General features: G+C 36.8%; 1 protein-coding gene and 1 pseudogene across 3 annotated transcripts; both read right to left on the bottom strand.

The window, feature by feature from the left end:
• Nucleotides 1-66978: 66978 nt before the first annotated feature.
• ICE1 (interactor of little elongation complex ELL subunit 1) lies at nt 66979-142244 on the bottom strand. 3 transcript variants are annotated; one of them, XM_072605383.1, is made up of 20 exons: nt 141849-142244; nt 129640-129698; nt 127801-127835; nt 124738-124756; nt 123261-123372; nt 120198-120274; nt 117942-117979; nt 114969-115051; nt 114583-114622; nt 114434-114493; nt 112800-112889; nt 112627-112683; nt 110486-110925; nt 103122-108074; nt 98738-98906; nt 95736-95896; nt 78771-78961; nt 77976-78082; nt 68914-69012; nt 66979-68095 (listed from the first exon to the last, which is right to left on the bottom strand). In XM_072605383.1, the coding sequence occupies exons 1-20, from the start codon at nt 141930-141932 to the stop codon at nt 67914-67916; spliced, it is 7056 nt and encodes a 2351-aa protein (XP_072461484.1). In that variant the 5' UTR covers nt 141933-142244; the 3' UTR covers nt 66979-67913. The 3 variants fall into 3 exon arrangements, 2 of the variants coding, with proteins under 2 accessions (XP_072461484.1, XP_072461483.1); XM_072605382.1 differs by lacking the exon at nt 112627-112683 and having other exon boundaries at nt 141849-142013; XR_011966255.1 differs by lacking the exons at nt 66979-68095; nt 68914-69012; nt 77976-78082; nt 78771-78961 and adding an exon at nt 97476-97625 and having other exon boundaries at nt 95767-95896; nt 141849-142015.
• LOC140501586 (RNA polymerase II subunit A C-terminal domain phosphatase SSU72 pseudogene) lies at nt 84145-84963 on the bottom strand (annotated as a pseudogene).
• Nucleotides 142245-144179: the final 1935 nt, after the last annotated feature.

Here is a 144179-nt window from a genome sequence, read left to right as displayed (position 1 = left end):
AACTAGTATAAAGTGGCAGAACAAAGGGTTTTTAACAGGAACAATGCAATCTCTACCTGTCTTAATAGAATAGGATTAGAAAAGAAACAACTAAAAAAGCAAAAATGACAGATCACAGAAAAAGCAAGTCCATTTCATAGTGCCTTACTTATTCTGTTCTCTCTGGAGAACCAGCTTGGAGGGCACAAGACAACCTGGAGTTTGATTATCACAGCTCTAAATGTTTATTGACGGACGATTGCCTGAAATAAATGAGCTTGGATGGATTCTAATCCAGGCTCTATAGCTCATTGGTCATGTGGTCTCCAGATTTCAGTTTCCTTATCTATTCCAGATCTAATTTTGCATCATATAGCTCCACAAGCCTCTGTTCCATAGACCACAAAGCCATATCTATTCTTATGTTGAGATAATCAGACCATGAACAGATTGGGTAGGAGAAGACTCCAATAGTCCAGCAATCCTCAGGAGCATAGTGTCCACCTGGTGAATATTTCAGCTCAATTATTTTATTCAACTTGAAATTCACTTGAAAATAATGTCCTCTAGATCTCCTTTCCCTGCCTTTTCTGCAGAGATGACAGACTATGAGCATGGAATGCTATAAATAATGTTAAGCTTGGCTGATGTGTTGGGTAATTTGCTGAAATGTTTTCTTTGTATTCTTTGTTATGTGAGATTACTCTTGGGGAGGAAAAAATGGGTATATTGTGCCTATGGTTATGTTTATGCTTGTGTCTATATACACATATGCATATATGTGAATAGGTACGTATACATATATACACACACAAATGACATTGTTGATTTCAAGTTAAAACATCACATCAAGAATATTCCATGATATGAAAGAGAGTCTGGCCACCAGGCTAGAAAGAAAACTCTTGCTGTTTTGTCTACCTTCTTCTAGCTTTGTTAGTGTCCATTTATAAATATATATTTGGAATCTTCCCACTTTAATAACTGAAGATATCAACAAAAATAAATTTATAAAGAATGTTCTCAAAAAATAAAACTTTTAAAAAAAGGTGCAGAAACTACCAACGATATCATGCAGAGTAAAAAGTGAATAGTATAGAAAAAAGCATTATAGTAGCCTAGGAAGGGAAGAGATTAATTTGGGCTGAAGAAGTATAGGAATACTTCATGTAAGAAGTAGGACTTGAATTAGCCCTACATGGAAGTGAACTGGAAATGAGCCATGATAAAATGGTTCTCAAAGCCTATGCCAGCCAAGAAGGTCTTAACTAAGCTAGAAAGATATGCAGGGAAAAGAGTACAAAAGTCCATAAGAGATGCAAAGTTCTATCAGTTCATAGCAAGGGGAGTAAGGCTATTCAATAATTCCACCTAATCAAATTGAAAACAATTATATATGTAATTTAAAATAATTTCCAAAACAAGGAAATCAAGTAAACAGCCAAAGTTGGAAATGAACATGACAAGAGACATTATTCTCTACTAGAAAGGAAAACCACATTTATTTAGCAGAAATCAGTATTTATTGCAAAACTAATGTAAAATGGAATTTAAAAATATGCCTTCTTAGTTGAAATTTTCAACCACTAATTATTGCAGCCAAAATTAGTAGGAGAGGATAGATAGATAGATGATAACTAGATAGATGTAGATATAAATAGAGATAGATGTCAACACCATCACAAGATTAATGTGAATTTTGTTTTCATGGAAATCATTAAACTTACCTTCCAAAATCCAAGAAATTTCAGTTATTAAATTGGAAACATTCCAAATATATATTTATAAATGGACACTCTAGCAAAGCCAGAAGAAGGTAGACAAAACAGCAGGATTTTTCTTTCTAGTCTTGTGGTCAGAGTCTCTTTCATATCATGGAATATTCTTGATGTGATGTTTTAACCTGAAATCAACAATGTCATATATGTGTGTATATATGTATACATATCTATTCACACATATACATATGTATATATAGATATAAACACATTCATATACACATACACATGCATATAAAGATAGATGGAGAGAGATAGAAAGATTCCTCTGGGATCTTCCAGGAAATACATAGGAGCTTTAGACACTAAATTAATCGATCTCAAAAAATTATTACTTGGATTTCCATTTCAGCATGTAACTCTTTAAAAGTTAAAAAAAAAAGTCATTTCCATATCTAATGGTGGTACATACTAATCATCAAATCATGGGAAGAAACAACTGGAAGAGAAATTAAAAGGTCATCTTGACAAAGACCTCTGTCTTCAAATCAATAAATTAACAAAACTTTTATCAAATATCCTCTGCCATGTGTAAAGTAATGCATTGAATAGTAGGGGATAAAGAGTTAAACTAAGACAAGACTCTATCTCTCACTTAGCTTATAGCAGAGTTGTGGAAAAACACGAACCCAAGTCTAATACTCAGTAGTATACAATAAGTATATTAAAATCAAACATAAAGTATCTTATGGGATAGGAGGGTTGGAAGGTTATTACCAAAATTGAGAAAAATGAAGAGATGACATTTGACATGGATTTTAAGGGATAATTGAAATACAATAGGTTAAATATGTGAGGGTAGACATTTCAGACATAGGTAAATATGTAAGTAAAGGTGTGGAGTCAGCATATTTCTCTCTGTTTTTACTGACACTAGTCCAACTATTTTATCATCTTTATTTTCTTCAGTGTTATTTCTACTTCACCTCAAAGCAAATTTAGGACTGTTACATGAATGGGTATTTATTAAGTACCTACAATATTCCAGCCACTGTGCCAAGTTCTTGAAAGACACAAGAGAAAAACAGAGTCTCTGCCCTCAAGAAGTTCATAATCCAATGGAGAAGACAACATGAAAGCAACTAAATATCATTAGACAGGATACGTTGGAGATAATTTCAGAGGAAAGGCACTAACGTTAAGGAGACTTAGGAAAGGTTTCTTGTAGAAGATGGGATTTTAGCTGAGATTTGAAGTAAGCCAGGGAAATTAAGAGGTAAAGGTGAAAAGAAAGAAGAACCTAGGAATTGGGGGTAGCCAATGAAAATACATGATGTGGGGGTTCAGCTAGGTGGTGTAGTGGATAGAGCACCAGTGCAGGAGTCAGGAGGACCTGAGTTCAAATCTCACCTCAGACACTTGGCACTCACTAGCTGTGTGACCTTGAGCAAGTCACTTAACCCCAACTGCCTCATCCTGGGACATCTCCAGTCGCTGGATTCACATGGCTCTGGAGGAGAAGTGAGGCTGGTGACCTGCACAGCCCTCCCTCCCTCAAAATAAAGTCAAGTGCAAATCATGTCATTATTTCTCTGATGGCATGGTCTTCTTCAGCAATGAAGGACGAACACACAATGATGCAGGAGACAGAGGTGTCTTGTGTGAAAAACTACAAGAAGACTCAAGCAACTGGCTCAAAAAGCACATGTAAGAACTGAAAAGAGCCTGGTTATAATGCACTACAATGTATGGTCCAAATGTGGTGACTCAATTGTCCTTGATAGCACAAAAGATTTATAATAAACATTTTTGTAAATTTTTTCCTCCTTTTGAATTTTTTTAACCTATTTTCCACATTTAAATGCTATTGTAATGATTTTTCTTAGTTGAGTCTTTTCCCAAGCTTTCTTTACACATTTTTTCTATCCACTACTTCTTGTTTTATTACTGTTCATAATCTTATCCATCATTCTTTGTAAGATTTTACATGAGGCTTTATTCAAAATGTGTTGCTTGTGGCTATCTTTCTCCACTTGACAAATATGAATGTTTGCTGAATTAAGATGGATGGCTGCTCTTTTGATCCCCTTATTGTGACAACCAACTTATATATCAGTTAAACTTCTATGTGATATTGTTGTAAAGTCAATATTATTTTCTGCATCCATTTCCAATTTTTTTTACCAACAATAAGTTTTTTTTTTAATAGGTCAGAATGGAGTTGTTTTTATTGCATGCCATATTTTTTTCTCATTTTTATTCTTTCTCTGTTTGTATTAACTTTTATCTTTTCCCTAACTAATTGGTGATAACTGTACACAGAGAATGAAATCAGAAATGACACACATCAATAACTATCCATTTCCTGTCTGCTAAAATGTAATGTTTTATTTTAATGTTGTTATTCTGTGCTTCTAACTCCTTTCCCAAAGAAAGTATTCATGATATATGTGTGAGGCTTCTGTCCTTGGCCTCTCTCATTATTGACTCCTAAACTATATTTTCCATCAAATTTTTCATCAATTTTGCCTACTTCTATATTTTACCCTGAAGCCACTATCAAAGTAGATATTATTAAACCTGTAGGGTCTTACTTAATTCTTCATAGAATTTTATCACCTTTTCATGTTCTGTAACATATGGCACATAAGTTGCATTATTTTCATAACAGTTCATTGTGAATACTTATGAGCACTGCAATAGGAAATGACTAAATGTTTTGGATACAGGATAAAATCAGCTCTACCAATTTCTTCATTTGCCTCAACAGGGCAAATGTAAGGGCAGATAGTGGTCTAGTACCAGAAATCAGGAAGATCTGAGTACAGATCCAGTCTCAGATACCTACTAGCAGTGTGACCCTTGGTAAGTCACTTAACCTCTCTCTGTCTGCCTCAGTTTTCCCAACTGCAAAATCATAAAAACAGTAGGACTTGTTGTGAAGATAAGATGAAATATTTGTAAAGTTAACAGCACAGTATCTGGCAATAGTAGGAGAGTAAAAAGACGTAGAGGAAGAAGATAGAGTATCTTCTGTGAGTGACAACAAGGAGGTAAAGATCATTGGTCACTAGAAGGGAGTAAGATGCCAAAAGACTGGAAAGACAAGGACCAAATTTGAATGTACTGTAATGTAAAGTCTCCTTCTCTAACCATTAATAAATGTTTGTTCCCTTCCCCCTTGTAAAAGTAGAACCTTCACTTTTGTTGCAATTCCTATCAGATCATCTCATTCATAGTGAGAATGGTGAGAGGCAGGATCATGTAGTTAATAGGGCACTCTACTTGGACTCAAGAAGACCCCGCTGAGATCCAGTCACAGGTCCCTACTAGCTATATGACCCTGAGCAAGTCATTTAACCTTTATGTTCTTCAGTTTCCTTATTTGTAAAATGAGCAGATTGAACTCAATGGCCTCTAAGGTTCCTTCTAATTCTGATTTTATGATAGCTGCATGATTCAGTTCATCCAGTATTATTCCCACCTGTTGGTTACTAAAAAAAGATTTCACATTTAGAGTACCAACAGCTAAGTTTATAACTGGTCAGATAAGTGTGTGTTTCTTAACACCCATCACTCATTTTCTTGGGCATCCTTATCTATCAAACAAGGATGTTGAACTAAATGGACTCTGAATTCTCTTCTAGCTCAAGACCTTACCATCATAGAACTTCTTACTCAGCTATAAGTCTTCGTGAGGACAGAGAATATGTCTCTTCTAAACATGTATCTTCCCTAGCACTTAGCACAGTGCTCTGCATGGGATAAGTGCTTAATAATTTTTGCTGAACTGAATTTAAGAAATAACTAATATTTCATCTTTTTCCACTTAAATTCCTGGAACTCACAAAGAAATGTAGGGTTCTTTAACGCTCTAGCTTTTAAGAGCATATTCCTTCAAATCAGCAGCATTTAACAGTCAACATACAACAATTTTTTAAGTCATCAAAGGCTGGAAGATAAGAACATCTGGTATATAAGAGCATTTTTATTTTGGCAGGAGAACATTATATAAACAAAAAAAATGCTTAAAAATACATCGTACAATGGAAACTGATCTCATCTATTCTCTAGTTTTCTTAAAAAGATAAGGGATAAACTATCAATTAAGTCTGCTAAACATGGAGACATATAAACCATAACTCTAACAATTACTTTGAGATTTGGATCTCAAATACACTCACATTCAGAACTTAGATAACCCAGGGAACATAAGAGCATATGATAGGGAAGGAGTCAGTAAGTAAAATGAATTTTCATTTCTTATATACCTGGTTTACCTATGATATGGATAATACTTTGTACCCTAATTATTCTCTAAAAATGTGATATTGATTTTTTTAAAAAATATAAGTGATGAAGATGATAATGATGATAATAGCTGAAATTTATTTAGCACTGTAAGTTTTGCAAAGCTCTTTTCATTGTCTCATGTGATTGCCACAACAACTCTGGGAAATAAGGGTTATCCTTAACCCTATTTTACAGATGAGGAAAGTGAGGCTGAGAGATGTTAAGTGACTTGTCCAGATTCACACAGCTAATAAGTGTCTGAGGATGGATTTGAACTCAGGCCTTCCATACTGTAGGTCTAGCATACTATCCACTGTGCCACTTAGCTGCTGTTCAAATATAAAATTAGCAACAATTTTTTTCATACATCTAAAATAAATTTTTTCAGACTTTTGCTTAAATTTGCCTTAATGACTTTGTATAATACAACTATGGGGAAAAAATCAAAATACCACTAATAAATACTTGAAGATTTTTAATAAACATATTAAATATAGACTAAGAAAATATTGCTAACCAAAATGTTCAGAAATGAGTTGTATTGATTAATCAAATATATCAGCTAATAGTTACCCAGTGTAACATACCAGTGATATAGATTGTCAAACAACTAGACTAATGAAGAATATAATTAATGCTAAATTACACAGGAAACAATTAAGTTTTAATTTTACTCAAACGTCAACTTAGATGAAAATTTTGCTTATGTAAATAAAACCCAACAAATTTGAAATATCAGAATCTTGGAAGAATAATCAATGTGATAGACAATAATAATAATATTAATATATGATGCTTACTAGTTCTGCTTTTCAAGGATAAGCAATTTTTTAAAGAGCATTTATTTTAAAAAATCTGGATCGTAAAATTGGATAAATTTTGACAAAATTCATATTAAGACGTAAAGATCTTATATTAAGGCTATTTCCCCAGTATTCTCAAAGTTCTTTTTAAAAGAAAATTGTTAGTTTTTGCTTTACAGGAAGTGGTGGTGGTGGAAAGTGTCAAGTTCTTACTTTGAAACAAAAAACCTAAACATTTTGATGGCAGAAATACACCTTCTTGGCTTTCAGATACTTTTGTTAGTGACAATTTTCTGTTTCATAGAAGCAAAATAGAACTTTTACTGAAAACATTATCATTTGTATTAAAATGGAAACTTAGTCATTCATGACTGATCCTCTTACAATATTGTTGTTATATTGTACATATTATATTTCATTTTGCATCAGCCCATGCAAGTCTTTCCATCCTGCTCATCATTTCTTATCCTACAATAGTATTCCATCATAATCATATACCACAACTTGTTCAGCTATTCTCCAATTGATGGGCATCCCCAGAAAAGAGGTGCTATAAATATTTTTGTACATATAGGTACTTTTCCTTTTTGTTCTTTAATCTCTTTTGGAATACAGACCTACTAGTGTATTGCTAAATCAAAGGACAGAAGCATGGTTTTATAGTCGTTTGGATATAGTTCCAAATTGTTCTACAGAATGATTGAATCAGCTTATAACTTCACCAACAAGTCATTAAAGTCTCATTTTCCCCACATTCTCTCCAACATTTTCTGTCCTATTAGCCAATCTTATCGGTATGAGGTAGTAACTCAGAACTGTTTTAATTTGCATTTTTCCATTCAATAGTTAAGTTACAGTATTTTCTCATGTGGCTATAAGTAGCTTTGATTACTTCATCTAAAAACTGATCATATTTTTTGATCATTTATAAGTTGGGGAATGGCTTTTATTTTTATAAATTTGACTCAGTTCTCTCTGTGTTTGAGAAATGAAGCTTTTATTGGAAAAACTTCAAATTTTTTCCACGGTTACTATTGTTAACTGTATTTTCCTCCATCTTATTCCCTCTCTCCACCCCCATTTATTCCATTCTCCCTTTCCTTTCACCCTGTTCCTCCTCCAAAGTACTTTGCTTCTGACTATCCCTTGCTCAATGTCTTAGTGTCTTTTCTTTAACATATTTATGAAAGAGGTGTGTTAAAATCTCCTAATATTGTATTTTTACCTTTAGTTTTTCTCTGTAACTCATTTAAGTTTTCCTTTAAGATTCCATTTGGTACATAAATATTTAGTATTGATCTTAATTCATTGTCTATTGTACCTTTTTAGCAAACTGTAGTTTCCCTAATTTTCTCTTTTAATTAAGTCTATTTTTGCTATTCCGTTTTTGATTTCATGATTTCTCCCCTGAATTTTGCTTCTTTTACTTCAACTGAAGCATTATAGATATTGTTCCATCTCTTAATTTTAACTCCATGTGAATCTTTATATGCCCGGTACCTAGAACAGTATCTAGTACATTGTAGGCATAGTAGTAACAATTTATGTGAAAAGGTGAAGAAAGTAGAAGTACAGAGATTTGTATTTCCTGCAAGTAATAGGAAAAGGAAACTTTTAAAATACAAGTAGCTTTTTGTAGGAAACAGCACCTGAACCCTGCTTTAAAGGAAGGTAGGGGTTCTAAGAGGAAGAATTTAGAAAGAATTTCATAATAGACATGGAAGATTGCCTGGCAATGGCATGGAAGTGGAGTCGGGAAAAGGAATTTCATGTAGAAGCTAGTGGGCCACCGTGATTCCTGTCTTGTCAATGCAATAGCATGAGGGCATGACACAGATCCAGGAGTCACACTGGGAAGACTGACCTTTGCTCTTGTAGAGCTGAGATACCAGACCCCAAACCCAATATGAGAGAGTTTTCTCTCTCTACCTGGGGCAATTGTCAGGAGCCATTCATCTATTTCCTAACAATTCCTATGGCAGAATTAGCATAGTTTTGTAACATTTTAGATCTACCTTATTAATCCTAAACCTAACATTGTTACAGAAGAGAGAGAGAGAGAGAGAGAGAGAGAGAGAGAGAGAGAGAGAGAGAGAGATGGGGGGAGGGAGAGGGAAGGAAGGAGAGAAAGAGAGAGAAGAGAGAGGGAGGGAGAGAGAGAGGAAGACAGAGAGGGGGAGAGAGAAAGAGAGAGAGAGAGAGAGAGAGAGAGAGAGAGAGAGAGAGAGAGAGAGAGAGAGAAAGAGAGAGACCCTACCTCTTCAGTATTCTACTTCCTCAGATTTTCTTAGAGCATTTATCTGACTCTTCTTTCCTTAGGTCTGAATGCGTATTGTATACATGCTATTTCCACCCCATTGAATGTAAGCACCTTGAAGGCAAGGTTTTTATTTTTCCTTTTCTAAGTAAAGTTCCAAGCATAGAGCCTTCTGCCAGGTAGATGCTTCATAGCTCTCTCTCTCTGTCTCTGTCTCTCTCTCTCTCTCTCTCTCTCTCTCAAATTAAATTAAAAATTAAAATCAGTGAGTGGTTTTCTCTGCATCTTTAGGCTGCTCCCAGCAGGTGGCTATAGACTAAGCTCTTTGGGGTTCCAAACAAGTGGCTTGAGCCCTCCTCATTCCCTTCAAAAGCAAAGGTATCTTTTGGCAAGACAAGGGAAAACACTAATAACAGTAATTTAAGAACACACTGTCATTTGTCACCACGTACACTAACAGTTTGAGAAACAAAGCGTCAAGGAGGCTATTTTTCTGGTAGTAGTTACAGCTCCTCCCAAAATCATTACAGCCCTGGTGATGATAGTAGCAAGCGTTCATGTATTACTTTAAAGTCTGTAAAATATTTTACATACATTATATTTTATCTTCAGAACAACTCTGGGGGGTAAGTATTATTTTTATCCCCATTTTACAGATGAAGAAACAGAGGCTGACAGAGATTAAACACTCCTGGAGTCATACAGTTAGTTAGCTCTGAGCCTGATTGAACTCAGGTTTTCCTGATGCCAAGTCCAGTGATCTATCCATTGGGTCACCTAGCTGCCTTTCTTTACCTCTGTTCATGTCTGATTCTCTCCACTCTAGAAATAGGAAGTCCTTAGTCTGCACAGTCTGTGTCTCTCTCAAGAATAAAAGGAAGGTCTCTATCACTGCCTTCCCACTGAAACTGTGGTTTTCAGGAGCAGTCTTCGTTTTTTCCACCATATCCTGGTTCCTGGACTTAACTGTATTCTTAACTGAATCGCATGTGCTGCGTTACTCAGACTGACCTACTCCTGAGCAAAGAAAACTTTAAAATTTAAAAAAAAAAAGAAACTCATTATCAACCCCACAGAACATAAAATTTATAAAGCTATGTTATCCCTAAAAACTCTGAAGTCAGGTCCCAGTGGCTTTCAGGGAGTAATTCATTAAAGCCCCACCCATTTTTTAATATAAGAAAAGTACCTTAGTGCCTGTAGAGCCACCACAAGAGCATCAATAAAGACCAACATGTAGTGCAGACCGTTAGAGGGAGCGAGGGAGGGGAAGAGATTTCTTACTGTTTTCCAGTTTTAAGAGATTTTAATCATAAACTCTAAGCTTAGATACAATCACCCAAATCCCTAAGGTCCTTTTCTTCTTTGACCTGGAATGGTTGAACTCTTCTCAAGGAACTGCTTCCCACTTGGCCAGCTGTAAAGAAAAAGCACCCCACTTTCCCCCCTCTGTTTTGTACTATAATGTAGAAAATTAGATATAAAGTTAAAGGATCTAGAGTTAAATCCTACTACTGATGCAAATTGCTTTATTTCTTTAGGTCTCAGTTTCCTTCTGCATAAGATATTAAGGATAAATTAGATAATCTTGAAATTTTATCTCTACATCCTATAGTCCTAGAGTATCAGGCAGGAAGGAGTATTTGTTGTTGTGATAAATCACAATGAGATGAGTGTAGCCATAGGAGAAATGATTGACATACCCTTTTCACAATACCCTTCGTAGTACAGCAATGGCAGTAATAATTTGATTACTGTCTAAAAGCAAGATGGCCTGAGTTAAAATCAGATGTTATTCCCATTCCATGTAGTAGGCTGTCATCAAGCAGGCTAGCCTAGCCCCAGGACTGAAATTCCAAAGCTGCTGAGGGAATTAAGTCCCCTAAGGCATACATGGCCTCTGGAAATCTGGTAGGTGTTCCAGAGAGGTCAGCAGCAGTGTGGATGGCCTAGGTAAGTGGCTCAGTGGTAGAATCTAGTTTAATTCAGTTCAAAAGGCTTTTATTAATGCCTACATCTGACTACATATCAAGCAGGGAAGAAATATAAGGACAGAAATAAAAGTCCTTGCTCTCAAAGAGCTTACTATACTCTTCTGGGTATTTAGTTTGTACACAGATAAATAAATGCAAAAATCAACAAAGTATTTTCAAGACACAGAAGACATATCAACAACTTGACTTTGGAAACTTCCTAGCATCTCCTAAAAAACCGAGCCTAATCGTTCTTAACTCTGGGTATGTTTCATTTGATCCTGTAGCTTTGTGTGTAATTCCATTAGCTATTGGTCAAAATTATCCTGGAATTTCACTATAGCACCACTTTTGGGACTTATACCTCAGGATCATGTTCCAAATGAAACCGTTTTGTAACATGGTATCCTTGAAAAGAGTCCTGAATGGGTCCCCCGGGGAGGCATCTGTACTTTGGAGACCCATGCAGTAGTGAACTTTGTGGTGGTTCACTGTTTTTCAGTCATGTCTGACTTTTCATGACCCCAGTGGGGATTTTCTTGGCAAAGATACTGGAGTGGTTTCCTATTTTCTTTTTCAGTTCATTTTACAGATGAAGAAATTGAAGCAAACAGGGCTAAGTGGTTTGTCCTAGGTCACAGCAAGTAAGTGTCTGAGGCCAGATTTGAACTCGATACAATGAGTTTTCTTGACTCCAGTCCTGCCACTCTATCTACTGTACTGCCCCCTAAAGAAGGTTTAAGAATCACAGATCTCCGCAAATACGCAGGAAGATTTTTACCTTAGTTGTTGTTTAGTCAGTTTTCAGTCATATCTGACTCTTAATGATGGTGCTAGAGTAGTTTGCCATTTCCTTCTCTATCTCATTTTGCAGATGAGAAACTGAGGCTAACAAGGGTTAAGTGACTTGCCCAGGGTAAGTGTCTGGGGCCTGATTTGAACTCAGAAAAATGAGTCTTCCTGAATCCAGGCCAGACACTCTATCCACCACACCACCTAGTAGACCTTGATGGTAAAGTACCATTGTATTAATTCGATTTCAGCCGCAAGAATTCTTATACAATCAGTTACAGCACAATAACTGTATCTTTTAAATTTTCAAGGGAATCTGAGGACACTCCTACATGCTACAGATTATTGAAGGATTCATCTCTCAAAGACATCTGCTTTCCAAAAACAACAGAAAATGGCAGCTCTCTCACTGTCCAGATGTTCTCTGAAGAGATTAATTTGTGTTTTCCAACTTGTTTTTGCACTTAGATTGTCATTTCCATTTGGCAAACATTGATTTATTTTCTGGTCCTTTAATGGGAGCTAAAATTAACATAGTTCTTTTTAGTACCAATATCTGGCATCAGGAAGAAAGCTGTTTGCCTAGTGCAAAGGCTGGTGGCTGGCGTTGCACTCAACCCCAATTAGTGCCCTTCTGCTGCTCTACTCCCTGGCTAAATGGCCTTGATTCAATGGGAGTCTGGACCCAGGGCTGAGTCTGGGAGGTTAGAACTGAGGCCAGATATGAAATGCAGAGTAATTACAGGAAGTGAGGGAAAGGCAAAAAAGAAAAACAATTCACTACATGACATTTAGGAGACTAGGAAGGCATTCTGGGGTTTGGATTTCAGTCATTACAAGTATCCATAACCCTGAAATCTCAAGGAAGGATGGTCACATCATCCTATTGGCGTGTAATGATATTTTATGCTGTATTTTTGGCTCCTTTCCCCAATAAGTACAGCAATATACTGGAATGGAAAGAGCCAGTGGTCCACCATGGTTTTCACTGGCCAGAATCAACCAGCCTCAACAACTTGCTCTCAAGTAAATAACTATTCTTTTAGACAATAGGATTGCTGAATTATGTGGATTTGGAACTAACTGAATGGCCCAATCCAAAGAATCATCATTGTCAATATCAAGTTAGAAGACTGTCTCTTTCCAATGAAGTACATCCAGAAAGCTATGCTTGACCCTGGGCTGTTTTGCATTCTTTTCAATGATTTGGAAAAAGGCATAGCTGGCGTACTTGGCAAATTTTCAGAAAATGCTAAGCTCAGAAGAATAACTAATATGTGTGGCAGAATACGAGTCCCATAAGATCTCAGCAGACTAGAGCATTGGACTGAATCTAGTGATATGGAATTTAATAGGAACTAATGTCAAGTTTACACTTGAACTTTAAAAAATCAATTTCACAGCTATAAGATAAAAGAGTATAAGACTGGACAGAACTTTACTGAAAAATACACAAATTTTAGAACACTGTAAGCTCAATGTGAGTACACAGTATGATAGGGCAACCAAGAAATCTAATGTAAACTTAGGCTGAATTAAAAGAGACATTGTGGAAAGGGGGTGAAGGAAAGGGAGAGACAGACATAGAGGAAACAAACAGAAGCAAATAAAGACAGAGATACAGAGAAGTAACATGCACTGTATTTATCCCCTGTCACACAGATAACATGTAGAATATTATGCTCAGGGTACTATATTTTAGGAAGACTGTGGTAAACCTCAGAATATCCAGAAAAGGACAGCCATAGTGGTGAGAATAAATGTAATGTCTAATACTTATATAGCTCTTTATGGTTTACAAAACACTTTATGTCCATTCTCTCATTGGATTCTCACCACAACCCTGTGAAGTAGGTAGTATTTATTATTTCCATTTCACAGATGAGGAAGCAGAGATATTAAATGACTTGCCTAGGGTCACCCAGCTTATAAGTATCTGAGCTAGTATTTGAACATAGGTCTTTTTGACTCTAATTCTAATACACTACCCTTTAGGCCATATTGCTTTCTAGAGAATGGGCCACATTAAGAATCAGTTGAAGGAAGAGGAGATATTTAGACAGGAGAAGAGGCAACTTGGAGGAAGGTGAACATGACAGCTATAATAAAGAATTTGAAATATTGTATATTTAAAAGAAATAGCAAGTTGAACTTAATAAATTTGTAGCTTCATGTGCAATCTTCATTCCAAAAATTTTTAAAAAGAGAGAAAAAAATAAAAATGATATGCTGACCAAGAAAAATAAAATAAACTATCTGCAAGGTTGTCATGTGGAAGAGAGATTGACCTTGTTCTGCTTGGCACCAGGAGGATAGAAATGGATGTCAGCATTTTGGAAATTGCAGGAGTAGACTTTATCTTGATATAAGGAAAAAACTTGTAACAATTAGAGATGTCCAAAAATGAAATGGATTGTCTCAAGTGGGACAAGGTTCCCCCTTCACTAGATATCTCTAATTGAAAGCTGTGTGAGAACTTCTTGGGGATGGTATAGAAAGACGTGTTGAGATATGAGTTGGACTCAATGATCTTTGAGGTTCTTTCTGAGATGGAGATTCAAGAATTACCCAATTATCTTTTTTATTTTTATTTTTAATTAGTTTATTTGTTTTCATTTTTCAGTGATTGTTTCCAGAAATTTTAAATTTTCTCCCTTTCCCTCTTCCCTCCCTCTCTGAGATGGCATGCAATCTTATATGGGTTCTACACATACATTCTTATTAAACACATTTTCACATTAGTCAATTACATAATTATCTTAAGCTCCCCTTTATGACTAAGTGAAAAAGCCTGAGCTATGTGATCTGGAGTTCCAAATATAGGTGAGTCTAGACCCCTTATTCATTACAAGGATGCAATTCAGCTATGAGTATATTGAGGCAGGCACAAAGCATTATGAATGAGGTCATGATAACTGTTTGTTCCAAACAGGCCACCCAGACTATCTGGTTTAATTCAAGCCCTTTTATTCTAGAAGACCTACAATCTAAAGAGAATATTGTGCAACCAGTTCCCTGAGGTAACAACATGAGGAGCATAATGTTGAAAAGTTGCGGAATTAGGTATATTAGTAACAGAGGTAACATGGAAGACTCTCTATCCCAACAGAGCCTTGATATAACTGGAACAGCTTGTCAAGACAACATGAAACATGAAACAAATGTGTACTCTCAGTATTCTCTGTGTGTGAAACTGGAGCTTAAAATACTGAGCTATCTCTCAGGTAAGATTAGAGCAATTTTGTAGATAAGTGATAAAAATCTAGCCAAGGTTTTCAGCCACTCCTGGGGCATGTTACATGAGACTCTCCTAATTTGTGGAGAGAATAGCGATGCAATGCCACGCACCTGTGGAAGGAAAAGGTGGAGTTGATGGAAGAGCACTGGAGAAGAGAGATTTTTTTTTTTTTTTGAGAAACAGTACATGTGGTTTGAGACTCTCTCCAGGATCAACTTCATACATGTGGGGAGAGGGAAAGATTTTGGAGCTACAGACACGTAAAAGAAAGCTGGCTCCTCATCATGGCTTTTATTTTCAGTTTGCTTCCCTAGCCAGAAAGGGGAACTTCCCCTTCAGTGAGATCTGGGCCAGCAGAAGAGTTCAATCATTCTGTGTACTTTTTGATGTATTCCATTCTATATAACTTACTTGTTCTCTGTTTACTATTTGTTTGGCTAGATGGGCTTACTTGGTTACTCACTATTTGTGGTGAACTTTTGTGTAACTAGTGTTTGGTGTCAAAGAATTGAGCTTGGAGTCACACACTCCCTTTAAGAGTGATCAAGTTAAATGGCTTTTTAAAACTCTATTGTACAACTAGACTCTATATTTAGGTGGTCATGGATATAATTCTAGTCTGGTGGACTACAGACTCACCTTTCAGAGATCGGAGAATAGATCATGTCTCCTCACTGCTCCTTCTCCTGTTCCCTTCAAGTCAGTAAACAAAGTGTCCCTTGGAGAGGGTTAGACAAGATTCCAGAGATTCATGCCTCTTGCATGGGTTTAGACAACCCACCTTGGGCATAGATATTTTACAAGGCCAGGTGGGCAGCACACCCCTTACGTAAATTATCCCACTTAATGATCTTCCTGTCTTCACTGTATGTCCTCTGCATTCTAGCACTCACACAGTCAGAATAACTTCCCTGATGTAGGGGAAGCTAGGTGGCAAAGTGCATAAAGCTCTGGAGTCAGAAGGACCTGAGTTTAAATCCAGCCTCAGATGCTTACTAGCTCTGTGACCCTGAGCAAGTCACTTAACTTCCAAAAAAAAAAAAGAAAAGAATAACTTTCTTGATTCACAGCTCTAATCATATGACATCTCCACAACAAACAAAAACCTTTGGTGTCTCCTAGTGTTTATATAAACTTCTGCTCCTGGCATTCAAGGTCTTCTACAATCTGTCTCCAAACTTTCTTTCCAGCCTTATTTCATGCTATTCACTTGCATACATGTATTCCACATTCTAGCAGCAATGGCTAGTCTGTCTCCTGTTCTCTTCCTTCCATCCCCTGCCTCTCTCCTGCCCATGTCATCTCCATAGGTGGAATGGGTTCCTTAACCTCTCCTTCTTGAAATATTCCCCTCTCTTCAAGGTCCAACTCAGGAGGTACCTCATCTTTGAAGCCTTCCCTCATGATCTCCCTCATAACTGAAAGTGATTTTTTCCTTTTCAAATTTGCCTGGAATTCTCCTTTGTACTTAACATACTTTTCATTATGTCATGGTTGTTTGTGTGTGTCACCCCTTCACTTAAATTCCTAGTTACTTGAGGATAGGAGCTGTGTGTTATTTTACTTTTCTAGCCCAGAATCTAGTACCTTCCACATAGTAAATAGTTCATAAATGTTAGTTCCATAAAATTTGATAAATAAATGCCAGATTGTACAAATTCATAAACATTCTATACAATTAACATAATACAATATAATTATAATTATACAATTAATGTCTATACAATTAACATTAGCTATAACCATACTTATCAGTGCTTTCTCTGTATTGTTTCCACCTCAGTTACATTTCATCCCATCTTTTGATTAAATATGAAAAATGTCCATAGAATTGGGAAAACAATGACATATTTTATGTCAATGACAATTTTATAATATTTAATATTCAAAAATTTAGAATTAAAATCAAAGGATGATAGGAATTAGAGCAAGAGGAAGTATTGGAAATCACTAATCCAATCACTTAGTTTTATAGATGAGGAAAAAGATAAGACAGAAGGAAAAGTTAAGCAACTTTTCCAAGGTCACAAAGATAGCTAGTAGTAGTTCTATTAGAGCTGGAATTTGAATCCAGGTCTTCTAACATAAAGGGAATATTTACTTATACAACCAAAGAATGTAACACATAATTCTTTCAGATAGTAAGACTGTCTTTACATCTGTGGTATTGTTTGATATATGCTGTTTAGCTGACTAAACTTTTCAAGACATGCCTGTCTTGTATCAATCAAGAGGCACCTTTAATATCGCAGGCCTTGGAGATTTTAATGCTATATATTTCCTCCCAAGGCAGTCCTCTTATACTGACTCCAACAAATGTAATAAAGGAGATAAGATCACCCAAGAAGAGAAGAGCACTTTGCCTCTTTCACCACCATAATTCACATGAGATGGCTGGTCCAATGAAGGAAGAGGAGCACATCACATGAAAACTAGAACTGAAGACTCATTTAGCAATTTGTAAAGATGGAGTATTTATCTCCATCCTACCATAATCTTAAGCATATTAAATAGCACAGACCCTTGATGTCTATTTCATATTTCAAACTTCCCCTTCATGCAGTGCTAATGACATGCTGACAGAATTTTTAACTTTTTCTGCTCCACATTTTCTACATTCCACAAGGACCATAACCTTTTAATTCAACAAACCTATATTAAATGGCTACTATATACAGTTAGGGAAAGAGACAACATCGACCCTACTTATTAGCTTTGCGATGTTGGGCAAGTTATTTAATCTCCTTCAATCTCAGTTTTCTTATCTGTAAAATGGAGAGAATAATAGCACTTCTCTTCTAGGGTTGTGAGTTTAAAATGATATAATATTTGTAAAGGTATTTTCAAACTTTGAAACACTATATAAATATTAGCTAGTAGCTATCATTATTACTATTACTTATAAAGTAATTACAATCTAATAAGGGCATACACACTGATGAAAGTTAATTTTGAAAACTATTAAAATAACAGCAAAGAACTGAAAATCTTACCTCCAATAAATATGGAGGCAAAGGTAATTTTGCAGTTATACACAGTGTGCCATATTTGTGCTCCTTGCAGAACCCTATATACAAAGTGTAAATTGGTCTCCATCCTAGACGAAAAAGTGCAGGAAGGATGCCTCTCCATATTATTGGAGAGAAAAAAGTATTCCTTGAAAAAATGGCAGAGGTGCTTCCAGAAAACAAAGAATGAAAATTATAAGAAGGAAAGGGGACTATTACTATGTGTAAGAATTTTGGAAGGCTAAAGAGTGGAAAACAAAGAAAGATGGGAAGGACCATCGAACACTTGGAGCATATTGATAACTATGTAGCACTTCCAAGGGCTATGTTGGTATAAGGGAAAGAGACTTACATTACAATTGAGCCCTAGTTTCAGATCTTACCTCATACTTTCCGAGTCATGACCATGAACAACTCATTTAATCTCTAAGAGCCTTATTTTACTTATTTATAATATGGAAGTAATAATACTTTAACTACTTACCTCTAATAGGTTGATGTGAGGAAAGTCCTTTAAAAACTACAGAAATGTGAATTCTTCATGTAGAGGAGGGAAATTGACCCTTTCAGGAGGAAAAGAATGAAGATGGGTTCATTTTCAGTGCTGTTTCACTCACACACACACACACACACACACACACACACACACTTATTTTGCATATAATTATGGGAACCCAGTATTGCTATCAGGAAGCAGATGGTCCAGTAAATTTCTAAAGAAAAAGAGAGTAGTGGTGGTTAGTAACTTCCTGCTAAAGGGAACCAATGCCACTATTTGTTAAACAAACATAATGAATAATGAGGTCTCCTGTCTACATATAACTGGACAAGACAGAAAGCCTCTGGAGACTTGTCAAACATGAAAATCACTGCCTATTCCTGGTGATTCATGTGGAAAGAAACGATAGTGACAGACAGAATCTAGGAAGCACTGCTAATGATGATGAAGATTGGGGGAGGGGAAGACAGGAAAGGGATAGGGGTCATCAAATAATTGAAAGACTTGTATGAAAGAGGAGTTATACTGACTTTGCTTGGCCTTGGGGAACAGAACTAGAAACAGTAAGGACAATGCTGGTCTCATAAGGGAAAGAGATTTACAATAAAACTGAGTCCTAGATTCAGATCTTGCCTTATACTTCTTGGGTCATCACCATGGAAAAGTCACTTAACCTCTAAGAGCTTCAATTTCCTTATTTGCAAAATGGGAATAACACATTTTAAAGAAGTCATAAAAATCACACAGAGATAGCTTTGTGCTGTTTATATGCAAAAAAATTTATAACAATTAAAGGTATCCAAAAGTGGGATAATCAATGGAGATCATCAAGCAAAGGAAGAATGGCCACATATTGGGGATGTTGTAAGAATTTCTTGCTTAGGACATGGGTTGACTAGATGGCCTCTAACATCCCTTTTGGCTCTATGTGCTTCCATGGCTTTGTAGAAAAAAAGGAACTTTAACAGATGGAGGTAATAGCACAGTTTGGGAGAAACCACATAGGTGGGATGGTCTGAGAAAAGGCAAGCAGGGAGGAGAGACTGGTGTGAAGAGAAGTCCTGATTGCCTGGAACATTGATTAAGTGCATGAAAGGGAGCAGGCACAATGACCCAAGTCTGCAAAGGTAAGATAAGGCTGCCATTCTGCTGCTGGTGCTTTTGATGAGGTTACCCTTCTTCATCTCAACCTATTTTCATAACATGTTCAGATTTGAAAGTGTACTTTCTAGGCAGTGGGGAGATGTCATTCCCTTTCCTTCTCCCATAAGCATTTTTGTACACTTCGATGAGAATTTCTAAGAGTAATAAAATGCATAGACATTACAGAAGAGCTTTAATGTATTCCTCAACCTACTTTAAAATGTATAAGTAACCACCAGGACAAATATTTATTCTTGGAAGGAGGAATGGTTTCTGAAACTACTTTGCTGCATATTGATTTTTATTATAGCTCTGAGAGTTATTCAGTTTTACTACATTTGGCTCTTTTTGATTTATTGATTTTTCAGGCAAGTTATTGATCACAAGAAAACTCAGATAAATTAAATGCTTAGAGTTTAAGTAGCTTTTAAAAAATTCAAAGGTAACAATATTTCCTTCCTTCTCTTGGAAGCAGTTGAAACGGTAGGCTTGTATGATCATGGCAGTGTGGCTCTGGAGTCATAGGAAGGACCTAGGCTCAAATTCTGATTGACATCTGTGTGACCTCTGAGGCCTCAGTTTCCTCATCTATAGAATGACCTCTAGGGTTGCTTCCTGCTCTAATTCTATAGCCTTTCTCTCTGTCTTACTAGTTACTCTTTCAAAACCTGAGAGAAATAAATTTGTCCATGGGACTTTTAGCCTTTAGATGTCATCCAGAGAGTACAGGCTGTTGTTGAATACTAATGGAGAAGAGCAAGGACCACAAATGATGTGATAAATGGACAGAGTAGGTTGTTGTCTATCAATAATAATAGTAGCAATAAAAATAATTGGTAATTTTTTGTAATCCCAGTCTTAAAGCCTATAGGTTTTGGACTCTCCTTATTGATGGAGATCAGTGCCTTACACCTTCATAGGACTGAGGCAGAATTGTTGGCAAGAGTGAGGAGCAAGGAGAGTTTTGATCCTCTTCCAACTTTTCAAATCATTACAGTCTCCTTGCTTTGGGCAATCTCTTTAAGAGTTCAGACTCTATATTGACTTCAGGTACTTCTGGTTTCCAGCTTTAAAGGAGAAGATGGAAAATGCCAACCACACTTCAGTTTTCTGAAGGAAAAGACTCTGGAAAGATGTAGGAGGAACTGTCAGACTCTATTACATCCCTATCTCCAACTTGTTATGCTAGAGACTTAGAAGAACTTCCCATTTGAGTGAGATCTAAGACTCTCTCTTAGTTGAGAGTTACTATGAGAGTTAGTTCAATCTGCTTTGTCTGGTACAGATTCTCCTATGTATTCTTTCTCCAAATCTATTTTACTGTATATTTAGATAAATATGCTGATTGCTGTGCCTGTTCATTGTGGAACTGATATTTGGATATAAAGTGTGGGATCCTCTTTTCCCTCCCCCTCAATTAACCAACAACAATCAGACTTTGACTCAAACTTGAAAATCATATCCCCTGGTCTAACAATATATAAGGGAGCAGATATATAAAATTCTAGCCAACTTCCATCTCTTTCTAAGAAGAGATGAGTGGCCAAGCTTCTGGCTCCAACCTCCTGCTTTACTTCCTGATAGGAAATAGTCTATGAATGGTGGTAGAAAAAGAAGCTAGAGATGTTTTCTCTCTCCCCTCAAGCTGGACAGGGACACCCTCCATGCTATAAATGGCGGGTAGTTCTCATTATAGTTTGAAAAGCACTTTATATACACTAACTCAGTTGATTTTCGTAACAATCTTGTGAGGTAGAGGCTATTTCATCCCTATCTTACCATTGAGGAAGATGAAAGTGAGAGAAATTAAGCAATTTCCTCAATGTCACATGGTGTAGCAAGTCTTTGAAGTGGATTTTAATCCTGTATCTTCGTCATTCCAAACTCAACTCTTTAGCCACTGTGCTTCCCATGTGATATGATGTGAAAGATTCCAGGAAGCCTCCCACCTGGTACAGTGGAGAAAGTACTACATTGAGAATCAGGGGACTTTTGTTCAAATGCCAGCTCTTTGCTTACAACCTATATGACTGGGGCTATTCATTTAACCCCTTTCAGCCTCTATTCTCTTATCTTCAAAATGAGACTAATGTACTGAAAGGTCCTTTTCAGTTCTAGACCTATGATCCAATGACAGGAATTTTTCCTCATTATTATCCCAAATTAGTAGCATTAACGATCCATTTATTTGAAGACTGCCCTTTTAAGACTCCATGAAAAATGTACACATTCCTGAGAGAAGCAATACATTAATACCTTAATAATTCCTTAATAAATTGATTCCTTAATTCTTCTGAATGAACTGATCTGAACTTAGTGTTTAGGAGATACAAGGGTTATTTCTAAAGTAGACCCTATTGTTGGATGGTGAGTCCCATCTCTGAAAAGCTGGTAGACATACATCACTACTCTGAGGTCTTGATAATTTAAATGTACAATGTACTTAAATGTAGGAGTAACTAGGGTAAGGTCTTGCCTAAAATTGGGAGGAGATACAGTAATTGTCATCCTTATAAAGGAAGAACCCCTAGATCTTAACACATTGTTTGCAAAATGAATTAGTCAGACTAGGAAGATATCCAATGATTTCCCTCTAGAAGCAGCAACTCACCTGACTTTTTCCTTACCTAGCCTCTGATAATCCCTTTTTCCAGCTTAGTCTCCTCCTCAGTTGCCTTATAGTATCTTTGGACCTCTCCACCAGTGGGACCTTGTGTCCTAGGGACCAAGGTTTCTTCATGAAGTCTCCTCCATAAAATGCATTTGCCTTTGGTGTCAGGATTGCTAGTTATGGCTTTATGATCAGAACCAAGAATAGGCCCTAAGTATTCTAGGATTCTCAGGGAAACTTCTGGAAACCAGAATTCAGGCTCCTCTTGCTCCATTCTTGAGAACACTCCAGACCTTCCCCTTCTTTCATTCACCTTAGGAAAATGGGAGAAAGAAGAGGAGAGCTGGAGAGAAGGGTGTCATCATGTGACTATAAAGATATTATTATATGTTCTACAGGGCAAAGGGGGAGAAGAAGGATAGCTGATGTTCTGGAGCAGAGGAAGCAGCAGGATAAAAGCCCCTAAAAGGAGAACCACACTGTGACGTCCCCTCCCTCTTTGCCACCTTGAGCCCTGTAACAGTCCATTAAATGCACTCTTCATTAGACCTTGTAGCCACTATCTCCAGTCTAGTTACCATTTTTCCCATTTAGCCCTGGGCTAATTACAACCCAATATAATTACACATGCCCCGTTGGGCATTTCCAACTGTAGCTGGAAAACAATATGTGCTTTTTAAGATAAAAAAAAAGTTTGCCCATTGAGATGTGTGCCGTGGAGTAGAAGAAATGGAGTGATTACTTGAAACAGAGATGGTGACATGGTGAGAGAGTCAGCAAAGGGATCCTGTAGTGTACCTCTTTGTGAATGTGTGTGTGTGAGTGTGTGTGTGTGTGTGTGTGTGAGAGAGAGAGAGAGAGAGAGAGAGCAAGGAGGATAGTTTCAAATGGGAAGAACCAAAGATCTCTATATCCCATGTAGCAGTCTAGGGCTACAGTCACACTCAAGCAATTAATCAGATAATTACTGTAATGAGAACCTGGTCTTAATCATACTGTCTATGTTCACATTAGAGCAATTAACTAGGCAGTTGTGCTATAGGAGAGTTATACACACTATTATTTAAAGGCACACAAGCCCAGAGATCACGGTTTAATAATTTTGTAGCCTACAACTATTCTTCACACCAAAATTAATGAACAGGGACATCAAGAAGAGTTATGTGATGAGCAATAAGGCACTGTATTTGAAGAAAGATGCATTAGCAAAACTAAATTTAGAACTATGAATGCCAGAGCCCTCTATGGGCCAGCTGAAAGATACCTTCATCAATCATCTGAAAGATTGCTTCACCCCTTTCCCTGTTTCCCCCCTCCAAAGTGACCTTCCATATTGGAGCACCTGCTCCCTCTGAGTCAGGTTGGTTTGGATGATGCATAGGGAAATAAGAAATATTGTATTTTCCTTTCTTAGAGGATCCTAAAGGGCCAGAGTTTTCTTCTATCCCTAGAGAGGAAATAGGCTGATGGATCACATCATTCAAATCAAGCATGCTTCTTCAGAACCCTTAGGTAATTAATCAACAAACTTGTTCTGAATCTAGACTGAATCCCTTAATCTTGATAGGCATTAATCAAAGGAGAGGTACCAGAAATGGAGAAAGGGAGTGAGTAGATAAAGGCAGAAACAGACAAGTAATTTAGTTTCCCAGCTCAGTGGTCTCCAAACGCTTTTGATCATGCACCTCTATCAGTCAAAGATTTTTGAGCACTCATCTCTTTGTTTATTTGCACATTTATAAATTATACACATATATTACCTTACTAATTGTATATATTATATAACTCATGAAAGAAATTCTAAAGAATGAGATAATATTTGACCCTGAGGTCAATAGGATGCCACTGGAGTGTATTGAGTAAAGGAGAGGTGATATGATCAGATCTGCTTGCTAAGAAAATGGTTTTGACAGCTGCATGGAGAATGGACTGAAATGGGCAGAAGTTTGTGTCAGGGTGACTAATTAAAAGTCTGTTTCTATACTTTAAGTAAGAAGTGATGAGAGCCTGAACCAGGTCTCTAGCATAAGTAGAGAGAAGAGGTAGAAATAACAAGATTTGGCAAATGGTTAGAGATGGGGAGAGTGAAGTGACAAAGATTACCCTGAAATTGTAAATCTGGGTGACTAAATGGATGGCTGTTCCCTTGATAGAAGCAGGAAAGTTTGGAAGTGAGACATGAGAAAAGTTAATGATATGAGATCAGAGATACAGACCACAATGCATCCTTGCCTATTCATCTTGTGAGATGAACTCTGTCCCACGCAAAATAGAAAAGGATGGGAGGATTTTAAACAGTGTTCTATGCCTGGCCTATAAAGCCTGCCCTTCAGAGGCTTTTATAACAACTTCTACGTGATCTGGAGAAGAGGGGAGAGTATTCTAGGTGTGGATTTTAGGGAATAAAGTTACATGTGGTTGTATTAGAAAGGTACCTCATGATTAGCTATGGCAGAAGTAGAATGTGATGGGGTTTTTTTTCTATCCTCTAATTGGTTGAGCATATATCTTCGGATCAGATCATAACTGAAATCACTGTCTTAGGGCATAATCTCCGAAAGTAGTTCATTAGGTAAATATGCTAATAGAGAGAGTCATTTACTTCCAATTGGACCCATAACTCTAGTAATATTATGGATGGTGTTATTCCGAGCTGTGTCTTACAGAGGTCATACTAGTTTAGGGCCTGAAATCTTGATGGTCAATTTCCCTAAAGTTGATTAGACCCTTCAATAACTGGTTAATGCTATACAAACTCACAGGAATTTGTTGTTGTTCAGTTGTTTCAGTCATGTCAGACTCTTTGTGATCCCATGTGGAGTATCTTTGGCAGAGATACTGAAATGATTTTCCATTTAGTGCTCCAGCTCATTTTATAGATAAAGAACTGAAGTAAACAGGGTAAAGTGACTTACCTAGAGTCACATAGTTAGTGAGTGTCTGAGATCAGATTTTTAACTCAGGAAGATGAGTCTGCCAAAGTCCAGGTACAGTACTCTATGTACTATGGTGCCCATTGTTGTATGAATCAGAATACTAAGTCTTTAGTTTACAATTGGGCATTTACTCTCTGTTCTGCTTGACTTTGAAAATGGTTGCCTTGGGGAGGAGCCAAGATGGCAGAGTAGAAAGAATCACATATGCTTAGCTCTTACCCCACAGCCCATAAAATACCTGTAAAGAAGAACTCTCAACAAATTCTGGAGCATCAGAAGCCACAGAACAGTGGAGTGGAGGAGATTTTTGTCCCAGAGAGACCTGAAAGAACAATGGGAAAGGTCTGTCGCACACCGGACCCAGAGCAGAGCCCAGCCCTGCCTTGGCCACATGGCACTGGGAGGAGCAGATCAGAGCAGGCTTCAGGGATGGAATCTCCAGCAGCAGTATAGGTCTCTCAACCCATAGGCACCAAAGGTCAGTGAGAGGGTCTTTTCGGCTGGCCGAGAGGGAAGTAGGGTGTTCCCATAATTCAGGTCTCCTCAGGAAGCAGCAGTAGAGGCAGCAGCAGATGGGGATCCCAAAGCAGGCAGTAGCCCACATCCATTGTTGAAGTTCTCCTCGTAAACCCCCTGAGGGAACTGATCCCTGTGTGGCGACCCTGCCCCCACCTGAGCCCCTGAACTTAATCTCACATTGAATAGCAGCCCCGCCTCCACCGAAAGCACTTGAGGCTTGGGAGCAGCTCATTTGAATCTCAGCCCCCAAGTGTTGGCTTGGTGGAACTGGAGGCTAGGTGGTTGTGGAAAGTAAACTCAGAAGTCAAGTAACTGGCTGGGAAAATGCCCAAAAAAAGGAAAAAAATAAGACCATAGAAGGTTACTTTCTTGGAGAACAGGTGTCTCCCCTATCCTTTCTGATGAGGAAGAACAAGGCATACTGTCAGAGGAAGTCAAGGCCCTTCCCTCCAAAAGGAACTTAAACTGGGCTCAGGCAATAGAAGACCTTAAAAAACAAGTTAGCAGCTTACTAAAAGAGAACCATAAAAATGCTGAGGAAAATAACAGCTTTAAAAAGAGGCTAACCCAATTGGAAAAAGATGTCCAAAAAGCCAACAAGAAGAAGGAGGTTTTAAAAAGCAGAATTAGCCAAATGGAGAAGATTCAAACGCTCACTGAACAAAATAATTTGTTGAAAGAGAGAATTGAGTTCAGGGAAATGAATGACTATGAATTAAACCAAGAAATTAGTAAACAAAACCAAAAATTTGAAAAAATAGAAGATAATGTGAAACAACTCATTGGAAAAACAACTGACCTGGAAAATAGATCCAGCAGAAATAATTTAAAAATTATTGGACTACCTGAAAGCCATGATCAAAAAAAGAGCCTAGACATTATCTTCCATGAAATTATCAAGGAAAGCTGCCCTGATGTTATAGAATCAGAGGGCAAAATAGATGTTGAAAGAATTCATCGATCACCTCTTGAAAGAAACCCAAACAGAGAAACTCCTAGGAATATTGTGGCCAAATTTCAGAGTTCCCAGATCAAGGAGAAAATATTGCAAGCAGCTAGAAAGGAACAATTTGAGTGCTATGGAAATGCAATCAGGATAACACAGGATCTGGTAGCTTCAATATTAAGGGATTGAAGGGCTTGGAGTGGGATATTTCAGAAGTCAAAGGAACTGGGATTGAAACCAAGAATCACCTACCCAGCAAATCTGAATATAATATTTCAAGGGAAAAAATGGTCATTCAGTGATGTAGATGACTTTCAAGATTTCATGTTGAGGAAAAGACCAGATCTATATTTAAAAATTTGACTTCCCAAGACAAGAATCAAGAGAAGCATGAAAAGGTAAACAGAAAAGAAAAATGATAAAAGACTCTCTAAAGCTGAACTGTTTACATTACTACATAGAAAGAAAATATTTTTAACTCGAATCTTTTCTCAGTATTTAGGCAGTTGGAGAGATTGTACATACACACACACACACATACACACACACAGATAGAGAGTACAGGGTGTGTTATATGAGAAGAGATGATATCCACACACACACACACAAAAATAAAATAAAATAAAAATTAAGAGGTGAAGGAGGAAAATTCCAGGAAGAGAAAGGGAGTAATGGAATGGGGCAGGCTATGACTCATAAAAGAGATAAGAAAAATCTCATTCAATGGAGGAGGTAAGGGAGAAGAGGAGAGGGGGAAAAATACAACTACTTTCCCCACGTGTGACTGAAGGAGGGGATAACATGTTCACTAAATTTGATATGAAAATTTATATCACACTACAGAAAAGTAGGAAAGGAGGCAACAAGTGGAGTGAGGGGAATGTTAGAAGGGAGGGCAAATGGGGGAAGGGAGTCACTGAAAATAAACACTTTTGAGAAGGGACAAGGTCAATTGTAGGGGGGAAAGATAAAGGGGGATAGGGTAGGTCAGAGGGCAATATAATCAGTATTACACAACATGATTATTATGGAAGTCTTTTGCAAAACAAAAAGAAGTATCACCTGACCAAAAGTTTGAATTGCTTTATCTGTAATAAACTGTGTTAAAAATAAATGATAATAAAAAAAAGAAAATGGTTGCTTTTAGCATAACATTCAGATGGCTCTCCATGTGTTAAGTTCAAACACTTTTTTTGCTTTCAAACCTTCTACAATTTGGCCTATCCAACTTTATTTTCCCCTACTCCCTAACCTACTCTCCATTCCAGTATGAATAATCTCTTTATTTCCCCATGAACATACCATATGCATTCTTATCTCTGTGCCAGGATCTGGCATAGTATTTAAAATATTCTTCTGGTATTGTTCTCGCTCATACCTTTAATTATAGCTCAAGATATATGTTGACATGTGGTTTTGATACAAGCTGAGAAGTAAAGGTGATTCTGTTAGATCAGAAGCAGCCAGGAACTGCCCCAAGACAATGTTGTCCCCAAAGGAATAATTTCATTTGGTACCTCCTATGGTAGATTTCACAATTTCTGGGGGTAGGAGGATATAAAGGAGGATGTCCTTCCAGAATAAGATGGGAACAAGTTGCAAATGTCAGGGGAGAGTACTCCTTCTGGTCATTATCTTTTGTGCTAGTATAGTTTGTAAGCTTAATGGCCCCAAATAGGTGATGGAAACCCTTTATGTGAGAGACCAGCCTTTCCTTGACCAATCCACAAGGATAAGCAACAGCTTTAAATTTAGACAATTGTGGTAATAAAACGATTCAAGGCTTAGATAATCAGACATTCACTATTAAATGAAATACTGTGATTGGACCCAAATTGAAAAGTGTAACCCAGGGGTGGGGAACCTGCAGCCTTGAGGCCACATACGGCCTTCTAGGTCTTTGGGTGCTGCCTTTTGACTGAGTCCAAGTTTTGCAGAATGAATTCTTTTATTAAGGGGATTTGTTCTGTGAAGTTTGGATTAGGACAGATGGCCACACTTGAGGACCTAGAGGACCACATGTGGCTTTCAGGCTGCAGGGTCTCTACCCTTGGTCTAACCTGTTAGACTCAGTAACCAAAAAAGTGAAGTGTTTCTGGATGCCCATCACTGCGAGTGTCTTCCCATCAAAATTGCTTTGTTACCTATTTTATGTACATGTCTTTCTCTTTCCCCTTCAACTGTCATTTCCTTGAGAGTGGGCACTGTTTTTACTTTTGTCTCTGTGTATCTAGCATCTAACACATGGCAGGCACTTAAAAATATTTTTTTTGACTGATTGTGGGATTTAGGAGAAGTATACTATTTCTGATTCTGGAACTACTGCATATAGCCATAGGCAAATTTTGTACAGAGATGTCCCCAAAACTGTATTCACATATCTTTTTGCTTATTACCTAAGCCAGTACCATATTTTTATTGGTGATAAAAAAAAATTTTCCAAATAAAGCTTTCCTTGACTAGCCCTTCCTGGAACTGGAACAGATCCTTCCCTTTCTCAATTTCTCATAGTACTTTCTTTAATTTTTCTATGTAACATAATCGTACTCGAACTTGTACTGTGGCACTTTTACTTTGCATATTTTAGCCCTATGAGACTGTAAGTTTCATGAAGCCAGAGATTGTTTTTGTCTCCAGTGCCTTGAATATCATTGTCAAGCAGAGTAGCTCGCCAGACATTGCCAGGCTGAGGTTAAATCTTCACCTCACCTAAATATTGTTCTTTATTTTTATGCCCTGATTTCATTCCTGTGGGGTAGCCTGGCTTTCCTATAGCAGAAGTAGAGTATCAAAGGTTTCAATTCCACCTCCATATCAGATTCCCCAGGAAAAAAATACTATTTCTGGCTCTGGTCTAAGAAGTCCTCTCCAAGAAGTGGGAGAGGGCAGAGAATTAAAGAGAAGTGTCCAGAGTATAAAAATGAATCTGGGATGGAATAGCAAGTCTTACTCTCCCACAGGAAAGAGAATGATGAACAATAATCAAAGAAAGATTACAGTCAGCTGAGAGGTTAGTATTCAAGCTTTTATGAGAAATTTATTACAGTGCTGCTCATTAGCTATTTTACATTTTGCCTCCCTTGAATACAACCCAATCAATGCCAAGTAGGTCAAGCAGGCACTTTTCTTTCAGGTGGGTTCTCATTCTAGGAAACTCCTTCTTGTCAAGTCTGCCAATATTACTGCCTCTGCTGCTGCTGCTGCTGCCAGTGTAGCAGCTCAAGTAACTGATACCCCAGTGCTTGGGTGCTTGGGATGAAGCAGATGCCAACTGTAGCACTATACCACGCAGAAGAAGATATGAAAAAGAAACAGCACCCCCCCTCCTCCCAGTCCACATGCTTGCCTTGAATGCCATGAACTTCTGGCTTATGGCCTGATGGGGGAAAGGGCATCCAGGACCAGCCTGCTAGAACTTAAGGGTCATCCTCATACCTTAAAGGCAAGAGGAGGAAGAAGCTGGAGGGGCAGGGATTTCCTCTTCAGTATGTCAGTAGAGTTCCAGTTCAATAGTTCAATTAAAGTGTTCAGTAAAGTTCAGTTCAAATAAAAGTGTTATCATGGTGATTGGAAGCAGCCCAAGGATCTGCATCAGCTCTGAAGTTTGGCATAGTGGGGCAGGGACCCTCCATCGCACATCTCTGAGATGTTGCTACATTTAGATAGAATGGTGATCTCATTAATATAGATACTTCCACCACCTGGGTAGAATATAATCCATCCATGCCTTCTCATCCTGTGAGATTCTTGGCTACATCCTTCCATATAGCCTTCAAGGATGATCTCCCTAATGTAGCTGAAGGCCTTCCTCTGAGTCACTTAATATTTCACTTATACTTGTGCAACACTCAGGCCATTCCTTTGCTATACATGGGTCAAGGACAATGTCTTTTATGCCACTTCTCCAAGAGTCCCAGAATTTCAGAGTCAGAAGGAGCTTCCGTGGTCGTCTTGATCTGCCCATACTCTAAAAGAGTTTTCATCAATATATGTAACAAATGCTTATCTATCTTGAAGACTTCTAAAGGAGAGGGAACCTGCCATCTCTTAAAGTGGCCTGTCCCATTGTTGGAGAGGCCTATGTGTTAGGAAGTTGTTGTTGTATTGTTGTCATCATTGGCACTGGAGTTTTTGTTGACATTTTTTCTTCTATGAAATCTAAATTGCCTCCTTACAACTTCCACTCTGTGTTCCTGGTTCTGCCCTCTGGGGCAGACAGAACAAATCTAATCCCACATGTGAGCCAAGTCTATCAGTTACTTGAACCTAGTCATCAGGTCCTTCTTTCTCCAGACAAAATAGAACTATTTCCTTCAACTGTTACTGATTTGACATGGACTCAAGGCTCTGCACTATCCTGCTTGCCCTTTTCTGAATCATATCCAATCTATCAATGATCTTCTTCAGACATAGCATCCCAAACTGAAAACAATGAAATGGTACAGAGGGAATGACATCACCTTCTTCCTGGGAGATATGCCTTTCTTAATGTAACCCAAGATCTCAGTAGCTTTTGGACAGCCATATCATACTGCTCAAATCAAACTTGTCTGACATTAAATCCCCAGATATTTCTCAAGTGTAAGTTACTACAATTAGGTGGTACAATGGATAGAGTGCTAGGCACTCTATCAGTGCAGTCAGGAAGATTCATCTTCCTGATTTCAAATCTGGTCTCAGATACTAGCTGTATCATACTAGACAAGTCGCTTAACCCTGCTTGCCTCCATTTCTCATCTGTAAAATGAACTGGTGAGGCAAATGGCAAACACTTCAGTATATTGACAAAGAAAACCCCATAAAGGGTCACAAAGAGTTGAATGACTTGAAAAATGACCAAATAAGAACAAAGTTATTGCAATAGCTTTCTCATTGCTTTCCCTGATTCAAGTCTCTCAATTCCAATTCATGTTGTCCTCAGATGCCAAAGTGTTTCTCCAGAAGTATAAATCTGACCATGTCATTACCCTACTCAATAAACTCTCCAGGATCAAATATAAACTGCCTTGTTTGGCATTTGAAGTCCTTCACAACCTATCCCTTTCCTTCTTCTCCATTCTTCTTTGCTCCCCTCCAGATGCTGTACAATTCAGTGATGTTGGCCAAGGTACTTAATGTTCCTTCAACACAGTACTCCATCTCTGGTTCCTGTGCCTTTTTGCTGTTTTCCCTCCTCAAATCTACCTTTTAATTTCCCTGGCTTCCTTTAAGACTCAGTGTAATCCCACCTTATTCCAGAAGACTTTGCCATTCACCTGAGTTGCTAGTATCTTCCCCTCTGATATTACTTCTCATTTACTCTGTATATATATATATATATATATATGGTGCCATTTCCCCTCCTTTCTTTATATCCCCAAGTACATAGCATAGTTTGTTTATCAAGTATTTAAGTATTCATCCCATTTAAGTATTTAAGTATTCATCCCATTTAGAACCATCACACATCTTTCCATTGTTTTGGGGCAATCTATAATATTTATTCTTCAGAGATCATTGCTATTCTATTATTTACAGCTATCTAGAATCACTCAGAAAAGAGCTGTATTTTTAAAAAAGAACTTTGTCAGTGGGGAACTGTTTGGGATCCTTGAAAGTGCTATATAATTTCCTCAGCCCTTTTGTTTCTCTCATATTCAAGCTCAACATGGCCTACTTTAAGTTGGGCCCTACCCAAACCTCCCACTTTTCAATCCTTTTATTTTTTTATCAGGTTTCCCCATTTCTAGACTCTCATCTCTCCAATGAAGAAGCTTCTTGTAGTCTATGAACTTGCTTTTTAAATATTTTGATAATTGTATTTTAACATGCTTTGTAATCCAATGTGCTTTACTTTACAGATTTAAAGACATTATTCCAAGAAGGTCCATCCATAGGCTTCACTAAACTGCAAAAGGGGTCCATGAAACAAACAAAAAAAAAGGTTAAGAACCTCCTAATCTCAATAGTTTAAAGATCAAAGTTACCAGCTATAAGATTTATTTACAGGGTCACAATTAATAAAATAAGATAGAAATCATTATTTACATTCTAGCTATGGGAAAAATCATTGCCAAAGTTGCCTGTTACCCTCACTCCAGTTCCTGAATTCTGAAAACACAGTTCTCCCCACCTGTTTCATTTCAGGAGAGCAGCTAACATCTTTCAAGAATTCTTCTAATAATATTTCTGCACAAGACATTAGTTTAATATTCCCCTAAAAAATAAATCTCTTCGTTCTCTTTCTCTCAATCTCTTTTTAGCCCTAATGGGTTATATCTTTGCCAGATCACTAGTCTCTCAAGATTAAGTTGCCTTTTAGAAATACAATAATATTGTTACCCCCAGGGAGCACTATTTAAGAGGCTTGACTAAGGTCAGCCTGGGATTTTTTGGTTTTGTCCTAGTCCTAGAAACTTTTCTCAGACCACACCTTCCTCCTTCCATTGGGTCATGCATGGGCCATGACATTTCCTTGGTTCATACTTCTACTCCACATCTCATTCCTGAAGCTGGAAGTCACTGCCTACTGGTAATGGGTACAAAGTTATGTAGGTCATTGATCTCTGTTATTGTGTCACTTATAGTAATTACTGAAAAATCAAAACCATAATACTCTCATTCAGCTCAGTCTCAAGGTGGGGGTGGGAAACCCTTGTACCCACAAAAAAATGGACAAACAAAAAATGGTTGAGCTTTGTGCTCAGGTTTTTGGATTTGGGTTGCTTGCTTTTTTGTTTTTTTGGGGGTTTTTTTGGTTCTTCTTCACAACCTTATGTGTTTGTGAATGAACACCTACGAGAGTCTCTCTCCCAGCACAGGGAAAAAACCAGTCATCCAATGGAAACTACAATTCCCAGAATTAACACAAGTAACCACCTGAGGGGGAAGTTGAAGTTTAAATGTCCAGTTATATCAGTATGTACATTGTGTGTTCATTTTGTGTGTATGTGTGTGCATGCACATGTGTGAGAGTGTATCCTATGGGCTTCTTGGTAGTCTGGTTAAAGCCTCTTCTAAAAATAACATTTAAATGCATAAAATAGAATATGTAAAATTGTAAAGAAAATCAATTATATTGAAATACTTATGTAAATTTTCTTCCTCCAAGTTCACAGACCCCTTGAAATGTATTTAAGGTCTCCTTAAGGGTTAATGGACCCCTGGTACGGATTCTACAGATAATCCCTTTTCCATTTAAATTTTGTTTAGGATATCCTCTACAATGGTAGAAAATACTTTGTATATGGTAGAAATAAGAATAAGGACTGGATAGGGAAATACCTCTACCGGTGTAGAACAGTACCTTATTTTCACCTTACAGTATTAGAGAATTGTTCCATGAATTGTGAAGTTAAGTAACTTCCACAGCTAATATGTGTCAGAAGTGGGACTTGAATCCAGGTGTGTTACCTCTCTATATGCTTCAAGTCCCAGCTTAAGTTCCACCTCCTGCAGGAAGCCCTTCCCAATACCCCTTAGAGTGCCATCGCTCTGTGATCATTCCAATCAACCTTGTTTATTTCTTGTTTGTATGCTGTCTTTCTCATTAGGCTGTGAGCTCCCTGGGAGCAAGAATTGCCTTTTGCCTTTTCTCATATCCCCATTGCTTAGAACGATGCCTAGCACACAGTAGGAGCTTAATAAATTCCTGTTGTCTCTCTGTGTAGCATATGCTGTACAAAGTTTGTTGAATTGATAAAGCTGAATGTTCCTGTGCTTTGAGTTAACTTTCAAAATTATGGTAAAAATAATACTTGTCTGTGCTGTGAGAATGACAGAAAGCATGTCTGAAAAGTTTTGAGCACTCCAGAGTTGTGAGTTCTTTGGCAAACATTCATCATTCTTATAAAGAAACTATATACATACTATATTTCTTATATCACCATGGCAGCCCTAAGACAGCAAGTAAGTTACAAGGACAAACTCCTTCTAAATGACTATGTCAGCTTTGTAGATGACAGCTGTAGTTATAGCTACCTCCTCTATCCCAAGAGTCAAATGAAACTAGAATGTTCCCAATGTGTTGTTCAATACCATAGTTGGCAAATTAATTACAATTATTTCAAAAGATTTTAAAAGAACAGAACTCTGTTAAAGGATCTTGATTTACAAAATATTTTACAAACTACTTTTCTCACAGTAAGTGGACTAGGAAATCTCAAATGATACCTTCAAACAGGAATAATGCTTCATATTTATGTAGACCTTTGAAGTTTTCAACACATTTTGCCTACTTCATTCCACTTGAAACCACACTGGAATTAGTGGCATTTTACAGACTTATTTTACAGAGGAAAAACCTGAGGCTGAGACAGAGTGAGACAGGATCACACAGGAAGTCAGTGTCCGAGGTGGGACTGAAATCCAGACCTTTCTGATTTCATGTCCAGTCTCATACCCACTATGTGAAGCTGCTTAGAACATTCTCTAAGGTTAAAGTAGAACCTACTAGTATTATCCATTTTACAGATGAGGAAACAAAGGCTTGGGGAGATTATGCAATTTAGAATCAGAGACTCTTCAAAGTGGAAGAGATCATAAAGATTAGGACTTGTCCGCTAATCCTCAGCTGCTACATTTTTGGTCTAGGATTTCAGCCCAGGTATCCTGAGCTCAGATTCAATGTTCTTTCCTCTACATCACTTTGCATTTTAGGGACTTGATCTACATGTTGATGTTGCTACTTTTACTAATTGTTTAATGTAGGCAGTGTATAAGTAGGCAGTGCCTTAGGTCTTCATTGCCATTCATTGATTAAGCTTTGTCCTGGCACTGACATTTTCTCCATGTATAAAATATAAGGCTGTGACAGATACTGCATATCATCTCCCTGACTCTGCACTGGTCATTCCCCCATACCTGTAATGCGCTCCTTCCTCACTACCACTTGATAGGATCTTTGGTGTCCTTGAAGCATCACATATGACAAATTCTGGTTCCATATCTGTGACTGCCTTCCATTCGTTGTTCTTATTTTGTATTTATTCCATATATGCTTATATATGTACTTCTCTCTCTCAATAAAATGTAGGCTCCTTGAGAGCAGAGACTGTTTCATTTTTATCTTTGAATCTCTAGTGCCTAGCACGGTGCCTGGCACATAGAAGGCACTTAAAATGTTTGTTGATCAATGAATTTAATGACAGTATCTAGGTATATAGCTTTTACATTAATACTCCTCATGTGAGGATTCCTCATTGCAGGCTCTCTGTTGTTTATTAAAGCATACTTATTTAGAAGGCATGATTAGATAAATTAATGATTACATAGAAATTCATGATTAGATCACCTCGGGTTTCTTCCCACTCCAAGACTCTCTTAGATGGCAGGGTCCTTGAGGACATGGACTGTCTTACACCTCTTTTTTATATTTCCCAGCACATAGCACAGTGCCTTGTACGTAGTTGGTGTTTAATAAATATTTATTGACCAACTGACTTAATTGTGCATGTTTACACACACACACACACACACACACACACACACACACACACACACACACACACATGCATATGTCCCTGAATCAGTAAAGTGAGCAAGCCCACAAAGTACCTTAATCAGCAAACTTCCTACTTGTTAAGTGAAGTGCCTTTTCTACTTACTGATGGCTCTTAGAAAGCTCAGTTTCTTTCAGGGCTAAACTGAGGTGTTACCTTTTATGGAAACTGCTTCCTAATCCTAGTTGGTGCTCTCACACACCTGAAATCACCTTGTCTTTGTCCCCAGTAGAATGAAAACTCCTTGAGGGTAGAAATTATCCCTCCTGTTGTCTTTGTCGCCCTCCCTCCTTTCTCCAAAGCCCACCCTAGCACTGTTGACTTCCATATAGTAAGTGCTTAGACAGTATTGTTGAATTAGGAGTAACTGAATCAATCCTGTGGTAGAAGGCTCCCCATCCAATAGCCGTGAATTCCAAAAAGAATCACAGTAGCTAGCTAGTGCAATATTGGACCCTATGATCTTTTGACAAATACAACAAAACTGGAAGAAGAAGAGCACAACTGGAAAAAGTAACTTGACAACATGTTAATGAGAATGAAAACAGTAACTGAAAGCAACATTTAGTGAGTTTATAAATGTTTCATCTCTTTCTGCCTTGCCATCTTATAGAATTTTAACGATTTAAAGGCAAGGAAAAAGAATAAGAAATAAAGCTCAGGTATTTGTATAAGAAACCAAAATCTTAATTTAAGATTTACCACATACATCCAACTTGATGCTAGCACATGGGATTATGAAGATAAATGCAGATTAAAAGGAAAATACATGGACAGTGTTTGGAGTTATGTTCACATTAATGTTGTTTCTACAATGCTAGCATTTCAAAGTTATACCGAAATTAAAGCTATGCATTTCACAACTGCATTATGAACCAGAAAATCGATTTCTTCACCACTGAAAAAGCAGCTAACCTAGAAAGATGCATTTTAAAATGTTCTTGATTGTTCCCAAGATGGTACCAGTAGCAGATCAAAGTCTCTTTAAAAAAAAAAAAAAAAGGTCAGTCAGGCTTTTAAAATTCCATTTTCTGCTCTGTTGCAGATTTAACAAACAGGTTTTCAATATGCAAACAAAAGATGGCCCCTGGTTATACAAATTCATAGGTGTTGTTTTAACACCTTCCTGAGACCTTAATCTACAATTTATTTTCTTCATTATAGGTGCAGCGACTGCATTGGGAATGACTTTTCATTCAAAAGAGCACATTGGATTTATTTCTCCAGCATAAGGAAAACTAGAAAATAATGTGAAAAATAGCTTATGGGATAGATACTAATCACTCTTTGGAAGTTTTTTTCTCTTCTTAGATATTGAAACAGGGTTGAATATTTAATTTACTCCCGTATTATCTCCTTTAGCACACAGCACATCTCCAGGTGACAAAGACATTACTTTCCCCATGTTGTTGGCTACTGCTACAACAGAAACCAATTCTGCTTTTGTGGAAACATTTCTTAAAAATGAGTACTGAATATTTGTGTTAGCAAGCACCATAACACATGCAGGATGGCCTGCTAGCACAAGTTCTTTGATCTGCTTTATAAAAGAAAGACAGCTTCAAAGAGCTTAGCAATCCTTTAATTAAACATATATAAGTCATTCACTATTTCAGGGAAAGGCCAACACCCTGAATGTGAAGACAAACAGAGAAACATAGAGAAATTAGCACAGAGATTCAACAGACAGGGCTCCTACTGTCTGAATAAAGTAATACAACCACCTATATACACCACTGAATTGGGAGAGCACAAACCTCTGAGTAGGCAGGGGTCTTTTAACAAACAACTACTCAGAGTCCCGTCCAGAAAATCAAAAAATCCTTCTCATAAATGAACCTCCCCAAAGCAAAATACCAACTTCCCAGTACATGTAACAAAACTCGAGTCCTGATTGACCAGTAGGTACAAAACCTACATGACTCAGCACAGCTGTGAACCATTAGGGTTCGAAGGAGAGTGAGCCTTCAGATGTTTTCAATGAGCCTGGGAAACTAAACTCCAAAAAGAAACCAACGAACATCCCACTTTACTTGCTCTTAAAATATTGCATTCAGTTTAAGCAGGACAACTTGAATGTTCTTTTCCCCTCTTGACATCTTCCTTCCCTCCCCGCCCCCACCAGTATCTTCATTTAAAAAATTAATTTATTTTCCTTTTAATATGTGGAACACAACAAATATTTCCATAACATAGTATAATAAAAAAAGATAGCTGCACATGAAACTTTAAATCTATTGTGTACAACTTTCAATTCCTTTTAATATATATAATTAAGTTACTATGTAGATTTGTTTGTTTTCCTTTTTTCTTCCCTTTCCCCTGCCCTAGAGATAACTACCATTAGACAAAATAGGTACACATATATAAAATTATTCTATAAACACTTCTATTTTTCAGCTCTTTCTCTGGATTCAGATAATATTTTTCTTCATATGTCCTTTATGTTTAATTTGTGTATTTATTAATAGTCAAAATGATTTAGTTGCTCAAAGTTGTTCTTAACATTGCTGTACTATCTACGTTGTTCTCTTGGTTCTGCCCACTTTGCTCTTTACCACTCCATGCAAGTCTGTCCATGCCTTTCTAAGAATATTGATCTCGTCATTTCTTATAGCACTGTACTGTTCCTTCACAATCATATACCACAACTTGTCCAGTCATTCTCCAGTTGATGGGCATCCCTGCAATGTGTAGTTCTTTGCCACCACAAAGAGAGCTGATATAAACTTCCCATTTACATTCAAAGTTATAATGACTATTTGTGAATTTCCCTAAATCACTTTAAATGAAGTTTTGAACAGCTTTTAATAATTGATTCACAATTATTCACAAAATGATTGATTCATGCTCAACTAACTCACAACCAATCAGATCTATTCCTTTGCCTGCAGATGGTGTGACCTATTGCTATGAGGTGAGAAGGGGACAGATAAAGCTGAGGAGTCTGTGTACAACAAGCACATCCTGAGGAATGCTTTTTGGCATGAGACTGTGGCAACTACACACTCATCCCCTAAACAAATTTCTTTTCAAGAGGATCTCTTTAGTCCCAGTGGCCATAACTAGGAATGGTGAGCGAAAGTAGTAGAAAGGCAGTCTTTATCTAAATGTAAAGAAAAAATTTATTTGTCATTAGAACTATTCAGAACTGGGATAGGCTGCCTTAAGGAGGCTTTTAAGCAAAGACTGGATGACCATTTGTCAGAGATATTATAAAAGAGATTCTTGTTTAGGTAAGGGTTGCAGTGACATAAGCTTTCTGGGAAAAAATTTAAGCATACACACTTTTGAGTTTAACAATTTATCATTAACTTTTTCTCCATGACTTTCTTAACTGTAGACAATCAACAAAATTAAATTTTAAAATATATATATAAGCCACAACCACAGTGTGAGGAATTTTTCTGATAGACTAAGTCCTTCACAGCAATGCAAGGACCTAAAAAATTCCCAATGGACTTTTGAGGCAAATTACCTTCCACATCCAGAGAAAGAATTACGGAATTGGATCACAGAATGAAGCAGACCATTTTCTTTTGTGTTATGTTTTGTTTTGTTTTGTTTTATGGTCTCTTCTAGTCATTTTAATACTTCCATTCAACATGACTATGGTGAAATTGTATTTAATAGGAATGTATGTGTAGAACCTATATAAGATTGCAAGTCATCTTGGGAAGGAAGTGGGGAGGGAGGGTGGAAAGAGGGGGAGGGAGGGGCAAAATCCAAGATATATGGAAGTGATTATAGAACACTGAAAACAAATAAAATAATTATTAATAAATAAATTATATATATGTATATATATGCCCTGATTTGTAGCATTTGCCACTTTCCATGATGTAAATAATCACTGAAAATTTAATAATTGGCTCTCACAACTAGCATTCTCCTACGTGGGTACAACGAGGAGAATAGACTCAGAGTCAGAAGGGTCCTCAGAGGCCGTCTGTTCAGTCCTTTCCTTTTACAGAGGAGGAAAACATAAAAGTCCATAGAGGTTAAGTAATTTGCCCCAGTTGGCACAAGGTGAGAGGTGAGATTTGAACTAAAGTCCTTTGACTCTAAAGCTAGGGTTCTTTCCACTAAACATAATGTGATAGCCTTCAAGGTCCCTTCCAACTCCAGGAGTCTGGAATTGTGTGATAGCTCCAAACACTAACACACGTGCCAGTAGAAATCCAGGTCTCCAACCCAACAAGACCTCAAGAGGAAAAGACATTGAACATGGAATCAGGGGACCTAGATTTGGTCCTGATTCTGTCATTTACTAATGGAGTAGGCAAGTCATTTTATGTCACAAAGCTTGAGTTTCCTCATTTGTAAAACAAAGATGATGAAATGTGACCACAACAAAAATATATATCCCATTATATATAATAATGTTACATTATCATTTATATATTTTATTGTATATTATGCTTATATACATATATATGTATTTATATGTATGTATAGATTTACATTTATGATCCCATTCAATCCTTACCACAATCCTCTAAGGTAAGTATTATTATCTGTCTTTTTTTAGGTAAAGAAACTGAGGCAGTCAGAGGTTAAGTAACATGTCAGGGTCACACAGCTAGTACATAACTGAAACACGACTTGAACTCAGGTTTTCCTGACTCCAAATCCAGAACTATCCAATGAGCTAATCCATTATCTCAAAAGGGGTTTTGAGAGGATAGCCAAAAAAGACAATATTTAGTTATCTGTAAGAATAGATACTCTGGCAAGGTTATGTTCTTTCATTTTCATCCTAAATCAGGTAGCTCACCATGATCCCTAATGAGAGGGACAAGTTGAGAGGGTGCTTACCCAGGGAAAGTGATAATGAAACCTATTTCTCAGCATCTCTCTAATTGCATTTCAAAAGCCAACACAAATACATTATGTGGTTTTAGGTTATTTTCATTTCTGTTCCTTTCCCTTACCACAGATTATGAACTTAAACATCAGGCAACATGAATGTGTCAATACACAAAAAAAAAAAATAAAAAGAGGATTGTTTAGGAAACTGTGAAACTTATTATGTACAGTATGAGTTTTTAAAGTATGCATTATATTTAACAGAGTAATAACAAGACTGAATGCTTGTCTGTGCTTCCCTCTTCTTTCCCATGTATTGTTTAATGTTTCATTAATGATCTATTCTTTATCTTCTTTTTTTTGCGACCCTATCCCTACTTACCAATTCCCTACAACTTGAAATAGAAGACCTCCTTGTAACAAATAAATATAGCAAAAAAAAATGGCCATGTCTGAATGTGATTACATCATTCTCTACCTCTAGTCTATTACATCCATGCCAAGAGGAAGGAATTATGCTTCATCATGAGTCTTCTGACATCATGACTCGTCACTGTATTGATCAGAATTTTGAAGTCTTTCAAAGTTCTTTTCCTTTGCATATTTGTTGTGTAAACTATTCTCCTGTTTCTACTCACTTCATTTTGCTTTAGTCTGCACAAGCTTTAACAGGTTTTTTTTCTGAATCTATCATATTCATTTCTTAAGCAAAATAATATTATGTTACATTCATATAACTTAGTTTGCATAGCCGCTTCCCATTTGATGGATACTTCTTTAATTTCCAGTTCTTTCCAAGAACAGAAAGAGTTCTGCTATAATTATTTTGGTGTCTATGAGTCTTTTCCCTCTCACCTCTTTCTGGTAAATGTCTGATAGATGTATCAATGGTTATATACAGTTTATCAATTTTTAAATTATAACTCCAAATTGTTTTCCATCATTGGCAGATCAATTCATAGTTCCATCAACAGTGCATTAATGCACCCATCCTCTTATAGTCCTTCCAAAATGACCATTTTTAATCTTCTTTTCATCTTTGTCAATATGCCAGGTGTCAGGTGGAATGTCGGAATTTGCATATATATTATTAGTAATAATTTTCATTTCGAGTATAAGTAGTAATTTGAAACATTTTAATATGTTTCTGGATATATTTAATTTCTTCATTTGAAATCTGCTTCTTCATAGTCTTTGACCACTTACCTATTAGAGAATGACATATATGTGTACATATGTGTGTATTCTATACAACAGATACTTTCTCACTGTGCTGGAGAAAGGTAGAATAGAGATATGAAAATATGACACATACATAGTTACAGAATGTCAGACTGTGAAGGGACCTTAGATATCATTTAGTTCAAGTCCCTGATTTTATAGATAAGGAAACTGAAGCTAAGGAAGGTGAATGTGACCTTTGACTTACTTTTATTTGGACTGAACTCCTAATAAAACATTTTTTCATTCTATGGAAATACTTCTATCCCTTGGTACCAGTGTCCTAGCACACTCCAGTTTAAGTCAACCTCCAAAGTCATGCTGAATTAGATTGTGAATCTAGTTGCATAGCTTATAAACATATCACTCATTTCTAAAAGCTTACCTAGCAAAATGAAACGCTATTACGTTGGATTAAAGGCAATCTGAAGACTTAAACTAAAGTGGGAGGAACTTCAATTAAGTTTTTTTATTTTTTTATTTTTTTTATTTTGTAATGTTTAACAATCACTGCCATACAATTGTGATTTTATCCCCCCCACCTACCCCCCACTCCTCCCCTCCCTCCCCACGACTGCATACAATTCTGTATAGATTCTACATATACTTTCCTATTGAGTATATTTTCACTATAGTCATGCTATGTAGTCAGACTAAGATAAATGAAAGAAATCGTATAACAAATCAGAACATGATACACAAACACATACACATACACAAACATGATCTGCTACAATATGTGAGTGACTTCCATATTTCTCTCTCTGAGTGTGTCAGGCATTTTGCCTTGAGATCCTCCATTGGGATTTTTTTTTTTTTTTTTTTTGGTAAGAAGTTCTTGTGTTATTACAAAAATCTAAGTCTACCAGAAAAAACTCTCACACACTGTGGTTGTTGCTGTGCATAAAGTTCTCCTGGTTCTGCTCCTTTCACTCAGCATCAGGTCATATAAGTCCTTCCAGGCCTCTCTGAAGTCTTCTTGTTCATCATTTCTTATGGCACAATAGTACTCCATTACATTCATATACCATAATTTATTCAGCCATTCCCCAATTGATGGACATCCCCTTGACTTCCAGTTTTTGGCAACTACATAGAGTGCTGCTATAAATATTTTTGTACATGTGGGACCCTTTCCCATTTTTATGATCTCTTGGGGATACAGTCCTAGTAGCAATATTGCTGGGTCAAAGGGTATGCACATTTTTGTAGCCCTTTGGGCATAGTTCCAAATTGCTCTCCAGAATGGTTGGATGCGCTCGCAGCTCCACCAACAATGAATTAGTGTTCCAACTTTCCCACATCCTCTCCAGCATTTATCATTTTCTTGTTCTGTCATGTTTGCCAATCTTATAGGTGTGATGTGGTACCTCAGAGTTGTTTTGATTTGCATCTCTCTAACCAATAGTGATTTAGAGCATTTTTTCATATGATTATAGATAGCCTTAACCTCTTCCTCTGAAAATTGCCTGTTCATATCCTTTGACCATTTATCAATTGGGGAATGACTTGTATGATTATACATTTGGATCAGTTCTCTATATATTCTAGAAATGAGGCCTTTATCCCCGAGCTTAGCTGTAAAAATTCTTTCCCAATTTACTACATCCCTCCGGATTTTGGTTGCATTGGGTTTGGTTGTGCAAAAACTTCTCAGTTTAATGTAATCAAAGTTATCCATTTTGCATTTCATAATGCATTCTATCTCTCCTTTAGTAAAGAATTCTTCCCTTCCCCATAGATCTGATAAATACATTATTCCTTGCTTCTCCAGTTTATTCATGGTATCAATCTTTATACCTAAATCATGTACCCATTTGGACTTTATTCTTGTGTACGGTGTCAGGTATGGGTCTATGCCTAATTTCCGCCACTCTGTTATCCAGTTTTCCCAGCAATTTTTGTCAAACAATGAGTTCTTATCCCAGAAGCTGGGGTCCTTGGGTTTATCAAACAGAAGGTTGCTATATTCCTTGCCTACTGCATCTTGAGTGCCAAGTCTATTCCACTTGTCTACCTCTCTGTTTCTTAGCCAATACCAAGTGGTTTTGATAATTGCTGCTTTATAGTACAGTTTGAGGTCTGGTAGCGCTAGGCCACCTTCCCAAGCATTTCTTTTCATTAGTCCCTTTGATATTCTGGACCTTTTGTTTTTCCAAATGAATTTTGATATTATTTTGTCCAGCTCTAGAAAGTAATTGTCTGATAGTTTAATTGGTATGGCTCTAAATAAGTATATTAATTTGGGTAGAATTGTCATTTTTATTATATTAGCACGGCCTATCCATGAGCAACTAATGTTTTTCCACTTACTTAAATCTGACTTTATTGTGCAAAAAGTGTCTTGTAATTGTGTTCATATAATCCCTGGGTTTGTTTTGGCAGGTAGACTCCTAAGTATTTTATACTGTCTACCCTAACTTTAAATGGGATTTCTCTTTCTATCTCTTGCTGTTGGACTTTGTTGCTAATATATAGGAATGCAGAAGATTTGTGTGGGTTTATTTTGTACCCTGCAACTTTGCCAAAGTTGTTTATTAATTCAAGTAATTTTTTACTTGAATCTCTGGGATTCTCTAGGTAAATCATCATATCATTTGCAAAGAGTGATAATTTAGTTTCTTCTTTGGCTATTTTAATTCCTTGGATATCTTTATCTTGTCTAATTGCTACAGCTAACATTTCTAGTACCATATTAAATAATAGTGGTGATAATGGACAACCTTGTTTCACCCCTGATCTTATTGGGAATGCATCTAGCTTATCCCCATTGCATATAATGCTTGCTGAAGGTTTAAGATAGATACTGCTTATTATTTTATGGAAAGTTCCCTTTATTCCTACATTCTCCAATGTTTTTAGTAGGAATGGATGTTGTATTTTGTCAAAAGCTTTTTCAGCATCTATTGAGATAATCATGTGGTTTTTGTTAGTTTTGTTGTTGATGTGATCGATAATGCTAATAGTTTTCCTAATATTGAACCAGCCCTGTAGTCCTGGTATGAATCCTACCTGATCATAATGTATTAATCTCGTGATAAGATGCTGTATTCGTTTTGCTAGAATCTTATTTAAAATTTTTGCATCTATATTCTTTAGGGAAATTGGTCTATAATTTTCTTTCTCTGTTTTGTCTCTTCCTGGTTTGGGTATCAAAACCATATTTGTATCATAGAAAGAATTTGGGAGGACTCCTTCTTCTCCAATTTTCAAGAATAGTGTATGTAGTATTGGAATTAACTGTTCTTTAAATGTTTGATAGAATTCACTTGTGAATCCATCTGGCCCTGGAGATTTTTTCCTAGTGAGTTCATTGATGGCTTGTTCAATTTCTATTTCTGAGATGGGGTTGTTTAAGTATTCAACTTCCTCTTCTGTTAATCTGGGCAATTTGTATTTTTTAAAATATTCATCCATCTCGTTTAGATTATCGAATTTGTGGGCATAAAGTTGGGCAAAGTAGTTTCTAATTATTGTTTTAATTTCCTCCTCATTGGAGGTGAGTTCACCCCTTTCATTTTTAATATTAGTAATTTGGTTTTCTTCTTTCTTTTTTTTGATCAGATTGACCAAAGGTTTATCAATTTTATTAGTTTTTTCATAAAACCAACTATTGGTTTTATTTATTAATTCAATAGTTTTCTTAATTTCAATTTTATTAATCTCTCCTTTGGTTTTCAGTATTTCTAATTTGGTATTTACTTGGGGATTTTCAATTTGTTCTTTTTCTAGCTTTTTCAACTGCAAGCCTAAGTCATTGATCTCCTCTTTCTCTATTTTATTTATGTAAGCATTCAGAGATATAAAACTTCCCCTAATAACTGCTTTTGCAGTATCCCATAAGGTTTGGTGTGTTGTCTCACTATTGTCATTCTCTCGAATGAAATTGTTGATTGTTTCTATGATTTCTTCTTTAACCCAACCCTTCTTTAGAATTAGATTATTCAGTTTCCAATTGATTTTTGGTTTCTCTTTCCATGGCTTTTTATTACATGTAATTTTTAATGCATTATGATCTGAAAAGGATGCATTGATTATCTCTACCTTTCTGCACTGGATTGTGAGATTTTTATGTCCTAGTACATGGTCAATTTTTGTAAATGTTCCATGTACCGCTGAGAAAAAAGTATATTCCTTTCTATTCCCATTTAATTTTCTCCAAAGATCTATCATATCTACCTTATCCAGAGTTTTATTTACCTCCTTAACCTCTTTCTTGTTTATTTTGAGGTTGGATTTATCGAGTTCAGAGAGGGGGAGGTTGAGGTCCCCCACTAGTATAGTTTTGCTATCAATTTCTTCCTTCAACTCCCCCAACCTCTCCTCTAAGAATCTGGATGCTATACCACTTGGAGCATACATGTTTAGTAATGATATTGCTTCATTGTCTATGGTGCCTTTTAGCAGGATATAGTTTCCATCCTTATCTCTTTTGATTAGATCTATTTCTGCTTTTGCTTTGTCTGAGATTAGGATTGCTACTCCTGCCTTTCTTACATGAGCTGAAGCACTATATATTCTGCTCCATCCTTTGACCTTTATCCTATGTGTATCCCCCCGTTTCAAATGTGTTTCTTGTGAGCAGCATATTGTTGGATTATGGCTTTTAATCCATTCTGCTATCCGTCTCCGTTTTATGGGAGAGTTCATTCCATTCACATTCACAGTTATGATTACAATCTGTGTATTTCCCTCCAACCTCTTTCCCACCATTTGTGCTTTTAACTCTCCCGTCTCCCTTCCCCTCCTCAATAGTATTCACTTTTCTCCCCCTCCTCCTGCAGCCTTCCCCTCCTTCTTTTGACCCCCCTCCCTTTTAGTCCCCTTTACTCTTATTGCTTCTTTCCTCCCTTTTAGCCACCCTCCCCTTTCTTCCCCCTTCCCCTCCTACTACCTATAGAGCTAGTTAGGCTTATCTACTTAAGATTATTGTTCCCTCCTTTGAACAAATCAGATGAGAGTACCTCTCAAACAATGCTCATCTCCCTCCCCTCCTTCCCTCTACTATAGTTTTGTACTTCTTCCTGTGATATAATTTGTTATTTTCTGCTTCCCCCTTTCCACACCTCCTATTACATTCCCTTCTCATACTTAAATCATATTTTTGACATGACATCATTTACTTTATGCCTGTTCCCTCTACATATATCCCTTTTATCATAATAGCTGCACAGTTCTCAAGATTAACAGGTATCATCTTCCTTTATAGGGAGGTAAACAGTTTGCCCTAATTGAGTAGCTAGTTTTTGTTTTTGTTTTTTCCCCTCTGTTTACCTTTTTATGATTCTCTTGAGACCTGCATTTGAAGATCAAATTGTCTATTGAGTTCTGGCGTTTTGTTCAGGAAGCTCTGGAAATCCCTTATTTCATTGAATGACTTTCTCCTTGCCTGAAATGTTATGCTGAACTTTGCTGGGTAGTTGATCCTTGGTTGAAGTCCCAACTCCTTTGCCTTACGGAATATTGGGTTCCAATTCTTTCGATCTTTTAATGTAGAAGCTGCAAGGTCCTGTGTGATCCTGACTGTGTGTCCTTGATATTTGAATTGTTTCTTTCTGGCTGCTTGTAGTATTTTCTCCTTCACTTGATAGCTCCGGAATTTGGCAACTATATTTCTTGGGGTTTTGAGTTTGGGATCCCTTTCGGGAGGGGAACGGTGGATTCTTTCGATGACTATTTTGCCCTCTGAGTCTAGTACTTCTGGACAGTTTTCCTTGATGATTTCCTGGAAGATATTGTCCAGACTCTTTTCTTCATCATGGGTTTCTGGCAGGCCAATAATTCTTAGATTTTCTCTCCTGGATCTATTTTCCAGGTCAGTTGTTTTTCCAATTAAATATTTTACATTTTCTTTTATCTTTTCATTCTTTAGATTTTGTTTGACTGATTCTTGTTGCCTCATTGAGTCATTAGTTTCTACTTGCCCAATTCTGATCTTCATCGTAGTGTTTTCTTCAGTTAGCTTTTCCATCTCCTTTTCCATCTGACCAATTTTTCCCTTTAAGGAGCTATTTTCTCCATTTAATTTTTGTACTTCTTTTTCCATTCGACCAATTTTCCCAGTTAGGTTTTGGGTTTCCTTTTCCATCTGATCAATTTTCCCAATTAGGTTTTGGGTTTCCTGTTCCATTTGATTAGCTCTTCCTTTTAGGGAATTATTCTCTCCAGTTAGTTTTTGAACTTCCTTTCCATTTCTTCAATTTTCTTTTTCAGGGTGATGTTCTCATCAGTGAATTCTTTTTTTATAGTTTTAAAATCATTGGCCAGTTTTTCTTTTATATCCTTCTTCAGACGTTCCAGGTAATCTAGTTGTGCTTGCGAGAAATTCATAGTCCCATCTGAGGTTTCAGATGGAAGTACAGTCTCAGCTCTAACCTCTTTGGTGTTTGTGTTTTGGTCCTTATCCCCATAGAAAGATTCTATGGTTTTTTCACTTTTCGTCTGCTTTTTCCGATTCATAATGTTGGCTGAGTGTTGTAGCTTTTGGTTCTTTCAGTCAGAAGGTACAGATCTTTAAGTTGAGCTGATGTGTGTCTAGGCTAAAAGCAGGCTTTTGTTTTTTGTTTCCCTGATCAACCCTGGGGTTAGCTTGTTAGGTATGTGGGAGGGGTGGTCTGTCCTCAGGATATCTCCTCAGCTGACTTGAGGCAAAGGCAAGGTCAGGGGATGGTGATCCCAGCTTCCCTATTGTCTTCCCTTTTCCCCTGGAGGGCTGGGGCACACCTAGAAGCTAATGCGTGTTCCCGCCCCTCCTGGGGCTCGTCTCCCGGCTCTGAGGCTTGCCTGGGTCTCAGTGCGAATTTTCTCTGCCCTGGGTCATCTGTCCCTCCAGCTGTCTCTTCTACCGTAGGAAGAATCCCCCTTTGCCACTTTTCCAGCCTCTGGTGTTATGAGACCACCCGCCCCCTTCTGCTGTTCCCACTGATCCAGGATTAATCTGGGGAAGAATTTTATGGTTCCCTCACGGTCATCAGGGGGGAGGAGAGAGCACTTACTGATCACTCTGCCATCCCAGTTCCTGGAAGTTCAAGTAGTGACCCACCGAAGTCCGTCTTCAGGCTGAAGATTTCAAGGGCTGCTGCGCTGATGTCTGGCACTCAGCGGCTCTCACCGGCTAGGCCTGGCTTATCTCCTGCTCCGCTGGTCTCGCCCGCCCCTCTCGGGCTCCTCTGGTCCCCTCCGCCCTGCCGCGCCGACCGACCGCGCTGCGCTGTGCGCCAGGGTCTTACCCCCGCGGAACAGATCCCTCCCGTGGACCCTCCGGTCCAGCCTGGGCTCCGAATCTGTCAAAGTCCGTCACCCACTGGATTCTACACCTCCAAAGTCTGGTCAGACTCTCCCCCCGGAGATATCCAGAGGAGTTTTTCCAGGAGCTTAGGTGAGTCGTTGCTTTCACTCCGCCATCTTGGCTCTGCCCCCAATTAAGTTTTTAAAACAGTTTTCTAACACATCTGCTTTGAGGAAATTATACAATGGTTAATTGGAAAACCATAGTGAATGGGCCTTGCCCCAGTGCAGGGAGGGAAGGGGGACTTAGACATTTATCTTGTTAGATACCTCACTCTTGGTTTTCCTGATTTTCTGTGTGCTGCTATTGCTTTAGTGGAAATCAGTACTTCCTTGCTAATTCATTGGAGTAATTCTGCTGCTGCCAAGTAAACTGAGAATCAAACCAACATAATGTCACTGAAAACAGACTTCTGTGGGTCATTGAAGTTGAAGCCAGTTTGGGTTTCCATTTCATAGTGAAGTGAGTTTTGACAATCATGGTTTTTGGAAAACCTAGAAGAAGCAATCCACATGTGGCTATGTGACCAATGATGACCAAGGAAATACTACTGCTTTTCACTGAACCACTTAACAACCAGAAAACTAACAGATTGGATAATCAGCATTTTGAATCATGTGAAAGGCAACTTTTGCTTTTGAAAGATGGTTGAAGCATCTTCCCAAGGAGTATGTGTATTGGTGGATGGAAGAGTAGGGAAACATGTGACTCCAGGATTTTAAATCTATATGTAATATCATTTATCCAATATGGTAAAGAAGGATGGAATAATGGGATAAATGAGATATCTTCAGTTTTCTAGTGAGTGTGAATAACATATACCACAAATGAAAGAACTATACAGCTTCTTAAAGTCATATAGTAAGATAAATTTAAAAAAAATTAAATTGGACTTAAATAAGAAACTTAAAAGATTCTAACCTAATGCTAATCCTTGGTGACTTATATGTCTGGATATCTCTACAAATTCTAGTTTATGCTCTTATTTTAGAAAAGAGAAATATATCTAAGAGGAAATATAGATGAAACATAATTATATCAATTTCCACCATATCAGGTGGGACAGGGACAAGAGCTCTGATTTCATTGGTATAGGGACTTCCCTAGTAAACTTCCACCAATGCAGATTTGTACTTATTTTACAATTTACAGACTTAACGTGTGCCTAGAACTCTACCAGATTAAATGACACCATGTATGTGTCAGAAACAGGACCCCCAAACCTAATGTCTCTCAGGCTTTGAGGCTAGCTTTATGTCTACTACATTATGCTGTCTCATTATGCAGGTAGTTGGTGTCAGAAGCAGTAAGGAAAAAGGGAAAGAAAAGAGAAAGGGGATCATAGAAGGGAGGGAAGATTAAGGGAGGAGGTGGTCAAAAGTAAAACTCTTTTCAGGAGGGGAAGGAAGAAGGAAGAAACAAAAGCATAAATGGGCGGTGGGTGAGAATAGGATGGAAAGAAAGGCATAGATAGTAATCATAACTGTGAATGTGAGTAGGATGAACTCTCCTATAAAATGGAGGTGGATAGCAGAATGGATTAAAAATTGTAATTCTACAATGTGGTGTTTACAAGAAACACATTTGAAACAGGGGAATACACACAGGGTGGAAAAGGTAAAAGACTGGAGTAGAAAATACTATGTTTCAACTGAAGTTAAAAAAAAAAGCAGAGGTAGCAATCCTAATCTCAGACAAAGCAAAAGCAAAAATAGATCTAATCAAAAGAGATAAGGAAGGAAACTATATCCTGCTAAAAGGCACCATAGACAATAAAGTAATATTACTAAACATATATGTACCAAGTGGTATAGCATCCAAATACTTTTTTTATTAAATTATTTTATTTGTTTTCAATGTTGTACAATCACTTCCATATATCTTAGGCTTTTTTCCCTACCTACCCCATTTTCCCCCCAACCTCCCCACTGTCTCCCTGAGAGGGTGTACAATCTTATATAGGTTCTACCCATACATTCCTATTAAAAGCATTTTTACCTTATGTTGCATAGAAGAATTAAAATGAATAGAAGAAACCATAAAACAAAATGTGATACAAAAGAAAATGGTCTGCTTCATTTTGCAATCCAATTCCATAGTTTTCTCTGAAGGTGGAAGGTGTTTTGCCATTGGAAATTTTTTAAGTCTATACATTTCAATGAAGTACTAAGTCTACCAGAAAAATTCCTCACACATTGTGGTTGTTGTTATGTACAAAGTTCTCCTGGTTCTGCTCCTTTCACTCAGCATCAGTTCATATAAGTCTTCCAAGGTCTCTCTGAAGTCTTCCTGTTCACCATTTCTCATAACACAATAGTATTTCATTACATTCATATACCATAACTTCTTCAGTCATTCCCCAACTGATGGGCATCCCTTTGATTTCCAGTTTTTGGGCACCACAAAGAGAACTGCTATAAATATTCTTGTACATGTGGAACCCTTTCCCATTTCTATGATCCCTTTGGAATACAGTCCCAGAAGCGATATAGCTGGGGCAAAGGGTATGTACATTTTTATAGTCCTTTGGGCATAGTTCCCAATTGATCTCCAGAATAGCTGGATCACCTCACCGCTCCACCAACAATGAATTAGTGTTCCAGCTCTCCCACATCCTCTCCAACATTTATCATCTTCCTGTTTTGTCATATTAACCAATCTGATAGGTATGATGTGGTACCTCAGAGTTGTTGTGATTTGCATCTCTGTAATCAATAGTGATTTAGAGCATTTTTTCATATGACTATAGATAGCTTTAATTTCTTCCTCTGAAAACTGCCTGTTTATATCCTTTGATCATTTATTAATTGGGGAATGACTTGCATTCTTGTACATTTGACTCAGTTCTCTATATATTTTAGTAAAGAGGCCTTTATCATGGACACTCGCAAAAATTCCTTCCCAGTTTTCTGCTTCCTACCTAATCTTGGTTGCATTGGGTTTGTTTGTGCAAAAACTTGTCAATTTAATGTAATCAAAATTATCCATTTTAGCACCCATATTCTTGAAGGAGAAGTTGAGAGTTATAGGAAGAAAGAGATAGCAAAACTATGCTAGTGAGGAATCTCAATCTCTCCCTCTCTGAACTTGATATATCTAACCTGAAAATAAACAAGTAAGAAGATAAGGAGGTGAATAAAATTCTGGAAAAGGTAGATATGATAGACCTCTGGAGAAAACTGAATGAGGATAAAAAGGAATATACCTTTTTCTCAGTGGTACATGGCACATACACAAATATTGACCATGTTCTAGGGCATAAAACCCTCACAATCCAGTGCAGAAAGATAGAAATAGTCAGTGCATCCTTTATATCATGATGCAATAAAAATTATATGTAATAAATGACCATGGAAAGGTAGACCAAAAATTAATTGGAAACTAAATAATCCTAAAGAATGAGTCAAACAACAAATAATAGAAACATCAATAACTTCATTCAAGAGAATGACCAATAATGAGACTACCTGCCAAAACTTATGGGATGCTGCAAAAGCAGTTATTAGGGGAAGTTTTATATTTCTGAATGCTTACATGAATAAAATAGAGAAAAAGGAGATCAATGAATTGGGCATGCAACTGAAAAAGCCAGAAAAAGAATAAATTGAAAATCCCCAATTAAATATCAAATTAGAAATACTGAAAACCAAAGAAGAGACTAATAAAATTGAAATTAAGAAAACTATTGAATTAATAAATAAAACTGGTTTTATGAAAAAAACATTAAAATTGATAAACCTTTGGTCAATTTGATTAAAAAAAAAGAAAGAAGAAAATCAAATTACCAATATCAAAAATGAAATGGGGTGTATTCACCTCCAATGGAGAGGAAATTAAAACAATAATTATAAATTATTTTGCCCAATTGTATGCTCATAAACTTGACAATCTTAGTGAAATGGATGAATGTTTACTACAATATAAATTACCGAGATTGACAGAAGAAGAATTAAAATACTTAAATAACCCCATCTCAGAAAAAGAAATAGAACAAGCCATCAATGAACTCCCTAGGAAAAAAAAACTCCAAGGCCAGATGGAATTACAAGAAAATTCTATCAAACATTTAAAGAATAGTTAATTCCAACACTATATAGACTCTTTGGGAAAATTGATGAAGAAGGAGTCCTACAAAATTATTTTTATGATACAAATATGGTGCTGATACCTAAACTGGAAAGAACCAAAACAAAGAAAGAAAATTATAGACCAATTTCCCTAATGCATAGAGATGCAAAAAATTTAAACAAGATATTAGCAAAAAGATTGCAGCAACTTATCATAAGAACAATACACTTTGATCTAGCAGCACAATTGATCATATCAACAGCAAAACTAACAGAAACCACATAGTTATCTCAATAGATGCAGAAAAGACTTTTGATAAAGTACAACACTCATCCCTATTGAAAAGACTGGAGAGCATAGAAATAGATGGAGCCTTCCTTAAAATAATAAGTAGTATCTACCTAAAATCATCATCAAGCATTACATGTAATGGTGATAAGCTAGATGCATTTCCAATAATATCGGGGGTGAAACAAGGATGTCCATTATCACCACTGTTATTTAACATGGTACTAGAAATGTTAGCTTTACCAATAAGCAAAGAAAAAGAAATAGAAGGAATTAGAATAGGCAAAGAAGAAACTAAATTATCACTCTTTGCAGATGATGTGATGATATAGAGAATCGTAAAGAATCAAGTAAAAAACTACTTGAAATAATAAACAACGTTAGGGAAATGAAATAAATTAATCTGATTTTTAAAAATCTATCTAAAAATTGACAAAAAATTTTAGAGCAATGTTCATTGCCCAATGGACAATTAGGAAAAGAATACAAATAGTCACTAATGGAAGAAACATACATTATTAATAACTACTTATAGAACTACACAAGTTACCTAACAATTAAGAAAAATGTATAATAAAACAATTCTAAAGTGTGATCTTAGACTCATCAAATTGGCAAAGATCTTAAAAGTCATAAAATTAAAATGCAACAGATCTATAGTGAAACAAACTCACTGCTGCAGTGCTGGTTGAACTCTGAACAGGTATGATCTTTTTTGGAAAGCAACCAGGCAATATACAATAAAAAGTACAAAATTGATCATACATTTTTTATCAGATAATCTCATTCTAAAGATTATATCCTAAAAATTTATTAAAAGGAAAAGGAGACATATGCGTATCAAAATAAATATTCATAGAATCTTTATTTTTAATAGCAAAAGAACAAAACTGGAAACAACCTTTATGTTCATGATTTGGGAATGGCTTGACAAATCATTGTTCAGTTGTCATTCTGTGCAGATAATTCCGATATTTACATATCTAACTCTATTCTCTTTTTCCAGTCACACATCATCAGTTGCTTATTGACCATCTCCACTTGAATTCCTTGGACATCTGCGTCTTAACTTGTCATCTTACTTCCTAAACCTTGCCCATCTTCCAAACTTATAAAGGGTAACCTTCTGGTTATCAAAGTTTCCAACTTCAGAATCACCTTAATCTCACTCCTCTACCTCACCTCCTAGATCCAATCAATTGCTAGTATTTGTTGGTTCTATTTCTGTGACATTCTTTCAACTGTTCCTTTCTTTCCACTTACACAGCAGCCATCTAGATTTGGATCTTTATCACCTTTCTGCTGGATTACTGCAATAGGCTTTTAATTGATCTATTTCTATTTGATTCCCCTCTCCAACTCATCCTCCACACAGCTACCAAAATAATTTTCCTAAAGCACAAGCACAAGTCTGAGCATGTTGTGCCCCTGCTACAGAAATTTAAGTGACTTCCTATTACCTCTTGGATAAAATATAAATTCCTCAGCTTGGCACTTACAGTCTCTTGCAATCTGGCTTCAAACTCGTTTTCTAGATTTATTTCTTTTGATCTCCCCTGTTCATTCCACATTTGAGTTAGACAGGCCACTTTGATGTTCCCTGATCTCTTCACTACATCTCTTTGTCGTTGAACAACAAATGCTTGGAATGCATTTCCTCCTCATGCCCTCCTCTTCACAGCCTTCCTTCAAGGCTCAGTTCAGGTGAGAAACCTTCTATGATTCTGTTACTCGTTAGTGCTCCCTCCATCCTCAAAGTTAATGTATATACTTATGTTTTTATGGTATTTCCTTCCATTCTAACCCACCCTTTTAAGTAAGCCCCTTGAGTGCAATGATATTTTTTTTTATCTCCACCACCTAGTATAGCATTGTGCATAGTAGGAACTTAAAAAATACTTAATGGATTTAAATGGATTGATATTTCAATATAATGGAATATTATTACACTATGAGAAATGACAGATAATGGAGAATACAAATGAATATTGAAAAACTTGTGAAAAATATAATACAAAGTGAAGAAAGTGGAATCAGAACAATGAACACACTATGATTGTATAAAGTAAAATCATAGCAACAACTGGCAGTGTAAACAAAAGAAATGAGACCAGGAGAAAGAGAAGCAAATACAATGTTATTAATATTCTGCTAAAGACAATATGCACATTATATTTATATGTCAAACTGTAATAGTTTTTGGTTTATATATTATTTGATCTTATTTGGATATTTGCTTATGTTGATGGTTATTGATTTACAATATACTTTTTAAAAAGATAAGTCTAACTTTGGTTATTGATGCTTCTTCATACATGGAATAGCATATTTCATTTAAATTAAACTAATTAGGTTTTGAGAAGCTGGCTTGAGGATTGAGCCACTATTTCTAATTTTGCTTCAAAAGGAATGGTGTTCTCAATTTCAAATATCTGACCTTACAAATGACTTTTTGGAGCCAAAACTGTTTAATAAATTAATGGCTTCCTTTAACTCAGTTTACACTGTTCACCTTGTACATGGATGGGGAAGATGGGAAGGGGGCCGCTGGAGGAAATGAATTGTAATTGTTCTGTTCAGTTTTTGTGTGTGTCTTACTTTCTTACCTTCTTTAAATGACTCCTCCATCCATTCTATTTAAAAAATTCCAACCACCAACCAAAACAAGTTGCCATTACTCATATAATCCTGAAACTAGAAGAAAGGCAAGGATGGTGGAATTAATGGCTACGTGAAACTCTGATTTTGCCTGAATTTGGATTTAAAACATGTCTAGCATATTGTTGATTCTCTACAGGGACTTCCTTTGCTTGGCTTATTTCTGTAACCTGGGAATTCTGTGTCCAATATATCTCTACTATAAATGAATGCCCTTATACAAGTTGCTATCATTGGATTTTACACACACCACTACACAATTCCAATCAATTTAACAAACATTTATTAAACGTAGAATATATACAGCATTATACTAGGCTCTAGGGGAGATGGAAAGTATAACTAAGACCTGATCGTGATCTCTCACTAACTTCCAATATTGTAGGGGGTTATGACATGTACAATAATACATGATAAGTATATTAGAGAGGTACAAAAATTATGTGAAGTCTGAGAAAGGAAAGGTGACATTCTGATTAATCAAAAAGCATTTACTAAATGCCTACTATGTGCCAGGTACAAATAAGATACAAATAAGTAGTGAGACAGTCATTGATTTGAAGATAATACATTCTACCTGAACAACACAAATTGTCCACAAGTAAACAAACACTGAATGTATATATATAATACAAGATGTTTTGGGAGAGGGGGTATTAACAAAAAAATGACCTCTTGAAGGATGAGTTATTTGGGCTGAACCATAAAGAAAGCTAGGGGTTCTAAGAGACAGAGGTAAGGACACTATTCCAAGTACACTGGAAAGGAACAGAAGTGGGCAATGGAAATTTTTGTGAACAGACACAAAAAGTAGGACAGATAGGCTGGAGTATAGAATATATGGAGAGTACAGTATAACCATCATAGAAAAGATTGGCTGGAGTCAGCTTGGAAAGGACATTGAATGCCACATAGAAGAATTAGCATATTATCCTTCAGGCAATATGGACTTCTTGAAGCTTCTAGAGGAAAGGAGTGAGATGATCTGATTTTTACTTTAGGATTAAGCTTTAAAGGAGAGGAGTATAGAGGATATTCCAAAAGTCAAGAGGAAGAGGGAGAACATTATATTCAGAGAGAACAATGTGAGCAAAGATAAAATCTGAGTTTAGGTCAATCAGATAATTTTCTCCCTATTTCATCTCTTTGGAATTCAAAGCCCTTCATAACTTGCCCTGCTCCCACCCTTTTCTCACTCTTCTTATACCTTACACTCTACAGCTGTGCTAAAATCCAATAGTTCAGATTTTATCGGTTCTTCCTTGAACAAAATATTTCATCTCCTGACTCCAAGAATTTTTACTGTCTCCCATGACTGGACTACTCTCCCTCCTCATCTTTATCTCCTAGATTTTCCTGATTTTATCTCCTGATTTTCCTGATCCCCCTTAATTCTAGTGCCTTCTTTTTTTGACTATTTTCAAGTTATCCTGAATAGACCCTGTTTGTATATAGCAGTCTGTATGATGTCTCTCCCATGAGACTGTGAGCTTCTTTAGAACAGGGACTGTCTGTCTTTGCCATTCTTTGTATGTTCAATGTTTAACACAGGGTCTGGAATATAGTAGGTGCTTAATAAATATTCATTAACCATTCCCTTTTTGTAGTAGAGAAATCCTTTATTACATACACTAACTTGGCTGTCAGAGCTAAGATTGCTTTACCTATCAGAATATAATGCTTGTCTATGAGAAAAGACTATTTTCTTCCCAAGGAATTACATTCAGTTTCCATTTGAAAGTCTTATCCATGTTTGCACCCATAGAAAATGTTCCTCTGTTCTCAGAGACCCAGGGTTTCTTCTCCTAACTGAGACAGAGAGAGAGAGAGAGAGAGAGAGAGAGAGAGAGAGAGAGAGAGAGAGAGAGAGAGAGAGAGAGAGAGAGAGAGAATGCCTGGCTGAGTGTTAATGCTTTTTAGTTGTAGTTTCTTACCCAGTTCCCAAAACAACGCTATAGGATTGATTGTTTTTCACTTGCTTTATGAAGACTCTTCCCTTTCCCCCATTAGTATGTAGTTTAGAGTGGATAGTACATCCTATACCCAGGCATCCATTTGCCACTGAAAACAAAACCAATAAAGAGCCAATCTTGGGTAGGAGGCAAGGATTGTGAGGAGAGGGAGAATTCTGCTTTACTTTCATCAAACTCAATTGTATGAATGCGTACTGGTTCCTCACCTACACAATTACCTCACAACCTATACTATTAGAAGCTGTTTTGCTGTGTTGAACAAAATGATCGGCAGACAGTGACAGCCATGTATATGGCTCATGAAAATGTTTGAGTGTATTAAGAGGCAAACGTCAAGATGAAAAGCAATTAGATATTACTGAAAGGTCTTTTCATTCAGGCAAGAAACAGAGCTTCCTCTGTTCACCTTGTAACCTGAATTTCTGTGAAAGGAAACAAATCTCAAGGCATTTTCCAACACTGGTTCTGGAGTAAGAAGACCTGGGTTTGAATTCTGACTCTGCAATTACCCATGTAACCTTGGTCAAATCACTTAATCTTGCTGACTTGGAAGAGATTTGGAAGTATCAAGGAGCCTACAATACTCTGTTCTGTGTGGATTAATGATCTTGAATTTTGTTTGAATTTGATTTGTTGTTCAGTTGTATCCAATTCTTTGTGACCCCACTTGGGGTTTTCTTGGCAAAGTGGTTGGATTGAGTGATTTGCCATTTCCTTCTCCAGTTCATTTTAAAGATGAGGAAATTGACACAATCAGGGGTAAGTGACTTGCCCAGGGTCACACAAGCAGTAAGTATCTGAGGTTGGTTTTGAACTCCAGTCTTCCTGACTTCAGGGCTGGTGCTCACTGAGGTGTGCCACCTAGCTGCCCTTTAGAATTTGAACTCATTGCACTAGATGATTGCTGAAGTCCTTCCCATGTCACAATCTCTGATCCTGTGACTTTTCTGGAGAAACTCAGTGCTGGGGGTGGGGTGGGGTATGTGAAGGTATATACAGTAAGTATATAAGTACAGTAAGTACAGTAAATTCTTCTGTAACAACATATGTGTTTCTCCCAAACAACTCTCTGTACAAAATAGTACCATAAAAAGCACAGGGCTTATGGGGAAAATGGGTCTAGGGATACAATGCTCAAAGCTTTCTTCAGTGACCAGAAAAATAAAAACCAAAACAAAACACAACAGGAACCTAACAAAAATGGTAACATAGTTTTGTACATTTTAAATGGATAAGAAAAACATAAATCCTACAATAAACAGTAGTCAGTCTGTGGCCTCTGGATACTGCTTGGGCTGCACCCCAGGCTGCATAAATGAGCTGAGCAGGGTACAACTTCAGGCCTTGGACAGGAGGCCAAGGGGGAGTGGAAGAAGGTGGAGAAGTGGGGCAAATCAGTCTTTTGCAGCTCACAGTTTCTATTGTACAAAATATAACAATAAATATAGCACTTTACCCTGAAATTTGCTTATGGAAGTGGGCATAGGAAGGGTTGCATCTTGTGAGCTATTGCACAGTGGTGTAGTTTTCTGCATTCTTAAGAAAAAAAAATTATGAAAAAGGAACTATAAATGTGTATTATGTTCAGAATGTTCCCTAATATATCAACTGCATTGAAACAAATTCCCATTTTACCATAGCTGCTATGGAATAACAACAGGAATCAATCTATATCTAAGTGAATAGTATTGCCTTATTTTTAAAAATTTGATTTTTAAAAAAAAAACACCACTCATTGAACCTGTATTATGGCTGGAAAGATAACTCTTTATCCATTTTTATCATAATAAGTTTATTACATTTACACAAGACAGTGACAACCCTGGTTCACATATTCAGCATTGATCAATTCTTAAGCTCTTGCCCATGTTATCAGAACCTTGGACAGCAGCCTCCCTTCCTCCTTTGACCACAGAGAGTAAGAATGGGGATCTACGCATCCTATAACTCACTGGAATAGATTACTTTAAAAGGGTTGACCTAATTCATACCTTCTGTGGGTTCTTAGCCATTAGAACTGAAGAAGCATTTACAGTCCAGGACATTGAAGCTTTTAAATAAACCACAGCATAAGCAGAATGTCATGAAGCTTATTTTAAAAAGAAAATGTATGAGGTATATGAGCTGATTTACTCCTATTCTTTTTGTGGCCTGTGTATATATTTCTCTCTCCCCACAACTAAGACTAAGGGAAATATTTTACTTCAGTGTAAAACTTAACAATTAGGATTAACCCCAAAATGAAATGGGCTTCATCAAAGAGGTAATGATCTCCATTTGAGGCAGCTAGGTGGTACAGTGGATAGAGCTCTGGGATTCGAGTTAGGAAGACCTTAATTCAAATGTGACCTCAGACACTTACTAGCTGTGTGACCCTTGGCAAGTCACATAACCTCTATTTGCCTTACTTTTCTCAACTGTAAAATGGGAATGATAATAGTACCTACCTCCCAGGGTTATTGTGAGGATTGAATGAGAGAATACTTGTAAGGAGCTTTTAGGATAAATGATTGTTGCATATCAGGCATATCATATATACTTGTTTCCTTTTTTCATTCCCAGTAGTGGTCTGGACAAAACACTAATGAAAAAGTATACACACATACATACATACATACATACATACATACATACATACATATAAATATAAACACATATATACACACATAAATGCATATACACATACATAGACACAGAGAGGGAATTTGAACATATTAAGAGGGTTTAATATTTACAGATATCCCTTTTCACATCTTTCCATAGAAAAAGCAATCACCTTTTACTTCATTTTTTTCAACTGAATGTTCATATACTAGGCTTGTTTGAAGAGAGGTATAATTGCATTGGTGTTTTTACTGAATTGAAATTTCCTTGAAATAAATAATCAAAAGGACTTAGACATCTTATTGCAAGAAGATATTCATTTTAAAGCTATTTATTTGTGACCTTGAGGAAATCACTTCCTCCCTCTTCATATCAACATACTGATCTTCAAAGAGAGAAGACTGGACTGGATGATTTTTTAGGTCTCTTTAACCTGAATGTGTTTTATTCAGTGTCACTATCTGGGAAATAGGTTCTGAGTTGGATAGGGAAAGTTTCAATATCCTATCTTAATTAGATTCACATGACCAACCAATTTTTTATACTATATTTCCTCCTTCAAACATGGAGCAATTGAAGAAACAGACCAAACAAGCTAAAGACCAGCACAGATACTTTCAGGGTCATTGGGTGAAAATGACAAAGAATGACATTAAATGGCCTAATATTAGTGGCAACATATTTCTTTTTACATAAAAACTTTTCACAAAGAAAGTTTTTGAAGACCAGTTTAACTTAAAGTGCCATTGGTCATTTTACAAATGTTGGGTTTGTATTTGGCATGAGCACCCTCTGCTGGCAAAAAAAAGTAGGTTTTGCTGTCATCCCTTAATGTTAAAAAAAAAAAAAAAAAGAGTAGTGATAATTGTATAGTGCATCATTCCAAGGTATTTTTTTTAAAAAGGCATTCTAAATCAGTGTAGTAGAGGATACTGCCTATATCTAAAATAATTACTTAAAAGATATGAAACTTTACCAATGTTAGAGATAGAAAAAAATTTCTCAGCAATTGATCAATATTCAAATTTTGATTTAAGTGAATCAGTTCCTTAGTCCCATTTACTCTTATTTTCCTGTAGCCTAGCTATGCTGCTATTGCCTTGAATTTAGGCTATATCCTTTGTGCAGAAAGATGAACTCACTGTCTGACATTGTGAAATGACTGAGGCACAGTAAACAATTTATGCCATGTAATCTGAATGGCATTATTTTTGACTCTGCCTTCAGACTCAAGAGATACTTGGAAACTTTGGCTTAAGAATCTTCCACTCCTGTAATGCCAATGTGATACAGCTGCCGCTATGGATATACATGCATATTTCCAGGGTGAATTCGCAAAATATAAGCTCTCTTCCTCAAAGATGAAACCAAGACTTTTATTCAAACATCAGAAAGCCAAATCCATCATAGTAACCAAAAAAAAAAAATCTATACACATTAATAAACGGAACATGCAAAATCACTCCCTCTCTCTCACACTAGCTGCTCTGCTCTGGCTATTCTCTCAGCTCTGCCTCACTTTATCTCAGCTCCACCCTTCCTGCTCCACCCATTTGGCAAGCTCCTTCCACCATGGGCTTCATGTAACTCAAGCTGTGGGCTGGGCCAAAGCTCAAAGCAGGTCACATGGGCTTATTAAGGAGCAGGGATCTTCAAATTCTCTTACCATTACAACTCCCTAGTTAGATCACTCTCTCTTCTCTGTCATTTTCTCTGCTCTCATATTTTGCCTCTCCCCTCCTTTTTCCATCTCTCTTCTACCCCTTCCCTCTCCCTCACTGCTTACTGCTTCTTCTTCTTTCTCCCCTCCTCTCTCTCTTTCCTCTTTCCTCCAACTCCCTCTCTCCTGCCTACAAGTTCTCACACCTTTCTATCCTTTACACACATTCGACATGTATTGAAGCATGTACTTTGTGCCAGGCATTGTGTTGAGTGATGGGAATACAAATACCTACCCCTATCATCCCCCCCACCCCCCAAAAAAGAATAGTCCTAGATGGCCTTGAATGAATATCTATTGCATTTGGAGAAAAAAATTATGAATATGGATAAGTACAAAATATATATAAAGTAAATACAAAGCAATTTCTAGGAAGGGATGGGTCAATAGCCCCTGGGAGAATTAAGATAGACTGCCTGTTGTTTGTCCTTTATTTTTTGAAGGTCAGTGGTATCACTGGGTGGTGCCTTGACTTTCCTGTGAATTGGATTTAAGTGAGGAAAAGCCACACAAAGATGTCATCCTTACTCTCTTCTAGAGTCATCAAAGTCCAGTGGCAGGACAAAAGTCAAGATGACTGTTGATGACTCTGGGGGAAATCCTCAAATGCTTGGGATTGATATCCCCCTAACTCAATTATCCTCAGCCTGGTTTAGCCTGTCTCCAAGAGGGTTTTAAAAGAAGGCTTCCTGGAGCCACAGGAGAGAGTTGGGTGAAGGTGGAAACCAAAGGTGGATGAGCAGCCCTGAAAAAGTCTCAGCAAGCCTTCACATCAGAGCTGCTAGTTCTCCATGAACACCCCAAACACCTCCTGTGGAGCTAATCCCTGAAGAAGTGAATGTATCCTGGTAATTAAGGTTAGCCTATGAAAAAATGCAGACACAGGAAATAGGGTGTCCTACAGGGAGATCAAGCAGGTCAATTTGGAAGAAGCATAAGAGTGTTTGAAGGAGAGTAATGTGTAATAAGCCTGGAGAAAGCCATTGGTACTTCTTGAAGGGATGAGGGATACCAACTTACCATTTAACTCCCTATTAAACCCTGTGCTAGATGTTGGGGATACAAACACGAGAATATAGTCAGTTCGATGCTTTAAGACTAACAGTGTGGAGGATTGATTGGAAAGAGAAGCTAAAAACAGGGATACCAGTTAGGGAGCTAATATGATAATCCAGACAAAAAGCAGTCTGAGCCTGAACCAGGGCAATGACTGTACGAGCAGAGAAAAGGGGATAAATGTGAGACCTCCATATTGTGGAAGTCACGTGGACAAGATCTAGCATAACTGGATATAGGAGAGGAATGCTAGGGGAGAAGGAAAAGCCTGAAAACTTGGGTGATGGGAAAAATGATTGGAGCCCTTAACAGAAATAGTGGTTTAGGAAAAAAAAAAAGTCACACTGCAATAAAACACCCCAAGTCTCAAGATTCACTTGTTAGATTGGTCAGTTATTGAAATGAATTCTGGGGCAGTAGACAGAGAACTGAACAAGGAATTAGGAAGATCTGAGTTCACATTCCATCTCACACCATTACTGGCTATGTGACCCTGGGCAAGTCACTTAACCTGTCAGCTTTAGTTTTCTCATCTGTAATGGGAATAATAAGACACACTTATTTCCTTCTCTAATCTTCCATACTCTAGGTTAAATATGCCTGCCAGCAGCTAGGTAATGTGGATGAAAGGGGAGGGGAAGAGAGGTTGTGAATTAGCTGAAGTCAGGAAAACTCGAGTTCAAATCCAACCTCATATACTACCTGTGTGACCCTGGGCAAGTCACTTAACCCTGCTTGCTTCAATTTCTTCCATCTGTAAAATTTGCTGGAGAAAGAAATGGCAAACCACTCCAGTATCTTTGCCAAGAAAACCCCAAATGGGGTCATAAGAGTTGAACATAACTGAACAACAAATAGATCCAGTTCCTTCAACTAATTCTCATATGGCACGGAATCAAAGTCCTTCACCATTTGGGCTTTCTTCTGGACACTGTTACACTTCTCACTTATCTTAATCCACAGTGCTCAGAACTGAACCCTGTACTACAGATGAGATCTAACAAGAGCAGACTATGGTGAGACTATGACCAGCTTCTTAGTCATTGAAGCTAAGCCTCTCATACATGCAACTAAGGAACATGTTTTCTTTATCTTCCACATCACACCGTCTCATTGAGCTTGCAATCCACAAGGGTTGTTTTTTTTTGTTTTTGTTTTTTTTTAGAACAATGCTTTGTACCTCTTGATTTTCTTAAGTGGAAGACTTTATATTTGTCCCTACTGAATTTCATCTTACTAAATTCAGCTTATTGATTGTATAGGCTGTATTGCCTATTAAGATCTTTTGGGCACCTATCATGCAGTTAGTTATCCTTCTGTTTTGTGTCATCTGCAAACTGGATGAACATACTATCTCCCTTTAGTTCTACTATCACTTGAAGGATTACTTGTTAGTAATCAAATACTTAAAAGTTTACTGGTAAGTCATCCCAAGATATATTAGTCAGGGAATGGCTAAATGTTTGTAGAATATAAATATAAATGAATGTTACAGTGCTCTAAGAAGTAATGAATGATGAATACAGAAAAACATGGAAAAGCTACATTATGATATACAGTGAAGTAAAGAGAGCCAAGGAAACAATACACACAAAAAGCCACAAAAAAGTAAATGTGAAGAATTACCAAACAATTGAGTGACCATTGAAGAATAATAAAGAAAGATGGCCCCAAAGAAGAGACATAAGGAAATACCCCATATCCCAACCAGTCCTTTGCAAAGTCCATGAATGTGGAATATTGCATATTTTCCAGACTTTTAAAAATGTATTTATTGTTTTCAGCTAATTTTTTTTTGCCCTTCCTCGTAACATATATTCTTTCTTCTATGGGTTGGCTCTCTGAAAGGGAGAAATACCAAGAATTTAAGAGAGAGAAAAACCAAAGGCACTAATATATATATTTGAGTATTGCATTACATTATATACTGGTATTAAAAGGGCAATTTTATGTAACACAAATTCAGTTTCACATGATTGTTCCCTGTTCTATTTGTATATGGAAATGGTTTCTTCTTTTGATGCTCACTAATTTTAGAATATAAAAAATTAAGAAAAAAAGGGGTGCTAATAAATTCTTCCTCCTTTAAAAACATGACTTAAGTTTTGTAAGAGTAAATGGCTACTGTGAAGAGAAAAATCTACAACTGTTTGACAGATGTACTAGCGGACAGTAATGTAGATAGCTAAGTCAGTGTATTATAACTGGAAGATTGTAAGTCATGCTGAAAAGGTTTCAGACTGGCACAAAGTGATATTGCAAGACAAATATGGAAAAGTTCAGTGAGGCTCAAGAGCAAATGAAGAAAGTAGAGGGGCACTCAAGTTATTCAAAGACCACCTAGTAAAGAATGGAAGGGCCAGTCTTCATTGATGAAGTACCCACACTAATGTCACAGATCTCTTTAGGTGCTTAATACCACAAATTCATATATATGTACATATGTGTATACATACATACATACACAAACATATACATATGCATATGTATTGTGTACACACATATATGTATCCATTGTGCCATCTGCGTGTCTGTGTGTAGGGGCAGCTAGGTGACACAGTGGACTAAAATGCCAGGTCTGGAATCAGGAAAACCTGTATTCAAAATCAATGTCAGAAAATAGCTGTGTGACCCTGGACACATCGCTTAACTGTTTACCTCAGTTTCCTCATCTGTGAAATGAGCTGGAGAAGGAAATGACAAATCACTCCAGTATCTCTGCTAAGAAAATCTCAAAAGGAGTCTTGAAGAGTAAGACAGGACCCAAATGATAGGCAACTACATATGTGTGTATACATACATATATGTGTGTGTATGTATTACCTTACAAACACTAAAGTGCTATAAAAATGTGAGCTATTAGTATTTGAGAAATGAGTATTAGTAAGACTGTATTAGTAGAACTAGTGTTAGAGAAATTGGTACTAGTAGGTCTAGTATTAGGACTAGTACTAGTAGAATATAAGTAGGTCTCAAAAGCAGCCAGTGTTCTATATAATCAATGAATGGTTTTCTAAAGAAGTTTCTGTGTTTACCATCTATCTTTAATATTTGCAGGAATAAAGGATGACAAATATTGTTCTTTACTGATACAGACAATTTGTGTGGTTCATTTTGTTTTTATTATAAAAAACAACAAGGAACATGTACAGGCATTTTAAGAAATGATGAATACAAGACAAATCAGAACCATGGTGAGTTATTAAACCCTTTGTCTATATACAAACACTAAAATTCCCAAAGTGGAACATCATCAAATGTGAAACACATTATAGCATTATACTGTACATACAAAACATACACAGAGATCTACTAGTTATCTCTGAATCTTTTATATACATGTAATTGATACATAAAACTGCATTTAGAGTTTAGTTTTACTTCTCAGATGCCCTTTCCTGCTACAATAGGATGAAATTGAACAGTTTTACTGAACAAATGAGGAGAAAATAAGTTAAAATGAATTTCTGGCAAGAGCTTTGTGTTTTATTCTCTCCAGAAGCCCTCTAAAAACAAAAAATACAGTTTTGTAGCCCATCCCTAGGCTCAGTAACGGAAGACCTTGCTATCCAAGTCTTTTTTAGCTATATAATTCTCTATTCTTGAGTGCATAGTCCAGAAACTGTTTCGGTTCAAGAACCAATAGCATTTTCATTTTGTTAAGATTAAATTTAAAATGCCACATATATATTTTTAAAAGCCAACACTAAAAAGATACTTTCTGCAGCAAAAAGGGCAAAGTTCAAGTTTTTGTTATCTGATCATAATACAATACTTCAACCCATCATCACTTAAAACATGTCAGGCTTATGTGAAATGTATACTCAATAATCCAATAATTCTGTGAAGGACGTGCCTTCTACAATAACATCATCCCTACTTTTTCTTTTCTGCCTACCACAATAAGGAATGTCTCTGTCTTCTGCCTGGTTTTGTTGTTGGTATTGCTCTGATCATTTCTCAACTGTATCAACCAACTCTTCTGATAAAGACAAAAGGCACTTGGACAGATGCAGTGTCTTCTCCTCGGTGGTCTAGCTGAGCTCTGCTGCACACAACAAGCTGATTTCAGCCAAGCAGCTCGTAACAGCAGATGGGATACTTTTTGTGGTCACTCTTGTCCAATTTTCTAGTACCTTGGACACTTCTGCTGGATTGCTGGGACTCAAGTCACAAAGAGCGTATACAGCTGCTAACTGAATACTCCAGGGTACATCTGTAAAGAGTTTAAATCAGTCATTATTATTTAAGTTCTGGAGGAATGTATTAAGAATTTTTAGAAAATTTACATATAACAGCATATTCATATAATTTAGGTACCATGAAATAGACTTTCTTCCATAACTGAAAATTAAATAAAAAGACCAAGAGAAAAAAAAATCACAACCAATGAAAGCAGTGTGTAGTCCTAGATGGTACAACAAAATTCAAGAGGCAGTTAGGTATAGGGAGACAGAGATATACAACATCTTGAAAAGAATCAGTCAGAGGAAACTGTAGAGATACAGGAGTAATCCGGCCAAGAGTCATATCTGAAATGATCATTATTTCATAGGGAGGGAGCTATCATTTAAGATATCTGAGGGTCAGATTATAATGAGCTCCAAATATGTTTAAGGCATGAAGTTCTGTACAGTAGTTAGGCCTCAATTTCTCCACATTAAAAATAGATCATTTTTTACTGGGCTCACAGAGTAGGCAAAAGGAGTACTTTGAACTCTCAGCTCTTCTCATGAAAAACAAATATATACAAATACAAAACACAGAATCAAATATATAACAAAATTACAGTGCAGGATACCAGCACAAGGGAAAATCAGAAAGGCTTGTGATGTGCCTCTGATAGGTCAAGATCTGAGTTCTCCTTTCTCTAGTGATAAGACATCTCGATGCTAAAAGAACACTAGGAATTGAGTTTAATATCATAGCTTTGGAGAAAATTAAAATTTATTACTACAAACCTATGTGGTGTTCTTGCTGTAGAGATAAGACTTAAGATTAAGAAGTAAAATGATTTCTATAAAACAATTTTACCTTCTTCATTTGAATGTTGTATGAACATACAAATCACAGAACTGATATTTTTCACAGCAGAAGAAAATCCTTCCTTCAAACCTAATTGGCCTAAACGACCTGTAAGAAAAAAAATTTGACACATAAACGATATCTTTGGTTAAGTATTAACTATTTTGAATAAGAATCCAAAACTGTTATCTGAACAGAAATATCTGTTCATCAACTTTTCCACCATTCTTCTAAATCATCCCTTGATGTAACCTCACGTAACAGCAAACAAACCAAAATGACCACATCCACAGCTACATTTACAGTACATGGATCAACTTTCTATAAGGGAAAAAAAGATCACATAACAGACAACTGAAAATAATGCACCCATATTTTGCACCCATCCTTTCTATTGCCTTTGCAAATCATTCATGACCAGCTTAAGGTTAAATCCAATGGCCCTCTTTTCTGTTTTCTCTCTCCTTTCTCAGGCATCTGACAATGTGAACCACAATTTCTCAAGATATCATTCCTCAGACTGCTTTCTTCCTCTCTTTTACTTACTAGCACTTCCCACAGTTACTCCTTAAATGAGAGTACTGTTTAAAGTTCTATCTTTGTCTCTTCTCATTTGATTATGTTTTTACTATGGGGATCTCATTCATTCTCAGTATGTCAATTATGACCCCAATACAGATAAACCCCTAAATCTCCACCTACCACTTCTCTCCACAACTTCAGTCTTATTATTTCCAATTGTCTGATGGTCTATCTCCACCTCAAAAACTGAACTTACTTTCTCTTCCAAAAATCTGTCCCTCTCATTTTTCCAACTTCTCTTGATGGCACCAATCTCCTCCTAATAATCTTTCTAACATGGTTGTCACATTTTAATTTGTATTTATTATGAGTAATGAGTTACCTTTCTCTCATTTTGAAATACATCTTCTTTCAATATCCAACTTGAGGAATCACTTTGAACATGAAGTCTTCCTTCATAATCCCACAGATGCCATCCCCTAACCCACAACTGCTTTCTCTTTGAAAATTTAGTACTTGCCTTTCATCATAGTTATTTGTATACATGGTGCTTCCTCCTATTAGAACGTGAGCCTTTTAAAAAGCAGAGAATATGCTGTATCTGTCTTTTTAACCTCAGAATCTAAAACAACTCCTGCAACACAATAGACACCTAATGCCTGCTGAAATAAAAATGCTTTAGGACACATTTAACACATCTTTTCTTCACATGGGAGAGAATGCTTACCTTTATATGCAACTAATTGCTTTGCTAAAAGAGACTGAATTATATTCCTTGGGTTGGAGGAAATGTGTTCAGATAGGTCAAAATGGAAAAGTCTATCTTTCGCTCAATTTACTATTATGAAAATAAACCAAACTGCAAATTTATAAAGATACATGCACTTTGGCATCTCAGCATTTACTGCTTTGTCAGTTGTATATATATCATGTAGCAAACTCATTCAATGAAAAGTTAAAACTATAAAATAATATTTTCATTGATCTTTTCCAACAATTCGTATCTTTAATTTATTTAGACTGTTCTGCTGTTAGGTTGACTTAAAGAGGTCCCAACATGAGGACAGAGGTAGATATACTTGCTCAACTTTGGCAAATTTCTCTATTTGAGGTTCTTCAGTTCTCTCAAATAGGGCCCCACAGAAACAACAGACTTGCATGAAAAAGAAAAAAGAGACCCTTTGGGTTCTTACTCTACTTAAGGCTAATAACACAAAGTTTGTAGTACATATAAAATCTTATGTTGTCCTCCGTCTTATCTCTCCAAAAAGACTACCTCTCCTTGAATACAAGGCATCTTTATATTTCCTTTTCAATTAGAACAGGCTCTCAGACTGGAAGTATTTTGTCCTCTCATTTCTGACTATTGAAATATTTCTTTTCATTTAAGGCACAGTTTAAGATAACAATCCCATCATGAAATCTGTACTGATGTGCTCTCTATCTCTACCCTACATGAAAGTGATTGCTGCTTTCTCAAATATTCTTTTAAGCTCTACCCTCCATCAACAGACTAGTGAACATTCTGAACTAATTGCCCTATAAGGATCTAAAATTCAACACGTCCAAAACAGAAATCATAAGATTTTCCTCCAAATCCGCTCTTCTTCTGAACGTCTCTTTTTGTTAAGTACTGATTCTTCCAATCACACATCCTCAGCTCTTTACTCTCATTTACCCACATATTGAACCAGTTACCAAATCTTGTCATTTCTACTTCTACGATTGTTTTTTCACATATCTCACCCCCTCTCCAATCATACTGCCACTATCCTAGTTCTCATCACTTTTTATCTAGTCTATTGTAACACTATTGTAACAAGTATGCTAATTGGTCTGCCTGACTTGAGTGTCTATCTCTAATCCAACTATCATAAAGTAGTCACCCAAGTGATTTACATAATCACAAATCTGATGTCACTCTTTCACCCCTATTGAAAAACTCCTGTGGCTCCCTATACCTCTTAGATGGAATGAATACTCTTCTTTATTGGTACTTAATGCTATTAAGTGAAATTAAACTATTAAGTTATCCTTATTGTGACTCAACATGGTACCTAGCAAAAATATCAAATCGATGTTCAATTAAAATTCAAAACATGCTAAGATTAATGTGGATACACAAAGTTGAAAGAGAAACACAGTCTATTTCAGAACTCAAAAAAATCAATCTTGGACACTACTATTTTTATGTAAAAGGAAAAAAATGAACTGTCCTCTTTTCTACTCTAATAAAGGCATTAAGAGTATAAAAGTAAAGAGATTAAATATAAAAAGAGTGAATGAAGGCGTGATTATGAGTCTGCAAGTTTTTTAGGAGAGTGTAGGACCAGAGGAAAATGGTTACCTCTTTTCCAACTGGGAATGCTTGCTGGAAGAGGCAGGCTTTCATAAGCTGTATGAATGAAGGGAAGTATAAGAAATGAGTAAATGTTTAATGAGTTGTCTCTGAGAATGTGATGTGACCTGACATAAGACTCAGAAACAGGATGAGATGAATGGATGGAGAAAAGAAATGTACTTACTTGTGCTAAACAAAGCGAAAAAGTGACACATCAGAAAAGGAAACAAGTTAGTCTAAAATGCAGAACCAAAGATATAGCTCTTTAAACATCAGCATGGTTGGATTTTACATGAGGTAAAATGAAAATTTTAAGGAGAATGACAGTAAAAGTAGTAGGTAGATCAAAACCTTGCAAAACAAAGGAAAGGTTAGTGGGCACCAGGGCATAAAGAGGATTTGGCAAGGTGGTGATTACCAGCTAGAGAAGAGATAATCAGTTTGTATTTACAAAGCTGATTCCATCTAATGAATATTTATGAATAAGTTAACAATGACAGTTGAACAAATTTCACTCCTGTTGGTTTGCAGTTTGATTTAGCTTCATAACATTAAGTTGAACCAAAGATAGGTTTTTCCACACTGATCTGTTAAAGCCATTTTCCTCTAGTCTAGTAGTATTAATTTCTTTTAGGCAAAGTAGTGTGAAATAAGAATAAAAAAGAATATAGACTAAAGATGTATTTATTAGATTGCATCTCCTAAAGCAATTAGGCAGACAAGGAGATATCAAATAAATACCTGAAGGAAAATTTTCTTTATTTAAAATTTCATTCATTTTTCATTATTTTCTGTGTGTACTATTAACATAAGGAGACGGGTTCTTTTTGCTGTTCTGCTACTGAATAGAGATCTTGGACAAGCTATTTAACTTTATAAAATAAGGAGGAGATGGATTAGATTTCTAATGTGCCATGTAGTGGCTCTAAAATGCTATGATGCAAATGTCAGTTAAGGCATTTCACGAAATAGTCTTCAAATGAATATCAAAACTGAAAAAGTTCATTGAAAAACCTATTAATCTTGTATATCAACTAGAATGAATTTTCCTGTTATTCCCACTTTTTATGAAAAAATTCTCAATTATTTTTCAGTAATGTTAGCTTAAAAAAATCCTTAATCAGGATTCTACTAGTGAAATTACTAATTCAGAGAACCCATTTACGATCAGAAGATTTTTCAGTCGTTCAGTCAACAAGAATTTATCAAGTGCTTACTATGTGTCAGGTACTATGCTAAGCACTGAAGATCCAAAGGGAGGCAATGTTTCTACCTTAAAAGGACTCACATTCTAACTGAGGGAGACAACATGGAAATGATGAGACAGAGGGAAATTGGAAAGTAATCTTAGAAAGAAAGGGCTAGCAGTGGTGGGGGGTGGGGAATGGAGAGAGCTGGCAGAGGCCTCCTACAGAAGTAGAACTGGAGCTGACTCTCAAAAGCAGCTAAGGACAATGGAAGACAATGAAAAGATGAGCATTACAGGCATGGGGCATACACAGTCAGTACAAACACAAAAGACAAGAGACATACTGCCATGGATGAAGAATAGCAAGGAGGCCAGATTGTATGGATCAGAGTATGTGGAAGGGAGTAAAATATGAAGAGACTGGAAAGACAGAAAGGGGTAGGTCATGAAGGTATTTAAATATGAAAACAGGATTTCACATTTGACCTTAGAGGTGAGTGGGAGGCACTGGAGTCTAATGAATGGTCAGGTATGTACTTTAAGACCAGTTTGGCTGGTAAGTAGAGGATGGACTGGAGAGAAGGGGGGAATGACTGAGGTTGGTGACAAATTTAAATGTTATTGCAATTGTCTAAGCATAAGATGACACAGACCTGCACAAGGGTAGCAGCTGTATGAACGGAGAGAAGAGTACATGTACAAGAAATGCTGTGAAGGAAAAAAATAACAAGATATGACACCAGACTGAATATGTATGTGGGGTGACCAAGAGTGAAGAATCCTGGATGACACCAAGGCTCTGAGCCTGGGTGACTGGGAGGATAGTGGTGTTCTTGAAAGTAATGGCAAAAGTGTAAAGAGTTTGGAAAAAAAAAAAGTCTGAAGGAAAAGATGAGTTTTATTTAGAACACAGTTGAATTTGATATGTCTACAGGATATCCATACAAAATGTACAAAAGGGAGTTGGTGATTTGGGTCTAGAGTTTGGAAGAAGGATTAGTGCTAGATGTGGAGATCTGGGATTCATCTACATAGAGATGATAGTTATTCCATAGTTATATCTGGTTATTATGACCTGGATGAAGATATAGCAAGAGACTGAGAAGTGGTCAGATGGGTAAGACGACAACCAGAAAAAAGAGCAGTGTTGTAAAAACCCAGAGATGACAGTGTCAGGATTGAGAAGGTGATCAGCAATATCAAACATTGAAAAGAATTTAAGAATGATGAGGATGAAGAAAAGGCCATTAGACTTTGCAATTAAGAAATCAATGGTAACTTTGGAGAAAACGACTGCAGTAGTATCAGCGAGGAAGCCAAACTGGAAAGGGTTAACAGAGTGAGAGGAAATAAAGTAGAGACTTTGACTGAAGGCAGACATCTCAAGGTTAGCCACAAAAAGGTGATAGCTAGATAACTAGCAGGAATGGACCACTCAAGTGATAATCTGTAGAGAGGAATATCACAAAAATCTAAATCAGTGTCTACTACATTCTACTGAGAAGAGAAGGTGACTGACAGTGTTGGGAGACAAAGTGGTCAAGAAAGATGACTAAGAAAAAGCCATGAGATTCAGCAATTAAGAGAATGAAATCAAGGGTACACAGTGGAAAGTTTGCCTTGGCAAAAATGAAGCCATCTCTGTATGTAAGACAGGAGAGAAGACAGTGGGAAAAGATGCTTGAGTGATGCAAGAATAAATGGAGGGGAGAAGAAACACAATTTCACAGATTTTTCCAGCTCTATTCAGCAGCACACTATTCAGGAGTGGATATGGATAGCAGAAGCGATCCAAGGTTGCAGTTTGCAAAGATGGTCAGTGACAGGATAAAAGGCTATGAAATGAAATGGAAAAGGACCTGAGGGATTACACAATTCAACCCTTGTTTTAAGTATGAAGAAAAATGAGGTGTAGCAATTTAAGACCTGGATAGAACCCAGGTCTTGATTCCAAATTCAGTGCCCTTCATACCAAATAAAATGAATTTGTACTTTCTAATGCTACTGTTTTTGAACCCACAGTCCTTAACAATTTCATCATTTGCTAACCAAGTTCTTTGGTGAATATCAGTCTAGACTCCACGAAGTACAAGTTAGCCAGTGTTCCTTCTTAGGAGAATTATTATTTAAAATATTTATTTCCCACTTTTTTTGTCTCCAGGCTTGCTTTCTTTGAGATCAGTAAAACCAGCAAAACTAATCAGTTTTTCTCCTTTCATTTCTTAACTTTACAATCTGGCTTAGCACTTCATTATTCAAATGAAACCACTCTTAACAATGTAACCAATGTCACATATTTACTAAATCTGATGACTTTTTCTTTGTTTCCTTCACATCCCTAAATGATATGTCGATTCTGACCACACTCTTTTTTTCTAGATACTCACTTTATTATCAGGTCTTCAAGACATGGCTCTCTTGGTTATCCTCCTAGTTGTGTGTCTGCCTGCTTCTGCTTTGTCTCCTTTGCTGAACCACCATATCTCCCTTTCTCAAAGTGTGTGTGTGTGTGTGTGTGGGGTGGGGGGGGGGGGGGGGGGTGTGCGCGTGCGTGTGTATATGTGTGAATGTATCCATGTATTTATCCACAATCAATATATCTACATACCTAGCCCTACTCTTTTCACTAAGTAATAAAGCAGAAATGACCAAACTCCTATTTCACATTTCCACCTAAAGGTCCTGTAGCTACCCCCAAACTCAACTACTTTAAAACAGAACTCATTATCTTTTCTCTTAAACTCACTCTTCTGATCATCTATTATTTCTGTGGACATACCACTTTCTTTCCAGTTACTCAGGTATATAACAGTGTTTGCCTGTCCCCTAACTCCTCTAAATACCTCAGTTGGTCTCCTTTTCTCAAGTTTCTCCCCAGTCCATCTACCACACAGTTGCCAAGATAATTTTTCCTAAATTTTTCCTGTGCAGGCCATTCCTTTGAGGTCTTATTTTTGCCTCTAGACTCAAATATAAACTCCTCTGTCTGGAATGTTAAGGCTCTTCATAACTACTTCTAACCTATTTCTAGCCTTACACTACTCCCCTTCACATAATCCAGCCAACCTAACCTTATAAAAATTACTCACACATTATATTCTATGTGTGTGTTCATCCTTCATTGCTGAAGAAGACCATGCCATCAGAGAAACAATGACATGACTTGCACTTGACTTTGTTTTCAGTGAGTGAGGGCTGTGCAAGGTTACCAGCTTCGCTTCTGCTCCAGGACCATCTGAATCCAGTGACCAGATATTCATCAGGATGACTGGAGATGACCCATGATGAGGCAATTAGGGTTAAGTGACTTGCCCAAGGTCACACAGCTAATGAGTATCAAGTATCTGAGGTGAGATTTGAACTCAGGCTTCCCGACTCCTGCACTGGTGCTCTATCCACTGCACCACCTTATACTCTATATCCCATTTCAATGCCTCTGCATGGACTATGTTGCATACCTAGACTGCACTTCTACCTCTGCTTCATAAAAGCCCTCTGTTTTAAAGATACAACTAAAATGCTACCTTCTAGAGGAAGGCTTTCCTGATTTTTCCTCAAACTCCTAAATCTGCTATTGTCTTCCCTCTCAAACTACCTTGTATTTTACTATCTTACATTTATTTGTATTTTCTTTGTATTTACTCTGTGTATAGATCTCAGGAACATGCACACCTGTTATCTTCTCCATTAGAATATAAATGCCTTAAGAGCAGACTGTTTCATTCTTGGTATCCCCAAGTATCTGGCACATGGGTAGGTGCTTATGCTTAGTCATTGAGAATCTCTAGTTTTCTTCAAAATTCAGGTCAAGGACCAGCTCCTGATCCCTCTAGGTTCAGTGCTTTTCCCCATAAAATTGTCATGTATTTATTTTGTGTTTATTTAATATATAATGTTGCTTCATCTGATTGCATGTGAGCTCCCTAAGCAAAGGGACTATTTGTTTTTTGTTAGGACCATAGTATGTAATATATGTGTGTGAGTATGTGTGGTAATACATGTACTTGACTGTTAGGACATATTCATCGATTCCCTCTTATTTTATCTTCAATAAAGACAGACAGCAGTTGGTTATCATTTTTATACAAAAGTTATTCATTTTCTATTACAAATTTTGTTCCCTCGCTATCATCATTTATCTTATCATTTTGTCTTTTTTTAAATTTTTTGGTTCATGACCCTTAGACTTAGTCTTTCTTTATTCTCTGCATTCCTCACAGAATTAAAATTTTTCAAGTACCAATTTTAGTTCTCTCTTTTAAATAGTTTATTACTTCCTTATAGAGCTTGCCCTCTTCCTTCCACCCTCTTCCTTTTTTTCTGTTGCCTTTCACTCTTGGAAAAATACTAATTCCTGCAAGAGATAAAGAAGATATTCCCTCACAGTAAGATTCGTCCAATGTCCCTGATTGTGAAGTTCATTATTGACATATGCTCACCCCCTTGGCCATTTTTTCCTATTGGCCTCAAAATGTTTTCCCTGAGATCAGGTCTTCCCACTCTTCCGTGTGTGAGCTGTTTCCAGTAGCTCTGACTTTCCTTTTCCTGAGGCAGGAGGAGTAAGTGATCTCTCCCAGCACAGAAAACTCATTGTAGGATACCCATCTCCCTTTTAAAAAATTCCCTCTTCTAATCTTCAGGAGTATTCATTAGTATTAGTAGGCATTAGTATTCATCTCCTCCCAACACTGAAACAATGTTTCTGTCTTTGTTCTCCCTTTTCTAATTCCTCCCTTTACCTCTTGGCCCAGTTTCCTGTAAGTTTTTTTTCTTTTTAAGAAACTACAGGAATTATTGTCCCTTCATGTAGAGATAAGAAAGCATGGGAAATGAAATATGTTTTAGAAACGTAAACATACTAATTAATCCTGACAGCTTAAACATCTTAAAAACAAAAGCCAATGAAACAATACACCCTAAAGTAACTTAAGTTTAGAAACAACTTACATTAATTAGATCTTGTGCTAAAAAGAAAAATCACATGAAAGACAACAAATGCTAACATAAGCAAAAACTCACCAATTAGTCTGAGTATCAATGCTACAATAATATCTGGAGTGTATTCGATGTTCAAATGTCCTTTCCTGTGCTTTATCCATTTATCCATGATAGGCCATAGCTCTTTACTATGAAATCAAGAGAAAATGAAAGCATGAACCCTCCAAAATTTGCCAAATCAAGAATCTACCTTAAATAGATAATAAGTTAAAAATTACCCTAAAATGTCACTGGTTACAATAGTTGGTAAAAGTACTTTCTTCTGAGGAAGAACTTAGCAGACTAAGCTAAGTTTACCTTGGTCCCTTGTACTTCCCTCTCTAATGCTAACATACTCTTTACTTACCATTGTTAGGTTACATTAAAGGTTGCAGCATGGTTGCCTAAAAACACAAGTGCAGTGTAAACTATGCAATGAAACTATTTTCAAGTAGGCAAAAACTGAATTCAAATAATTTGAAATGAACATAAAATGCTCACTACTTCACAGAACAAACTCTTAATGTAAAGAAGTACTTCCCTGGTTTACTGATTTTATAAAGTTTGAATTTCTTTATACAAAATGCACAATAAGCAGGATCCATCTTATTATATTTCCTGGAGAAGAGTTTATTATCCATACAGAATGATCAACAAGACAACAAGTATTTAATAAGTGCCTACTAATGTGTCAGACACTGGGCTAACACAATACATAGTAAGAAGGGGCATTACACTACTCTAAAAATTATTTTTGTCTATGAAGCAACTTTCAACTGAGAGAGATTACTGATTTTATCAGTTTTATTTCTATTATTGAGCAAAACAATACTATACCTTATGATATTATCATGTGTCCAAACCCATTTCTGATGAGAGCAAAGTAGATCAATGGCAAATATATATTCCCACAAGTCATCATTTAGGTCTTCGCCAAATTTTTCACTTAAGTGAAATTCCATTTTAGGACAAAATTGTATTGTCAAAAGCAGCTGGGAGATCATCATGCTAACATCTAAGGAGGAAGTCTGGGAAATGGAAAAATACAATAAAATTTAAGAGATGCAGAGATATCACAACATATGACAATTTTGAGGCTATTACTTCCAAAGCATCTGAGTAATGGCTAGATGATCGATCAATCATTTGATTAAGAGTCCCTACATTCTCATTTCATAAAAAGAATAATCTTAAAATAGGAATAATGTTCCCTTCTGCTCACTATAAATTAATTTTAGTATAAGTAAACAATTTAATTTCCCCCTCCAACTCCCCCACTCCCTGCTATTATAGTGACAACACAATCTAATGATATTTGAAAACTTTTTTTCCCCTTACAAAAGCAGTAGAAACTGATCCAGACAAGATTCTACCGCAATATGACTTCTACCCAATGTAAAATACTGAGGTTTAAATATTTTATCTTAAAGAATACTCCTTATAGATACTAACCCACTTATGGTTCCAGCTTATATTTAATCCATTTGTAATCTCACTGAACTACCCTCTTTAATACATACTGAACTAGACTTAGTCGCTTAATATTATAAGTTTTAAAAAATTCTTTTAAAGTTTAGTTCTATAATGGTTTCATTCCATAATCAAGATTGATTCTAGTAATCTCAGCACCTTTTAAGTAGCTATTTTTCACCAGAAAACATTTGAAGGCAGAATACTTTAAAAAGAATGAGAACATAATGTGTTTATAGGAAAATCATGCTTGTATTTTGCACAATTTTTCTGGTTCAGAATGATCTACATATGGTTATCCCAACTAACATTATTTTATAATCATTTTGTCACTACATGACAATTCCACTATCAGGCTGCAAAAATCTGGTATAAAAATGGTTGTCCATTTACACTATTATCCCTTTCAAACTGATCCCTCCAAAGTAGTTTTGCTTAAAATAATGTTTTTGAGGACCAAATAATGACAGTAATTGAGACAAGTCTATATAGATTCATTTCTGTTATGACCCTACCAAGACCTCCTTATGATGCACTGATCATATTCATAAGACTTTATTGGCTTTCACCAATGACTATAATTTTCATTAGGGCTGTTGTGAAATTTAACCTGGCAAAGCTGCTTGTGTTTATCCTTGTTTCTAAGTTAGAATTTTATGCTAAATCTACATTAGATGTACTGGGAACCTTAATGAGTCAGTTAAATGAGCAAAACGTTAAGCTGTGAGCACATTTATCAAAATAGGCTAGCAAATGCATTTTTAGCTAGGTCATGTGTTTATCTTCAGAATAAGGCCAGGAACTGGTTCAAGAAAACATCTAGAACCTTAATTTTATATTCATAGATTCTGAATGAAACCATTACAGAACTAAATTTGAAAAGAATTTTTAAACAATCAATAAACCAAAGGAAAATACAAACTGGTGCTTAATTTTATGTGTCTCCAGTGAGAATGGCTGAATTGCCAGCAAGAAAGGAGATAAAACGTGTTTAAGCATCACAATTTTTTTTATCATCTAAAATGACTTAAGTCAATGGTTTTCTAAATGTGAGTTCCTTTCCCAAAGACAAATTGACCAATCCCTGGAGAAATCAATCATATTATTCTTGACAACCTCACAATACATGAAAACAGAAGACAAAAGAAAGTTGCCTCTAACTGAAAACATGCTCACAGATTTTCTATGGAAAGGAAAATGGAGGAATTAGCTGAACTTCTTCACAGGATCACAAATATAAAGATAGAAGGGACCTTAGTTTTACTGTTTAAATAGTTCACTGTACTACCTCATAACTATCATACTAGATAGCATAACAGAAAAGGAAAGTGACAAATGTTGGTGAGGATGTGGAAAAGTGAGAACACTCACTCAATGCACTCCTGGCATAGTTGTGAATTGGTCCAATCATTCTGGAAACCAATTTGGAACTCTGGCCAAAAGTTAAAGCCCTTTAAAACTGTACATAGCCTTTGACCCAGCAATATCACTACTAGGTCTGTATCCCAAAGAGATAAAAGAAAAAGGATCTATATGTACAAAAATATTTGTTGTAGCTCTTTTCATAGCTGCAAAGAAATGGAAATGATCAATTGGGGAAAAGCCAGAACAAGTTGCAGTACATGATTGTAATGGAATACAACTGTGTTATAAGAAATGATGAGTGGGATGGTTTCAGAAAAACCTGGAAAGATTTATATGAACTGATGCAGAGTGAAGTGAGCAGAATCATGAGAACACTGTACACAGTAACAAAAAATACTGTAATGATAATTAACTGTGAACGAATTAGCCACTGATGAAGACAATGATCCAAGACAATTTCAAAGATTTTGATGAAAATAATCTGCAGAGAGAATTGGTGAACCCTGAATACAAACTAAAGCATACTTTTTTCACTTTCTTTTTCTAGTTTTCTTTGGGGGTGGGGGGACTGGGGAGAAAGAGGAAGCAACATGTCTAACATGGATAAAGGTTTTGCTTGACTTCACAAGTATAAGTGATATAATACCACTTGTTTTCTCAAAGGGTAGGAGAGAGGCTGGAAGAACAGAATTTGGAACCCAAAATTTTTATCAATGAATGTTGAAAATAAATTTAAAAAAAAAATAGAAAAAATCACAGGAGACACAACTAAGCAGTTACTTCAAGGACATTTAAAGGATAAAACTGGAAGGACAAGGTCCTCTAAATGCTCCTGCTCATAAATGATACTGTGCCTACTGCATCAAGTCCCAGATAACTGCAAAACTTCTCAACAAAGCTGTTTGACCTAACTTTTCTTCAAAGGATAAAAAACAAGTGGATGAGGAATGTTTATTGTCCATCCCACTGAGTTAGTTTTATCAGCATACAGGTCCAGAAATGAAGAGTAAGTAGGTTGGATTTTTCCTTACAAAAACTGCATAAGGGGAATCTTTGTACTACTAAAGTTTTTCTGTTGAAGCTGTATATCTGTAAGCCAAAGAATACTACAATATAAAAAACAGATGTTGAAGATTAGTCTAAGAGAAATGAAGTCTATTATGGATGTGCGTAGGCTGCAATACAAACAAGAGAGGAGTCATAAAATATGTCATCAGAAGAATGTGTGACAGTAAAAAATAATCATGGGCCAATTACATGGTAATACAAAGGAAAACAGAATGACAGAATATCTGGATTGTCTAGAGTACATGAAACAAGATGTGAGCTAAGTCTCAAGTATGTGAGGGAAACTTCAAGATATTAGTGGACCTTCCATGATGATCGTTTTGCAGAACATGGATAAAAAGAATCACACGGCATGGGGATGCCAAGAGGGATAAAAGATCTCTGTTATTGTTGGAAGCAGCCATACTAATAACTGGAAGTAGTTATTCTATATAGTACCAAAAAATATATTAACACAAATAATTTTGGGATACTGCAAAAGCAGTTCTTAGGGGAAGTTTTATATCTTTGAATGCCTATGTGAATAAAATAGAGAAAGAGGAGATCAATAAATTGGGAATGCAGCTGATAAAGCTTGAAAGAGAACAAATTGAAAATCCCCAAGTAAATACCAAATTAGAAATACTGAACACCAAAAGATTAATAAACTTGAAATTAAAAACTGAACTAATAAAGCTAAGAGTTGGTTTTACGAAAAAAACATTAAAATTGATAAACTTTTGGTCAATTTGATTAAAAAAAAAGAAGAAAACCAAATTACCAATATCAAAAATGAAAAGGGTGAACTCAGCTCCAATGAGGAGGAAATTAAAACAATAATTAGAAATTACTTCGCCCAACTTTATGCCCAAAAATTCGACAATCTAAATGACATGGATGATTATTGTTAAATAAATGACCCAGATTAACAAAAGAGGAAGTTGAATACTTAAACAACCCCATCTCAGAAAAAGAAATTGAACAAGCCATTAATGAATTCCCTAGGAAAAAATCTCCAGGGCCAGATGAATTCACAAGTGAATTTTTTTTTATTTAATTTATAAGTCAGGAATTTATTACCTCAAGAGGTAACACAGGTTGACACTATAGACAGGAAAACAGGTGAACTTGTGTTTGACAGATCCAGCAAGGGTTATTAAGAAAGACCAGGTGTTCTGAGGCCCCAACATAGACCTCTGGGAGGTTGATGCCAAAGACATGAGTGCCATCTAACTTCTTCCTTCCAGGGCTCTTCAGCAAACTGCTTCTCATTCTCTTCTGCAGGCTTTGGAAAAATTAGGGAGTCAGACCCTATCACAGACCAGACTTGACAGACCGGATGGAGTATCAAGGCTTTTGGATCCAGGCCATCTTCCTAACTTGTGTGGTTTCATAAATTCTCCTGCTCCATCATCCAACATGAGGGGAGCATCTCTGCAGCTCTAAGCAGCAAATAGGCTATATACAAAAAAGTGAAGAGACCTGCAGCTGGAATGAAGTGAGAGGTACTGTAGCTGTCCATGGTGCTGAGGAAGCTTCTGTGGAACAGGTACCTCACTTGAATCGAAGATGGCCCTTCCTGCTGGAAAGATTTTCTTAAGAGTGATAAAACAAGGAATCCTTCTGAGAACTTGTTAACTTTTTTTCTTAAATCTAATAACAAAACAAAACCGACCACAATAAGGTTTACTCAGAGTCTGTGCTGAACTCCCTATGCACCAAGCCCAGATTTATCCAACAGCAACATCAGTAACATTTGAGAAAAGATGTGGATATACTGAGGAGGGTAGGGGTTCCTGGGGATGTCTGTGAGCCAACCAAGGCCAGTCAGAATGGGAGCTCTGCGGTTGCACCCCTACTCACTGGCAAATTTCCTTTTTCAGAACTGACCCTGAATCCAAGCTTTCCATCAACAACCTCCCTTTAGTGCAACATGACTGGATCCAGGTTCAGAAAAAGGCAGAGGACAACACGAAGTTCAGACCTCGTAATACACACTCCACGGTTTCATTCAGGTCTTTGAATACTCAAGCCAATTACAATAAAGAAAAACGTACACCTAAAGAAGTGAATAAGCTGGGGAAAAATACAAAAGAAACAATTTTTTTCACTTAAAGAAAAAAATTCTCATTATAATTAATATCCCACATAAGAAAAAGTGGGATAGGAAAAAAAAACCTTAATTTTTTTTATATGGCTTTTATGTATCTCTCCTCATTTTATATGCACAATTTATTTGGGTAATACTGCTTCCTATGGCAGAATATCTGAAAGTAAAAACAAACACCATGAAGGAAAAAAGTATTAACAAAGAAAGATTCAAAGGTGGTCTTCAGGGAGAGTAGAAAATAGTCAGAAAACTTAACCCAAATGCTTCAATTCAGCTCCTAGGCCTGGGAAGCCAGGGCAGGCATCAGTAAAAGAAGACCGTGTGGAGGAAAGTCCCGCTGCTTTTCTCCTCAAATTCCTGTAACAGCTCATCAATCTCGTTCTCCATGTCTTCTGTGTGTTGTATACACTGACAGAGCTCACAAATGAGGAAGGCTCCCAGGGTGGCTTCCTCGTGGTTGTCCTGAATGTCCACATTAATCACATGCACCAGCTGGCAGGTCTCTTGTTCTCTGGATTTTAAATATTCTACTACCTGGTCATGGACTCTCTCTCTTCACAGGTGAGGATGAGATCAAACAAATCTTTACAGTTCTAGAATCTTTCTGGCTGGGGCTTGATTCTCTTATTTCTGTCCAACATGTGCAAAATATTATTCTGTGTATAGAGTTGTCTTTCCTAAGAAGATCATTGTACATTTGATCATATGTTGTTTTGAAATCGTAAACATTTGGCTTCTCTGGTGCTGGTCCTGGAAGTTTCACGTGAGTTTCTATTCCAAAGGATCTGACACTGAATCATCATTTGTTGAGGATGTTGTGTGCCTCCATGCTCCGGTTCTGGTTACTCGAGCACACCATGGCCACTAGCAGCGGCAATGATGGCATGATGGCTGTGGTGGCGATGACAAAGGGATGCCACTGGCAGCGAGGGCCTCGTGCGTCTCTCCCGTTCCAGGAACTGGCAGATGTCGTGACAGCAGCTGCCTCAGCATGAGCAAAATGGCGGCAGCGCCCACAGCCAGATTGACCCAAGCCCACAAGTGAATTCTATCAAACATTTAAAAAACAGTTAATTCCAATACTATACAGACTATCTGGGAAAACTGGGGAAGAAGGAGTCCTCACAAATTCTTTTTATGATACAAATATGATCTTGATACCTAAACCAGGAAGAGCCAAAACAGAGAAAGAAAATTATACACCAATTTCTCTAATGAACTACAGATGCAAAAATTTTAAATAAGATATTAGCAAAAAGAATACTGTAGCTTATCATGAGAATAATACATTATGATCAGGTAGGATTCATACCAGGAATGCAGGACTGGTTCAATATTAGGAAAACTATAGCATTATCGATCATACCAACAACAAACCTAACAGAAACCACATGATTATCTCAATAGATGCAGAAAAAACTTTGGACAAAATACAACACCTATTCCTATTAAAAATATCGGAGAGCACAGGAATAAATGGAACTTTCCATAAAATAATAAGCAGTACCTACCTAAAACTTTCAGCAAGCATTATATGCAATGGAGATAAACTAGATGCATTTCCAATAAGATCAGGGGTTAAACAAAGATGTCCATTATCACCACTATTATTCAATACAGTACTAGAAATGTTAGCTGTAGCAATTAGAGAAGATAAAGAAACTAAAAGAATTAGAATAGGCAAAGAAGAAACTAAGTTATCACTCTTTACAGATGACATGATGATACACTTAGAGAATCCCAGAGATTCAAGTAAAAAACTACTTGAAATAATAAACAACTTTGGCAAAGTGGCAGGTTACAAAATAAACCCACACAAATCATCTGTATTTCTATACATTACTAACAAAGCCCAACAGCACGAGATAAGAAAGAGAAATCCCATTTAAAGGTATAGTAGACACTATATTCAGGAGTCTACCTGTCAAAACAAATCTAGGAACTATACGAGCACAATTAAAAGACACTTTTCACACAAATAAAATCAGATCTAAGTAAGTGGAAAAACATCAGTTGCTCATGGGTAGGCCGAGCCAATATAATAAAAATGACAGTTCTACCTAAGTTAATTTACTTATTTAGTGCAATACCAATCAAACTATCAGGTAATTATTTTCTAGAACTGGAAAAAATGCCACAATTCATCTGGAAGAACCAAAGGTCCAGAATATCATGGGGACTAATGAAAAGAAATGCTAGGGAAGGTGGCCTAGCTCTACCAGATGTCAAATTGTATTATTTAGTAGCAATTATCAAAACCACTTGGTACTTGCTAAGAAACAGAAGGAATAGGGTAGGTACTCAAGACACAGTAGACAATGAACATAGCAATCTACTGTTTGATAAACCCAAGGACTACAGCTTCTGGGATAAGAACTCATTGTCTGACAAAAATTGCTGGGAAAACTGGGTAACAGTGTGGCAGAAACTAGGTACAGACCAATGCCTGACACCATACACACCAATAAAGCCCAAGTGAGTACATGATCTAGGCATAAAGACTGATACTATAAACAAATTAATGGAGCAAGGAATAGTATATTTATCAGATTTATGGAGAAGAGTTTTTGACTAAACAAGAGATAGAAAGCATTATGAAGTGCAAAATGGATAATTTTGATTACATTAAATTGAAAAGTTTTTGCACAACAAAACCCAATGCAACCAAGATTAGGAGGAAAGCAGAAAACTGGGAAAGAATTTTTCCAACTAGTATCTGGGATAAAGGCCTCTTTACTAAAATACAGAGCGAACTGAGTCAATTGTGTAAGAATACAAGTCATTCTCCAATTGATAAATGTTCAAAGGATATGAACAAGCAGTTTTCAGAGGAAGAAATTAAAGCTATCTATAGTCATATGAAAAAATGCTCTAAACCACTACTGATTTGCTAGAGAGATGCAAATCAAAACAACTCTAAGATACCACACCATACCTATTAGGTTGGCAAACATGACAAAACAGGAAGATGATAAATGTTGGAGAAGATGTGAGAGAGTTGGAACACTAATTCATTGTTGATGGAGCTGTGAGCTGATCCAATCGTTCTGGAGAGGAATTTGGAGCTATGCCCAAAAGGGCTACAAAAATGTACATACCCTTTGACCCAGCAATACCATTTCTAGGACTGCGTCGGCAAGAGATCATAAAAATGGGAAAGGGTCCCATATGTACAAAAATATTTATAGCAGCACTCTTGTGGTGGCCAAAAACTGGAAATCAAGAGGATGCCCATCAATTGGAGAACAGCTGAACAAGTTGTGGCATATGAATGTAATGGAATACTATTGTGCTATAAAAAATGATGAACAGAAAGACTTCAGAGAGAAAGACTTGTATGGAAAGACTCATATGCTCTGATGCTGAGTGAAAGGAACAGAACCAGGAGAACTTTGTACACAGCAACAACCACAGTGTGTGAAGATTTTTTCTGGTACACTTAAAACTTCATTGCAATGCAAGGACTTCAAAAATTCCCAGTGATGTTTTAAGGCAAAATGCTTTCCACATCCAAAGAAAGAACTATGGAATTCCATCACAGAAGGCAGCAGATCATTTTCTTTTGTATTGCATTTTGGTTTGTTGTATGATTTCTCTCATTCATTTTAATTCTTCTATACAACTTGACTATGGTGAAAATGTATTTAGTAGGAATGCATGTGTAGAAATTTGTAAGGAAGGGAGGAAGGAAGGGGAGGGAGGGAAAAAAAATCTAAGTTATATGGTAGTGATTGTAGAACACTGAAAATAAATTTAAAAAATTAAAAAAGGCAAATAATTTTGAAGTACTATCCTAAAAAAAAATGAGCAAAAGCAAGGATATGTAGAATATAAAGCTCACATCAGTTGTAGTTACTACTTAATAATAGCTGTTCTAAAAAATACTCTGTAGAAAAATTGTGAAATTTGTTACTAAAATGTCATTGTCACTGTTAAAGTTCTGCCTTCATCTAACAACAATTTTTATATTTGGTCATTTACTTCAGAAATTTCCTTGGGCCTCAGTTTCTTCAACTATAAAATGAAGAGCCTAATTTGGATAGGCTCTGAGATTCATTCTAGCTTTAGATCAATGAGAGATGGTGATATGTTTATATATGTGTGTATATATATATATATATATATATATATATACATATATATACATGTATATATAACTACATGCTTACAAATTTTAATGATTATAAATTCCTTTCTGAATTTACTTTGTCTTTAGTAAATTAGTCATGAAGTTACCATTTATAATTAATCTTTAACAAGATTCTTTTGAGACAGGAAATACTTTATAATTTTCTTCCAAGATCCATACATCAATGAATCAAAAAACACCTATTTAAGTTAGAACTATATGTCATACGCTATTTTAGCTGCTGGAGAAACAAAGACAAAAGTGAGACAGTCTCTAACCTCAAGAAGCACATATGCCAGCAGAAGAGACAACATACAAGAATAAGTATAGAGAGAACAGTATAGAACTGGGGGGGGGGGAATTGTTTGGAGAGGGGCAATCAAGAAAGGTTTCATGAATTCAATCCTGAAAGAAGGGATTTTATGAGGTAGAGATGATAGGGCAGAGAATTTTAAAAATGAGGAATAAGCACTTTAAAAGCATACAGAAGAGAACTGTTGGGGGGCAGAGTCAAGATGATGGAGTAGAAGCAGAGACTTGCTAGAGTTTTCCCTCCAACCTCAGCCAAATACCTATAAAAATTACTCTAAAAACACTCTGGAGCTGCAGAACCCACAGAACGATGGAATGAAGCAAATCTCCAGCCCAAGACAGATGAAAGGTCGATGGGAAGCAGCTCTCATGCTGTGCTGAGAGCAGAGCGCAGTCCAGCATGGGCCACTCCAGCACAGATAGCACCTGAGCAGGCCGCAGGGGACTGAATCTCTTGCACCTAGGGCAGTTATCAGACTTCACAACCCCAAAACACGGAGGACAAATGTGAAGGTAAATGGAAAAAAACCAGTCGGACTTGTGTGAGAAAGTAGAGTGGTTCAGCCCTAAACCCAGAGCAGCAAAGGGGGTCGAGAAACCCACCACAGCCACAGCAGGGGCAGAGGCATTGGCTATTTCTGGAGCTCTAAGCCCATAGATTGTGGGGGGATCAAGTAGCTGACAATAAACCCCCCTAACCCCACTGGAAGCAGAGAACTACCTTAATAAAGAGCTAAAAAGTCAAGTAAATGGCTGGGGAAATGAACTAAAACTGGAAAAAGAGTCAGACTTTAGAATCTTACTTTGGTGACAAAGAAGATCAAAATATGCAAACAGAACTCAAAAAGGATTTTGAAAATCAAATAAGAGAAGGAGAAGAAAAATTTGGAAGAGAAATGTGAGTGATGCAAGAAAATCATGAAAACCAAGTCAACTGTTTGCTAAAGGGAACCAAAAAAAATGCTGAAGAAAATAACACCTTAAAAAATAAACTAGGGGGCGGAGCCAAGATGGCGTAGTAGAAAGACGCACATACACATAGCTCCGAACCCACAACCCATAGAACAACTACAAAGAAGTAACTCACGGCGAATTCTGCACCCAGAGGCCACAGAACATTGGAGCGAGGGAGATTTCTGTTCCGGAGAGACCTGCAAACCTCTCGTAAAAGGTCCTTTGTGCTGCGGACTGGGCTCCGGGACTGGGAGCTGAGTACAGCCCTGCCGTGGCCGCGGCACCGAGAGGAACAGATCCGAGCAGGCTTCAGGGACGGGATCTCCAGCGGCCGCACAAGTACCTCCACCCACAGGTGACGGGGGTCTGTGAGAGAGTCCCTTTGGTGGGTCGAGGGGGGAGTGGGGTGCCCCCATGGCTCGGGCCCCCTCGGGAGACAGAAGCTGAGGGGCAGCGGCAGACCAGGGCTCTCCAAGCAGGCAGGAGCCTGGATCCATTGTTGAAGGTCTGTGCATAAACTCCCTGAGGGAACTGAGCCTGAGAGGCAGCCCTGCCCTCACCTGAGCATCTGAATTTAATCTCACACTGAATAGCAGCCCTGCCCCCGCCCAAAGCCCTGAGGCTGGAAGCAGCATTTGAATCTCAGACCCCAAAGACTGGCTGGGAGGATCAGGAGGTGAGGTGGGTGTGAGGAAAATATTCAGAGGTCAAGTCACTGGCTGGGAAAATGCCCAGAAAAGGGAAAAGAAATAAGACTATAGAAGGTTACTTTCTTGGGGAACAGGCATTTCCTCCCTTCCTTTCTGATGAGGAAGAACAATGCTTACCATCAGGCAAAGACACAGAAATCAAGGCTTCTGTGTCCCAGCCCACTCAATGGGCACAGGCCATGGAAGAGCTCAAAAAGAATTTTGAAAATCAAGTTAGAGAGGTGGAGGAAAAGCTGGGAAGAGAAATGAGAGACATGAAGTCAAAGCATGAACAGCAAATCAGCTCCCTGCTAAAGGAGACCCAAAAAAATGTTGAAGAAAATAACACCTTGAAAACTAGCCTAACTCAATTGGCAAAAGAGGTTCAAAAAGCCAATGAGGAGAAGAATGCTTTCAAAAGCAGAATTAGCCAAATGGAAAAGGAGATTCAAAAGCTCACTGAAGAAAATAGTTCTTTCAAAATTAGAATGGAACAGATGGAGGCTAATGACTTTATGAGAAACCAAGAAATCACAAAACAAAACCAAAAGAATGAAAAAATGGAAGATAATGTGAAATATCTCATTGGAAAAACAACTGACCTGGAAAATAGAGCCAGGAGAGACAATTTAAAAATTGTGGGCCTACCTGAAAGCCATGATCAGAAAAAGAGCCTAGACATCATCTTTCATGAAATTATCAATGAAAACTGCCCTGAGATTCTAGAACCAGAGGGCAAAATAAATATTCAAGGAATCCACAGAACACCGCCTGAAAGAGATCCAAAAAGAGAAACTCCTAGGAACATTGTGGCCAAATTCCAGAACTCCCAGGTGAAAGAGAAAATATTGCAAGCAGCTAGAAAGAAACAATTCAAGTATTGTGGAAATACAATCAGGATAACACAAGATCTAGCAGCTTCTACATTAAGGGATCGAAGGGCATGGAATAGGATATTCCAGAAGTCAAAGGAACTAGGACTAAAACCAAGAATCACCTACCCAGCAAAACTGAGTATAATACTTCAGGGGAAAAATTGGTCTTTCAATGAAATTGAGGACTTTCAAGCATTCTTGATGAAAAGACCAGAGCTGAAAAGAAAATTTGACTTCCAAACACAAGAATGAAGAGAACCATGAAAAGGTGAACAGCAAAGAGAAGTCATAAGGGACTTACTAAAGTTGAACTGTTTACATTCCTACATGGAAAGACAATATTTGTAACTCTTGAAACATTTCAGTATCTGGGTACTAGGTGGGATTACACACACACACATAGAGACAGAGTGCACAGAGTGAATTGAAGAGGATGGGATCATATCTTAAAAAAAATGAAATCAAGCAGTGAGAGAGAAAGATATTGGGAGGAGAAAGGGAGAATTGAATGGGGCAAATTATCTCTCATAAAAGAGGCAAGCAAAAGACTCATTAGTGGAGGGATAAAGAGGGGAGGTGAGAGAAAAACATGAAGTCTACTCTCATCACATTCCACTAAAGGAAAGAATAAAATGCCTACTCATTTTGGTATGAAAACCTATCTTACAATACAGGAAAGTGGAGGATAAGGGGATAAGCAGAGTGGGGGGGGATGATAGAAGGGAGGGCATGGGGAGGAGAGTGCAATTTGAGGTCAACACTCAAGGGGAGGGATAGGATCAAAAGAGAATAGAAGTAATGGGGGACAGGATAGGATGGAGGGAAATATAGTTAGTCCTATACAACACAACTATTATGGAAGTCATTTGCAAAACTACACAGATTTGGCCTATATTGAATTGCTTGCCTTCCAAAGGGAAGGGGTGGAGAGGGAGGGAGCTAAAGAAGTTGGAACTCAAAGTGTTAGGATCAGCTGTAATGTTCTTACCACTAGGAAATAAGAAATACAGGTAAAGGGGAATAGAAAGCTATCTGGCCCTACAGGACAAAAGAGAAGACAGAGACAAGGGCAGAGAGGGATGATAGAAGAGAGAGCAGATTGGTCATAGGGGCAATTAGAATGCTTGGCGTTTGGGGGGGGAGGGGAGAAAAGGGGAAAAATTTGAAACCCAAAATTTTGTGAAAATGAATGTTAAAAGCTAAATAAAAAAAAAAAAAGAAAAAAGAAAAAAAATAAAATAAATAAACTAACCCAAATGGCAAAAGAGATCCAAAAAGCCAATGAAGAGAATACCTTAAAAAGCAGAATTGGCCAAATGGAAAAGGAGGCCCAAAAGCTCACTGAAAATATAATTTCTTAAAGACTGGAATGGAGTAGATGGAAGCTAATGACTTTATGAAAAATCAAGAAATTATAAAACAACGCCAAAGGAATGAAAAAACGGCAGACAATGTGAAATATCTCACTGAAAAAACAACTGACCTGGAAAATAGATCCAGGAGAGAACAATTTAAAGATCATGGGACTAACTGAAAGCCATGATCAAAAGAGGAGCCTAGACATCATCTTTCAAGAAATTATCAAGGAAAACTGCCCTGCTATTCAAGAACCAAAGGGTAACAACATGAAGTTGGGGTGATATTGTACCCCTGCAATGTCCTTACTATTGGTGGCAATTTCCTATAGTCAAAAGGTTTGTAAGCTTAATACCAGATCTATTCAATTATAGATTATGGGTAGGGGAACATCCAAGGAAAATTAAGCTATTAGGTATAGGACTTTAGACCAACAACAATAAGCTAGGATCCTTTAATTCTTAGTAATACTGTGGAGACAATTAGGTCAAGAGCTTGTGAAGTTAGCAACATAAATATTATTTGTGTCTCGTTCAATGCTAAAAAAAAAAATTTCTTTTGTGGTCCACATTGTAAATGCTTTAAAAAGAAGTATCACCTGTCCAAAAGTTGGAATTGCTTTATCTGTTATAAACTGTGTTAAAAATAAATAATTAAAAAAAAGGAACCAAAGGGTAAAATAGATATTGAAAGAATTCACTGATTGCTTCCTGATAGAGATCCCCAAAGGAAAACACCTAGGAATATTGTAGCCAAATTCCAGAGTTCCCAGGTCAAGGAAAAATACTGCAAGCAGCCAGAAAGAAATAATTTGAGCACTGTGGAAATACAATCAGGATAACACAAGATCTAGTAACTTCTACATTAAGGGATCAAAGGGCTTGGAATATGATATTCCAGAAGTTAAATGAGCTAGGATTAAAACCAAGAACCACCTATAGAGCAAAACTTAGTATAATACATCGGGGAAAAAAAATGGTCATTGAATGAAATAGAGTAGTTTCAAGCATGCTTGATGAAAAAATTAGAGCTGAATAGAAAATTTGACTTTCAATCACAAGACGTATAAAAAGGTAATAAGTAGGAAAGAGAAATCATAAGGGACTTACTAAAGTTGAACTGCTTACATTTCTACATGGGAAGATAATAATTGTAACTCTTGAGACTTTATTCAGTATTAGAGTAGTTGGAGGGATATATATAAATATATACACACACACACATACACACTCACACACACACACACACACACACACACACACACACACACACACAGAGACAGACAGAGGGCACAGGGTGAGTTGAATATTAAGGGATGATACCTAAAAAAATAAAATTGGGTGAAAGAGGAATATATTGGGAGGAGATGGGATAAATTATCTCTCACATACAAGAGTCGAGAAAAGGTTTTTTTCAATGGAGGGGGGGAAAATGAGAGTGAGAATGAACCTTACTTTCATCAGATTTGGCTTAAAGATAGAATGAGGTACACTCAATTTGGTATGAAAAGCTATCTTACACTACAGGAAAGTGGGGGAAGGGGATAAAGGGGATTATAGAACTGAGAGCAAATGGGGTTAGGAGGTAATCAGAAGTAAATACTTTTGAGGAGGGACATGGTCAAAAGAGAGATAGAATAAATGGGGAGGCAGGAAAGCATGGAAGGAAACAGTCTTTCACATCATGGCTGTTTTAGAAGTGTTTTGCAGAACTACACATGTATAGCCAGTATCAAATTGCATGCCTTCTCAGTGGGGATGGGTGGGAAGGAAGGGAGAGAAGTTGGAACTCAAAGTTTTAAGAGCACACGTTAAAAATTGTTTTCACATGTAACTGGGAAATAAGACATACAGGCAATGGAGTGTAGAAATCTATCTTTCTCTACAAAAAAATTGAGGGTAAGAGGATGAGAGAAGAGAGGGCTATCTATAGGATGAAGGGGTAATCAGAATGCACTATCTGTTGGGGTGGGTGGAGGGGAGATATGGGTAGAAAATTTGTAGCTTGAAATCTTGTGGAAGTGAATGCTGAAAACTAAAAATTAATCATTTTTAAAAAGCATACAGAAGAGACAAGGACCATCATGTGTAAGGAAAAGCAAGAATACCAAAACAAAGAATGTGAAAAGGGCATTCATGGGTTAAAAAGCTGGGTTTATAAAATGGTGCCAAACTGAGAATTGTGTAAAAGAACAAAATGAACTTTATGATTACAATTTTAACAATTTTATCCCCAAAAGACTAATAAAAAAAGAAGGGAGATGCACCATGGCAAAAGTAGTCAACTTCTTGATGTTGAAAGGAATTTCCTTTTTCTTGACCTCATCTAGCATCTACTCTTAAAATAATCAAACTATTTTATCAACAGATCTCTGTGTAACTGAGATTTTATGGCTGACAAAAAAAAATGAAGTAACATACAGGATCAAATGATCAGATTTAGAACCATCTATTCCAACTCCTCAATTTACAGATGAGAAAACTAAGGATGATAGAACTTAAATGACTTGCCCACAGTCATATAGCTTCCCCTTCCTCCCCTCTCCAAATCCCCCAAATTGCAAAACTTCTCAGGACTTTTCAGTTATCTGGTGCTACTTCTACTCTACATGTCCACTTCCCCAACGCGTATTTCTAAGAGTATAAGTGTATAATTCAACAATATCTGACAAGTAATTCAAATACATAACATACCATTAAAGTAGGAAATCTCTATCAAGAATACAATTTAAAAGACTATCATTGTTCTTTGAATTTGTGCCAAATGTCCACCAAAGTATGTATCTTAACAACAGAAATATCCCTAAACCAATTAACTAATATTGTGAAATAATAATAATGAAAAAAGACCAACAATAATATGGGATGAGGGAGCTAATTAATCTGACAAATATCAGCATGAAAAACAAAGGTACCCAAACTGTGAGCTGTGAGTATACAAATGAACTGACAGGAAAAATAAACGATGACATTGATACAAGTCTTTAGAGGTATCAACAGGCAATCAGAATGTCAAGAGACTTATGTGAAAACCTAATTTATTGCAAGAGAAATGAACAGTTTGCATATTTATGACAGTACAACAAAAGGAGAAAACAGGAAGGGGCGTGGCATGGAAGAGGAAAGGGGGGAAAAGAGACAAAACCCTTCCTGAAGGGGAGGAACAAGGCAATGGCAAAAGCCTCGGGGCCTGCTAGACTATGAAGACAGGAAGGACTCCAGCAGCACAAGCATTTTCCCAGCCTGCTACAGACTGGATGGTGCCTGTCTTGCCTCCCAAGAGCACACAGGCGACCCAGCTTGGAGTGTAAAGGTGGTGGGAAGGAGGAGTTATGGAGGGGCTCATCCTTGACACATTCAGGGCCTTCTGCATGGTCTGGACCCAGCATTTTTGGAAAGTATGGCAACTCAAAAAGACAAGTTTAGGGGACCCCTTAACAGCCTTTAACAGAGGCAAGCTCTGGAATTAAAAGAGTGAAGTAAGATTAGAGCATACCTTTTCCCAATTGAGATACATAATCAAACAGTTCAGAACCTCTCCTTTAGCACGTTGCCGGACAACCAGCTGCATCGCTTTATTAATCACTCCTTGAAAGGCAAATATATCATGCCATATGTTTGCAATAAACAAAGTTAATTTATCAGACTCTGGAAAATCTAAAGGGGAGACACAAAAAAGGACAGGAAAGCCTTATAACTTATCAACTATACAGCAATTACAAACAATTTTCCATTCGCTTTTTTCTCCTAATACACAGGATGTGTGGGGGGGTAAGTCCCCAGCCTCATTTTCTTTTAAATAAACTTTTCTCTTAAAATGGATAACAAATGATAAAAGTCAATTTGCTTAAATAAATCTGATGCAGGACTTAAACCATATTTATGCGAAGTAGATGGGATATTACTAAGGGAATTGTTTGACAAATGCAGTTTTTGCAACCTACCAATTCTCTTCCAAAAAGGTCCTTTGGGGATGATATTTAGTACAGTAGTAAATACAATTATCTGAAGGACAATTTGTTTTTAAAAAAGATCTGTCCCTAAAGCAGAACTAGTGCATATACAGGGAAAATATGAGAGAAAAGTAATTAAACTGGGGCATTTAATGTACTGTAGTGTTACTGATTCAATTATCTTCACGTTGAACAAACTAGAAGACTACTCCTACATACTCACAAAACCAGTTCATTACGATCAAATACAATGCCATTTTAAGACGATTGTAAAATAAAAAGATTTAGCAATGGCTAGAGGCTAGAGCAGAAGCAAAAATCTGAAGATTTTTTTTTTAAGTCTGATTTTTGTTAGGTCATAAAACAAGCTCATCATAATTTCTACTTTTAAAAAACATTTCTCCTTTCAAGGAAAGAGACTTTGTGAAGTCTATTTTTTGTATTTCTCATAAAGCGTTCACAGACTAGGGACAGACCTTCAGAAATCACCTAGTGCAACCTTTTCATTTTAGAGATAAGGAAACTTCTTAGATGCCTACCCTAAAGTCACTTAGATAAATAGTTGAGAGGGGATTTGAATGTAAGCTTTGGACTTTTAAAATTAGCACCATTTCCTACCATATCAAGAAATGGCCAGAACCACCCTTCAAAATATATTTTCTGTTCTAAACTATATAGTAGAAAAAGAGCTCCCTTTCTCTTCAAAAATATGATTTAGACCCTAAAAAACGAAAAATCTTTTCACAATAAAGGATATCAACCCCTTATTTACCATTGTACTTTTGCATTAATGAAGTGCACTAATAATACAAAAGAATTTGTATTTACAAAATCATTTATATTTGGATTCAGATGGATCACACAGGAAAAAAATTCATCTTCTTAATTTTCTTTCTTTAAACCAGATTTAGAATTGGCCTTTCATAAGCATACATGTAGACCAATAAATTCTGCCATAAAAAAAGAAGATTAAAAAAGCTAATAATAATTTAAAATTTTAAAGACTGAACCCAGAGATTTCCAACCTGGATTCTCTTATATTCAAGTTTTATACTGAAATTCACAAAACAAATTTTAATTTAGCTTAATGCTGAAAAATCTCATAAGAGCAAAGAAAGGGCAAAAGGAAAAAAAAATAACCAGCAAAGGGGTATATGTTAATTCTAGAAAAGATGAGTATCATCAGTCTAACAATGAAATCAGTCTAACAAGTAATATATGCAAGCATTCTTTATAAAACTCACACAAAACAAACAGAAAGAGTCTTGAGATGGGCAACTTACATTGCATCTATAGCTATAGCATTCAGATGTCTATTTTAATTCACAGTGGCAGTCAGAAGCAGTTAAACACGGCAGCTTCATTCAAAGGGGTATTACAATCATGGACAAATGATTTGTTTTCACCTGAATTTATACTGGCCCTAGAGATTGCTTTGAGACATGAAGAAGATAAATCTTGGTAAAAAGAAATTGTATTTTTGGATAAAATACCCAAACCTTACATTTATATAGCATGTTATAGTTAGTTAACAAAAAAGCTTATAGAGACTTTACTGCAGATGATATAATCCAGGATATCTTTAATAATCTGATGAATAAGACATTTATGGGTAGAGCAGATGTCAAGCAATCATTGGTGAAAGAATAATTCAAGGCCAGCTCTCACGCTAATCATTTTTCTTCTTCAGTGAGCAAGCATTCTACTCTCTAATCTAAAATCTTCATTTTCTTAAATTACAAGATCATAGATCTAGAGCTGGAAGAAACCCCAAAAGTTGTGTCATAACTTTAAGTCAAGAACAGCATTTCCTAAATGTACTAAGAAAGTCAAACTAATAAGACACAAGTGGTGAGTAATATTCATTTAAATATAAACTGTGCTAAAGTGGTATGCATTTAAAACATGGATGTATTTAAGGTAGAAAACTGGACAGAGAATAATTTTATGCCCTTTCACAAGTATACAACACAAAAGAGACATAAATAAATTATAGAAACGTTTCGGTAGAATAAAGTAAAAAGGAAAGTACGAATGTTAAAGGAAAGCTACTCATTTCCCACCAGCTGCTCTACTTTTGGACTTCTCTGGGCCTCATCATTCTGCATTCCTTTCCCAGGAAAATCATCACTGGGAAATCTCATTGTCCTGCAAGATTTAAATCTGCCTATTTTTCACATCTCATCAGTGCCCTCTGCTTCTCTGACTAGACCCTAGGAATGGAGGGAAGTACCATGGGCTCCAAGGCCTCCATTTAAAGAGGGGGCTCAGAACAGTTTTCTCTACATTTCCCATCGGTAACACTGCTTTTGGACTTCACAGGAACTCTCTCTTGTCCCCTTGGGCCAGGTCCCCCCCAAGGAGTTTTTTGGCTTCCTCACCATTATAAGGTAAGTTCCTTGAGGGCAGGGATTGGCTTTTGCTTTTATTTGTGTCTGTATCTCTAGCACTTAAGACAGCCCCTGGGAACACAGCAGGCTCTTCATAAACGTTCATTAATTGACTGAGACCATATTTCTAAGAGTGTTACAGTCTATCAACATACCTTCCTTAAGTAAGTCATAGCAAAATAGTCGTGCTCTTTCCAAATCTCCCAGTTGCCGACATATTCCAACATACACTCTGCAGAGAGCATGAATGTAAGTGTGATCCAAGGATGTCTTCTGAATTTTCAGTTCAGAGAGAATAGCATGAAGCAAAGGCTGTGCTAAGTGCTGTATTAAAAATGTAAAACAATTATTTGCACTTATATTCAGTAAAGACAAGAACAATTAAGAAAAAATAAAACGTAAAATCTCTTATGAGTAAATAAAATATCAGTACGATATGTACGGGTGGCAGCTGAGAGAATCAAAATGACTTAATTTGCATTACCATTAACATTTTGTATAACTTTTGATTAGTTTTCCTGTATGTCATGTCATTTCAAAGAAATCAGATATTAATGCACCTCTAACTGTTGTGTAAAATGCAGGCAGATGCTACCAATGACCATCCTGAAGACCTGAAAAGCCCCAGGCCTTACCACCAGTAAGAAACAGGATGACTCAATCTTACTCCTATTCTACTTCTATCAACTATAAAACTATACCTTATTATATTTTTGTCTACTATATAATGCCTGTCCTATTTTTGTACTGCCTTCATTATAAAATCCTTGTGATTTCTTTGCTTGGGGTCTTCATGCCTACTGAGTAGGCCCTGAATAACATTTGTTTGGCAAATGCGTATCTTGCTAATAAATTGCATTGTTTGGACTTCAGTTACACTACCTATAGGATGCTGGAAAATTACTTCAACTTTCTGGGCTTCATTTACACACCTACAAAATTAAGAAGTTAGACCAGATGACATTTAAGGTCCATTCCAGATTTATACCTATAAATCCAAGTGATAGATAGCATCATGCCTCAAGAGTCTTATAAAAAACAAAACATAGTGAAGTAAAAAAGAATTGTTAATAATTATGCACAGACATATAGGGATAATGTCTATTTAGTGGTGAAGAACTAAATTCTTTTTAAAGTCTTCATACCTTTTAAGAAAATAAGTTCTGAATGCGCACTGTAACAAAATTTTACTCTAAAGATACTGGCAAAATATAGGACTATGGATTTTACAAGTCTCAAAATTCTGGCTTGCCCATTACTATCTGAAGTTGGCTATTACTTACATATCTATAATTATGCCCTTCTTATTACATTTTTTATTTCTTCACTTTCCCTACTTATCTTCTTAGGGCATTTCAAACACTGTTAGGATAACTATTATTAAGAATAACAAGAGACCCATATAATGCTTGAAACTTTACATGGCAATTGCCTATCTTATTTGATTCTCACAACAACCTTGTGAAATAGATCATAAAAGTATAATTAGAGAATAATTTTTAGAGATAAGGGAACACTAACCAGAGGTTAAATGAATTGCCCATGGTCACAAAGCTACTACTATCTAGGACTCAAATCTGGATAGCTCATGACAATTCCTCTATCTCCAGAGTTCTTAACAGATCACACTACTTCCTGATTGTTCCATGAGATACACTGATTATTAAATACAATGATAATGATACTACTAATAACTTACATTTAGAAAGCATCTTATAGGTTATGTAACTGGTTTGCTATTCATTCACTTTAAAATACTCTTAAAAGTTACGTTGACAAATCCTATTGTTCTTTTTCATAAAAAGACAAAAGAAAAATAATAAAATCCACAGCACTAAGATGATATTTAAGTAACTTTGTTTTGTTTTTAAAAGGCAGTGAATCTCTAAAGACTGTTCTCAGATAAGTTACCATGCTGGTGATATAAATTTTCAATGTGTCTCAAAAGTATATTATTTTTATAAACTATTTTACATCTTAAATACAAATGTTTAAAACTGTTTCTGGAAAACATTTTTAAAAAAGGAAAAATATAAATGTTGATGATTCACACCATACCTTTAGTCAATAAATCCCTTCCAAAAAGTCCTCAAAGCACTAGATTTAGCAGTCAATCACGTCCTTTCTCTAGATACTCACTGCTCCCTAAGTTTCTGTGGGTCCTTAATGATAATGATAATTTTATAATATCTATGTAAAGGCTACAAACAATGCACTGGTCTCTTCCTACCTATGTGGCTGTTCCTTCTTAGTTTCCTCTGCTGGATATAACTTCAAACAAGTTATATCACTAACCAGGAGTGTCCTTGGCTTTCTTCTTTCCACCTATATTATTTCAACTGGTCTCATTGCCTCCAATGGACCTAATTATCATCTTTATGTCAATGCTTCTCAGATCTATTTGTCCAGTCCTAATCTTTCTCCTGATCTTCATTCAATTCCCATTACCAAATTAATCTTGGACATCTTGACTGGGGGTCTTGGAGACATCTAAAATCAAACATCCTAAAACTGAACACTTATCTTTCCCTTCCAACTCTCCTCTCGTCCTAATTTCCCTATTACTGCTGAAGACACTTACATCTTAGTAATCCAGGTTTGCCACCTGGTGCCTTCCTGGACTCATAAAGCACATTCAACTCATATATTTAAGTTCTTGCAAAATTCTGACACTCACAACTCCTCCCCTCTCTTGCCCTTCATGTCCAATCTGTTGCCAAAGTCTGTCAATTCTATGTTCACAACATACAAATACATATATATAAACATATATATTTGTATAAAGATGGGGAGTCTCCCTACCTCATATGTGTGTGTAAAAAGATATCTGAGTCTCCCTGCCTCAAGTCTGTCTCCAGTCTAATTTACCTTCTATTCAGCTCCCAAATTGGATTTTTCTGAAGTGTAGGTCTGACCATGTCACCCCAAACTGCAGAGGTCCCCTATCTTCTCTAAGACCAAACAGAAAATCTTGTTTAGCTATTAAAGCTCTTACTACCTTTCCAGTTTTCTTATACCTTACTCCCCTCTACTTACTCTGCAATACAGTGATACTGGCCTCCTTGACATTCCTCCTCCAAGATAACTCCTCCTGATACCACACATCACCATTACTTGTCACCCTCTTCCCTCCTCATTTTCACCTCCTTGCTTCCCTGCCTTCACTGAAGTCTTTGGCCTTCTGCCAAAAAAAAACCACCAACAAAAAACAAAAACACTTCCTTGGTCCTCCTTTAATCCTAGGGCTTTCCTTAAGATTATCTCCATTTTATCCTCTATGTATCTTGTCTGTTACATAAACCCTCCCCCCCCTCCCCCCATTTCACAGTAAACTCCTGGAAAGCAGGGACAGTTTTTTGTCTTTCCTTGGATCTCCAGCATTTTATCACAGAGCATTTCCCACAGCAGGCACTTAATAAATGCTTGCTGACTTACCTTGCTTTAACATCTCTCATATACATCCCCTTCTTTCCACTCACATGTCCATATCCTGATGCATGCCTTAATCATGTTACATAGATTACTGTCATCCCTGACTGGTTGGTTCCCCTACCTTAAGAAGTCTCCCTCTACTCTAATCTGTCTACCACTCAACCTACCAAGTGATTTTCCTACAATTCAAGTTTTAAGTCTCCTCTCTACCCAATAAACTCCAATGGTTCCCTTTTGCTTCCAGTATTAAATAAGAAGTCCTGTTTGACTTTTAAAGCCATTCACAATTCAATTCCCTTCTATCTTTGCAGTATTTTTACATTTTCCTCCACTCTAAACACTCTGAATTCCGGCTACAGTGGTATTCTTGCTGGGTCTTATCCAAGAAAAGCCATCTCATGACCTCAAGCCTTTTCACTGGCTACTCCTACGAGCTCCCCCTCCTCAACCTGGTCTCTTGGTTTCTTTGGTTATTTTTCAGGACTAAGCTCAATTCCTAATTTTTGCAGGGTGGGGGAGAAGGTGTGCTTTCCACCCCCAGTACTAGTGCCTTCCCTTTGAGATGACCTCACATTGACATTTATGTGAGTGTGTGTATCCACTGCTGTAAGGAACCCCACACTGAAGGAGATCAGCAACTCATCTATATCATAATTTGAGTTGTCTGGGGCTCTGTGCAGTTACTTATTTGCTCATGGTTACATAACTAATATGTGTAAGAGAAAGACTGTGAACCTAGATCTTCTTGACTTCTTATCCACTATGCAACATTATTATATTATGTAATTAATTATATAGTTAAATATATTACAATTAAATAAGCTCACCAAATAAAGGCTATTTATTGTCACAAAATACCGTAAAATTAGATACACTTAAAGGCTTTGAAAATAACATTAAATTTGAGATATTTTGGAAGAGAAGCTACTAGGTCTCCAAGGGCTTAAAACAAAGTTTTATTTGTAGTAACTGCTAAATAAAGCTAATGTGCTACTAAATTTTATAGGGCTAACAATTCTTAAAACAAAAACAGTTTAAAAGAAAATTTGTGCAACCTGCTGGTTTTGAGCACAAATATAATAATTACATACAATAGATCAAACATACCTTCTTTGTGGTACTAAATTCACAGACAACTTCTTTCTCTTCATCCCTCATCACTGGCTTTTTGGAAACATTTCCCACATGTACATGACTTCGAATCACAGGTAACAAATCAAAAGATGACTCAGCAATCTTTTTCAGGACACTGCTCATGACCTTATCATGTGGATCTTTATATTCTTCTAAAGCTGAAGATGATTCTGTAATTGAGTTGTCTGCTGGTTCGTGAACAGAAGAATTCTCATCATCATGTGTTACTTCATTTTCAACTTGAGGAGAACTAGTTTGGGGCATCTTGATGACTTCTGATACATCTACTTTAATCTCCAATTTTGGTGACTCACTGTCTAGACGTAATCTCTTGGCACTCCTTAAGATGGTTGATGGCACCAATGGTCTTTTCCCATTGTGACTCTGGAAACTCATAAGCTCAGTCCCAGAATCTTTTAGTTTACCTTGATCACACTCAATGTTGGAACTACTTCCTGTTTTTACAAAAGCAGTTGACGTAGATGTGATTGCTTTAAATCCTGTAATGTTATTCACAGGTCCTGGTAAATTTTTACAGTCTGCTGGAGGACATCTATTCAGCTGAATATTACCTTTGAGAATGTTAAGTGTCCTTGCTCTGGCAGATAATTCTGGGTACATGGTATCAAGGATTTTCACAGAGTTCTCCTGGGGTCCTCCTAGTGCATTACCGCCAACTGCCAATGGAGGAAGCCTGCCAGGCACAGGAAGTGCATGCTTTGGTGTAGCAGCACAAAACTGCAAAGGAGAGGATAAGATTCTCTGACTGGCAGGTGCGTCTGAAGGAGATGGAGTACTATGCACAGGAGACTTGTATCGTGGATCATCAGATAGTGGAGACATGAGCGGAGGGACTGGTGTGTCACGCAATGGGGAAATCAGATCATCAAGTGGTGAAGTTAAAGAAGATTGACTAGAGGCTGACATTAGAGGGGAAACTGGTTGCAGAGTCCTTGGTGGTGTTGCTAGCAGTGGTGCAAGCAAAGGAGGCAAAGGTGGCCCCATCTCTTGCCTTATTTTACTCAGAGTATCCAGAGAACATTTTGTTGGTGTAGAAGTATCAGCAGTTGCCAAAACTGGCTGATCTAAATGACTCTGTTGAGTTTTTGCCTTACTTTTTACCCTTGAAGACTTTCGAGAAGCTTTGCCTTGGCTAACTTCAACTTTAGATTCTGCTAAAGCCTTTGTCAGGTTATGTGACGGTTTTTGGTTTGGAGTTTCTGACCCACTCTTACTTTGACTGACTAAATCAACAAATGGCTCAAGTTCTAAAGTATCATTTGTGCTATCAAAGGAAATATTTGGGGATTCTGAAGTCTGATTATTTCCTTGAGAGTTAAAACTTATATCACACATAGATGGATTCCACAAAGTGTCTTTATCAAAAATACCATTTTGGCCACTGTTTGAACCATCCTTATGTCTAGATGAAGGCCAATCATCATAATGACATTCATTAGATGGGGGGTCATTCTGTTCTTGTTCAGTGTTCGGTGAGTACTCAGCAGAGGCAACTCGATCAAGTGCATTTTCTAAGACATCTCCAGAAAGAATAGCTTGCACTGCAGGGACTTCCTCAGGAAGTTCAGGTGATACAATTTGGTCCATGCCTGATCTGAAATTTTCATCCTTTATAATCTTCCAATCTTCACTTTCTTTGATACTTAAACTCAAATTACCATCTTTTCCACATCCATTTACAATTTCTGAATTCATCCCAGATATATGATGGAGTAACATCGCTCCTTCTGAATTGCCAGTATTTTGCTCAATAGTAGTTTTTCCAACTGTCTCAGTTCTCATCTGTATGGTGTCTTTACTGTCACTTCTTCCCTCACCTGCATCTGAATACTCTTTATGCTCTGTTCTTTGAGTGTTTTCCTTAACAAACCTATCAGTGCAGGACTTTCTTTCAGGATCAAAATCTACAAACAATGATTGTTTTATGACTGATGAACTCTTAGTTATTTCACAGAAAAGAGGTTTTTCTTTCAAATGTCCAGCTACAATACTGCTACATGTGTTCAAAATGGAGGAGACACTAGTATATTTAGTATGAGCATCTTCACAATTGTTTTGCATTCCAGGTACAACATCTTTGGTGTAAGTCTTAGTGGCTTCCCCCAGTGAGCAATGGGTAAAGTGACTTGCACGCTTAACCTTTCTTAAAGGATAATCTTCTTCTGAATCATCTGTTTCTTTGGAAACCTCATGTGTTTTTACCCAAGAGTATTTTCTCAAGTTTTCTTCAGATGTCTTTCCTAGGTTTAGTTCTTTTTCCATTTGCTTATTTGTTACTACTTTGTCAAAACATCCTAAAACAGAGTTCCCTGAAGCATAGTCCTGGCTATTTTCAAGACATTTAAATATCCCTGACGTAGAAAATCCATTTGTTTCAGAAACAGCACTTATATTAAAATCTTTCAGGGCTGATGTCAAGTACTCTATTTCTGAAGATCCTCTCTTTTTCATATGAGCATCTTTAGAGGTATTAGTTTTTCCTATTTGCGTTTGTGTTTCTTTATTGAAATCTTGCTCTTTAATTTCACTATTGGTTTCAGCCTCATTTTTACTTTTACTATCGTAACTAATTTGATTATCCTTCTCTTCCTCAGAATCCTGCTTTGTTTCTTCCTGGCTGCCCATATAGCACTGTACAATGTCATTAAGTATATTTAGGCTAACATGGGTCTCATTTTCATCTTGTTTAGTTAGTGATGAAGAGAAAGTAGATCCTTCCTTCATATAAGAATTCAAACAAGTACTCCCAGAAGTTCTCTCTTTCTGAATTTGCTGAATATTAAGAGACACAGCATCCAGGGGTATAATTAGGGTTTCAACATCTGATATTGAAGCATCCCTTGAGCAAATTTCTTCTGTGGCCAAACCATCAGGAAGTGAAACATTTGTGGATGGAGTAAATTCTTCCTTAGCATTCATGGTTTTAAGAAAATCTTGGTTTTGCAGATCTTGCTTTTTAGCTATTTCTGATACATTCGTCTGGTTCTGTAGAGCTATTTCTCCAGATTTGGCTGATAATTTCCTAGTAGTGTCATGATGAGAATTTTCTACTGATAAAGATTCATTAAAAGACTTTAAATCTGATGTTACCCAGGAAGTAGAGTCTTTTGCTGAGGGAGAGTTTACTGTCTCTATTTGCTTGATTTTTTGTACATGGCCTTTCTTTTCTTCAATGCATTTTGCTTTAGATGGCATATGCTGTTCAATTTCAGTGTAAGTATTATCAGGTGCCAAAGTCCTCTCTTTAACATGAGACTCAAGATCCTCCAAGTTGGTAATCTGGGGCTCTTCAGATTTCAACTGCTCAGGAATAACTGAGACCTGGTTATTTGAAATAGGAACAACGTTAAATCCTACTGGATTAACTTTTTCTCTATGACAACCCAATTTGGCTGATGACATATTTTCTAAAACAGGCATTTCTGTTTGTAATTGCTTACTATCTTCTTGTTCATATTTGAGTTTAGCTTCTGGACTTCCTTCACATTCTCTCTCAATTACCATACCTGCAGCTATATCATGGCAAGAAGCACTTAGGTCTAAATCAAGAACTCTCTTTACCAAGTCACTCTGAGATGCTGCTAAAATTGTATCTTCTGATTTAGTTATATTAAGCTCAATTCCTGGTTCTTCAGTTTCACATTGTTCATCACCTGAATCTTTTGCAAACGCTCCCTGATCAACTATGTAGATGTTAGTCATGATTTTTGATACATCAGAACATTCTGTCTCTCTGCTGATTTGATCAGTAAGAAGTGGTGTTGCTGAATTAGGACTCAAAGCATTTATATTTTTCTCTACATCGTACTCTCCTGTAGAATAATCTGTAGGTTCAGGTGACTTGTTTAAAACATCTGAAATTTTATTCTGCATTGTTTCATAGGATTGTTTTTCCATGCAATGGAGTTGATTTGGGACAGTCTCATTTAAAAAGTCTGTACTTACAACTTCAATTAAAGTACACTGCCCATTAAATTTCCAAGAAACCTCATTATTATATCCTAAGTCAAAGGAGAATTGATGATTACTACAATTAGATGATGTAACACTGGGAGAAGAAGACACAAGATCTGTCTTGATATCAAGTTCACTTGTGTCTACCATAATAGGTACATCTTGTTTGGATTCAGAAGTTTTCTGTATTTTAAGCCCTTGTATTTCTTCTTCCTCCTTTCCAGGCAATTCTCCAGCTATTTCTTGGAAATGTTCTGAGACTAGGAGCAGTTTTTCATTTTCAGAAGTGAGCCCACCAACAGATGTTTGTGTAGTAAATTCTGATTTGTGTGGCTCAGTTCCAGACAATGTGTTTTCTTCTTCAGATGCAACTGGCACAACTAACTTTTCCTGGCTAAGCAAAGAATTACATACTTCTTCATTTAAAACAACATCATCTGTCACTTCCAATAGATCATCAGGTATCTTCTGTAAACACTCGGTTTCAGTAGGCATACAGTATATTCTAAAGGATGGTCCTTTACTTTCCAGTGGGGCTTCATCTCTCTCCTCATTATCTTGTGGTATAACACTTTTATCTAAGACATATTTATTTTCATCTTCTGTACACTCACATGATACCACAAGATGCTCTTTATAGGATGACGGGCCAGTATCTGAAAAAGGCATCTCTTCTTTTGAATTAGGTTTACTATCCTTAAATTTTAACTCTGTTGTTAAAACGTCACACCCAATGGCTGTTTCTTCATCCGTTTCCAGATTCACTGGATCCTGGATTCCAAGATCTTGTTCAGGTTGTTCTACAAGTTTGCTACTTTCTTCTTTTCCTCTAGAAGAGTTAAACGTATTCTGTGACTCAATTGTGCCATTTTCTAAAAGAGATGGCATATTGTGTTCACTACCCACTAACTCTTCTTCACTGGAATCTGTAAAATCTCCAAAATAGTCCTCCTGGGGAGAAAAAAGACCATATAATTAGTTATATTAGCTTCCTTAATCAAATAAATAGTTCAGGTTCAACAGATTCACAAGTTATCCCATTTCTACTCCCAAGAAAGACTTTTTGTAAAGAGTTCAGTTTACTATGCTCTTTATTAAAGGATTGATATATAATATATATTAACTTTCATACTAAATTACCTTTATTAGATAGCTAACCAAGTATCACTTTTTCAAATATCAAGTTTATATCAGCATAGATCAAGTCTGGCACCAAGGTAGGCATGTACTATAGTAATATTTCCAGTAATATTAGCAATATTTTCATTATTTTGTATTTTTAGGGGCAAATACTACAGCAAAAATAAGTTATAAAGATACTTATATTATTTTCTAGCATGATAAAGATAGGTTACATTCTATGCACCTAACATATTCTCTAATCCAAACTTTTGTGATCCTTTTTAATAATGGTATATACACTATGCCACTAGTGAGGGCTAAGACTAACTGTTCCAAAAATATTTAGAATCTGACCCATAAAATCTTAACAGGTCAAAGGAAGCTTAAAAGTTGACAATCACAAAACCAAAGAAAAAATCTCTGTTTTGGAAAGGACTTTGTCAAGCCAATATTCTAAACAATGATCATTCTAAACAATAGCTTCAACAAAAGTGTCATTCAGAATGTGCTTGAAAGCTTCTAATGAGGAAAAAAATGACTATACCTCCTGAAGCCGTCCTCTGTACTTTTAGATAACTAGCATAATGAAAAAACCCCTTCCTATCTGCAACTTCTGCTCACTAGGCCTCCATTTTCTCCCTCCAGAGCAAATCAGAACAAGTCTAAACTCTTCCACGTAGCAAATACAAACTATTATATCTTTCTTCAAATTCCACATCCTCTCCAACATTTATCGTTTTCCTTTTCCGTTATATTAGCCAATCCAAAGGATGTGAGATGGTACTCAGGTTTGTTTTAATTTGTATTTCTCTAATCAATAGTAATTAAGAGCATTTTTTCATATGATTATAAATGGCTTTGATTTCTTTGTCTGAAAATTGACTGTTCATATCCTTTGACCATTTATTGATTGGAAAATGACTTTTACTACTATAAATTTGACTCAGTTTTCTATATATTTAAGAAATGAGGCCTTTATCAGAGATACTTGCTGTAAAAAAATTTTTCCCCAGGTTTCTGCTTTCCCTCTAATTCTGGTTGCATTGATCTTGCTCATGCAAAAACTTTTTTCATTTTATATAATCAAAATTTTACATTTTATATTTTACATTTTATATATGTTCTCTGCATACTGATTGGTCCTAAATTCTCCCCCTGTCCATAGATGACAGGTAAACTATTCCTTTCTCTCCTGATGTGTTTATGGTATCAACCTTCATATCTAAACTATGTACCCATTTTTTTTTCAGGAAAATATTTTTTCTTTTAGTAATTTATTTTAAACTTAAATACTAAAACTTGAACATAAAATAAGAAGAAAAAAATCATTTTCATGTGCACAGAACATGAGAGGATTCAAAATATAAAAGCAATAAATTTCCACTTCAAGGAAGTCTGTATAATAAAAAATTACACATTGTGTTCATAGTTGGCCATCTTTTCTTTGCTTCCTTGTAGGATTTCTTTTATTTTCTGCTTTGGACTTTTTTTTTTTACTTTTTAATTTTTTTAAATGACATTTATTTTTAGTTTACAACATTCTATTCCACAAGCTTTTGAGTTTTAAATTTTTCTCTCCATCCCTCTTCTCCCTCCTCAAGACAGCATGCAATCTAATACAGACTCTAAAATATACATTCATATTAAACATATTTTCATGTAAGTAATGTTGTAAAGAAGAATTAAAACCAATGGAATGAACCACAAGAAAGAAGAAACAAAACAAAACAAAAAAGAGGGAGAGAACAAATAGTATGCTTCGATCTGCATTCAGACTCTGTAATTCTTTCTCTGGATGTGGATAGCACTTTCCATCATGAGCCCCTTGAAGTTGTTCTAGAACCATGCATTGCTAAGAAGAGCCAAGTCTATCAAAGTTGGTCATTACACAATGTGGCTGTAACTATGTACAATGGTTCCCCTGGTCACGTACCCATTGTGACGTTACAATGGTATATGGTGCGAGATGTTGGTCTATATCTAGTTTTTTTTATTTTTTTTTTTAGTTTTTCCAGCAGTTTTTGTCAAATAATGCCTTTGTCCCAAAAGCTTGGCTCTTTGGGTTTATCAGATACTAAATTACTATGCTCATTTACTACAATGCATTGTGTACCTAATTCATTCTATTATCACTCTATTTCTTAGTCAGTAACAGAAATTGTCATTTGTATCAGTTAATTCACATTAACATTATATACTACTATGTATTAGGCAATAAATAAAAATACTTTGTAACTTACAGGAGCAAGTGGAGATGATGATGGCACCTGATATCTTAATGGTGTTGGAGGGGGCGTGGACACTGGGGACAGAAGTGGTGGGGGAAGTCTGAAGAGGTCAAAGATGGCCTCCAGATCTTTCATAAGCGGTTTGTCTTCAGGATCTTCCTGATCTGAGGAAACAGAACTATCATCCTCCCCAGTGCTTGGTATGAAAACCTCAGGATTTCTGTCCTCATGAAAAGCTGAGTCATTACTGCAGTCCTGCACATTGACAGTGATGGGGCCATCGTCCTCAGCAGACCTACACCCTCCAAGGAATTCCTGCTCTAACTGCACAGAGAAGCTTGTCAGGCAAGGCTTCATTTCAGGAGGTCCAAGGTGATTGCTCTGCACTTGAGGTAGCAGTTCACATTCTTCAACAGATTTTCTGGATTTTATATTTTCTTTGGCAGTCTTTTCTATGGACAGACATTTGAAATTTAATTCTGAGATATTAGCTGGTTTTCCTATATTCTTACAGCGCAATTGTATAAACCAGTAATTATATCAAAGATCTAACAGGAAAAAAAATACAGTAAAAAAGTGAAACTTTTCTCAATTACCCCCTGAGAAATTCCTGTCATCTTTTAGATATTAAGATAACAATACTAACCCACCAAAAAGGTATATTGTTTGAACTTTCTGTCTATTGGTTTGATAGGCTCATGTCATAATTCATGTACTTCTCTTGCCAACTACCCTTTGTACCAACAAAATATAAGTGAGAGAGTTAGATTCAGGAATATGGTTTATGAAAAGCTGCCCAGCCCATAAGGGAATTGTACCTATTACTGGAGTCACCTTATTTGCAATGTTCTAATCAACAGCCAATATAAATACTTTGTGTCATATATAAAAAAGAACTTTCTGTTCTCAATTTTAATTAAATCACAGATTACCAATGACCAAAAAAGAGAGAAAACTTCTAGATCAAAGGAAATCGTAACTGCCATTCTTGTCAAGTAAACATTTCCTACGTATAACAGCATAAGAAACCCCTATTTGTTTTCATTTAAGCTACACAAGAGTATAAATAATAAATTTCTTTTTCACCAACAGGTTTAAAAAATTTTTATTACTGACATCAGAATCTGTCCTTTTAGAAATATCCTTGCATAGCTCTCAAAATATTATCCCAAACAGTCATCACTCATGGGGTCAAATGTTTAGAATAGGATCAGCCAGTGAAATACAGGGCATGAAACAAACTTATAAATGGGTAAAAACTTTCTGAATTACAATATTTACTTTAAAATTTGGCAAACGCATAATCCAATCTATTACATAGACTGAGGAAACTCCAATCACATGTACCTTTATGAAATGTTCTATTTTAAATCTGATATAATAATCAACACCACTCATGTTCTTATTTTCCAGATTATTCACAGTGGGTTGGATCACTACAAGTGCAAAATAATTATTACGTGCAAATTTTCAGTGGCCTAGGAATACATCAGCTAACCTAGTTGCAATCCCATGACTGCTGTCAAAAGCGACAGTGAGGTGCCCTTCCACATTCATGAATCTGGAATAGGGGAGGGAGGGAGGAGATGACATGGGTGATTTTTGTTAAATTTTAAACTCCAAATAGGTGTATACTCCACAATGGGCATATTAAATGTAATAACTATCCTGTCTACAATTAACTCTAAAGGCCAGATAGAAAAGACAGCTCATAAGAAATTGGTCCTATTTCAAAATACTAAACAAATTGGGGTTTTTATCAATCAAATACTATGTAGTAAGAAGCATGGTATCATGGACAGCCCTCAGAAGTGTTGGCTGCATGACTTTGCACAAGTTCCTTTAATATCTCTGTACTTTATAGACAACTCTGTAAGCTGAAAAATAGTTGCCTATCTGTACTGGGAGAGGGTATTTCTTCACTGAGATTTCTCTATGTCCATGAAATAATAGGTCTGAACTAAAACCAAAAGAAGAGGAAAATGTGGCAACTCTATATTCAGAGCTTTCCTTCTAGAACCCAAATGTTTTAAATCAAACATTTTTAGGTTAGTGTGTCTAGAAGACACTACCAGTTTGGTGGAAAAAGTGATTGGTTAAATTGACAAAATTTGGTTAAATGGTCATTCTCTTACAATATACTGAATACGCACCTTCTTTGTACTCCACAGATTTATTTTCAATTATCTCTGAATATTCATTGATGGAAGCTGTGGCAAATCAAAAGCCAAATACATTATTTACTAAGAACATAGTAGGAATCATGCTATAATGGAGAAAAAATGATAACTTGTCTTTTCTTATTCCTTTGAATAACTTGTCTTACCTTGGATATCTTCACTATCTTCATTCTGTAGCCTTTCTTTTGTAGAATCAATGCACAGCCAGAGCTCCTTCAAAAGTAGTTTTATTTTTCCTAAGAAAAATATGGAAAATATTAAATCTTCATTTAACAAAATCTACTTTAGGTCAGCTGAGGTAAGACATGTTGCCCTTGATAAATTACTGGAAAAACTCAATCTTTTTTAGCTATTTAATTAGAATTTATGCAAATAAGTGAATCACAATAATATTGTGCATTACAATATTGTACATTGTAATTTCCATTAGAATCCTTAATGGTAGTATAAATTCCATCTTACAAATGGGGGTAACAGAGAGGTTAAGTGCCTTATTCACGGTCACAACGGTAGCAGAGTCAAACATCTTGAAAGAAATCTATCTTATCTCACAGAATCAGATCTGAAGAAGAACAGAGAAGTTATCTGGTCTGACATATCTGTAGAGGAATCCCCTATTCAGTAATGCTAACAAGGTGTCATACAACTGCACCTAAAGAATTCTTCTTCATTGAGTCATTGCACACTCTTCTATCTGGTTTTCATCCTAAACTCCTTTTGAAGGTTCCCAATGACCACATTACAGCCAAATTCAAAGACATATTTTCCATTTTTATTCTCTTTAACCACTTCACAACTTCTGAGGTTGCTAGCCATCCCAGATACCATAACAGTCTCTATCTTTGATGTCTACTCTCCTTCTCTCAATCAAAGCATTCCCTGTCTGCTCTGCAAACTCCTTTCTCTCTTCCTGGCTTCTAAACAGTGTCATTTTTTCAAGTATTTTTCCTCTGTCTCCTTTTTACACTCTCCTTTTTTCAATCTCAACTATAATCTTATGCAAATGACTTCCAAGTGGAAAGCAGAATAGAATAATGGAATGAACAAGTGACTCAGGAATCAGACTAATCCCAGGTTTACTCCTGGCAAAATGTCTATTTCTACCACCCACTCTTCAAAGCGCTAGAGTTCTATTTCAAATGTCTCCTAATGATCTCTCAAATGTAATGACACCACAGATTAAAAATGCCCCAAACAAGACTCATCATTTTCTCCACTACGAGACTTCCCTATTTCTGCTAATGGCACCATTATCCTCCCTATGACCTGTGGAAATCAAACAAGTTACAAAATCCTATTCAATCTACCAATGAGATCTTTCATATGTATAATGAACGAATCAGAGATTACATCATTCCCCACCCAGCTACTATTCTATAAAAAATTTAAAATATCAATGATATAAAGATTTGAATATGTTCTGCAGCAGCAAACAATTCATTGCACTTATTTTCTAGGAGCAGTTAGGTGGTACACCAGACACAGCACTGTGCCTGGAGACAAGAAGACTTAAGTTCAGATCCAGCCTCAGAGACTCGGTAGATGTATAACTCTAGGCAAGTCACTTAACCTGTTTGTCTCAGTTTCTTCACATGTAAAATGGGGACAATAACCTAATCTCCTTGGGTTTTTATGAAAATCAAATAATACTCGTAAAGTGCTTCACACAGTGCCTGGCATATAGTAATATATAAATGTTAATTATCATTACTATTACTATTAGCTACATATACTTTTAAACTTAAGCTAAAATCAAAACAGTAATTGGAAAGCTACTCACTCTTGTCTATGGTTTCAATTGGCTCATTACTGGAACTCTGGGTCCCCATATGTTTCAACACTAAAGATACAGAGAAGAAAAACTTTATAATGCAAAGTATAGTCTAAGTCAAAAGAAAAATCAAATAGAGTTACAAAATGAACACTCACCTTTCTTAGTATTTTGTTTAGGAAATTCTTCCAGTTTTTCCTGTTAAATAATAAATTTTTGTTAACAATATTCTGTTATACAAACACACACACACACACACACACACACACACACACACACACACACACACACACACACACACACTCTTATAAGAAATTCATCAGATAAACAACTCTTGGATTAATACCTAATATGGCACAATTTACTAATCTCAAGTTCGTTTTTATTTTGTTCTATAGCTATTCTTATATTAAAAAATGGTCTTATAAGTAAAAGCTCTTATGAGAACTTACATCCATATTAGTAATGTTGAGATTTATGAAGGATCATATATGTAAACTTCTAAATCTATAAATCAGAGACTTTGTAGATTATCTTTTATTACCTGTGTCTTCTTCAGCTCTTTTTCAAGAGTTTTCTTTTCAATTTTCAATTGCTTTAAGTCTTCGGTGTGTTTTACTGCAGCTTCTTTATTTAATGAATAAAAGGACACAGAAAGAGGAAAGAAGTCATCAATTTTACTATAGGTAACTACATTCAGGCACATGGTTGCTATGTGCATAAAACTATTTTCTATTCATTTACAGGATTTTAAAATAGCAATATAAAAGAACCTCCCTTCAATATTTTACCAGGAAATACAGAATTGGTGACAGTTTAAAATTCATTCTAGTACAGAACATATGCAAACCATTCTAGAAAGACAAAAATCCTACAAGCTTCTTCAGGAAACAGATTCCAATGTGCAGTAACCCTCATTATCCAGAAATTATTTACACAAAATTTCATTTATGTGATTTTTAAATTGTTTTCATTTATTTTGTTCTCAGAGAATAGTTGAGTACTACCACTCTACATTCAAAGATTTTTGTTATTAAGGAAACAGTTCCAATTTTATCCTTCACCATTCCTTTCCCTGGACTAATTAATCCCAATTCCTAAAATCCTTTCTGATAAATCTTTACTTACAAACCTTCACTGATGTTTAAGGTTATTATCTGCAGTTTTCCTGGTTCCTCCCTTGCTGTGGAGCTCCAAACTGGATAGAATACTCTAGTAAGGGTCTGACCAGTGCTGATTGTAACAGGCAGACACTACTGAATGTATGCTATGACACCACTATAGAATTAAAAATTAAATTTACAGAAAAATAAAGATTGATAAGGGCCCTCTAAATCAGTACGATGGCAAACAAAGTAGGATCCTTTCTTGTTCTTGTTTTAGTATAATCAAGTGCCTCTAATTCAATAATGTGATTAAAGATCTTCCCCACCCATTAATGGATCTGGGAAGATTTGTAGGAAGGTCCACACTTTTTGTTAACGAGCCACTGGTTCTCAAGTGTTGTGATTCCTTCTGGCTCTAAAAAGTGTATAAAGACTCTGAGATGAGGTTTTACTTTGGGGCTTAGTTTCTGGAAGAAGCTTTGTGTGCCAGATGAGACTCTGGGAAGCCTCTAAGTAGCTAGCATCCCCCACACCCAGATGTTGTTGTTTCCCTCTCATGCATTGGTTAGGCAGTTGCACCTGTCTGTTGATTTGTGATGTATGTATTGCTTCCTGTCAGGTAGTCTGGAAGTGCTGTCTGTTGATTTAGATTTCTCTGTATTTTCTCTGAAGTTCAGGGTGCTTTTCCCCCTAATCTAAGTGTACTTGATTAAAGTAATTGTTGACCCCTCCACCACAAGTTGCTTTCCTTTTAGGAATGCAGATCTAAGAACCTGTGATAGCAGGCCCTCCCATGTGTCAGGGCACTTGCTTTTACAATCATACAAAGATACTCTTCTGCTGATTCCAATAACACTCTCTAGTCCATCTTTTATACCAAGAGTAAATAAAAGTAGGTACTATGCTGTTCATCAAAACGCAAATTCAAGCAGTTCATACAAAACAAAAATATTTTACTCCTTATGCTTCAAAGAAAAATTTTAAGATATGCTTGTACAAAGAGTACCACAAAACAAAAAAGTGACCTGTACAGCATTTTCCTCAATAAAAATCATATCTCCTTAATATTCTATTAATAATATAGCACATAGGAATTCTCTACCTATGCATTTTACTGTTAAGGTTTATACATTCCTAAGTGAGATGAAATCATTAGAATTTGGGTTTTAAGAGTTCAAATCTAAATTTCAAATTTAATCAAGATAATAAATTTATCCTGAACTTATGCCAGTTCTTAGTTGTTACAGTGTAAACTTTCACCCTATCTTATTATTTGAAATTTGATGCAAATAGTTTCTTGAGGTTTTGTTGTTGTTGTTTGTTTTTTTTTTTACTAGGGGACTATCAAGCTACTGGAATATGATGTTAAACATAAAAGGATGGATATAATAACTGAGAAAACAAAAGGTAAGCTTTGGTAGCCAGGCTGGAATTCTAGAGAGAGAGCTATGTATCTCAAGGTCAGCCTTACGCAAAATTATGAAAATGGCCAAGCAAAAAATCATAAAATTATGGATTTAGAGTTAGAAGGGAAAAAAGGGGCTATAAGTCCAATCCTCTCATATTACAGAAGAAGACACTGATGCTGAACGAGGTTACATAACTCACACAGGGTTACAAGCTAGTACATATCTAAGGAAAAACTTGAATTCAGGTTTTTTCAGACCCTGATACTCTAATTTTCAATTCAGTATGTCCCCAACTGTCTAAGTCTTCCCACTTTCCACATCAGTTTGGTTTTACTTCTTCTTGATTCTATCCCATTCCACAAATTACCCACATCTCCAAGCCTATTCTTTCTAAACCATACTGACATGTTAACTAATAACTGAAATAGTTGTTGATGAGCCATACCTTTCCACTATAACAGTATTTTAGTGGGTGTAACAGAAGACCAAAAAGTTAATTCTTACTCCTCCAAACAAAGAAAAAAAAATAAAATGAAGATCAGCATCTTAAATGCTTTTAAATGCATTTAAGATGCTGATCTCTGATCCAAAGTATCATTTTTTCTAACAGAAAAAAAATCCAAGCTTTATTATAACTTTCTCCTCATACATATCACAATCTGCTTGCTCCTAAAGATGCTATCTTTTCTCAGTAGTGACTTCCATTTCCTTAAGGAAAAGAGTACAGACTAATTTCTTTCAACTTTCTAAAGTAAACCCATTATTTAATTGTTACCTAGTATAGCAGAACCATAGTGTTCCTATCATCTGGATTGTAAAAACATTGCAAAGACTTGTCACATTACAGTCAGATACAACTGTTTAGTAATTATGGAGATAAGTACAATATTTACACTTCCTTTGACAGAGGAGTTGTTGCAGTAATCCACTTCTACAGCAAGAAAGTATCAGTACAAAAGAAATGATTTACTATATCATCATCATCATAGTGGTGCTAATTACCTTCAAGCTTTTTCACTTTGGCTTCAAGTTTCTTCTTCCTGATTAAAATTTCAAATTAGAAAGTAAGTAACAGCACATGATATGGTATTTTGCTTCTGCAATTAGATACTGCAATATGAAGGACACAGATTTTTATTTTATGAATAGTTAAAAAAAAGAATTGGTAAGAACTGGACATGTTACTGTCAAATAATTCCAAAAAGGAAAAAAAAAAGAAATTATATGAAAAGAACTGTTATTATTGTGGGAATTATCCTTTAGTTAGCTGTCTGTGAAGAATTTTAGTATACTAGCAGAATTAGTTAAAAGAAAAAAAACAAAAATAATGTGAAAGAGATATGAGGGGTACAATTTACCAACTAAGGAAATGAACACCAAAAATGAAAAATGAACAATGGCAATAACATTGTACTGGTTATACTAACTTCATGTAGAAGTTTTACCAATGTAAACTGACTATCCCCGTAAGGGGGCTAGAGAACTGGCAAATATCTGTCTGAAAATCAATAAATCCACAAACATTTATTAAGTACCTACTTTGTGTCAGGCACTGTACTAGGCACTGAAGATGGATGATTTCCAAAGATAATACTACTAGAATATAAGCTTATTTTAAAATCTTATGAAAGAGAATCATAATGATTATGAGCAGAATCATGCTATAAAGAAATAAGAAGCAACAGAGGTAAAAACCAGTTTAAAGAATTTCTGGCAAGCTCCCCAAGTAAGCAAAGTCATCCCAAAGTTATTCAAGGTTGAAGAAAATGGAAGAATTGTAAATAAAAAAAAGAAAAGGTCTGCAGTATCCATTTTAATAAACTTTTTCTCAAGGGCAATGAAAGTACCACATTTAGATAGCAATGTCACAGTGGCAGATGGTGCCAATAAAAGAAGGGAGAAATGGTATCAAAGAAAAAGAAGAAATTGAACTGAATCAAGTGTATATATACTAGAGTTACACGCTGGAGATGATACAATTCTGAGAATACTCAAACAATGATACAGAAGGTGTTGGACAGAGATAAACCTATCAAAGGTATGGGGAAAATCTCTTGTAACACCTGGAAAAAAAAACCAAACCAAAATGTAACACTCAGGAGGTATAAATAATTACCAAACTATATACCTATTTTCCTACCTTCTAAAACTTTTATTAGAGTTATATATGAACAAACTGAATGAACTCACCATGAGTGTTTTTATAGGTAACAAGCAGCATTTCTCAAGCAATATTCAACAATGAACACATTTTTACCATTCTACAACTAAAAAAAGTGGAGAACATAGATGCCATTGTGCTTATGATGTTATAAAAAGGCATCTGCATCAAGAACAAAACACTACTTTTCAGGGTCTTTTAAAATATGGTGTCTCCCATTAATATATCAACTCATTCGCCTGTAAGACTTAATGACAGAAACATCACTGTTCAATGACTCTCTGATAATGAACATCATGTGAGGCATTAAGCAAGGAGATGACCCAAAGCACTGGAGGATCTAACAGAGTCCCTGTAAATTGTGAGCTCATTTTAGTGTGTGGCAAAGTGGACAGTATGCTGGTTGTGGAGTCAGGAAAACCTGCTTTCAAATATTACCACAGATACATATTAGTTGTGAAATCCTGGCCAAGTCAATTTAATCTCCATAAGCCTTAGCTTCCTCAACTGTAAAATGGGGATAATAATAACTCTCCCCTCACAGGGCGGTTGTGATGATCCAATGAGAGAATATTTACAAATAACTTAATACAGTGCCTGGCATATAGCAGGCATTTAACAAAAGCTTATTCACTCCACCAGCAACCCATCCCTCATTTGTTGATAATATTGTGCTGACCATAACAAGCTTTAGAACATTAATTACTAAGTCTCCTTAAAAAAACTGTAATCACTCAAAAGGATTCAGACTGTTTATAGGAAGGACAAACTGATTGACAAAAAGTTTTTTGGTAAGATTTCAATAAATATTCGAATGTACATCCTAAAGGCCTCACAACTAGACAAGTTAGGTTCAGAGCTCACCAGAACAGTCAGCTGGATTGTTTTGGGGAAATAGTAAAGTTCTTTTACTAACTCTAACTCTATGCTTCCCATGAGAGAAAAGGGCCATTTTTTCAATGCATTCCATGAATATTTTTATACAAAATTTCATAAACAATAACAACAAAAATCTAGGCATGGAAGAACTATAGAGAATCTGGAATTAACAATGATAAGCAACATGTCATTTTTCTTTAAGGGAAAAAAAACCTTACCGAGCATCACTTTTTAGGCATTCTTCTTTTACACGAGTATATTCATGAGAAGAATCCTGATATATCTTGAGAGAACTCTAACAAGGAAAAAAAAAATGGCCTGAAAATTGTATTGTACTAACCCCCTCCCCAAAGTTGAATGTTTCTTTTCATGAATGTAAATGAATATAGATAGGTTTCATTATGTGATATCAAGGGAAAAAACTCAGGATTCAATGCTTCTGCAATATTATTTTAAAATTAATGTGATAGGCAATCTGAGGTGATAAATGCAAGCTGTGCTTTGGAGTTCAAAACCCCAGGTCCAAGTCCTGCCTCAGAGACATACTGTGACTGGTGGGTCATTCACTTACTCTTTCAGTATAAGAAATTTTCAAAGACTATGAAGTAGCAGAGTAACTGCTGATCTGCACTGATAAAGGTGAATTTTCTCACGGGGCAATTCATTTCAGTAGTGAAATCACAGCTTCAGAAAAAAATCTAATTACCAATCCCACGAAAATACAGTATCAATTCATACATACACAGAGAGACACCCAGCTATAACGTCTAGAATAGAATACATCAATAAATGAACACAATTAAATGTTTAAATAGAAGCTTAAAAAAAAAGCTTTCCTGTAAATTGACATCAAATAAAACCCTAGCTGAAAGAATGAAAGACATTGCAGCCTAATGAATATAGCACAGGGCTTGTAGTTAGGAAAAATTAAATATGGATCCTGCCTCTGGTCATGTAACTTCTCTAAGGCTTTATTTTCCTCATCTACAAAATTAGGGGTGTTGGACTCAATAACTACAACTTCTTCTACATCTACAACTCAGCAGTCTAAAGAATTAAGACAGAATTCTATGATCCTATGACTCTAGCAACAGATCATAAAAATCATTCACTATAACCAAACCAGAATTCTAACAGGGATGAAAACATTAGGAAAATATACGAAATAACATTAAAAATAAAATCACACCAAATCTTATGATTATGCTAATACATAAAACAAATTATCTTCAACAAAGTATAATACTCATTTATGTTAAAAACACTCAAAAGCAAAGACATGAGGGCCACTTTTTAATAAGATAAAAAAATTCATTTAAAGCCAAACCCTCGTGGAGAAACAACAGATTTCCCAATAAATACATAAGTAAATCAAGAATATCCCACTCCCTACTATTTAACACAGGTCTAGAAATTGCTCCTAGAAACTAACAGTGAGAACTGAAATACTGAGGTTTGATCTGATTACCAGCAAATTGGTAATAATGACAAAGACAAAAATGGTTCTTGCTGGAGTGCCTGCAGAAGGACACTACTGTGCTGTTCGCAGATCTTTCAACTGTTGTAGATATTCTAGAAAGCTATCTGGAATTATGCCAGGGGGAAAAAGTGCCTAAAATAGTCACAGCCTTTATGCTAGATATTCCTTGGCTAAGCAAACCCAGAAAATCAAAGGCAAAAGAAAAGTTTCATTTATAGCAAACTGTTAATTGTAATACTTAATGGAATAGCAATAAATTAGAAACAAAGTAGGCACTCTTCAATTAAGGAATGGTTAAACAAACTGGTACACAAAAATTGTAATGGAGTATACAAGAGGAACATGAGAAGACATATATGAACAAAAAACACTAAGAAAAAAAACACTAAGGTAATAAATAACAAAATGAAGATAGGAAACAGTAAGGAATAAAACAATTAAAAATAAAAATAACAACAAACAAAAACATAAGAATGAAATGACAATGAATGTTCGGTATAATGACCATACAGGCTCAAAAAAAAAAAAAAAGTTGAGAAATGATATCTCTCTCCACTAAAAAGGAGACCGGGTGGAATACTGTGTGTTCCCCAAGACAAAGCCAACATGTTATTGGTCTGTGTTGCTGAATTGTTTCAACTTTTAATCTGTGTATATATGAGTATATTTGGAAATAAATGTTTTTGGAAAAAAACCATCAAACTTTTCTACAAACAATCATATTTTATGAACTAAAATGACATAAAGGAAACTCATGTTGCCACATTTTGTAAAATGAAGGATTTTTTATAATATGAATTATCAATCTCTAATTAGCTGCTTTCCAAGTCTGAATTTTGCTAATTATCTTTTCCCTAAAGAAAGATAGTTAAAGACAGGATATCTAGTAAAATCAATACTAAGGGTATATAGAATCATAGAATTTTAGAGCCAAAAGGGATCTAAGGATCATTGATTTTACATATGAAGAAACTGAAACCCAGAGAAATTATGAGAGTTGTTCAAGGTCAGTTAGCAATTAGCAAAGATAACCTAGCAAGCATCAGTTCTGCTGATCCTCACTCTTGGAGGCTGGCAAGAAGCACAGAGGATAAGAGCACTGGACCTGGAGTCAGGAAGACTTGAGACTGAAACCAATCTCAGACAGTTACTAGATGTAGGATCCTGTTTGTGATTATTATTGTGCTTTGCTGTGTGTGTACACACATTACTTTGCTACTTAAATCATACTTTAAAGAATTTAAATTAGTTCCTTTCTTAAGCATATATAAATCTTTTTTTCCATTTCAAATAAATGAGACCCTCATTTATTGAAAATTAACCAACGACCAGTCAAAACTCTAAACTTAAAAAAGTTTTAAACTGAAATTATTAGAAGCTAAACATGTCACAGTTAAGGAGATCATGAAATACAAAAGTGCTCAATAAGTTTTCACTCTAACATACTACTCTGTAAAAAGAAAATTAAAATTAAAAATTAAGAAGTCCTTGTAAACACTGTTTTATAAGGTACTTTGTAGTCTTCTAAATGTGACATAAAATTCTAAGTGAAAACCAGATTTCTAACAAGTCCTCAAGTATCCTGGAATTTTAGGACAGAAACTATGCCTAATCTGACTAAGTCTAAAGATCTACGGCTATGTAATAACACACAATAATGGAAAATAACAAAATGAAGAATATGAATTACATTTGCACAGGATAACACCTACAATTTACTCCAAATAACTACACAGAACAACAAATATATGGGTTTTGGGTAAGCTTCAGTCAAATAATACTGGTCTTTTCACTACTGTACCTTTTTTTCTTCCAGCTCTGCTTTCAAACATCCCAGTTCTTCCTGGCATTTCTCCAGAGGGGAAATTTTTTGCAGCATTTGTTCTACCTGCTTACGAAGTGCAGAGTTTTCTCTAAAATAAATAGGTAATATGTTAATACTACAGTATCTAGTTACCTAAGGGCAATTAACTTAAAATTCTCCTTTATACAGATGGGTTTACTTTTGCAAGTGAGAGTTTAAGTAACACTTGCTATTCCTGTGATAACTGTTCTGTGGCCCTGATTAGCTCTATCTGCATGTCATAATTCACTTCTTACAATTATTCTTTACTTTTTTTCTTTCATTGGCAAAAACAGACAAAAAAAGATTTCTTTAAGAGGTAATATAACTTTCCAATCTGTTGGAAGACTACATACCTGACTATTGTCCCAGCAAACTTATCTTCCAACCTCTCCTTGGACTAAGCCTAACCTATTAAGCTGAAAAGATCAGTTAACTCATTCCTACATTAAAATCTTAAGAGTGTGCTTTGTGTTCTAAGCAAGTAACTAGGACAATTATGTAATGAAATCCTACTAAAAATTTAAGCATGTCTATTTGTAGTTAATTCAAACAGCTGAAATTAAACTGGCTAAAACAATCAAACAGTCCAAATCATGCAAAATAATCTGATGGTACTAAAGCCAATTTAAAAACGTTAACATAACATTAATTAAATAACATAAACATTAACATGGGCTAAACATCATTGATGAAACAGAACCCAAAGGCTAGGACATAAAAACAAGAGAATCAGTGCAGGAAAGCTCTGCAGACCTTCCCATTTTTACAGATTTCTGAAAATTAACATCGAATAGTTTGAACAAATCCTACTAGACAACCAGCTGAATTCTATTACAATGTTTATTAAGTAGCAGCCTAAGAAAAAGTCTTCTGGTCAGTGAGGTTTCATTTAAATAATAATGGGAGTAAGCACTTAAATAACTAAAATAGTGTTTGTAATAGGCAAGATTACCTTCCACAAGTAGATAATATTCAGATAATCATGTGGTAAAGCAGAGAAACCCAAAGAAATGTAACTGATACTATTATACATCATCTGTCACTGTTCAGACTTTGTTCAGTTGTTCTGGTTGTGTCTCATTCTTTATGACCCCATTTTTCTTAGCAAAGATACTGGAGTGGTTCGCGATTTCCTTCTCCAGTTCATTTGACAGCTGAGGAAATTGAGGCAAAAAGGGTTAAGTGACTTACCCAGGGTCACAGAGTTATTAAGTATCTGAGGCCAGATTTGAATTCTGGAAGATGAGTCTTCCTACTTCAGGCCAGGGACCCTAAACATTTTGCTACCTAGCTGCCTGGAAAGATGTTATTGAGGAGGAGCTAATACTATTTTTTTTACTAGCATGTTATCAGCTCCTTTACTATATAGTATAAAGGATGTCCCCTCAAAAACAAGTTTCATGTGAATTGTATAATTAAAATCTACACTTACCTTTCTGCAAACTGTAGCTGTAATACTGAGTTAAAGGAAACCTAGAAAATTATATGTTGTAGTATTTTCCTGCAGCTATTGATAGGTTCCCACCACAGTTACCTACTACTTCTAGGATCAAATATTTGGCACTTACAACTCTTCAAAATCTGACCCTTTCCTACCTTCTCAATTTTCTTACACTTTACCCTGCCCCCCCAACTCCCCTCCCCAGCCATGAACACATTGTCCTATTTGCTGTTTCACATGGGATGTACCATGGATTTCTGCAAAGCCTTGAACGTGCTACATTCTTACCTCAGCCAAGTTTTCACCATTACTCAGCTCAAGCACCACCTTCCACATCAAGCCTTTCACTCTCTCCCCAAACTACTTTGAATTAATTTTGTATAAATTACGTATGTTTTACTTTTTTCTTTAAATCCCTATCAGCTGGAACCCAGTAGGTTTTTAATAAATGCCTGACTGTTTAAAAATAAAGACTTTTATAAACTATAGCCAATGGGTTCAAAAGTAAAACACAAGATCAGAAATCTTAAAGAGTCCACTGTTAATGATGAAATAAAATCAATTGTCTCCAAAATTTCATTTGGGTTTTAACTTATTGGTAAGAATAGAATGAAGCAAGACTTTAGTGAGTTCCTCAGATGCAGACACTTCAACACACATATGCACACCCACACGTTATTATATGTATGTGTATGATAAATACATATATATGAAACACAATTTTAAAAAAATAAATATCACTTCTGATAAAATCTGAGCTCAATCTACAGTAAGGACAAAAAGAAATTAAATCCAGTAATAAAGATAAGGGTCTATGAAACACCACACCAGAATGTCTAAATCAATTTCCATTAGAAGTAGGATGATTAAGAAACACTCTTCTTGAAGATTTCAAATACACAGTAGTAACTGGAAAGTGGCTTTAAATAACAAATGACCTCCTACAGCAATGGAACACTGACATATTTCTTTATTATTTAGGCTTTCCAAAGCACTTCTGAATTAGAAGGGCAAAAAAAAAGCAATTTTGAAAAAAAATTATGCAATCACATTTGGGCAGCTAAGAGGTGTAGTGGATAGAGCACCAGTGTAGGAGTCAGGAGAATCTGAGTTCAAATCCCACCTCAGACACTTGACACGCACTAGTTGTGTGACCTTGGCCAAGTCACTTAACCCCAACTGCCTCATCCTGGGTCATCTCCAGGCATCCTGATGAATATCTGGTCACTGGATTCAGATGGCTCTGGAGAAGTGAGGCTGGTGACCTGCACAGCCCTCCCTCACTCAAAAAAAAGTCAAGTGTAAGTCATATCATTTTTTGTCTGTTGACACGGTCTTCTTCAGCATCGAAGGATGAGCACACACTTCATGCAATCACATTAGGATGCATTCGTATTATTTCTTTTGAATGAAACATTTTAACACAAGCTGCAGCTCATTAATTCTTCTGTTCTACTCTCATGACTGACTGGAGTTCCTAGAGTAAACAGTCTCCTTCTACACTCTCTCTTGTCTGTAACACTGCTGCCAGACTAATCATCCTTACAAAAAGAATTAGTCGTCATTCTTCTGTTTAAAACTCTGAATGGCTTCATTCTGCCTGCTGAATAAAGTTCCAACTCCGGAGCTTAGTATCGAAGGACCTCTAGAAACTGGGGCCACCCACATACTCCAGTTGAAATTAAAACTACCCTTATTAATCTGCTGAATATGCCTCACACTTTCTCACCTTTCCTTATCCCTTTTTCCTATATACTGAATTCTTACCTAATCCTTAAAGTCGCCAATCAGATGCCATCTCCTTTACAAAGACTTCCCTTATTCCTCTTTAAACCTTACAATGCATTTTATTTCTACTATTCTACTTTTACAGTACCTGTTCTCATATTTTATCACTGATCCTTTTCAAAGCAAGAAAATAATACTGATAGCCCTATAGTTTATATCGACTTAAGGCTACAAAAACTTAATTTAAATGTAATCCTACCAAACATTAGCTATTTTCCACAGTTTTCTATGAACAACTCTGTATAACCTAAGTATATGAAACTTAAATTTAATAACTGATAGTTAAACATTACAATAATACCTTTCATGACTTTCATGACATCACTCCTTTTCCCACATTCTATGGTCCAGCCAACAAGCCTCCTTTCTTTTGTAAACACATGAAACGCTCTTTCCCTACTCTATGCCTTTGTATTGGCTGTCATTTCCATGTGTGGAAAGTACCACAACCTCTGCATTCTACATGAAGTCTTTCCTAATCCAACTGCTAACTACCTTGGATTCTGTCTGTGTGGGTATATAATCTGGATAATACTCAACATATGTACACAGCATCTCCCTCAATGGACTCTATGTTCCTTGAGGAGGGATTGTTTAATTCTTGGCATTTTTATCTCCAACAGGAGGCTGTTGACTGACAGAATAAATTCTTGTTTGTTCATAATCAAAGGAGTTAGAAAACAAAAAATTCAGGATTTAATGGAACTGTACAATAATATTCATAACTACGTATAAACTAAGTACTTTCTAAGCCATTATTAATTCATGTATGCTGTGTTTTGTGTGTTTATATTTGTGTGTTAACATAAGTATTTATTTAATCAGAATATCCATATCTCAATTATTTTAGGTAAATAACTCATTTTTATTATAGATTTTTATGCTACAGTAGAATTCTTCTAAAGGTCTCATGGTGCTCATGGTGATGTCTGTTAATTCTTATAACATCATTTTCAGGTAAATAAAGAATACATATTAAGTCCATTTTAAAGATGAGGCAAACTATATAAAAAAAGGCTTGAATCTTTCCTAAGATCCTAGTTAATGGCACAGTCTGAATGGACTAGTTTGAATATTAAATACACCATTATTAAATATTAAACTATTAAGATATACTCTTTACTAGAGCCTAAATCTTTCATCTTACAAATGAGTAGGAAAGCACCAAAGAATTCCTTTGAAAAATGAGATGGAAAAGAGTTGTTTTTTAGAGAACGATACACTAAGAGAATATATTTAGAAGTAAAAAGCTATTAGAAAGGATATCATCACATTTCTTCTGATATTCTGTCAGCAAATTACTGTGAATAAAAGAGAAAGCAGTATAAATTATTTGCAATGAAAATATAAAACCATCAGTTTACACTTTTATGTGAAAAACCTCAACAATTATATTTAATTTTAATGTTACACAACATATAAGGCATATACTAAGCAAATAGTTTGGTAAATTTATTCTAGGATCACCAAGTTACAAAATTTGACCATTCTAAAAATATTGCATTAAATTATCATCTAAAGCTATTGAAATATGTCATTCTTTAGCTAAAAAGTCATCTGACGTGACTAAAATATATGCCTGATATAGTATTAGACTTTTCACAGAGTTTAATGAGTTTTAACTGAACTTCCCAGAATGACTAGAAATTTTAGTATTCCATTTTTTTAAAAACTGGGAGCAAAATGATTACAGAAAGAAACTTAAAAACACAAACAAAAATGCTTCCATATCAGAAAACAGAATGCTGGCAGACCAAAGTCACTAGGCATTCCAAAACTATTTCTCATTTTGGATCCTGAGAGAGATTATTCTATTCTAAGTCAATTTAACCTGCAAGATAGCTACCAGTCTTGGAAACAGTCACTCCTTCCAAGTTAAGAGTACTACAGATTGGTTCAGAAAAAAAGTTGGAAATTTTCTAGCAAATTTTTTCATAGGCTGATACATTTTTCTCCTTTCCCATGTCCCCAATCTTTCTTTTTGAAGGGGGTGGGGGTAGGAGTCTTGCTCCAAGTTAACACTGTGTGGAAACTTTCACTTATTACACTAGAAAAATGAAAACTAACCAAGACAACACGTTACTATTAGATCATGTTCTAGTGTGGATTAATCCTAGCTATGGATTTTTAATGTTGGTCCACCACCTGAAGCTATAAAATTATCCAGCCATTCTGGTAAGAAATTAGTGCCCCAAAATTTACTAAACTGTGCATACCCTTTGACCCTAATAAGTTCACTCATAGATCTATACCCCAGAAATCAAAAAAAGAGGAAAATGATCCATATGTACAAAAAATATTTGCAGTAGCTCTTTTTGTGGTGGCAAAGAACTGGAAACTAAGGGAGGTGTCCTACAATGGGACAATGGTTAAACCAATTTTTAGTAAATGAATGTAATGGAATACTAATATACTAAAAAGAAATGATGAAATGGGAAGTTTCAGAGACACCTGTGGAAACACTTTCATGAGCTGATGTAGCAAGAAGTGAGCAGAATCACAACAATTTATAGTATAGTATTATAAAGACAAACTTTGAGCATTTAAAAAGTCTGACCAACTCAATAACCAATCAAGATTTCAGAAGATCCACAATGAAACATGCTATCCATTTCCTGATGGAGAAGTAAAGGTTTCAGGGTAGACTGAGACATAGGGGGTATACCAAAAATAGTACAGTTTTAAGCTTTTATAGTACCCTATGTATTTCTTGGACATAGTTAATATGGAAATTTGTTTTGCTTTACAATGCATAAATATACATACAAAGGTTAGAAGGGTTTTCTTTTTTTCACTGAGGTGAGGATATGAAAGGGAGAGAAAGCAGATTTTTATTAATTAAAAAAAATTAAAATCTCACTAATGAAATAACTTGAAATTATGCTGACTGTCACCGTATAAACAAGAGACTATTCTCCAATGTCAATCTGTTAGGGAAAAAGAAAACTCATATGGACTTCACTCCAGTGATCTCAAGACCACTGTACTAACACTATTGTGCAGGAAATTTGTACATATCTCCTATTTTTCCCAGATCTACATATTAAAAACAAATAATAAAATGTTTGTTCACCTAAAACATTCTTTAAAAACAGTTTTACTTACTCTGTATCAATTATTTTTTGTTTCAGTGTAATTAGTGCAGCAACATATTCATTTAAATTCTGAAAGAAAGAAAAAACTGATCAGTTCTATTTCCATTTTCTAGGGAGGCAGCTAATATAAATGAGCTAATCACTACGCATGGAATAATATCACTCTATACAAGACTGTTAGGGAGAGCTAAATGCTTCGTATTTCTTTTTATTTGAACATCAGGCTCACTAACTACTTCAACTTCCCATACTCTTCAGTGCCTTACACCTAGTAGGCCCACAGTGACTGCTGAATTAAATCCTCAGTGCTTCAAGGAGTCCAAACTTACCAAATATTAGACTCATCACCAAACCATTTACCAAAACAAAACGTATAGAAAATTTTAGAGACAGAACTTTAGAGACAAAAAGTGAAAGTGGTATGTTCTTAAGGCCTCCTTCTTCCTGTGGTTATATTTTCAGTCACAATTCTCTGGCCTAATTAACACACTACAGAAATGATCTCTAAAAGTGCAGTCATTTGATAATTGACTACAGAAGCCAAACATGAAGAGTTCTCTACAGATAACAGAATTCCAAATCACTCGCACTCCTTTAAGCAACATGCTACTGCAAAATTCAGATGCTTTCAAGAGTTAACAAGGTGATTTTTGGATGCTATACCATAAATTATTTGCTCCTAGAAGTTAAACTGGATTTGATTCACAATGTACATGATTCAAAGGAATAAATGTTTATAATGAGGGATTTTTTTTTATTTAAACCTCTTTTCATTTATTTTACTTTGTCCCAGGAATGGGAAACGATATGACTTCAATATTTAACTGTACCAAGATAAAAGTGTTAACTATTTCCTGACATAAAAAGGTCAAAATTGTATGCTAAATATGAATCAATATTTGTGATTCATTCATTTGTAACCATAGAATTATCAACAGTCAATGAGTAATAATGCTAGGCCTAAACCAACCTCTTAATTTCAATATAGCTTCTGCTCTAGCTTAGTTCAACAAGTTGGCTGCTAGGTTCTCCCTATGGATTTTTTCATTCCATCTATCTGAAATAATCTTCACATGCCCCTAGTCAGGTTCAGGTGAAAGCATAAACTGAGACAGTCAGAAGATCTGGGTATTCCTAGATCTGACACTTAAAAACTGCATAACCTTAGGCAAATCACTCAACCCTCATCTCAATTTATTTTTCTGTAAAATATGGGTAAGCATCTACAATGACTACATTGAGGATCAAATGATGAGACACTGTATGGGAAAGTACCTTGTAAACTATAAAAAACGAAAGAATTTGAGGAAGATTTCCACTGTGAAGGTCAGGCCTTCTATGGATGATTTATGGAAAGATGGCCAAGTATCACATAGGATAGAAGAGTTGCAATTTGTGCTGGAGGAATAAGTATCTACATTAATGAGATCACAGATTCCTCTAAGTACATGACACTAAGATAGTTAAAATTTATATAGCACTTCAAGGTATGCAGAGAGTTTAATATGCATTTCATTTAAGCCACACAATACCCTAAGAATTAGGTGCCATTTTCCTTTTTAGAAAAAGGAAATTAAGGCTCTAAGAGGTTCAACAAATTCCTGCCCATGGTCACTGAGCTCCTACATGTAGTGGAATCTGAACTCTGGTTTTCCTGACTCCAAGTCCAATATCTCAAACTCTATTGTGTCATGTTGTAAAAACTGTGAATCATGAAGATGAGGCTTCTGTGAAAAAACAAGATACCTGAACTCCAATTAGGGAAGTTCAAATTTGAAGTTCTCATTTGAAAAGAAAATTAGCTTTTATTGATTACTCTGATTTATTGTAATTTGATTACAGGATTAGAGTCCATCCCTTAGGAAGAGCTAGCTCTAAGAGTTAAGCCAAACTAACAGTCTACCTTACCTAAAGAATTAGTGAACAGAGAAGACATTATCACGTAGTAGCAGATCATTTAAAAGAATAAAATCATCCTAAGATAATAAGGTTTTTCAAAAGGCTAACTCTACCTTTCTAGTAGAAAGCAAGGGGAGGAATTGGGCGACCAAAGGCTAAGCAGAACCCTCCAGGGTTGACTGGAGGCCAAGTTTCCTTTTCTGGCAGCTGGAGAAAGGTTAACCACAGGTTAAGTTAAGCCCTCTTTTCTTCAGCTAGACTTTAAGCTGAGTAATAGACTCTAAGGAAGGGGAGTGGGGAGAGGAGGTGACTGATGGCTAATCACAAGTTTCTCTTTCCCAATACACTTTCTAATTACAAAAGGTACTACCCTAGAGGGAAGAATGTCTGGCACAGGATTAAGAAAGTGGGAGAAGTCAACTATTCAGATGACCTGCCTTGCCCCTTAAATTATATTCAAAACAAGATTCTATAATTTTTCCAATTCCTCTTTTTTTGTTATAAAAAACAATTCCATAAATCACTCCTTGCCTCTGACCTCTGAGGAATCAGGTGACCTGGTTAATATGCAAATGCAAGCTTTGCAAATTAAATCACAGATGGCTCAGTAACTTTGTCCTCAGTTTCCTTTTTTTGAAAATTAATTTTAGCACATCTCATAGAATTAACTATCCCTTTTTTATTTATTCTCCAATTCAAAAATCCTGAGGAAGTGACCTAAACAAAACATTTCTCATTAAAGTGTTTAAGATTCTGGATCTAAATATGAACAGAAACACTTCCACACATTTGTAGAGATGTAAGGTACTGGGCCAAAGAACATTTATTTATTCTGGCTTTCAAAGGAGTCCCTGATCTATTCCCTCATTGGGAAAAGCACAGTTGCCTGTTCTTGGTATTGTAAACTACAACCAAGAATTTGTTTTTCTATAGCAATAATATTAAAAATAGGTTTAAAAAGAGGTAGCTTGACTTATTTCAACTTCCAGGAGCCAAGATGGCAGAGCAAGCAGTAAGTTCCTCTCACCCTCCCTTATTGACCTTGACAAACCCAGGAAACATTGCTCCAGCAGTTCCAGCTAAGTACCAGGTAAACTACCAGACCTCTACAATCTCCATCTGCCAGTACCTAAATCCCAGCAAACAAAACCAGTAACCAGGCCCCTAGCCTCCCAGCACAAGAAACACAAAACAGTGCCCCCTCAGCCCCAGAAAGAGAGATCAACTTTAAAAGCTAGAAAAAAGACAAACAACATGAGCAAAAAGCAGCAAAGAAAAGCAATAACCATAGAAAAGTATCTTGGTGACAAAAAAGAACAAAACACAAAAACCTTCAGGAGAAGACAACATAGTGAATATACCTACATCTGAAACCTCAAAGGGGAATATGAACTGGTCTCAAGCCAAAAAAGCTTTTTTGGAAGAGCTCAAGAAGGACTTTATAAGTCAAATAAAAGAGGAAAAAAGAAAAACGGAACAACTCCTTTAAAAATACAATAGACAAATTTGAAAAAAAAAAGTACACTGAAGAAAACAACACCTTAAAAAGTAGAACTGGCCAAATGGAAAAGCAGGTACAAAAGCTAACTGAAGAAAACAATCTGTTAAAAATTAGAATTGGGCGAGTGTAAGCTAATAACTATATAAGACATCAAGAATTAGTCAAACAAAATCAAAGGAATAAAACAAATTGAAGAAAAAGCAAAATATCTCACTGGAAAAACTGACCTGGAAAATAGATCCAGGAGAGGTAATTTAAGAAGTATTGGTCTACCTGAAAGACATTATCAAAAAAAGAGCCTGGACAGCATCTTTCAAGAAATCATTAGGGAAAACTGCCTTGAGGTCCTAGCACCAGAGGGCAAAACAGTTATTGAAAGAATCCACCAATCACTTCCTGAAAGAGATCCCAAACTGAAAACAACAAGGAATATTGTAGCCAAATTTCAGAATTACAGGATTACAGAATATAAAATATATCCACATAAATCATCAGCATTTCTATGTATTATCCAACAGCAAGAGATAGAAAGATATAAAATAATTCCACAAAAATCATCAGCATTTCTATAAATTACCAACAAAGTCCTGCAGACACTATATAAAACGCTTGGGAGTCTACCTGCTGAGACAAACCAAGGACCTATACGAACACAATTACAAAACACTTGTTAACAGACCTCTTACTGAGCCAGTCTCTAACCTGTGAATGCTGTACAAGCAAGCCTAGAGAAAGGAGTGCTAGTAATCAGGCAGCCATTTAATTAATCAGTTTCATTATGAGGAAGAGATTACAAATCGAGCCCTCTCCTGATCAGAATTCTACCTTGTGGAAATGAAGACAGAAATTATACACATAAATCACAACAGGAAGAGAAGAGGGAAGGTGGATTACAGACTATTACTCCCAGGGCCAGAATGATTTCCCAAGACCAGCCCACAATTTCCACAATACTAAGGTACAGATGCCCTGCAGTTCTGTGAGAACAGCATTGTTCAAGTCCTTGAGGTTCATTACTTGGTGGGTCTTAGGGCCAGAGTTCTGTTACAAAAACAGGTTCTACAATCTTTGATTCATTTCACTTCAGGTACGCACAGGCAGTGATTGTCAACCCTGTCAAAGTTTGATTGATCATTTCAAGCTGCATTGTGAGCCTCTGACTCACAAAAAGGCAATTCTGAAAAGTCTAATACTAATCTAATTAGTATATTAATTACACATATACTAATCAATATGAAAATCATAATCCCACACACTTTTCATACTAATAATGACAGACATAAACTGTAAGAGTAATATTAATTGCTTATGGGCAGACAGAATAAATAAAATTAAAAAGACAACTCTACCTGAAATTTACTTATTCAGTGTCATCCATACCAATCAAATCACTCAAACATTATTTTATAGAGATAGTAAAAATAATCGCAAAGTAATCTGAAGAGCAAAAGGTCAAGAATATCAAGGAACTCAATGAAAAACATGTAAAGAAAGATACTCTAGCTGTACCACATCTCAAACTGAATCACAAAGTGGTAGTCATCAAAAAAAAAAAAAAAATCTGGTACTGGCTAAGAAAGAGGGTAATGTATCAATGGAATAGATTAGGTACACTAGACACAGCAGTAAATTACTATAGTAATCTAGTGTTCAATAAACCCAAAGATCTAATTGGGAACAAGAATTTACTATTAGACAAAAATCGCTGAGAAAACAGGAAAGCAACTTGATAGAAACTACGCACGGACCAACATCTCATATCACATACCAAGACAAGGTCAAAATGGACACATCTCACCCCCAACAAGATATCTTGTCCTCCACTTGGCTCAATGACTTTGACATAAAGTGTGATATAAACAAATTAGGGGAGCAAGCAGTATTTTACTTGTCAGATCTATGGAAAAGGGAAGAATTTATGACCAAGCAGGAGATAAGAGAACATTATGAGATGCAAAATGATTAATTTTGATTACATTAAACAAAATCAATGCTACCAAGATGAGGAAAGTAGTAAACTGGAGGAAAAAATTACAGCAAGTCTCTCTGATAAAGGTTTCAATTCTCAAATACATAGAGAAATGAGTCAAATTTATAAGAAAATGAGTCATTCCCCAATTTAAAAATGGTCAAAGGCATTGAACAGGCAGTTAACCTTAGAAGAAATCAAAGCCATCTACAGTCATATGAAAAAATGTTCTGAATCATTACTAATTAGAGAAATCTAAATTAAAACAACTCAGGGTCAACCTCACATCTATTAAATTGGTTAATATAGCAGATAAGAAAAATGATAAATGTTGAAGGACATGCGGGAAATTTGGAACACTAATAATCCACTATTAGTGAAATTGTGAACTGAACCAATCATTTTGGAAAGCAATTTAGAACTATTCCCAAAGGGCAAAAGGGAAAAGGATCTACATGTGCAAAAATATTTATAGCAGTTTGTTTTGTGGTGGCAAAGAACTGGAAATTCAGAGGATGCCCATCAGTTGGTGAATGGTTGAACAAGTTGTGATATATGACTGTGATAGAATACTACTAGGCTATCAGAAATGACAAGCAGGGTGCCTTCAGAAAAACCTGGAAAAATTTATATTTATTGATGCAAAATGAAGTGAGCAGAAGCAAAACACCATATACAGCATCAGCAATATTGTACAGTAATTAACTATAAATAACTTAGGGATTCACAGCACTAAAATGACCCAAGACAATTCCAAATGACTTGTGATGAAAAATGTGTCCACCTCTAGAGAAAGAGAGTTGACAGACTTTGAAGGCAGATTGAAACGTACTTTTTAACTTTATTTTTTCTTACTTTTTCTGTCTTATTTTCTTTCATAACATGGCTAATATGGGAATACATTTTGCATGTCAGCACACTTTTAATCTATATCAAATTACTTGCCTTCTCAAGGACTGGGGAGGGGAAGGAGAGTGGGAGAGTTTGGAATGCAAAATTTTTAAAAACACTAATGTTAAAAATTTTTTTTTACTTTCAATTGAGAATACAATTTGCTCATCTGCCTCCTTCTTCCAAATGACACTGTTCTCAATCCTCTTAACATGGCATGTTGTACTTTTCTTACTGTACTCTCATACAGCAACAACTCCAACTTATACAATGTTTTGCTGGCAAAGCGCTTTCTTTAACAATACTATAATTGTGCAGGTAACACAAAAATTAACTACATTTTACAAATAAGGCTCTAAGTTAACATAAAATGAATTATTCATAGTTACATAGCTAGTAAGCTTCTTGGAGAGAATTAGAACACTAGCATCCTGATTCAGTCTACACCATCCACTAAAGGTCCACAGCCTTTCTACAACACAATTCTCTGTACATTTATTCTTCCTTATTAGACTTCAAATTCTATGAGGGCAAGGATGGTCTTGATTTCTTCTGTATCCCAATAAGATCTTGCACATAGTATGAGGTCAATAAACATTTGTTGAATTAATTACACAATCAGAAAACACTTTGGCTGATAAGTCACAGGATCATGATTTTCTCCAAGTTTTGCTCAATGTTTGATTTTAACACAATTCCTGATAAAAGTAACATTTAAATTATATCCTTAATGTTATGAGACTGAAAGTACTGTATAAAGCCGCATCATGAACCAACTTTTTCATGAAATCTATTTTGTAACATTTCATTTTCTGAATAAACCTATTGTAAGTATGGTACAATTAGGAACTGAAACTGGTGCCAGGAAGGTGGTAACAATAATATAATTCACCTACTTCCTCGATATAGTAGTTGTCCCAGGGGATATATAGACATAAATAGAAACTGTCTCTACTCTTTGAAGGGCCTTACATTGTGTGGGGAGAGAGCAAAATATATACAAATAAGCAGAAAATACAAGCAGCTGAATGAAAACCTTTGTTATCAATTTTCTCTTAGAAAGGATTTGGTATTCAATATAGCTAACAATTGAGGGTGAGAAAGGAGAGAGAGGAGGAGGGAGGGGGAGAATGAGAAAAGCCATTTCCCAATAATAGATAAATATTTAAGGATGTGAACAGGCAGTTCTCAAAAGAATCGCAAACAAATGAAAGAATGCTCCAAATCACTAAATACATGAGAAATGCAAAACAAAACAGCCTTGAGGTTTATAGTTCACACCCCTGCAAATGGCAAAAATGACAAAATATGAGAAGTCAATACTGGAGGGGTCACTAGTGCATTATTGGTGGAGATGTGAATCAGGACAAGTATACAATTTGTAATTTTACAGATAAAGTGACTAAAATGCCCATCCTTTAACCCAGAGATTGTCTTAACAGACTTATGGCCAAAGAAGGTCACTGATAAGAAGAAAGACCCTATATATTCCAAATTACTTATAACAGCACTTTTTATGACAGCTAAGAATTAGAAACAAAGCAGATGTCCATCATTTGTGGAATAGCTAAACAGATTTTGATGAACATGATACATAACACAGAAGTATACAAAGTTTTTCACAAACTAACGAGAAGTGAGTAAGCAGAGCCAAGAAAGCAACATACACGTTGACTACAATGATGTAAATAGAAAGTATCGCAGAAAGGAAAACATGAATGTTACAAATTATAAAAACAAGCATAACAAAAAGTATGGTTCAAAAGAAGAAATATGAGAAGGCACTCCCACCTCATCTCTTGGCAGGGGTGGTAAGTCTGCAAGTGTTGCACATGACCATTCCTGATAGCTATCATCCTACTAATCTCCTAACTTCTCAGCAAAACTCCTTGAGAAATTCCCTATTATCTGTGCTTCTACATCCTCTTCTCTTTTCTACACACACAGAGAAAACAAGCTACCTGATCTAGCTAAAGCAGCAAGGCACCAAGAGAGACAGGAGGGAGTATGTTCCAGCTAAGTCCAATCACCACTATGTTGACTATTACTCCTTCAGACCCTGATGGGGACAGACTGCAACCCTGAAACCCAAGTGCTTTGGGTGGAGAGTACCATAACAGCACTAGACCTGCTTCAAGCCCAGTCCCCATAGCCTTCATTGAAGGAAGAAATAACTGATGAGAGAGGGCCACCTTTCTCATCACCACCAGCAACAATTGCTAACCAACTACCACCAATAGCAGATAGGCACAAACGTCCTGAGAGTGACAATACCCCCCACCCGCCCCCCCAAGAAACATTATGGTCAAACTCCAGAGTTTCCAAGTCAAGAAGAAAATACTGCTGAGAGAAAGATACAATTCATTATTGTGCAGCCATAGTCAGGATAACACAAGACTTAGCAGCTTCTACATTAAAGAATCCAAGGGCTTGGAATAGGATATTCTAGAGGGCAAAGGAGCTAGGATTACAACCAAGAAGCACCTATGAATATAATCAATCAATCAATCCTTCTGGGCAAAAAATGGACACAATGAAACAGAGGACTTTCAAGCATTCCTGATGACATTGTACTTTCTCTTCCCTGGCTCTCCCTAACTACAACTTCTCTTTCTCAGTTTCCCGTGCTGGTATGGGATTATGATTTTTATAACAATCAATATGATATGTGTAATGAATATACTAACAGATTATATTTTTCTGAATTGCCATTCTGGTTTGTGAGTCAACTCACAATGCAGTTTGCAAGATCAATGGAAACTCTGACAATGCTCACAATCACTGGCATCCTTGTGCCTACGTACCTGAAGTGAAGTGAATCAAAGACTGTAGAACCTGATCTCGTGACCCACCAAGTAACAACCCCCAAAGACTTGAACAAAGCTGTTTTCACAAAACTTCACCACAGCTACATATTAAGTGATCGTGGGATTGAATTGGGAAACAGCTCAAAGTCCTGGGAAGGACTGTTTGTAATGCACCTTCCCCCTCCCTTCCCACTGTGATTTATGTATATAATAATCTCTTCACTTCAGCAAGGTGAAATTCTGATCTGGAGAGTTCCCTATTTGTAAATCTGTTCTTCATAATGAAACTAATTAATTAAATGGCTACCTGAATTGTTACTTTGTTTCTGGCCTGCTGTTATGTCATCCTCACGTTAGAGACTGGGTCAGTAAAAATCCTGTTCACACTGGTTTTCATCCATGTTACACCTTCTATCATCCATGTCCATGGATACCCTTAAAGACTCTGCTCTGGGCCTTCTTATGTTTTCACTATATACTATTTCACTTGATGATTCACCTCTATGCAAATGACTCCCAAAACTATATCTCTAAAACTAATCTCCCTGCTGAGCTACAGTCATACATACTGCCAGGTCATGCGTGCTATCAAAGGGTTTCCTATAGGGCTCTGTCTTGAGTCCTCTTCTCACTCTACACTAGTTCACTTGTTGATATTATTGTCTCCCATGGACTAAATTATCATGTCTATGCTGTGATTCTCAAATCTACTAATTTAGCCCTAAACTATTCCTGACTGTCAGTCTCACAGCTGGATCTTAACCATCTTAGATTCAGCATGTTCAGAACTGAACTCATCATCTCTCCCCCCAGCTCTACTCTAACTTACCTATTATTGCTGAGGATATCACATCCTTCCAGTCATCTAGCCTCCAAATCAAGCTATCATCTTTAACTAGTTAGTACTCTCTCTTTCACCCTCCATATCCAGTCTGTGGCCAAGGATGGTCTATTTTACCTTCATAACATATCCCACGTATTCCCCGTTCTTTCTTCTGACATTGCCACCATGCTGATGTGTCATCTTATGTCTGGACTACTGACACAGTCCATTGGTTGGTCTTTCTGCCTCATCTTACCCCACTCAGTCTCTCTTCACTCAACAGCCAAAGTGATCTTCCTAACGCAGAAGAACCATGAGTAGAAAGTGACCTCCCTGCTGTTTCTTGAACAAGACACCCCATCTCTAAACGAGCATTTTCTCTGGCTTTCCCTATGTCAAGAACTCTCTCTCAACTCATCTCTCTTTCCTGGCTTTATTCAAGCACCAATAAAAATTCCACCTTCTATAAGAAGCTGTTCCCAATCCACTCTAATCTAGAGATAATAATAATTCTGTTGATTATTTCCAATTTATCCTGTATAAAGCTTGTTTGCACATAGTTATTTGCATGCTGTCTTCCCCATTAGACTGTGAGCTCCTTGACTTCAAGGGCTGTCATATGCCCTTCTTTGTGCTCCTAGCATTTAACACAGTGCCTGGCACAAGGCTGGTGATGAATAATGATTACTGACTTTGGTATCTCAAATTAGATGTCCCTTAGCCATTTTTCTTCTTTTCCTCCGAAACTCCCTTCCATACTTCCCTACTGTTGAGGGCACCACCATCCTCCTGGTCACCCACAACCAAGGTGTCCTTAAGAATCTCAGATTAAGTTTCTTGCCTATGGTCATAGGACATGTTTCAGTTATGTCTTTATATCTCTTGTTCCTTGAAGGTAGTTGAGAAGAGATCATAAAAATCAACTAGCATGGATGGTATCTGAATGATGAAGAACCTGAGCTAGTAGCACAGAGCAGTGGAAAGAGCCCTAGATTTGGAGTAAGAGTTCTTGAGTTCGAATGCAGCCTCTATCGTTTACTGTGTGACCTTGGTCAAGTTACTTCACCTTTCTGGGTCTCAATTTTCTCATCTGTAAAATGAAGGAGTTGAATTTGATGGCCCGAAGGTTTCTTCCAACTCAAATCTAGGATCTATTACACAGATAAGCCAATCAAAACAATCTTTAAAGATGATTCACAGAGTAACAAAATTTTAACTTTTAAATAAAGTCACTTTTCATCCCCAGTGCTTTTCTTCGTTCTTTTTATGTAGCAGACATTAAAAGGCAGTGGCCAAAGTGATATTCTTACAGCCTAGCTCTGACTACATCACTCCCAAAAGCACAGTAACCTCCAGTGGCTTCCTACTGCAAATTCCTCTAACTGCACAAGCTGACGTCCAGTATACCCCTCAGAATCACTAGTTTTCTTCCAAGTTCAGCTCAAGGGCCACCTCCATCTTAAAGTCCCGTTTACTTATTTTGTATACGTTTAAAATAGTTCATGTTGTTTTACTCCCTCTCACATCCTCCCAAGCTCCCTCCCCCCACAAATAAAGAAAAAGACCAACTTAAGCTCCTAAGTGACAGGAGGGGATGGGTCAGGTTTCTTTGCACCCCGAGCAGCATGCAGCGTGTGGCGCATAGTAGGCGCTTCGTAAAAATGGTCCTGGATTGTCCGAGGCTACCCAAGGCACCCTTCACCCCCTCACAGTGATTGAGTTAGGCAGAGAAACAAGTCCGGTCTATCCGCTCCAGGGGTGACCACACCTCCTCTGGGGAGGGCCTCGGGGCAGAGGGAGCTTTAAACACATACTGGGCTGGGGACTTAGAGGTGCGTGTGGAAACCTTCCCGCCTCTTACAGAAGGAACAGGCAGCCTCCAGAAGCCACCCCCCAGAAAAGGAGAACCCGACCTCGACGCTGGAGTCCCCTCCAGACTCCAGAAAGGGGGCGTCCCCCGCTGTCAGCCCGCGGGTGTTACTCCGGGCAAAGCAAGAGCCCAGCAGGTTCCTACGGGCAGGTTTGCCCGCAAACCTCATCCACGAGCCCCGACCGTCGCCCCCGGCACTTCCCCACCCCGGGAAGAACACGTGGCTGCTCCACCAAGAGGATGCCGCTTCCAAACTGCTCCCGGAAAGGGGCGGGGGCGCAAAGATAACCGCAAAGGGGTAACGGGCTTGACAAAGGGGGCGGGTAGGCCGGCAGGGGCCGCGGCCCCGCCAGCTCTCAGACCCCAGCCCCGCAGGGGGCGGGTCCCAGAGATGACGGGAGATGCGAGCGGGAGGAGGGGAAGGATCCCGGCCTCCCTCCCTGGACGCGGAGCCGGTACCTGTTGGAGCGCGGAGCAGCCCTGACAACCCGAGGCATCTGCGGCCGTCCCCGCAGCCTTAGAGTGAGTCTCCCCGGGCATCATGGTGCCGCAGGAAGCCGGGCTCGCCCGCCTCAGGGACCGGCCGCCGCCGCCTCGTCCTCCCGCCGCCGCCGCTGCTGCTGTTGCCGCCGCGGCCGCCGCCGCCTCCTGCCCGGCCGGAGCCTGCGGAGCCACTTCCCGCCGGGGCCGGGCGAGTCCATCCGGGCACCGATGTCCCCGCGAAGCGAGCGAGCGACACCCCGAGCCCGTGGTAGTCGCCGCCCCGGGTACCGTGGGGAAAAAGCTGCGCCGGGCACCGCCCTAGAGAGCGACGCTGCCCAGTTAGGACCCCACCTTTTCCAGCCGGGGCAAGGGTGTCTTTGACAACGCCTGAAAGAAATGAGCAAAAGCTACGTCCTGCAGGCAGCTGAAGACCCGCCTATCTGGAAGTCCTCAGGTAATAAAAATGAGTGAGACTAACTTTTCTGTCCTAAAGGCTCTAACTACGGGGACTCAGCCCTAAGCAGGCACTTAGTCAAGCTCCTAAGTCGGCGGAGGATGGGCGGGAGCGCCCTCTTCTTGGAGTAGAGGAGGCGGAGCCTCGCCCAGAGCGTAATATTTCTGCTGCGTAGGAGGTCGGAGGCCCCCAGGGCGGGGAAAGGAACTAGCCTGAGCTTTAGAAAGACTCCGGTCTCGTTACCTGCTTTCCCGCGTCGGTTCTGCCCACGGAGCGTCTTCCCGGCGTGCAGCGCGACGAGCGATGAGCCGGTCTCCAGGGGCGTCGTGCGCTTGGCCTCCCGCTGCGTGCCTAGGGGCGTGGACGTGCAGAGGAGGGTGGCATGATGGCTACGGGGTGGGTCGGGGCACCCCGTCACAGGTCACCAGGCTTCTCCCACCTGGAAGGGTTGTTGACTCCGACTCTCTTCCACCCCCGTAACCCCACGTGTACGGCCCTTTAAAGTTCGCGAAGTGCATTCTTGGTTTGACGCGGTCTGTCTTCCCGGTGACGAAGCGCCCTTGGGAGCCCCATTTACCGAGGAGACTCTGGATTCACCTCCGGGCGGAGCCGCGTGAGCCGAAACCGCGAGCACGCACGTGGAGATGAGGTTGTCGTCATCAGCCGGGTGATAGTAGTGACCTTTACACGCGCTATCTCCTTAGAGCCCGCCCGGAGCGCCGAAAGTGCCTCTGCCCGCGGGAAAGGTTAGGAAACCGACGCCGCAGGTGTAGACCAAGGCTTCCTCCGGCGGGTGAGAACCGTGTTTGTGTAAGAGGGACGAGGCCGGCAGAAGCCAAGGTCTCGGGACCGCGGCCAGGCCGGGGGAAGCCCTCTGAAGAGGCTTGTGTTGGGATTGTTCACGGGCAGATCGTTTAATCTGCTAATAAACAAGTTCCTAACTCCGGCTCTTCTACTTCATTCTTCTGCGATCTTGCTGCACATCACTTAATCTCTCTCTGGGTAGTTCTCTTCATCTGTACGTTAGGAGGATTATTATATAAATCATTTTAATTTAAATGGATAGTGTTCTTCATCTATAAAACAAGTGGATTAAGTGATTGCTGATAGAGCTTTCCACACTAACTTTATGACGCAACGTGCAAAGCTGGTTCAGAGCCTCTGTGGTAGGCACCGAATGTCTTCTCAGCAATTAAGAGGCAATTTACAGATCATGTAAAAATTAGCGAGAAAACGTTTACTAATTACTGTGTGCCTGGCACTGTACCATATGCTAGTTATTCAGACTATTAAATGCTGAGGGCACAAATACAATACGGACAGTTCCTGCCCCGGAGAAGCCTGCATTCCAATAGGAAAGACATGGGAATGGTGGCTAGGAGAGGCAGCAGGGGGGAGTGAATTGATCTGTGGGATTTTGAATTGACGCATCTTTCCGCAAGGAACTATGGTAGTATGGTCATATTGATTATGAAATTAGGGTTAGGATTGGAGGGAAGTAGTGTATGTATCAATTGGGTGAATTACAGAATAGCTAGATGGGATGTAAAGCATAATCTTGTGGCCTGAGGTTGACTCTACATGCACAGTCGTAGATATTTGTACATGTATGTGTGTATATACATATATTATGTATGTTGAGATATATGTATACGTATATGTGCGCATATACACTCAAGATTGTGTGATCTGAGATGGATTGTACACAGTTGTAGATGTGTACACATGTATGCATACATATTTATATATTCTCATACATATAGTGGGCACATGTTTAGGGACTCAATACAGAGACTTTTGAGCAGAGTGGGAGTACCCTTCTAGGTCCTTGGGTGGGACCTTTTGAGTCCAAG

Source organism: Notamacropus eugenii, chromosome 4, assembly GCF_028372415.1.
Source record: "Notamacropus eugenii isolate mMacEug1 chromosome 4, mMacEug1.pri_v2, whole genome shotgun sequence".
NCBI classification, from domain to species: Eukaryota; Metazoa; Chordata; class Mammalia; order Diprotodontia; family Macropodidae; genus Notamacropus; species Notamacropus eugenii.
The sequence above is the reverse complement of the archived record's forward strand: the minus strand, read 5'-3'. Positions and strand labels throughout refer to the sequence as shown.

Coding starts and splice junctions, on each gene's coding strand:
- ICE1 (XM_072605383.1), bottom strand. CDS start 141,932: ATGATGCCCGGGGAGACTCACTCTAAGGCTGCGGGGACGGCCGCAGAT. Junction 129,699..141,848: donor GCTGCTCCGCGCTCCAACAG/GTACCGGCTCCG, acceptor TCTTTCTTTCAG/AATTTAAATGAATATGTTGC. Junction 117,980..120,197: donor TGCCTAAAAAGTGATGCTCG/GTAAGGTTTTTT, acceptor AATTTTAATCAG/GAAGAAGAAACTTGAAGCCA.